The sequence below is a fragment of the Perca flavescens genome, chromosome 6 (genome assembly GCF_004354835.1).
Source record: "Perca flavescens isolate YP-PL-M2 chromosome 6, PFLA_1.0, whole genome shotgun sequence".
Lineage (NCBI taxonomy): Eukaryota > Metazoa > Chordata > Actinopteri > Perciformes > Percidae > Perca > Perca flavescens.
Genome location: NC_041336.1, coordinates 5,361,394 through 5,505,572, shown reverse-complemented (window position 1 = coordinate 5,505,572; position 144,179 = coordinate 5,361,394). Strand labels below are relative to the sequence as shown.

At 40.1% G+C, this 144,179-nt stretch overlaps 7 protein-coding genes and 1 long non-coding RNA gene across 16 annotated transcripts in view; 5 read left to right on the top strand and 3 right to left on the bottom strand.

Annotated features, from left to right (window-relative positions):
- Window positions 1–20,698: 20,698 nt before the first annotated feature.
- Window positions 20,699–21,422, top strand: gbp (glycogen synthase kinase binding protein). Its single transcript, XM_028580731.1, has one exon. The coding sequence runs from the start codon at window positions 20,863–20,865 to the stop codon at window positions 21,397–21,399; it is 537 nt and encodes a 178-aa protein (XP_028436532.1). The 5' UTR covers window positions 20,699–20,862; the 3' UTR covers window positions 21,400–21,422.
- A 33,299-nt stretch (window positions 21,423–54,721) lies between these two features.
- Window positions 54,722–59,431, bottom strand: kcnv1 (potassium voltage-gated channel modifier subfamily V member 1). Its single transcript, XM_028579837.1, has 3 exons — window positions 59,124–59,431; window positions 56,939–57,606; window positions 54,722–55,248 (listed from the first exon to the last, which is right to left on the bottom strand). The coding sequence occupies exons 1-3, from the start codon at window positions 59,429–59,431 to the stop codon at window positions 54,722–54,724; spliced, it is 1,503 nt and encodes a 500-aa protein (XP_028435638.1).
- Window positions 59,432–63,994: 4,563 nt separating this feature from the next.
- On the bottom strand, window positions 63,995–78,268 carry LOC114556791 (NACHT, LRR and PYD domains-containing protein 12). Its single transcript, XM_028579836.1, has 17 exons — window positions 78,141–78,268; window positions 75,361–75,593; window positions 73,389–75,249; window positions 71,991–72,167; window positions 71,682–71,855; window positions 71,072–71,245; window positions 69,729–69,902; window positions 69,406–69,579; window positions 68,334–68,507; window positions 68,143–68,183; window positions 67,892–67,947; window positions 67,691–67,737; window positions 66,879–67,096; window positions 65,261–65,526; window positions 65,038–65,154; window positions 64,549–64,690; window positions 63,995–64,344 (listed from the first exon to the last, which is right to left on the bottom strand). Exons 1-17 carry the CDS (start codon window positions 78,266–78,268, stop codon window positions 63,995–63,997), a joined length of 4,506 nt encoding a protein of 1,501 aa, XP_028435637.1.
- A 1,137-nt stretch (window positions 78,269–79,405) lies between these two features.
- dek (DEK proto-oncogene) lies at window positions 79,406–94,785 on the top strand. Its single transcript, XM_028581743.1, has 12 exons — window positions 79,406–79,517; window positions 80,717–80,870; window positions 82,285–82,377; window positions 82,562–82,671; window positions 83,649–83,743; window positions 84,683–84,812; window positions 85,208–85,552; window positions 87,496–87,660; window positions 89,402–89,492; window positions 90,284–90,426; window positions 90,570–90,638; window positions 94,282–94,785. The coding sequence occupies exons 2-12, from the start codon at window positions 80,747–80,749 to the stop codon at window positions 94,291–94,293; spliced, it is 1,377 nt and encodes a 458-aa protein (XP_028437544.1). The 5' UTR covers window positions 79,406–79,517; window positions 80,717–80,746; the 3' UTR covers window positions 94,294–94,785.
- On the top strand, window positions 91,844–112,966 carry LOC114557963 (NACHT, LRR and PYD domains-containing protein 3-like). Of its 8 annotated transcripts, XM_028581727.1 has the most exons (16): window positions 91,844–92,027; window positions 97,613–97,659; window positions 99,106–99,222; window positions 100,625–100,671; window positions 101,224–101,307; window positions 102,250–102,387; window positions 102,575–102,712; window positions 102,933–103,067; window positions 104,823–104,868; window positions 105,242–105,467; window positions 106,246–108,034; window positions 108,126–108,299; window positions 109,240–109,413; window positions 109,517–109,690; window positions 109,773–109,819; window positions 110,543–112,966. In XM_028581727.1, exons 6-16 carry the CDS (start codon window positions 102,269–102,271, stop codon window positions 111,085–111,087), a joined length of 3,567 nt encoding a protein of 1,188 aa, XP_028437528.1. In that variant the 5' UTR covers window positions 91,844–92,027; window positions 97,613–97,659; window positions 99,106–99,222; window positions 100,625–100,671; window positions 101,224–101,307; window positions 102,250–102,268; the 3' UTR covers window positions 111,088–112,966. The 8 variants fall into 8 exon arrangements, with proteins under 8 accessions (XP_028437528.1, XP_028437533.1, XP_028437531.1 ...); XM_028581726.1 differs by lacking the exons at window positions 91,844–92,027; window positions 97,613–97,659 and adding an exon at window positions 96,516–96,560 and having other exon boundaries at window positions 98,335–99,222; XM_028581728.1 differs by lacking the exons at window positions 91,844–92,027; window positions 97,613–97,659 and adding an exon at window positions 98,227–98,250.
- An 8,379-nt stretch (window positions 112,967–121,345) lies between these two features.
- LOC114556790 (NACHT, LRR and PYD domains-containing protein 3-like) lies at window positions 121,346–128,069 on the top strand. The gene is made up of 8 exons (XM_028579834.1): window positions 121,346–121,387; window positions 121,753–121,978; window positions 123,461–125,111; window positions 125,211–125,384; window positions 126,218–126,391; window positions 126,495–126,668; window positions 126,751–126,797; window positions 127,518–128,069. The coding sequence occupies exons 2-8, from the start codon at window positions 121,771–121,773 to the stop codon at window positions 128,060–128,062; spliced, it is 2,973 nt and encodes a 990-aa protein (XP_028435635.1). The 5' UTR covers window positions 121,346–121,387; window positions 121,753–121,770; the 3' UTR covers window positions 128,063–128,069.
- A 7,101-nt stretch (window positions 128,070–135,170) lies between these two features.
- On the top strand, window positions 135,171–139,254 carry LOC114557974 (uncharacterized). Its single transcript, XR_003692875.1, has 5 exons — window positions 135,171–135,257; window positions 137,242–137,346; window positions 138,230–138,275; window positions 138,455–138,538; window positions 139,062–139,254. It is a non-coding gene; the product is annotated as an uncharacterized LOC114557974 (long non-coding RNA).
- A 2,646-nt stretch (window positions 139,255–141,900) lies between these two features.
- Window positions 141,901–144,179, bottom strand: part of LOC114557964 (atrial natriuretic peptide receptor 1) — a 124,663-nt gene continuing 122,384 nt past the window's right edge. For both annotated transcript variants that reach the window (XM_028581734.1, XM_028581735.1), the window contains one exon: window positions 141,901–143,767. In XM_028581734.1, coding sequence (XP_028437535.1) covers window positions 143,622–143,767 — 146 coding nt within the window. In that variant the 3' untranslated portion in view covers window positions 141,901–143,621. The remainder of the gene's footprint in view (window positions 143,768–144,179) is intronic.

Below are 144,179 nucleotides of genomic sequence, written 5' to 3'. Positions count from 1 at the left end.
CTCTCTGGGCCACGTGTGGTCTCCTCCACACTCAACAACAACAACATGAAGCCCCTGGGCTTCATTACCCAGAGAGAGAGAGAGAGGGACAGGAGAGGAAAGGGTGGAGGAGGGAGGAAGGGAGGCAAGGAGGCAGGGAGGGTGGGAGAGATTCTCAGAAATAGTAACTGCCACCAAGTGTATCGTCTACCAAAAAGCAAACAGAGACCACCTGCCGGTCAGAGATATCGAACTGCAGACTGAGAACACTAAAAATAAAGTCTGCAACTGTCGTGTTTGGCTAGTGTTTCATTTATTTCTCTACAAGAAAGGGAAATAAACTCAGCAAGTAGTCAAAGGGAACAGAGAGAGAGAGAGACACACACACAGACGCTTTCTGCAGAGCCTCTGTTGATGCTTACGTTTAACATCTAGAGAAAGAATAATGAAAGCATACGAGCCAACATCGGGCTGTGAAAAAGAGGGCGATGTCCTGGGGTATCGGCTGAAAAGGCCTACTTGCAACGCCCCCATATATCCCTACACCACAAATAAGTACCACGGTGTAAACTAACGCCGCCTTTGCACTTGAACTTGCACTACTCAACTCGAACAAAAATGGCGGAGAGACTAGAACGACTCATTCTGTCAGTGTCCGAATGCCCAATTCTCTCTGACCTCTCATCTGAGGGCTATAGCGATATGAACAGAAAGGCTGCTGCGTGGAGAACAGCTGGCCAGGATGTTAATATGTCAGGTCGGTTAAATGTGATGTAGCGTTATAATGTCAATAGTTTGTCTGTATATATAAGTATACATTTTAATTGTATTATCTGCCCTAATAATGTTAGGAAATCATGAAAATTAAAAAATTACATGACAACATATCGTTATGAAATCATTATTTATTTCATTAAAAGTTAAAAGTGCAGTAGGTAAGCCTCATAAAACAACCTTTCTGTCATATCTGCTGAAACTGACCCTATGTTCCAGTAGAACTACATGAAGCAGGTCATTTAAAATAAAAATCCAGCTCCTCTGGCTCCACCTACAGCCTGTAGTGTGATTTGCAAAAATCCACAGCTCCCTGTTCAGATGCACCAATCAGGGCCAGGGGGAGTGTCTAACTGCGTGTCAATCACTGCACATGCACACGCATTCATTCTCCCTTGTGGGGGGAGGGGCTTAGGAGACCGTTTTGGGCTTTAGCAGAAAGGGGGGAGGGACTGAGAAGTTGTCAATGTTCACATTTTTTGGCTAAGTCCTGAATCTTCACAATCCTACCTATGGCACCTTTAAGAATTCAGATTTGTCTATCAGTGCCATAGCAAAGCTAACTTCCACTCGGATTGTCAGATAGGAACCGGCCGTTGCCTGTCGTACGAGTTAAACTTTTTTTAACGCGTCCGCATAACCAACGGACCCGATTTCTTTCGCACCGCACTCGTTTGCATCGGTTCGGACCCGTTCGCGGGCAGTCTGCCAATCTCCATAGGAAATGAATGACTTCCGGTCGTTTCGCAGCCGTATCTACTGTGCCAATGTGAAGGCTGCTTGAATGACTTTAAATGAGCCTTAAATGTTTGCTATAATTAGCATATTTGCTATAATTAGCATGTTTGCTAAAATTAGCATGTTTGCTATAATTACCATGTTTGCTAGCATGTTTCTTATCTGATGTTTGCTGTCGTCATTTTTCCTGCCAACATGCTTGTGCAAAAGTGTTGCTGACATGGCTAGCAGCGAGAATGGGAAGGTCTCGCCCCCAGAGGACAGACACTCTGACTCTGTTTGAGCCGTTTCATCCATTTCTGCAGCGAGGCACCTGACAGGTTAAACTAGTTCATGGATGTTCACATGTAAACATGGGTTTGCAGTTTATTCGTTAACCTTCAGTTGTAAATCAGTGAACGTTGACCAACGGCTCCCTGAGTCTGAACACATGACTGGTGAGTCTCTTTATACACACACACCAGTATAGTTTTGTATTTTTCAGTATTTCTTAGTTTCGTTTTGTTTCAATTCAGTTTAGTTTTAGACAGTTTCCAGAGGGAGTTGGGAGCACTGGTGTAGTCTACATGATACAGGTATACGCAAGAAAGCTCCAGGATTTCAATATCCCTTCTTAAAAATGCACAATGACACGCAACAACATTCTGTTTATTATATTTTTGATATATTTTGAACTGTCATCTGTGTTTTTCTTCTTCGCATAGGATAAATAAAGGGATTTCCACCATGAATTGGTGCATAAAAGTGTATCTGAATGCAGGAAATGAAGTCTTTAATGCTCAAAATAACCCTGGGGGAGGACAGCCAGACCCCTATATGCCCCCCTCCCTCAAAGGCAGATTCTGGCCCATATAAATAGGCCAATATATTTATATACAGTACAGTATACCCACTACAATACATTTGACTATACCACTGGTTGGGAGGTGTGTTTTATTGTTACTGCCGGGTTAAATGTCCTAAACTGCTTTCAGGTTGATCTCCAGACGCTCTGTTGTTATTTCATGACAACAAGCCGCACCCTGCTGTGACCCTGATCACACACACACACACACACACACACACAGTGTCACACACACACACACACACACACACACACACACACACACACACAAAAAAGTGTAGTTTTGTATTTTTCAATAGTTTTTAGTTTAATTTCGTTTTTAATTTCTGTTCTCAATTCAGTTTAGTTTCAGACTATTTTAAGTGTGAATTGGGAGGGTTGTTTTATCGTTACTGCCGGGTAAAATGTCCTAAACCGTTATTTTTCAGGAAATGAAAAATGAAAAAAAAGGCTACTTTAAAAGCATTTTATTGAGCTATTTACCTCAGACAAAGTCAGATGAGATCGCATCTGCACAGTTTCAATATTTGTACAACCCTCAGACAGACATAACCAATAGCCTTGATTTATGAAAAAAAAAAAAAGAACTATGGAGGTACGTTATGCTTAGGGTGGTCTTTCAAGGCAGCAGGGGAGCAGGGAAGAGTTACACTTTTTTTTCCTGCATGCATTGAGCAGAGCAATACATACTCTTAATCCTTTTCTCTCACTCTCTCTCTCTCTCTCTCTCTCTCTCTCTCTCTCTCTCTCTCTCTCTCTCTCTCTCTGTCCACACACAAACACTCACATGTACAAACACGGACGGACATGTCTGATTGGCTACGAGATAGCAGCTGCTTTCAGGTTGATCTCCAGACTCTCTGTTGTGATTTCATGACAACAAGCCGCACCCTGCTGTGACCCTGATCTCACACACACACACACACACACACACACACACACACACACACACACACACACACACACACACAGGGATCAGTGGATTGTTAGAAAGCAGCAGCATCAAAACTCAGAGGTCCTTTTTAGTTAAATAAAGAAGTTGTGTGTGTGTGTGTGTGTGTGTGTGTGTGTGTGTGTGTGTGTGTGTGTGTGTGTGTGTGTGTGTGTGTGTGTGTGTGTGTGTGTGTGTGTGTGTGTGTGTGTGCAGCAAACGTACAGCCGATAACAGCACATACTGTCATAAAATAATGTAATAAAATGTCACAGTGTAATAAAGCTGCATAGTTTCAAACCCATCAGCTGCATTACGTGCGGCGTCAGCAGAGTGTGTACCTTTAAATGTGTGTGTGCTGCATACGTTATGTCCTGAATGTGTTCTCTAACCACATCCAGCCAAACCACAGCATGGCCAACCCCGGCTCAGCTCAGCAGAACATTCAGCAGCAGCTGTTTGTTTTGTCCCAAACGGCTCCCTGAAATGTTAACCTCAAGTTCATCAAACTCTGTGTGCATGTGTACATATATGAGCCTGGCTTAATGAAGATGAATGGGATACTAGCATCGATGCTACATCATGTCAGTGTCCCTCTGCTCAGCGCATGAAAAGTAATGTTAACTGTTTAATGTTCAAAACGTCAGCTTCACTCCGTAGTAGTAGCCTAGAACAGACATTCCCAACCAGGGGTCCGTGAACCCTAGGGGGTACTTCTGCACTTTATTTGTTTGGAAGAATTTATCAACATATTAAAGGTGCTGTAGGTAGGATTGTGAAGATTCAGGACTTAGCCAAAATCTTTTACCATCGACAACTTCTCAGTCCCTCCCCCCTTTCTGCTAGAGCCCAAAAACGGTCTCCTAAGCCCCTCCCCCCACAAAAGGAGAATGAATGCGTGTGCATGAGCAGTGATTGACACGCAGTTAGACACCCCCCCTCCCTGGCCCTGATTGGTGCATCTGAACAGGGAGCGGTGGATATTTGCAAATTGCACTACAGGCTGGGTGAAAACTAGTAAACAAGTGAGCACAGAAGTTAACAGAGGCTAAAAGTAATACAAAAATGGTAGCAATAACTAGCTCAAAGTAATGAGTAAACAGTTAAAATTATTAGCTTAAGAAATGGAGAAACGGTTAAAAGTTGAAATAGTTAGCTAAACGTTATGGCTCAAAGTAACGTTAATGGATAAGTGGTAATACATATCCAGCTTTTTTCCAAGTAGTAGTAGCCTAGAAGGCTAGTAGTAGTAAGATTCAAAGATCAAAGTGGGGGGTCTGGGTGTCTTCCCTCATGGTTATTTTAAGCGTCAACGACTTTATTTCTTGCATTATGTTACACTTTTATCCACCAATTAATGGTTGAAATATATCAAAAATATAATGGAATATAAAGCTGTAAGGGGGCTTTCACATGAGGAACCTAAGCCTTGATCACAAAAATTTGACCCCAAAGCAATGAGGACAAAATAAAATAGGCTACTTATATTTGGGCCTGGTCGCTACGCACACACTACGTACTACACACACACTACATACTACACACACACTACGCACTGCGCTCAGCGAAGTCGATGAAAGATAGAAAACAAAGAATATATAGAAAAGTCTCTCTGCGTGTTCTGCAGTGTTTGCTTAGTTTGCTGTCACATTACTCTACCCGGTATTTGTGAATACAAATATCTGAAGTGAAAGTTCTGTCACAAATATATGTTGTTGCTGTGTATCATTGCACATTTTGAAGTGGGTATATGGACATCCTGGAGATTCCTTAGTGGGTATACTGCGTATACCTGCGTACCTCACGTACACTACACCACTGGGTTCAGTGACATACGGTAGGGAGAACTCTGACTGACATGCTTTGGCCTGTGCATTGCCTTTGGCTTCCATTTCAACTGCGTAGTCATTCGATGCGTGGGGAAGTCACTGGGATCCAAAATACACTAACCCCTAACCCTAACCCCTAACCCCTAAACATAACCGTACCTCCAACTAAAAAGGTTGGGAACCACTGGCCTAGAAGGCTTGTAGTAGTACAATTGCTGACCAACCTTAATATTGACAGTTCCATTGTATGAAAAACTTAACAACATCCACATTTGAAAAATGTTATTCATTTACAGCATACGTTGGGAATGTATGAAGAGGTACACGGGTTCATCCGACAGGGCTGTGACCAAAAAAGGGTTAGGAAGCACTTTATTGCAAGCAACAGCAGCTTGATAAGTGAGGTTGCATCAGGTTTCACATCCGCCTCTAACAAAGACAACAGAAAGATGTGTCAGTTATTACGAACATCCTCCTCAGAGACAGAAGGAGTCCGCCTGGTTTTTGTGTCCCCGGAGGCATGTTAAGCACCAGGAACTATAATGGTTCCTCTGGGAAACAGAAACAGAAGGGTCTGTTTGTGTTTGTCGGAGCTGATGTTTATCTGACAAAGTTTATGCAAATGCATGTTTTTCACTTTATTAAACCCCACAGGGTTTTTCCTTAGCTGAAGACATAGGTAGGCGTCCTTCCTCAAGAAAATGTTACATTTTTCAACTTAAAATAATGCCATTTGCCCATACATTTTTTGTCTCTTTGTGGGATTTTGTCTCTTTGTGGGTTTCTGTCTCTTTGTAGTCGGTTTGTGTCCCTTTGTGGTAATTTTGCGTCTCTTTTGGTGGAATGAGCTCCTTATTGACATCAGGATGGCCGAAAGCCTATGCATCTTCTTAGAAGGCTAAAAACACATCTCTTCTGACTACACCTTAAAAAATTTGCTTTGCTTATTTAAAGCTAGTATACTTGCACTTACTACTTGTTGTCTGGAGTTAGAAGCTTCAGCGTTGAAAGCACTTAATTGTCAGCTAAATGACATGTAATGTAATGTAATTTTTCACTACTTTTTGGTCTAAAATTTTAGAAAAAGCTGGAGCAGATGGTAAATAGATAACACTCAAAATGCGTAAAGACGAAACTCGCTAAAGAATTGTTTTGCATTAATTCGGCTTAGGTGCTGCCCCAAAACGGCTAGGGTGTTGCACCTAAACCTTATAATGGTGGGGAAAACACGGTCCTAATTTCAGGATACTTATTATAATGAATGATTGAAAAACAGGCGGGTCTAATGGAGCATTAGTGATTATGGTGAGAGGATTGAGAGATGTGAGAAACTATTTTTTTTTAAACTTTACATGAACATAATCCACTGCACGCATATCCAAATTGGAAACTTAGACTTTTATAAGGGTGAAAGTGTAAAAGAAAGAATAAAAACAAAAAAAGAGGATGCGCATCACTCTTCTTACAACTTTTGTCTCTTTCCTTTGACGTCCGCGGAAGACTCGGCTCATGTTTTCTCTCGTGAAGCGTCCATTTTTGCCAGCGTTGATCCTGCAGGGTCTCTATTTTGGTTCTGAGGTAATAACATCGGCGTAATTTATGGGAGGTATGGGGGGGTTACAACCCCCATCAATTATCAAAACTGTCCGGGGGTAAAGAAGTCACACTAAAAACACAAACTCCAAAGTGTAAGAACCTGCACGTTTCTCTCTTAAAACAAAAGCTGCAATTGTTAATATGTATATATATATATATATATATATATATATATATATATATATATAGGAGACAGAGTTTAAACAACGTTTTATGAACTTATGGGATCCTTTTTTTAGGAGGAGACCATACAACCACACTTCAAAAACATCTGAACTGCACTATGTTATGTTCTTGAAATTACTACAGTCTGCATGTCCACACATTGTTAACATACCGACACACAGATGCGTGTACATATATATATATATATATATATATATATATATACGACAGGGCCGAGGAGAGAGTCAGCGGTCCAGGAAGATGAGAACCGTATCGGTTGGTTACAAACAAAGCTGACAAAGAGAAAAATACTCCACTCAGACGCTCCATCTGGGCTCCAGTCTCTTGACAAATTGCTCAGATGCTCAGGAAGCTGGTTGGATGGTGCGCAGGCTGGGAGGAACACGGGCTGCATCTGAGCACAAAGCTCTGCAGTCAGCAAGAATTTAAACACACGCACACGCACACACACACACACACACACTCGTAACTCCAGTCGGGAGCCAGAGTTTTCTTAACATTCAGAGAATCAGTAACGTGAGGTGTAGTGAACGGGTTATGTAATGCCAGGTTTTACAACCTGGCATTACATAATCTCTGTTTATCAATCCCACAATGCCACGTGGGTGGAGAGAGACGTGGAGGAGGAAGGAGGGCTCACTTCAGTTCACGCACATGCTAACCTCATGGCCGATTTCCGATCAGTCGAATGTAGGTCGATATGAATCGGAAAAGCTTTTTTATTAAACCCAGCCCTACTTTAAAGGAGAATTCCGTTTGATTTCAACACCCGTTCGTTTGTAAATTAGCACCCAGGAGGCTGAAACAGGGCAAGTTTTAAACACGCTTTTAGCCTCTTAACATGTTCAAGATGTTATTACAAGTGCCTACCCAGGTGAATCAGTGAATCTGACTGCAGTAGATGTGAAAGAAATGCATAAAAGTTGTGCTAATTCAGCTCTGTTTAGTTCCGGTGTTGAGACGTGCTTCAGAGAGCTTAGGGACCGTCTACAAACTAAAACACCGCAAAAGAGGTACAACAAAAATATTGTATTAATTTAAAGGTCCAGTGTGTAAGGCGTTTTAGAGGCGTGAGAGGCGACTCTCTCGATTGCCACTCCGCCTCACGCACGTATTCAAAATCCAAGTTTCCAAGAAAAAGGATATTGAAAAAAACGAAGGCAACCGTAGCTGTAATAAGTACTTTGAACTGTGTGGTGTGAGAGAGTTGATTGTGGTACAGGATCTCAACGCTACATTGGAGAAATTCCCACACATTGGACCTTCAATGATTAAATAAGGTAGTGTCTCCAAACTTACCTCAATTATAACTTGTCACACTTACTTTTAAAAAATAAGCATATGCCTATTTCTGAAAATATTTTCGTATCTCTTTTCAGTGTTATAGTTTGTAGACGGTTCCTAAGCACCCGTCTTGCCGTCTCAACACCGGAACTAAACAGAGCTGAATTAGCACAACTTTTATGCATTTCTTTCACATCTACTGCAGTCAGATTCACTGTGTTTACTCGGAAGAATTCCCTTCACATGGGTAGACACTTTTAATGACATTTCGTTTCAGCCTCCTGGGTGCTAACTGTAGCAGGAGGATAACACGGTGTAGGCAGCACCGATTGCTTTCGTTTTTCTCGCTACTGCTTCTCCTTTAAGACATGTCAGCTTGAGTAACTTTGAAAGCATTAAACGGTGACGCCTCAGTGTGACCTTTGAAGCAGGAGAGCGACATTGTGTTTACTTCTTGTGTTACAGTCCCGGCGGTGTTGACCCGTGACGGACTGAGACAGCAGAGAGCACAAATAGAGAAGACTCATGAAGCCAGCAGCATGACTCAATAACATCAGCAATACCTGGCTAAAGTTAGCTGACGTTAGCCACTGATCGTACCCGACAAAGTAAAACTCTTAACAGTGGGACTGACCGCACTAAACTGACTGTTTGTGTATGTTTAATTGATAAATTCTACTTTGTATTTGCATTAGAAACAACTTTCTATGGATTCATTCTAAAGGTGTCTTAAAAATAAACCATGAAGAATATCAAAACCGGTGTTGGCCCAGTCGGTGTTCCACTTCCTCCCATGGTGTTGAGGTCAGATCTCTGTGCAGATCAGTCGAATTCTTCCCACACCAACAATGGGAAACCATTTCTTCGTGGAGCCGGTTTCGGGCGTTGTCATGTCGGAACATGACAAACAAACCTGTTGCCTGTATGTAGCATATAGCGCATGACAGGCCGTGTTTATTTCTGGCCTCAGATCATTGAGTATGTTTACATGCACACTAATATTCTGACTATGACGACATTCAGAATTTGATACAGGTCATGTAAACTAGCATTCTGTTAGGATATTCAGAATTTAGCTTTTTCCCAATTTAGCATTTTCTGATTGAGACGTGTGTGATATGTCGGTATTATGGTTTGAAAAAACATTCTCTGGACATGTTTACAGCGCATTCAGAATCTGCGTCTCCATCGGGGTCTTTACAACAGTTTGAGACAGTTTACAGCCTCTTGCCTTTTTACGGTCAGCTCTGTGCGTTGCTATGGTTGTTGGACACAAACCAACCAGCCGACAGTTTGCAGGGCTGCGGTATAAAGATGCTCGGCCCAAAAGAAAAGGAGAAACACAGCTACTTTTTAACATTATCAAAGACTTGGATATCAACAGGTTTTTTGGATACGAGCCGACCTTTTTCAATTAGCTGGTTGAAGGAAAGAAAGAGGCACGCTGTGTTCACATGCTCCAACAAGTCCTCCACCGCTGGATAACTTAGAAAATAATCGTATTTTGCACGGCTGCATGTAAACGAGAATATTAGTAGAATATTCACTTTCATTAGCCATGTAAACAGCTTAGAGGAATATTGTCTTTTTCGGAATGAGAGCAAAAAACAGAATATTATATGCACGTAATCATAGTCATGTGTAAAAGAGACAGGCTTTTAGTGGTTAAGGAACTCTGTTATTTGGAGCTAAGTGGCCTTGAGTCAGGTTCAGGAACATGTCCGAACAGCACAAACAATAACGTTTCTATTCAATTTGCTGTTAATAATTGAGGCTATGATTATGTTTCTGTGCGTGTTTACAGCACGGACCCACAGGCCGGCGGGATCACAGCACAGCAACAAATAAATCCTTTGATATTACTTCCTGCCATGTGCAACCTCTTCACATTCCTCTGAGAGAGAGCGAGGGGTGTGTCTGAGAGAGGCAGTGTAAAAATGGCCTCTCTCTCTCTCGCTCTCTCTCGCTCTACAAACTCGGTGAACCCAAGCCGCTGGCAGCCCTCCAACTGCTATCAAAGTTGATCCTCTGGCTGAAAGGCCTGTTTTCTTTTCTGCTCGCTCTCCATTCAGCTCAGACGGCTCCGGTGGCACCGCAGCCTGTTAAAGTAAAGTATGGGCCGTCAAAATAATGATTACAAATGGAAAGTTTAAAGGATTTGTAGCCACGGGGAGGGGTCCACTTTTAAAGATACACTTCCCAATTTAGTCACAGTGCCTAATAGCTGCCCAAACTTGGGAATAAAAAAAATAAAAAATATTTTTTTAAATGATGTTCACACGATCTGGCTTTTTAAAGGATGAGGCTGTATATATTAAATGTTTTTCTTCCTGTCGACAAATGCCATGCGCTGCTTTAGTATTAGTCGTGTTTCCCTTCATGCATTTTGAAGTTTTGCGTTCGAAAATCTGGATGGAAACAACAACATTTGATGACATTGGACTGTAACTTAACCATAAAAAAGTCATGTAAAAAGGGTGGCAAACAAGGTTAAATTCAATCCACAGAATTTCAAACAAATCAGGCCATTTCTCAGTCCAAGTGCTGCCAGAATGTATCTACACACAATGATATTCTCACACATTGAGTACTGTTTTACAAATTGGTCACTAACTAACATGACAAGGCTTAAGCCTATTGAAGTACTCTTCAAGAGGGCCATTAAAATCTTGGATAAAAAAGCGTTATCATTTCATCACTGTAGCATACTGGAAAAACACAAACAATTTACTAACTATAGAGTAGATAGATAGATAGATACATAGATAGATAGAGACTATAACTATAGAGTTTTGAGAATTTAAAATTGTTTAAGGATGCCTGTTTTGTATATAAGGTTATACATCATTGTGCCCCTCCCCCACTGAATGACTTCTTTCAAAGAATTGAGAGTGAGGGTAGTACAATGGCCTCCACCAAAGGGGACTGTGTAATAACTTTTAGGCGCACCACATTTGGACAAACTGTTTTGTCAGTAAAGGGAAATAGATATTGGATTAGCCTGCCCCCCACAATAAGGGACCGTCCCACATACATCAATTTTAAAACTCATTTAAAAATCTGGCTTTTAGAAAAACCAAAGCTGCACTCACGTTTAACTGCCTCACACATTTCACTATGTGTGACAATCACATGTTCTGTTGAATTTTGTCTTGACTGTTACTCTTTTTATGTATCTGCCTAAGGACAATAGATGAAAATTAGCTATGGTGCTAACTCTAGCATATTTATTTTGTGTACTTGTACTGATGTCCATTAATATGCACTGTACCTATCTAAAAAAAAAGTAATATAATCACTTATTATAAACTTCCGCTAAAAAGTTTTATGCTTGTTTCAAGTTGTTTTTTGCCTTTGTGCACAAAGAGTTGGCGCTAAATGGGATAATGTATTTGCCGAATAAGTTCTGGTGTAGCAAACATTTAACTTACAGGACCGATCGCTTGTTTCCGCCGTTTGGGTCTTCCCAGATATTCCTATGACGTGTCTTTGTCTCCATACAACATGGCCAATACTTGCCCAATTGAACCAAATTCCTCAAGACCTCTGTCCATATTTCTTTGGTCGGTGGTTAGATGGCCAAGGTGACTTGTTTTGTTCCCGGCTAAAAACCTCTACTTCTTTCACTCTGTTTACTGGCGGACTGCAGACATGTGCTGCTTATGGCGACATTTAGCCGAGTTTATTGGCTACAAACCAGTTGATTGAAATGCGCCCACTTTACATTTTGGTTTTGTGACATTCCAAAAGTTGGCTTAAAATTCGCTTGACAATCGAATGGAAACTGTCATTTTCTTAAAGGTCCCATGACATGGTGCTCTTTGGATGCTTTTATATAGACCTTAGTGGTCCCCTAATACTGTATCTGAAGTCTCTTTTATATAGACCTTAGTGGTCCCCTAATACTGTATCTGAAGTCTCTTTTATATAGACCTTAGTGGTCCCCTAATACTGTATCTGAAGTCTCTTTTATATAGACCTTAGTGGTCCCCTAATACTGTATCTGAAGTCTCTTTTATATAGGCCTTAGTGGTCCCCTAATACTGTATCTGAAGTCTCTTTTATATAGACCTTAGTGGTCTACTAATACTGTATCTGAAGTCTCTTTTATATAGACCTTAGTGGTACCCTAATACTGTATCTGAAGTCTCTTTTATATAGACCTTAGTGGTCTACTAATACTGTATCTGAAGTCTCTTTTATATAGGCCTTAGTGGTCCCCTAATACTGTATCTGAAGTCTCTTTTATATAGACCTTAGTGGTCCTCTAATACAGTATCTGAAGTCTCTTTTATATAGACCTTAGTGGTCTACTAATACTGTATCTGAAGTCTCTTTTATATAGGCCTTAGTGGTCCCCTAATACTGTATCTGAAGTCTCTTTTATATAGACCTTAGTGGTCTACTAATACTGTATCTGAAGTCTCTTTTATATAGACCTTAGTGGTCCCCTAATACTGTATCTGAAGTCTCTTTTATATAGACCTTAGTGGTCCCCTAATACTGTATCTGAAGTCTCTTTTATATAGACCTTAGTGGTCCCCTAATACTGTATCTGAAGTCTCTTTTATATAGACTTTAGTGGTCCCCTAATACTGTATCTGAAGTCTCTTTCCCGAAATTAAGCCTTGGTGCAGAATTACAGCTACTAGAGCCAGTCCCACAGTGAGCTTTCCTTAGGATGTGCCATTTCTGTGTCTGTAGCTATAGAGCTCAACAGTCCCACCCCTCCTAAATTTCCCATTATTTCTCCCATTGACATCTGGAAACATCCGTACATTTTTAGACCATGCCTTAGGCTAACCAGATGGTACGTGACTCATAAGCATACAACGTACCATTTCGAGTGAAAAAACGAACAGAAAAACCAAAAAAAGTCAAAGGTACAAGACTGTGTACATATCGTCATTTCAGAGTGAAGGAACTACTCATCCCATAAACCACTGCGCACCACTGACTAAAGGAAGCTACGTTAGTTTAGCTAACAGCTAATTCGGCTAACCACAAGCTGAGACAGTATGTAATAACTTTAAAAGACCCTCAAAATAAAACCTGAAAATAACCGTTAAAATATATAACGGCTGTTACATTAGCTGTAGCCTGCTTTCCCCAGTGTTTAGTTTGAGTTAACGTTATTTTAGACTGAATCAAGTTGTCAGCTAGCAGTTAGCCGAATTAGCTGTTAGCTAAACTAACGTTAGCTTCCCGGCGGAGGCTAACGGCAGAAGCGTGGAACAGATAGTGATTCGTGCAGTATCGTAAATCCTCGTTACGGATCGTGCAGGCAGCTTCCCCTCCTCCCCCTCCTCACCAGCATGAGTTCCACCAATCAGAGGCATCACTGTGGGATTGTGAGATTGTTCAGGATTGTGGGTAATGAAGTACTTATCCAAGACTCGCGAATAAAAGACGGTTATCTCAAAACAAGGTTGGTGCCCCATGATTTTTGGCGTCTATATGAGCATATCTAATCGCTTAGTCATGTCGGCATGCTGGTTTTAAGTCTACCATCGACGGTCACCATTTAAGGGCTTATACTCCAATTTGTCAATGGAGAAACTGCATTATATTTTTACTTCCGGAACCCACTGTGGGCGGGACTGTTGAGCTCTATTGAGGAGGAGAGGGGGGGCAAGGTGGAGGGTGGGGGTGTGGCCTTGACCAACTGCCACTTTGCTCGTTTGAAAGCCATGATGTCTCTCTCTCTCTCTCATGGGTGGGCCAAATTCTCTGGGCGGGCAAAGCAGAGAAAGGGCAGGTAACCTTTCCCCTTATGACATCATAAAGGGTAGATTCCAGATCGGCCCATCTGAGCTTTCATTTTCTCAAAGGCAGAGCAGGATAACCAGGGCTCGGTTTACACCTATCGCCATTTCTAGCCACTGGGGAACCATACCACCATAGGCAGGCTAGGGGAACACATATTAATGTTAAAAAACCTCATAAAGTGAAATTTTCATGCCATGGGACCTTTAAAACAGCCGCTCACTGTTTTTATTCAATTTTGTACACATTGTCAAATCACAACAGGAGTTGTCTCAGGACACTTTACAGATAAAGTAGGTCTAGACCAAACTATAATTCACAAAGACCCAACAATGCCTTGCTTTTTTTACTTGGTTCTCACCACAGTGACTTGAGACTCGCTTGCAACTTGAAGGTTAAAGCTTGAGATTCGCTTGTGACTTGCACATGTGTGACTCACTCCCACCTCCGCCCAGATCAACAGTGGGGCTCATTTATGCGTTTTTAACGACAGAGCTCTATGGCTCAGAGGAAGATCAGGTTAACACTGTTATTGTGTGTGTTAGCGTGCCAATGTTAGCATTTTGCTTAAAGCGCAGCTGTGGCTGGGTATTGTGTCACAGAGCTGACATGACTGTAGACTCTTAGTCTTGTTTAAGCTCCTGAATATCAGTATCAGACTGAGAAGATAAGCGGGATAAGCCTTCAGACTGGACTTCCTGGTTTGTATTTCAACACCGACTGGAAGACCAGGCTCCCTACCGTGACAAACAGTATCATTAATCTCCTCTTTAGTTCATCTGACCCCCCCTGTTTACTGTCTCCAGCAGTGGAAGAAGTATTGAGACCCTTTACTTCAGTAAAAGATCTCACACCTCACTATAAACATTGAAAATTTTACTTAAGTATGTAAGTTTCATCAGGAAAATGTACCTAAAGTTTTAAAAGTAAAAAGTCCTTAATACAGAAAAATCGTCACATTTTCGGAAACCATCCAACCAGTTGTGTGATTAATGGTCTAATCATTTCAGCTGGACTTGTAGGCTGTTATGTTGTTGTAATAAAACATCAGATTTAATGAACTACATGTGTTCTGTGTGCAGGAATCTTAATTTGTTAAGTAACTAAAGCTGTAACAGATGAATATAGTGGAGTAAAAAGTACAAGTAGAAAGTGTCATGAAAAGAAAAGACTCAAGTAAAGTACAAGTAGCTCAATATTTGTACTTAAGTCCAGTACTTGAGTAAATGTACTTAGTTACATTCCACCACTGTTTATCTATCACACACACAGAGAGGGATTACAGAGGGTTTCACAAGTACACAGAAAAGAAAGAGGATGAGGTCACACACAGCATTCCTGTTGTGGTCGTGGTGAGTCCAGGGACCTGTAAGAGCAGCAGCTGCTGCTGCTGCTGCTGCTGCAGACAAACAGGAATTGTGTTTACCACGGCCATACAGGAAAACATGTAAGACAGGAAGTGTGTGACACACTTTTCTGCCAGCTCACTTCCTTGTGTTGTGGACCGACCATTTTTCAGTGTCAAGACACAACAATCCAGCCGTGGACGTTACACTGGAGGAAGGGAGGAGGGGTTGGTGAAACGTGACTCATGTGGCTCACAGGGAGTTCTACATATTCTTGGACGGTGGGAAGTCTTTTTTGCTGATTTCTTAAGCTCACATTTTCAATTTTCGTCTCGGTTTTGTGTATTTCTGGGGATTACTTCTTCAATAAATGCAGTGTTAAAACACAAGCACACACACACTGTACAGTGCCTAGACACACTAACTACATTTTAATACATGTGTAGTCCACTGTAGCAGCTTACAACCTCATTTGTACTCGTAACTGGGATTGTCCGAGGTCAAAGTCGGAAACACGCGCCCCTGACCTCGGATTTCTGAGCTCGGAACTCGGGCAACCACAGAGTACCCCGAGCTAAAAATCTAACATGTCTTCTCCGTGCATCAACAGTTGTAAAAGCTGTAGTAACATACAGTTATAAGCACTTCTGTGTCATTTGTGTCTCACTAAATCACTCGTACACGCAGCGCTGTCCATCTTCTATCTATGTGGACATGTTACACTGTTTGCATGCACACAAAAAACAGCCTACTGCGTTGTTTTAAACTGGCATTGCTAACGATGGCTAACCTGGCTAGAGCTAATGAAAACAATGAAAATCTGACTTCTAAATGGAACGCATTAAATTCGGGTGTGACGTCATTCCCAGTTTTGGCTTCCAAGTTCCAGGGTAAATGAAAGGCACTCTTATGTTTTTCCATTCTTCAAGCACAGAAAAGCTTTGCAAGAAAACGACTCGCCGGCAAAACCTCTTGCGCCACGCGTCACGTTTTTCGAAGGGTTTTAAAGACGCGCAAAAAAAGTTAAAATATTCTCAACTTTTCAGCAGGAGGCGCAGTCGCACCGCTCGTCACTGTCACACTTCGTCCTGTTATCATGTAAACAACACAGTTTAAAAAGTCCAAGTAAAAACTAGAGATGGTCCGAGTTCCCATTTTGTTGCTTCCCGATACCTGAACATGCGTATCGGCCGATACCGAGTACCGATCCGATACCATTGTTTCATATATTTTATTATGTTTTAACAGCTGTGTACTACTATCCTTGTATGGATGTGATGCTATCGTTGTTGTACGGCCTGGCTCAGGTTGAACGCCATAGAACTTTTCTTTTCATAACGATAAAAGGACATATATAAACTGCTTTAAAGTAGATTTTATTCGGTGCATAAACTCCAGTACTAATCCGATACCGATGCCAGCATTTTAGGCAGTATCGGAGGCTGGAACATCTCTAGTAAAAACTATAAAATAACACCATATGATTTGCTAGGCTTGGATTACATTAACTTTACATTTCGCGCTTTTACTGACTTTAACTGACCGCAAATGACAACCGTTAACTGAGGCGACGCAACAGTCGGCCTTCGTCGCCACTAGTTCTTGGACATCGGGTTGGTGTGTCAGGGCCTTTAAACTACGCTAACATGTATGACAGAGACTATTCAAAATAAATGTATTAATTTAATCTTAGACTGGATCAACCAAAGATCATTTTCAGGATATAACCCTTCCGCTCTCCGGGGGTCTGCCGTTCTCAAACTTCCTTTGCTTCGGGAAACGACAACAATGGAGCTAGCAAGTTGCACGCCGAAAATGTCAAGTTTTGAAGAAAATTTGGACGGTGCAACAAGGCAGGCCTTGATTATTTCAAGGAATGATTGTAAAGATTTACAAAGAATACGTTTAGGGCATTTCCTCTCTAACTGGGACGTTTTAGGACCGATTGGTGGGATTGCTGTGGACGGAGAACACACAGAGATCCACTGGTAAGAGCCAATGAGGTTTAACCATGTATCAGCTGATTTAAATATCTCACGTTACTGTGTTGCGGGTTGCAAATGTTCCACCAAAACAAGTTCTTTCCTGAGACTATTTACAGTGGGGGAAATAAGTATTTGACCCCTTGCTGATTTTGCAGGTTTGCCCACTTACAAAGAATGCAAAAATCTACAATTTTAATCATATGTATATTCTAACAGTGAAAGACAGAATCCCAAAGAAAATTCCAGAAAATCACATCATATGAATTTATTAAAATTGATAACCATCTGATGAGGAAAAACAAGTATTTGACCCCCTGGACAAACAGCAAGTATTCTGGCTCCTACAAGCCAGTTAGTCTTTCTTTAAGACACAGCCCCAATCCGAACCAATTATCTACATCAAATACACCTGCCTCACCTCGTTACCTGTATAAAAGACACCTGTCAACACCCAAACAACCAGCATCCAACATCACCACCATGGGCAAGACCAAAGAGCTTTCTCACGGACATCAGGGACAAGATTGTTGATCTGCACAAGGCTGGGATGGGCTACAAGAGAATCGGAAAGCAACTTGGAGAGAAAAGATCAACTGTCGGTGCAGTTATCAAGAAATGGAAGAAGCACCACACCACCGCCAACCTCCCTTGGTCTGGGCCTCCACACAAGATCTTGCCTCGTGGGGTGTCCCTGATCATGCGAACGGTGAGGAATCATCCCAAAACCACAAGGGTGGAACTGATGAATCAACTGAAGGCAGCTGGGACCACAGTTACAAAAGAAGGTTGGTAACACACTACGCCGTCATGGATTGAAATCCTGCAGCGCACGCAAGGTCCCCTGCTCAAGAAGAAACATGTACAGGCCCGCATGAAGTTCGCCATTCACCACCTGGACGACTCAGAAGAGGCCTGGAAGAAGGTGATGTGGTCAGATGAGACCAAAATAGAACTTTTTGGCCTCAACTCAACTCGTCGTGTTTGGAGGGCAAAGAACACGGAGTACAACCCAAAGAACACCATCCCCACCGTCAAGCATGGTGGTGGCAACATCATGCTTTGGGGGTGCTTTTCAGCCAAGGGGACGGGACAACTCCATCGTATTGAGGGGAGGATGGACGGGGCCATGTATCGTGGAATTCTGGACCGACATCTCCTTCCCTAAGTGAGAGAGCTGAAGATGGGTCGAGGATGGGTGTTTCAGCACGACAACGACCCTAAGCACACCGCCAAAGCAACAAAAGAGTGGCTGAAGAAGAAGCACATCAAGGTTCTGGAGTGGCCTAGCCAGTCTCCAGACCTGAATCCGATTGAAAATCTTTGGAGGGAGCTTAAAATTCGAGTTGCCAGGCGACAACCTCGGAACCTGAATGATTTGGAGGCTGTCTGCAGGGAGGAGGGCCAACATCCCTGCCGAAATGTGCACAAACCTTGTCACCAACTATAAAAACCGTTTGACATCTGTGCTGGCCAATAATGGCTTTTCTACAAAATATTAACATGCTGTTTGTCCAGGGGGTCAAATACTTGTTTTTCCTCATCAGATGGTTATCAATTTTAATAAATTCATATGATGTGATTTTCTGGAATTTTCTTTGGGATTCTGTCTTTCACTGTTAGAATGTACATATGATTAAAATTGTAGATTTTTGCATTCTTTGTAAGTGGGCAAACCTGCAAAATCAGCAAGGGGTCAAATACTTATTTCCCCCACTGTAGCAGAGCCACCGTCGCAGCGATTGGTTTAAAGAAATGTAAACAACCCAGAGTGTTTTTTTTCTCCTATCCCAGAATGCATCTGTGGTGTAGCCAGACCTTCCTCCACAGTGCTGTGGAGATAGAGCTGGCAATGCGAGACAAATTAAATCTGTATTTGGCACTTTTACAACTTTACAACCAAACACACCCTTGCAATGTAAACTATCATATTTTACATCTGAACATTTGACTTTAATCTAACAAACTATAAATGTATTGATATAAATATCACACTGTATGTTGTAGTAAACAAAATAAACGTGTTTTATGTGCATGTTATGACTGCTTATTCTGACTTGGAGAAGGAGTAAAGTCATCTAAAGTGTTTGTTTTCTGTTCCAGGAAGTGATGACAGTTTATCTTGGTTTCACATGTTGATATCTCTCACAACTGCCACAACCAGACTGGATTCCAGTATGACTGGACTCCTGCCTTTGAGACACACAGGAAACCTCAGCCGGAGCCCTCTGATTGGCCGACATACAACGCGGAGGCAGTGATAGTAGCTCCTTGTACGGTCATGAGGACTCTCTCTCTCTCTCTCGCTCTCTTTGACTGGAGAGTCAGGTTTAGCTCGGCTGCGGTTTCTCAGAAACAGAAATGAACACCGTGTTCTCCCACAGATACACACCCTGCCTCCACTCCTATTGTCAGTGTGTACACGCTGCATGCCAGCGTGCAGCTCCACGTGCTTACTAGTCATGCTCGCAGCCAACTATTTTAACCACATGTGTGTACATGTGTGTGCCTAGTTTTTTTTTGCCTACTTCACACTATGTTCGGTTTCAAGATTTAGTTACATCATACTGTACAGTATGTGTTCAGTATGCAGATCTTTGTCCTTTAATATGGGATTGAAAGTGTTTATTCAGCAAATTCTTTTGATCAGATGTTGTGGCTGCAAATGTTTTATTATCACAGACTTGATTTTGATAGCCTTGGCCAAACATGATAGATCCTTAGTTGTTGTTATTTTCTTCGATAGGGCCACACATTTTAATAGCTGTGACTCTGGTAACATCTGTGAGCCTTAGGATTATGTGATTACATTAAAAAACACCAAAACAATGGTGTAAATATACTATGCTATCAAAGTCTGCCATATCTAACTGTGTAGGCTAGGTCAAATTAGTTTTCTTTACAGACATCAAAATGTGTGACATCATTTTTGTAATCTATTGTACAGTTATTGTACAAAGTATTTGATAAAGTAGGCTTTAAATATATGAGACGGAATTTGGTAAAACGTTGGATGTTATAGAACATGTGATGATTTTCAAAATACATTCTGATTTCAGCATGTGCTCGTTCATAAAAATGAGTTTTTTTTACCTCCATAAAGATCATATATCTATGCATAAAGATATGGCGCTTTGTTTGTTTTGCCTGGACAGACAGCAGCGGACAGTTATGTTATGTAATGTCCATTTGAAAGGAGCAGGCCAAACGCCGCACCGTAGTCGGGTTGAGGCGGGAAATCGGATCAACGGTATAATACCGAAAACGAACGTTATTGTTGACCTTTTGCGTTGCAAAACTTCTAAATAATCTCCTCTATTTTTATGTAATGTAAAGCATAATGATTCCTTTCGTGAATCGTGATGTATAACGGTGTAGTTTATTTTGATTTGAAAAAAAACCCTCTCACTCGCAAGGAACATGGTACATTCCACGACGCGTCACCCATTGTTTACAAATGAACTCGGATGGCTTGTTGGTTTACTGCTGAGCGGCGTGGTGAGAGCGAGGAGCAGCAGAAGCAGCAGCCCGGCGGCTCTCAAGTCATACCGAGAACAAAAACACTGAAAAAGCCCACTCACAGAAACTCGACAACGTATCCGCCATTATGCCGTGTCGGAAGGAGAACTACATCTTTCTGGAGCAGTCGGTTACGGTCGGCTCCAAAGAAGTGGACGCGCTGGTTACGAAGATCGGCGAGGCGCTGCAGCTCCACAACAATAGCGGCGGCCACCAGAAGACGTCGGTGTCCGTGTCCATGTCCTGCCTGCACGGGCTCACCGGCAGCGGCGGCGGCTCCGGCGTGGTCAAGCCGGCAGCCATAATCGGCGGCAACGCCGGGGGAGCTCCATCGCAAAAACAGAAACACCACGGCTGCTGCATGCGGCTCCGGAACCGGGGACACCGGGGGAGCAGCAGGGCAAGCCCCTATAACATCCCCGGATCTAACAGCGACCAGGACTGGGACCAAAAAATCAAACCGTGGAACAAAAAGAGGATCAACGTGGAGGAGGACGATCCGCACCGACTGCTGCAGGACTTAATTTTGTCCGGGAACCTGATTAAAGAGGCTGTGAGGAGGCTGCAGTTCTCCGGCGCAGACTGTGGAGACTTCCCCAAGACGGCGGACAGTGTGCCGTGCTGAGAGCCGGTGTGTCCCCCCCCTTTTCCCCTGGATGGACACAACAAAACTATGACTGTTTAGAATTAAATTTCACAGGACTGTTTTTTTTATTATTATTTACAGGACTGGTAGCTATGTCTTTTTTTAATTTCATGATTTTTTTTCAATAATTAGCAGTGAGCCTAGCTAGCTTACTTTAGCTCGCTAGCCACCCGGCTAATGAGCCGTGTTGTTTATGTTTGAATGTCTCCTTGTGGGTCAGACGACCGGGGGTAGCAGTGGAGCTCTGATCCGCCAGAAACTCATTTTTTACCGGCCTATTTCTTAAGAAATGACAATTATTTCACCCTTTTTAACGACTGATGTTGTCATCCTGTGATGTGCTTTAAAAAAACACAACTCACACGGAGGATTTTTGTGTCTCCTGTGAGTCCTGAACAATGTGTTGTTGTTTTTTTTTGATGAATGGTTGAGTCACAGTGAACAGTAACAGGAAGTCAAAGCCTATTCTTTTTTTTTTTTTTTTTTTTTTTTTTTTAACCACTGCATCCTGGTATTTCGTCCATGTGTTTCAGGGGTTTTGGGAGGAAGGTTTGCCATTCCCATGCTGTGACAACAGACCTTTTTATAATGTGAGATGTGGGGGGTTTAGTAGTCCATTTTGTTTACTATCTAATGCTGGCTGTTAAAGGCTGTAGTCCCCTCCTCCTCCTTTATTATTCTCATTTCAGGTTCTTCAGTGGGTTGTCCTTTAACTGACCTGGGAGCAGCTCAGGAATGTGGGTTTATTTTCCAAAAAAAAGCTAATGTTACAGGACAACACACTGCACCTCTTGTCAACGGCAGCTCTTCTAAATACTTTTTTTTTCTTCTCAAGGGCGTCTAACATTTGCAGGAGAAGGGAGGTGCATGGGGAAAGAAGAGCAAACATGCCCGTTTCCCACAGGGCTTTGGGTGATGTGTAACTGTTTGTAATGTTTTTTTTGGGGGGGAGAAAAGGTTGGCCGTAACATGACAATACTTTTTGTGGTGCTTTCACATTTTTGGAACTACTACGGAGAGTTCTGTTTTTTTTTTTTTTGTATTCATTTCTTCTGTGTAAAGAAAAGACAATTGCCACTCCTGCTTCGTAACGAAGTATCTAATAATGTTCCTGAGTATTCAGGGTGTTTTTTGTTGTTGTTGTTGATGTCTTAATAAACTTCTGTTTTTCCAAACTTCTGTTAAGAGTTTTATTGGAAAGTTCTCTCACTTGTTTTTGTCAAACACACGTGGAAATATGCGTCCCTGCAGCTCCCTCTGGGCCTGAGAGTGTGGACGACGTGGTCTTGAAGGACACATGGTCATTATGGGCCTATAAATACCCTCCCCACCCTCCCCCTTCTCTCTCTGCTGAATCACAGCAGGCAGGCATGACACCGGTGGTGAAAAACATGTTTTGCTCCAGTGGCTGAGCCGTGGAGGTCCTACACGTTGTTTACGACGGCTCCCTCTGCTGTTGCTGCTCCGTTACTATGAGTGTGTGTGTGTGTGTGTGTGTGTGTGTGATTAAGCTGCTGTAACTGTGTGTCGTCCGTCACAACAGCAGCACATGGAGCTGACGTGGCTTTTTAGGGTCACTGGGTGGATGTTTGACCTCATCACAGCACATACAAATCCTCATTCAGACTGAGATCCCAGGTCGAGACTGATCACACTCACCTGTGTGTGTGTGTGTGTGTGTTGCTTTGGGTGATTGTTAAATTTTTGTTCATATGCTATCAAAAAACTCAGACAATCTTAAAAAAAAAGAAAAAATCTTAACCACAAGTAAAAGAGACTAAAACTCATAAATGCCAAAAAAAAAAAATCAGTGCATAATTACTTGGATAAATACAAGTAGAATCAAAGATTCTTCCCATTTATGCTGATGTTTTAATGCTGCGTTCCAGACACAATTTTTAGCCCGTAAGTTACGACTTCAAGTCACGACTCACGACATGGTAGCGCTACAGGCAAAGTCACGACAAACCCTTCTAGCTAACGTTAGCTAGCAGCTACCTAACGTTGACGTTAGCTAGAACTAGCTGATACTAGCGATTTCTAGTCGGCGACATATTTTCGGCTTCATTTAATAAACAAGGGAGAACAACCATCTGGTACCAGTTCACAGGGAGTGAGTTATGGGTTTGACTTCCGTTCCAGGGCACTTTCACCGGTAGAAGGTTGTGAAAACACGAGTTACGGGTTGCCTGGAACGCAGCATAAGTACTTAGTCTGCAGTTTCTCCAGGTGGATCGCCGAAACAAGTTCATGTAGCCAGTTTCTGAAACAAGGTGGATTTGATGTTATATCCAGTCCTTGAGAATTAGTTGTTTTGCTTGCATCTTGCCTAGCAATAAAGTTGTTTGGATGTGCAGAGGGAGGAGTAAAGAGTCCTCTGGGCATCCAAAGAGAGCCAAGTCTCTCTCTTATCTTATGAGATTCACCATGGAAAAGAAGACAAATATTGTTGACCAGAATGGATAAATCAATGGACACAGCTCCAGAATAAATGCAACTATGCCCCATCATTTGATGTACATTCATCATAAATTGTAGAAACAGAGAGGATCCTTCATGTTAGAAGGATCCTTTTTGTGAATGAACTGAAAACAGACCCCAAATCTCCATCACCAAACCCACCAGACTCCATGTAAAATAACAGTACTTTTAGCTAGTGGTGTAGTCAAATGTATTACAGTGCGTATACTGTACTGTGTATAAATATATTGGCCTATATATATGGGCCAGAATCTGCCTTTGAGCGTCAAAGACTTAATTTCCTGCATTCAGATAACTTTTATTCCCCACTTTATGCTGGAAATCCCTTTATTTAGCCTATGTGAAGAAGAAAAACACAGATGACAATTCAAAATATATCAAAAATATGATGGAAAGTATGTTGTTGCGTGTCATTGGGCATTGTTAAGTGGGTATATGGAAATCCTGGAGCTTTCTTAATGGGTATACTGCGTATACCTGCGTATCACGTAGACTACACTACTGCTTTTAGCGTTCTTTCTATCCACTTTGGATGAAGTGTGTTTCACGATGATAAAATTGGGATGAAATGTGTTGCAGTCTGAATCTGAGAATAAAACACTGAGTGTGAATGAGCTCGTTTTTTCGTGGGCGGCTGTTTGTTCTTCAGGTCGGCCTCCCACACAGTTTCACTGCATCCCTGACGCACACAGAGCACAAATAGAAGATAAAAATAGAAAAAGCTGTGACTGTAGTTGTGCAAGCTCTCTCACTCATAAAAACATACGCTGTCTGTACCTTCTCTCAACTCAAAATACGTCATCTTGTGAAGAAGAAACACAAAACACAGCTGAACAGAGACAAGACTTTATATCTGTAGGCCTGCAGCCTCGCTCATCTGTCTCTACACATACTGAACATCGATGGATCTGTCGTTCTATTGTATTGTTTTGTATCCGAAAGCAGCAACTTGGACGGCAACAAAAAGAAACGTCTTCAGATTCAGATTACGTTCAGATTCAGATTAATGTATTTGTCACAGTTACTTGTGTACTTCCATACATAAAGAAAAATGAAAACACTGTTCTCAGCCAGCCACTTGCAGGGCAACAGGAAAAGACAACAATCATACATCATCATCATCATCATCAGTGTTGGGGAGTAACGGAATACATGTACGTTACGTATTCAGAATACTAATTATGAGTAACTGTATTCAGTTACAGTTACAAATTAAATAGTTGGTATTTAGAATAGAGTTACATTGTTGAAATCAATGGATTACATGATGATACTTCTCCGTTTCACGAGTTTATTCACTCTCTAAATAAATCAAGGCAACTCCATGCATTTCCCAGAAGCCCTGATATGAAAACGAAAAAATTAGCTATTTGCGTGATCACTGATAGTGAGATGGAGCCGGAACCGGCACAACAGAGCCAGGGCAGGAATGCGTTTCTATCTTGGAAATTCAAACAGCATTTTACATTAAATAAAGAACAGGGAGAACGAAATATAACTGTGCACTGCAACCTCTTCAGCGTCCAAATTACTCCACCTCCAACCTGAAAGAGCATCTTAAAGTAAGTTATTTTTTTTATTAGCCAGGGGTAGTCGTCTGCTGTAGTTTTACTGGTCACCTTGCTATTTTATAACTTTACATTCTCCTACGTGCTGATTTCCTAGCTCCAGAGCCATTGACAGACTTACTAGCCCTGTTTGACATGCTAGCTAACGTCAGCTAAAATTAGCTCGTGTTAGCTCAGTTCTGGTACACATTCAGCCAGTTGGAACAGAAGAACACACCAGAGTAGGCCTGTTTAGTTAGCAGGATTTGTTGTCTGCATTCCTACACTTATAAAATGCAATTCAATGTGGAAGTAATCCTGAAGTAATCCAAGTATTCAGAATACGTTACATTGAGTAACGGAACGGAATACGTTACAAATTACATTTGTGGGCATGTATTCTGTATTCTTTAACGAAATACGTTTTGAAAGTATCCTTCCCAACACTCATCATCATCAACTTTATTGCAAGGCTCAAGGTCCATTCAGAAGATACAGACATGACATACAACACGTGTCAAACTCAAGGCCCGCGGGCCAAATGCGGCCCCTTGCAAATTTTGATCCGGCCCGCGTATCAATTTTAGTTTCACAATACATTTTGGCATGTGCACCAAACCAAAAAGACGGAAAACCAAAAGACGCGACTCTCCGAGAAGAATTTTGCAGAGTTACCGACTTTGAGACGGAGAAACTCCCACAGAACCAGAGAGTATTTGAATATTCAGGCGATGAAATCATCAATCATTGTTTTGCATGATTTCCTAATCAATATGATGGCAGGAGGAACTCTTTGCTGACTTTCTAGGGGTTTATGTCGACAAAAGTCCAAAAGAGTGACAAAAAAAGCAACAAAACGATGCAAAACCCCCCCATAAAGATAAAAAGAGTGATTAAAACATCTGAGAATGCCAAAAAAAAAGTCGGAAAAAGCAACAAAAATGACCAAAAAACCAACATTCAGTACTACAGTCAAAGATATTTTACTTTTTTACATGTATGCATGTGAATTTAACTCTACATGTCTGGCCCTTGGTGGGATTCTCTTTTCCAGTATGGCCCTAAATGAAAATGAGTTTGACACCCCTGACATACAACATACATAATCAAAGAGAAAGACAAACATATACAGAGAAATAAAAACAAAAGAAACAATACTGCATTTCTATAAAAGACATTGTATACCAGTGTTTCCATAGTGATGATCGGTATCGTATGGCACTAAACCTAGGATTTGCCAGAAGCATAACAATGCTGTTCTGGGAGACGTTCAGGCGACAAATTAATTTGTAGATCAGACTCCTCAATAATGCCTGGAAGCTGCTGACCCCTGCATTACAAAGCATACGTCGACTAAATTCAGTCAGGAGAGACCTCATTTGAGTGAAGAATTATTTATTGATGTGGGCACAATAGTAATAAATGATAGTCTTTGGCGAAAAAGACCCCATCGTGACATCATCCAATCCCTATCGTGACGTCATCATGTTTAAAGGGAAGTGAGTATGTAGGATACTCTTCCCCCAACCCAATGGAGTCTAGACACTGGAGGTGATGGTAACGATTGAAGAGGATGCTGACATCTGGATGAATGAGAGGAGGAGCTCGGACCTCAGAGAGGGAATGATGAACTGGAGGAAAACCTCGGAGGAGGAGGGCTGCGACTATAGGGCTGCATGATATGAGGAAAAAATAGATAAACGATAATTTCACAAAAACATTTTTCTGGAAGGACTGTATTGTGGACAAATGACTCTGCCAAGAAACATACACATACATAACTTGTTTCAAATTATTCATAAATAGGTCTATGTATAAAAAAAAAAAACACCACCTTATCCGTGTCCTTTCCCGTTGGTTGTCCTGCAGATAACACAAACACACACCTGTCCATGTGCTGTTTCTATGCTCGTATAAGAAAACCGCAGCACATCTTTTGTTATTGTGGCCTCCATGTTTTCACACACCTCAGATGCTCTAGGCTACGCAACAAGTTGTTATGCCAAACGCCGTTATAACAGAAGAAGAAGAACACGCATCCCGACCATGTGAACACTGGCAGTCGGAAAAACAACGTAATCACGGGGGCGGTCTCTGTTATTCCCAGGCGGCATGAACGCAGCATATTCCTCTGTCTGACTTACTGTGCTTTGTGTAGGGCTGTTTATGTCGCTGTCTGCGATGTCTTGATTCAGCTCCACATACACAACCTAGTGAGACTGTAACATGGAGCAGGGGTTTTCAAACTTTTTGTGTGTGTGGACCACTATTTGTAATCAAGAATTTTCGTGGACCACCTCATAATACACATAACAGAATATGTGTCTACACACAGTCCTATCTGAATTAATGCGCACCTCTTAATAGGCCTACTAGCACTAAAACTAGAACTGGTCATCAGGCTCGTTAAAAGAAAGTTTAACGGCTGCCACATATTTAATTTAGTTATTTACTCAAGCGCCTGAGGACATAATCAGGTTCATTTGAACAACAGGCTTATTTCCATAGCAATGGAGTATTAAATCTATACAGTAATAAGAACACTTGGATATAGTCAAAATTTCAAAACCTTTGACGATTTTAGGGGATTATTAATCTTCAGAGTTTGGACTTGAATGTCACGGCCGGGCGCCACTATCTTATTTTAGTAACACACACAATAACTTGACAATTTAATTTAAATTTAAATTGTATATAAGTATACATATTCTTAATTTTTTTATGGGAATTTCCTGGTAAAACAAAAACCTATTATTTTATATTTTATTTTGCTTTTCCACGGACCACCTGCATTACCCTCACGGACCACTAGTGGTCCGCCGACCACAGTTTGGGAATGACTGACGTGGAGGACGTCCATCGCGATATGTTGGGACTCACATCCACACAGTGGACTCACATCTGGTAGATTTGGACACCCACACCAACACTTCCAAAACTTTCCATAATTCACAAGGCAGTAAAGAAAAGTAAAACTACATCAGATGGAGAAAAATGAAAGGCTGTGCAGTGTAATGACCGTGTGATTCCAGCAGAGGGCGAGAAGACACCAGAACACAGAGGACTCCCTTTAGTCCTCAGCAGCTGACTCCAACAAGTGACCTCAGCAGGAGAGTGACACAGTTCAAACATTTTATATCTCGGGACTTCATTTCGTCGACTGTGAGGACAAATGTGGTTGGCCTGGCATAGCGAGACAATTTGTAGCCCAACCCTGAACACCTTAATGATGAGTCTCTGCTGATAGGTTATCTCTTGATGAACTGGTTTGTATCAGGTTCAGATCGTGATTGTCTACTAAAAAATACAAAACTATGAGAGTGTAATGAACTAGAATTATTTTCACTCCAGTGGTCAAGACTGCAAAAAGTACAGGTGGCAATAAAAACTGAAAAATATCACATGGACATAAGTATTCAGAGTAGGGTTGCACGATATGAGGAAAATAACATTGTTGAATATTGCAATAACGATACTATTTGCAATAAATACCAGATATTAAAGTTCTTCTGCTTTCATTATTCTGCTAAAATACGACAAACTGCTTGTTGAATTTAAAACAAATGAAAGGAAATAATTTCCAAACTTTTTTTTATTGAACAAATTGAACATTGAATTGAATATTGAAGTATTCTGTTAATCCATCCATCCATCCATCTTCGTCCGCTTATCCGGTGTCGGGTCGCGGGGGGAGCAGCTCCAGCAGGGGACCCCAAACTTCCCTTTCCCGAGCAACATTAACCAGCTCCGACTGGGGATCCTGCGTTCCCAGGCCAGGTTGGAGATATAATCCCTCCACCTAGTCCTGGGTCTTCCCCGAGGCCTCCTCCCAGCTGGACCTCCCTCCACCTAGTCCTGGGTCTTCCCCGAGGCCTCCTCCCAGCTGGACGTGCCTGGAACACCTCCCTAGGGAGGCGCCCAGGGGGCATCCTTACCAGATGCCCGAACCACCTCAACTGGCTCCTTTCGACGCGGAGGAGCAGCAGCTCTACTCCGAGCTCCTCACGGATGACTGAGCTTCTCACCCTATCTCTAAGGGAGACGCCAGCCACCCTCCTGAGGAAACCCATTTCGGCCTCTTGTACCCTGGATCTCGTTCTTTCGGTCATGACCCAGCCTTCATGACCATAGGTGAGGGTAGGAACGAAAACTGACCGGTAGATCGAGAGCTTTGCCTTCTGGCTCAGCTCTCTTTTCGTCACTACGGTGCGATAGATTGAATGTAATACCGCACCCGCTGCGCCGATTCTCCGACCAATCTCCCGCTCCATTGTCCCCTCACTCGCGAACAAAACCCCAAGGTACTTGAACTCCTTCACTTGGGGTAAGGACTCATTCCCTACCTGGAGAAGGCACTCCATCGGTTTCGGTCGGTATTCTGTTAATACACTGCATATATCTATATTATCCTTACTACTGTTATAATGTCACTGCTACTATATTGCACATATCTGTACATGTTGTTCATACATTATTCATATTACATAGCCATATTTATTGTGCTCTTATAACACTGCAATATATTTCTTGTCCTGTCTATGCACCACCTGTCTATACGTTTTATATCTCCTTGTAATTTTCTACTGATATTTTCTTTCAACTAACAAAAAATCTCAGAGTAGCTTTCGCGATGTGTTTATTGCGCCAGTTGATATTGTGTTGATGATAAAAAAAAAACAATATATTGTGCAGCCCTAATTCAGACCCTTTGCCAGGACACTTTTGGTTTGTGTAGATGAGTGTGGAGAAGAGAGAAACTTCCAGAAGGACAACGAGACAGACAGAAGCCTCTCCTCAGGAAAACACTCATGAAAGCTGCCTGGAGTTTGACTCTTAGCATGCCAGAAACATGATTCTCTAAACTGTTTAACATTAAATCTAAGCCAAATAAATACTACTACATCTGTCTGATATATGACATTGACAGAAGTAATCAGACCTGTAATTCATATTATGTAAAGTATGAACAATAGACCCGAATACAGAATTTACAGCAGGATTATTGTAACTACACAGAGAGTAAACCAGATGCTATGTAGCGTAAAACAGAAGCAGTGTCAGAGTTATATAACACAGATGATGTATAGAGTTTGTCTACTTTATTTTTTATTTAACCTTTATTTAACCAGGAAGGCCGTTGAGAACAAGTTCTCGTTTTGCAATGACGACCTGGCCAAGAATAAAGCATAAGCGTGCAACACAACATAAAGTTTCACATACAATAAAATACAAGAAACAGAATACAATACAATAGCCTACAGGAAGTACAGATTATGAAGGCAATACAAAGCCATCGCGAAGAGAGGTGTAAGTAAGTCGGAGGATATGCGAGAGTGAATAAGGTAGTAACACAATATACATGAATAGACAGTCGGTAACATTGCTGAGATGTAGAGAAGAGTCAATATACAGTTAGTGCAAGACTTTAGTTTCACTTTAGTTGTTATGCAGTTGTTTTTAAGCCAACCCTGAATACCTTAATGCTGAGTCTCTGCTGATGAACTGGTTTACACCAGGTTCAGATAAAACCATGTGATGACTGTTAGAGTCCTGCTGCTCTTCCTGCTCCACCTGTCAGCTGATCTGCTTAACTGGAGGTTTTCAGACCATGTCTTCCAGCTCTTGATTGTCTAGTAAAACACTAAACTACAAGATCCAAATTGTAGTTAAAGTGTGTATATTGTGTAGCATAATTCACATAAAGAACAGCTGCATTAAATTACTAGTTTTGGTGAGACATTTTCTATTGTTTCATAATTGAAATGTAGTTCCATTTGCTGTTTAAATCCAAAATGAATGACAACAATTGACATGTATTTAAAATAATATTACAGGCTACTATTGTGGTAGACAAATATACCCAAACATATGTGAAAAGGACAGTTTTAATGTATTCAGACATAGAAATGTTTGGAATTAGCACAGCTTCAGTGTACATCTGAATACAAACATTAAGAAGTTGTATAGGATTTTATCCTTTATTTTTGACTTATTTTATACAAAATAAACTGTAAAATATTCCAGTGAGAAAGTGTATAGCCTAAGTATTTACAGTATCAGTATTTAAAGCGCACACCTCCTTTGGCTGCTGCTCCTTCCAGTTCTCAGTTGCAAACGACTGGAATGAGCTACAAAACCCCTTATCCCACTAACTACCTTTAAAGCACGTCTGACCAAGCTCCTGTCCGATCACTGCATGTGCTAATTGTTCATCTTTCATGTATCATTCTCACACACTCTATCCCACTGTCTCTGTCAAGCCCCATTGCACATTTGCACATATCTGTTTACCTCGCTCCTGCCCCGGCATGCAAAACTGTATTTCTCCCCACCACTGTTGCAACACCTTGTTATCACACTAATTTTCTTTTTTTTTTCTTTTGCACATCTATCTTTTAACATCTACACTCTTTTTTACACTATTCAGACCACAACCCACACTAAAACTATATATTGACTCTTTACTACATTTCAGCATTTAAATATTTCTGTCTATTCATATATATTGTGCTATGCTTGATCGACATCACTATCTATTCCACACTTTGCACAAACTGTACATTGACTCTCTACATCATCTCAGCACTGAACATTCATATAGACTGTCTTTTCATGTATACTGTGTTAATACTGATCCACAACACTAACTAGACTACATCTTGCACTAACGGTATATTGACTTCACTACTTCTCAGCATTCATATAGACTATCTATTGTAAATGAGAACCTGTTCTCAATGGCCCACCTGGTTAAATAAAGGTTAAATTAAAAAAAGATATAATCTTTTTTTTATTTTTTATTGTTTTTACAGAAGCAGTATCAGAGTTATATAACACAGATGAGATGTGTAAAGTTTGTCTACTTTAGTTGTTATGCAGTTCTTTGTAACCCCACCCTGAATACCTTAATGCTGAGTCATTGCTGATGGATTATCCCCTGATGAACTGGTTTACATCAGGTTCAGATAAAACCAAAGGAATGACTCCAAATTGTACTTAAAGTGCATATTGTATAGCGTAATTATAAAAGAAAGAACAGCAAAGATAAAACAGTGGTTTGATTAGACATTTTTTTCACATTTTTCAGAATTTTAATGTTCCATTTGCTGTTCATTAAATACTGTATATTAGGTCTGCACAATAAATTGTCATCACAATATCAACTGCTGCAATAAACACATCACTAAAGAAAATCTCAGTAGAAAACTGCACTTTAAAATGTTACTGTCATTGTTCTTTAGTGGTGCTTTTTATATTCATTTCAGAGTTTTTTTGTTAGTTGAAAGAAGATCTACATTCAATTTGTTCAATAAAAGAAAGTTGGAAATGATTTCATTTGTTTTTTACTCAACAAGCAATTTGTTGTGTTTCAGCAGAATACTGAAAGCAGCAGAACTGAGAACACTTTAATATCTGTTTATTCATCGCATGTAATATACTAATATATGATATTCAACGTTATCGCATATCCCATATTTTCCTTATATCTTGCAGCCCTGTAAATCCAAATTGAGAACAAATTAAATGTATTTAAATAAAAATCATTATAGTTTACAGGCTTTGTAGACAATATACCCAAACATATATGAAAAGTAAAGTTTGAATGTATTCAGACATAGCCTCTTACTATTTTTCAATACAAGCATTAAGAAGTCGCATCTTTTCTATTTGACTTACAACTTTTGAAAACATGCATAACGTGCTTCAGGTGTGGGTGAGGCTTATATAAATATGTGTGTGCAGACGATTGGTCCATCAGTTCCCCTAAGACCAGCCCCCCAGGATATAAAATGAACGAGAGTCTCTTTCTTTGAAACCTTTTGTTGTTTGACTCTTGTTGAGATCGGTAAGTTGTTTTTCTTCTGGTTGGCAGTTTTAATTTGTGTATTAAGAAATAATTAAGCTATGGTATCTTTAGTGGAAGAATTTAAACAAAGCCCTTCTTGGATCACATTTGCGGAATGCAAATTAACAGATTTGAAAGAGTTGTCTGAGTACTACGGGGCCGGTGTATTACCGAATGACAATAAGAAAAACTTTATTGTCAAAGTAGGCAATAAGTTGGTTCAATTACGTAAGCTTCCATCTCCTGTAGTTGATGTAACAATGACGTTCAATGTAGAAGAAAACACAGCATTGGTTCACCCTTTCTGTGAGTCCAACGTTGAATCTTATTGCAACGCGTTTGAGGCCCTAGCTACTAAATTGATTTGGCCCAGAGAGCATTGGTCATCTTTACTCAAGACTAAACTTGTAGGAAAAGCAAAAGAAGTGTATTCCGAGTTGTCCGCAGCTAACGGGGAGCCAGATTATGATACCTTTAAAACAGCTGTGCTCCAAGCATATGAATCTGGTCCAGAGGAATATCGGCATCAATTTAGACAGAAGAGTAAAACTGAAAACCAAACGTTTGTTGAATTCGCAAAAGAGAAGAAAAGATTGTTTGAGAAATGGTGTAAAGCTTCTACTGTAGAAACTCTTGATAATTTGAAGGAGCTGATTCTGCTGGAGGAATTCAAAAAGGGTTTAACAGATACAGTTGTTGAGCGTTTAAACGAACAAGAAGTATACACTTTAATGAAAGCTGCTAAACTGGCCGATAAGGAAGAAAAGTCCGATGAGCAAGAACAGTCCAATGAGCAATAAGTGGACAGTGGCCAAATAACAAAAATGGTTCCACTTTCGTATGGCTCTTTGTAGTTTGGCTTATTTTAAGCTAATGTATTTTCACTTAATTCTTGCTGTCCGGAGTTTGTACCTTCAAGTTTGAAAGCACTTAATTGGTAGTCAATTTGGATAAAAGCGTCAGCTAAATAATAACATGTAATGAGCAGAACATTCAATCAGATCAGACTATTTTTACTGCCTCGAGGCAGGCCATTAAAATGTGGCTTTTCCAGATCTGAAAATAAACTATTATTCCAAAATCATTAATGCACGTTTTATATCTTGGGGCTTCGTTTCGTTGACTGTGAGAACAAAAGATAAAGTGCCTGGAACAATTCACCGTGATAGTGCCCGCCTGTGTGTTGTGTTAAAGATGAGTTGGGGTTTTCAATCAAGCCTTTTTTTTTCCTAATTTGTTTCTGTGGGGTGTCTACAAAAGGGTTTATGTACATTGGGAATTATTCAGATGTCTTCATTTTTTGTTATGTTGCAGCCTTATGCTAAAATAGTCAAAATAGAGCATGTGACAGCAGATCATGTTCTGTTTGTGTTAACCCAACCCTGAATACCTTGGAGATGTGTCTCTGGATATTTCCCCTAATGAACTGATTTATCAAGTTCAGATAAAGGACTGTAATGACCACCAGAGGGCAGTGTGACACCAGAACACAGAGGACACCTTCAATCCTCAGAAGCAGACTCCTTTAAAGGGTAGCTTGGTTTTTTTCCAACCATTTCCCCATGTTTTTGTGTCTAATAGGCTGAAATTTAACGATAATGGAACAGTGGAAAGACAGAACCAAGAAGGCTTTTTATTTTGCTTCTGTCAACTTTGAATGAAGTGTGTTTTATGATGATAAAAGTACTGATAATTTACAGTTACTCTTTAAGTTTGTTCCTGGAAACCTCGCCCTGCTTCTTTTGCAGATCCACCTGTCCAGATCAAGGTTTTAAACAGTTTGATATTTTCAATTAATTTTTATTTTTATTTTAGTTTTGAATTTTAACTTTCATTTCATATTAGTTTAAGTAAGTCTATAGAGTGTGTTTGCTAGTTTAAGTTAATTTTAGTTTTTAGGTTTTGGTTTGTTTTTGTATGGGCCATAGCCTGGTTGACACCAGACCCTTGTCTGGACCCAGTGAGTCTGGGCAAGTTTTATTCACAGCTCCAATGCCTCTGGGTGCAATTGGATAGTCCTTCAACCAATCAGACCAACAATCTGTGTGACGTAGCAGCGACAGCGGCATCAACGGGTTGCTGCGCTTCGGTGGCCGTCATGTTGAATGTAAACAAGAAGCTGCTCGCCGTCGCTGTGCTGTCGTCATCGTGTAAAGCCCGCCTCAACGGTTGTGATTGGTGCCTCGATTTAGAAAAATTGGAAATGGGCTCGAATGGGCTCTTGGGCAAACTGACTTGCAGAGCAAATCTCAAATTTGACAGAAGTTTGTCAAGGTTTTCCCAGGCTATATGGGCCTGGTATGTCTAAGAAGTGTGTAGCTACATACATACAAAATGGTTGAAGAACTGTGATGGAATAGCCATGATGTCTAATGCAGGGGTCTATAACATGTTTTAGACCAAGGACCCCTTAGCTGAACGTGAACTGAAATAGGGACCCCCTACTGCATATATTGTATACAATTGAGTATCATATGTCACATGTTAACTGTGAACTCAAACTGAAATGGTTAACATTCATTTTTATTTCATTTTTATTAGTTTGTTAACCTGTCAATATAGTTTCAGTTTAGCTTCATTTTACAATGTTTATTTTAGTTTTAGTTTACTATAATAACCCTTTTTCACAAAGAAATCAGATGATGTCTTCCAGCTCTTGATTGTCTACTAAAAAATACAAAACTATGAGATTCTAATAAACTGGAATTATCTTCACTCCAGTGGTCAAGGCTACAAAAAGTGCAGGTGGCAATAAAAACATATGAAACATATCACATTGACAGAAGTCTTCAGACCCTTTGCCAGGACACTTATGTTTTGTGTAGATGAGTTTGTGGAAAAGAGAGAATCTTCCAGAAGGACGACGACACAGACAGAAGCCTCTCCTCAGGAAAAGACTTATGAAAGCTGCCTGGACTCTTAGACTGTGAGAAACCTGATTCTCTGAACTGTTTGAACTGTTTTACATCAATTCTAAGCACCATGTCTGAAAAGAAACCAGGAAACCATCCCAACGGTGCAGCATGGGGGTGGACTCATCCCAACGGTGCAGCATGGGGGTGGACTCATCCCAACGGTGCAGCATGGGGGTGGACTCATCCCAACGGTGCAGCATGGGGGTGGACGCATCCCAACGGTGCAGCATGGGGGTGGACTCATCCCAACGGTGCAGCATGGGGGTGGACGCATCCCAACGGTGCAGCATGGGGTGGACGCATCCCAACGGTGCAGCATGGGGGACTCATCCCAACGGTGCAGCATGGGGGGACTCATCCCAACGGTGCAGCATGGGGGTGGACTCATCCCAACGGTGCAGCATGGGGGTGGACGCATCCCAACGGTGCAGCATGGGGGTGGACTCATCCCAACGGTGCAGCATGGGGGTGGACGCATCCCAACGGTGCAGCATGGGGGGGGGGACTCATCCCAACGGTGCAGCATGGGGGACTCATCCCAACGGTGCAGCATGGGGTGGACTCATCCCAACGGTGCAGCATGGGGGTGGACGCATCCCAACGGTGCAGCATGGGGGTGGACTCATCCCAACGGTGCAGCATGGGGGTGGACACATCCCAACGGTGCAGCATGGGGGTGGACGCATCCCAACGGTGCAGCATGGGGGTGGACGCATCCCAACGGTGCAGCATGGGGGTGGACACATCGCAACATCCTAAACACACAGCCAAGACACACAGGAGGTGGCTCAGGAACAACTCTGTGAATGTTCTTGTGTGGTCCAGTCAGAGCGAGGACTTGAACCCAAACATCCCTGGAGAGAACTCAAAATGGCCGTCCACCGACATCCCCATCCAACCTGACCCAGTCTTGAGAGGATCTGCAGAGAAGAACGTCGCCAAATCCAAAAAGACTTAAGGGTGCCAAAGGTGCTTCAACTCCTGAGTAAAGGGTCTGAATTAGGGCTACAATTTACAATTATTTTCATTGTCAATTTGTGGTTTACTATCTGGATTAATCGATTAATTGTTTGGTCCCTAAAATGTCAGAAAACAAAAATGTTGATCAGTGTTTCCCAAAAAGCCATGACATCCTCAAATGTCTTGTTTTGTCTACAACTCAAAGATATTCAGTTTACTGTCACCCAGGAGAGAAGAAAATAGAATAATATTCACATTTAACAACTGGAATCTTTTTTCATAAAAAATGACTCAAACCGATTATAACTTTTATGTATTAGTTGACAACTAATCGATTAATCTTTGCAGTTCTATACTCTGAATACTTATGTCAATGTGATATGCACTTTTATGTGCATGCATCGCTGTCGCTTTTTAGGAAATGGAGAAAAAAAATGCAAATTTGAAAACATTTTACAGAGCCTTCATCCTTAAACAAAGTCAGACCAAAGTACCTCGTCACTGTTGAAATATTTGTGTAAATCACAGACAGACGTAATTGATTTATGAAAAAAGATTGAAATGACAAGATATGGAGATGTGAGTTTTCTGCCCGACAGCAATGAGGTGCAATGCGTGTATTGTCATTCTGCAGGAAGAAGAGCAGCGAATCGATCATCTCATCTGCTCCTTTTTCCAAAAAAAATCAACAAACATCATCCGAACTGTAGCCCCATGAAGAAGCTCTCGTCCTGCAGAATTTGGAAGTGTTTATTAGATCAAATTCACAACCTGTCAAAATCTTTACTGTTGTTTATTAAAAGTGTGACTTGTATGGGTCTCTCCTGCTGGTGTATCATAACAAATGTGCAAGAAAAGTAATAACTGATGCCTTTTAAAATTTACTTAAATGTCACTTACATGAAATGTAATGGGAAACAGCAGGTCTTTGAATTAACAGAAAAGAATTGAATATGTGCTATGCAGTTATTTTATATTCCTTTGGCGAACATGTTTTAATTAAGTAGATTTCAGTTGTTTTTGGAGAGTGGTAAATGTACGGGTGTTTCTTTGCATTGATTGAAATTGATTTGAAAAATGTAATTGAGTGTAAGGGAATGTTTGAATCTTGGGAAAGGGGGTGTGGCAGATGTGTGTTTTATCTTTCCATCATTATGAAAGTTTCCATGAGATGTGTCAGGATAATAATGTAATAATAATGTATACTTTATTAATCCCGCAAGGGGAAATTACAATGTTTTTGAGGAGGTGACCAGCTGCAGGTGATTGGCTCCCAAGCTGTTCTCATGGACCATTCGTATGTATCGCTGCACTGTAACTCGTATGTATTCCACGTATTAATTACCAACACATTCTCACTCCCAGCTAGGGTGACCAAACGTCCCGAAAAATTCGGGACAGTACCGAAATCCAAGCAGTTCCGAATCCCGAATCCTGCCCTAATTGTCCCGAAAATTAGAGCAAAGTCTCCAGAGCAGACTCTCGAGTAGTTTTAGTCTGATAGAATATTAAAAACTGTTCATGGTGATTGAGTCGTCCTGCGGCCAGCTCCCGGTCTGGCAGATGGTCCAGGGCACTCTGCCTGCGACCCACATCCAATACGTTCCGAAAGTCCTCCTCGTCTCCAAAATAAAAGCCCCCATCCCCGTCGGGAGACAACGGGGTGGCATCACAGCTGAGGGACGCAACAGTCTGGGGTGAAATACTAAAATAGTATAAAATAATATAATTACAAAAAATACAACCTTTGTGTCTCCTTTTGATGTTATAGAGTAGATTAAGAGAGCGCAAGTTGCAGCCATGATGCCAAGGAAAGATTGTTGTGCGTACGTTTTTGTACGATATCATACGAACCCATTCATGACAACGCTTGTTGACTTTGTTTTCTCCTGTTTATGTCAGTTATGGATGTTAGTTATGTATGTAATTCTTTGATTTCCTTTGATTTGTTACATTCCTATAGATTTGTTTTGTCTTGGCCTTTGCCGACCATGAATTTAAATCAATCTCCATGTAATAAATTCAACCATTACCGTGTTGCAGCAATCTGTCTTTGTGTCTGATTGGGATTTTGGTAGATTATTCATGTTGTGTATCAGTGATCTCTAGATGGGTGTGACACTAAAACAAGTATGGATGGGTGTGACACAACCCTTTTTTTCTTTTACTTTACTTTAGGTTCAACTTTATTGTCATTGCACAAAGTGCCAGTAAAACAAAATGCAGTTCAATTTCAGTGATGATAATGAATGATACTAAACAATGTACACAGAATGAAGAATAAGTTTGAGTAGTTTGGACCAAGAGTAAGTTTCAACATGGAGTTTGTCGTGTATAGATTCATGCTACCTGGATATTTAAGTGTAAACAATAAAGCAGCAGTTGAATGTACAGCAGAAACTCTGATAAACCAAAAAAAACCCACATGTCAGAAGAATTTATTTAGAAATTATTCTAATTAAAGGCATACTCTGCAGTTTCTGTTTTTTGTCAAACAGCGACCCCTACGGTCGCTGTGGAGTACTTGTATTTAATGTTACTGTCGTATGCAAAGCCATCTCTGCACTCACAGCCTGATCTCTCCCCCCCCCCTTTCTCGCGAGATTTGGCTTTGAAGCTGTTATATAATGGTACAAATTTTGCATAATGTGCCTTTAAACAAAAGTGAAATTTTTTTATTACTTTCTAAAGGAGCTAGTTTTATAATACCAAACCTGTGATTTCACAAGAAAAATTCATAATATTGTAGAATAAAATCTCAACCATAAAAGAGACTCATAGCTTCCAAAAATAAATCTTGATTTTACAATAAAAAATCCTAACATCACAAGAGAAAACTTGCATTGTGAAAATATAATCATTGTCTTGCAAAAAAAAAAGCATTACATGTCATTTAGCTGATGCTTTCATCTAAAGCGACTTACAATTGCTATGTATGTTGGAGACCACACACCTCTGGAACAACTAGGGGATAAGTGTCTTGCTCAGGGACACATTGGTTGATGTATCGCAGTGGGAATCGAACCCAGATCTTCCACACCAAAGGCACGGGTCATACCCACTGCACCATCACCAAAGCCATCCATGGCTTCTTTTTCTCTCAAAATGTTGTTCAAATCTCAGCTCACTGATGAGAAAAACACATCGAACATCTGTAACATAAACAGGAGGGGGACGAGTAGGTCAAAAGACCCTCCCAAAGATAAAGAAGAAGTTTTACATTTTGGCCGATAAAGTTCTACATTTTGCCCAAAGGTCTAATACCGAAATGTTAACCCTAACCCCAAGCAGGACTATGCAATTTAAAGAAACCGTTTAATAAGCCGACAGGCTTAGAACAGATTGAAAAAACTACAAGCACGTGCAATTTCAATGTGACTAAGATTAAAATAAATAATTGTGGGATATGCAGGAATGGAGAACTTCGACTGACGTGCGCCAATTAAAGGCAAGAGCGCCTTTTGCCCCTTCAGTTACCACTTTACTCATACCCATTGGCACACACTATCCACACCCATGCATAACATGTTTGCCAACTCCTTTCAACACCCTAACCGTGACCACCCAATGTGAATTCCAGATCATTCTACCCAATCACTAATAATACGTCCTTTTGTTTGTCACCTGTACTGTCCAGTCCCGTCTTGTCGGTTCTGATATCGTCCAGTCTCACTTCCCTCTGTTGTCTGTGTTACACACCGTAAGTGGTGTTTTAATCCCCCCTGCTCTTATATGGATCCATATAAAAATATATTGCTTTATTAAAAATAAAGTTGTCCTTCGACGGGCAAAAAAAAAAGAAAAAAGGCAAGTCGTCGGACGAAGCGGGGGGAATCATTGTGATAACTTTCACATCCTCTAACCCTAACTAGCTATTAAGATTGTCTTTGCAAGTTACAGTGTCTCTGATCTTAAAAGTCATTCTACATAAACGTTAATCATTATACTTCATTTGTGAAATAATATTTATTTAAAGTTTTCTTTTTCCAACTCATTAGAACTCAAACACATTAGAAAATGTATCCAGAATTGAAACACATAGGCTAACTGTTGGTGATCAGTAATTAACATTAAATGTTAATTATAAAATGTCAGTAGCATGAGAAAAATAGGTTTGTTGAAGCTAATTTAAGACTTAAGATTTGTGCCAAAGAGAGTGCGAGCGAGCCTGAGGGATGGAGACATGTTTGTGTTTGAATTTCTCAGATTTCTCTACATGACTCAGAGACAAAAACACATGGATTTTTGCTGCCGGCTTCTCTCACATCAGATCTGGTTTTATGTGACATCAATGTTCGTTAAAACGTTAATCTGAGAGGATAAATATACCACCATGTCGAATGTCTCTCATTTAGACTCAACTGTGACAGACTGTCACGCAACACCGTGGAGAATCGACTCACAGCAAAATACATTTACAGACATGAAAAATGCTGAAATCCATCGTTTAGGGTCAAACAAAAACATCAGAGGTTTTAGTCCTAACCATTTGACTTTGTTTCCCTCCCAGTTAAACCGTGATCAAAGCAGGAATCAGGGATTATATTTTAAAGGAACATTTGTTCCATCAGAGATGCTGCAACCTCTGATTGAACTTCTTAAAGGGATAGTTCAGATGTTTCAAAGCGTGGTTGTGTGAGCTACCAACCAGTTCTCACTCCGAACTCGTAAAATACGGACGTTTGGACAGTGGCGGATGGAACCCAAATACAGGACTTTCACCCAGGAGACCGGGGTTTGTGTCCTGCTTGTCACATTTCCCAAAGTCGCTTTCTTCTTTAACCGTCCCGTTATTCGCGCGTGTCACGGAAGCGTAAACCCACCCACGCCAATAGTCCCAACCAAGCGTGTTTAGTTAAAGCGCGTTATATGACGCTAAAGGAGATTTTTAGCGTCAATGAGAACGACAAAGGCACCTGACCAAGCATCAGATGGGAGTGAGAACCTGTTGGAGCTACTTCTGCACAGTCAGTGTATTAGCCACAGTCAATTGGTGAGTTTATTTTAGGGATTATCTTCATAGTCGATTAATCTGATGATTATTTACTCGATGAATGGATTAGTCGTTTGGTCTCTAAAATGACAGAAACTGGTAAAAAAAAGGTGGCTCAGTGTTTCCCAAAAAAGCTCCAGATGACGTCCTCAAATGTCTTTTTTTGTCCATGTATAGTTTCATTTTCATTTTTCATTTATTTATTTAGTTGATAGGGTCAATGCAAACAGACATAGTGTCAAAACAAAGCTTGTCACTGAAGTGCTGCATAAATAGTTTATAGCAGATGCTAATTTTCAACTCCAGTCCCTGGTGCCCAAGTATTCAACATTAAAGGAGAACTCGGGCCAATTTTTACATTAATCTTGATCGCTATAACTATGTTACTAGTCGATAGCAAAAAAAAATCGAGCCAAATCGGTCCTAACAAACTGGATTTGCTGCAGCTAATGCCCAAAGCTCCCAGTGAGCTAAAATGGCAGTTTTGGGGGCATAACATAAAGAGCGCCTTTGTGCCTCTTAACAGACACAAAATACAATTAAAATGTCTGTGAAACATGAACAGGGCCCTTACATGACAACAAGATGGGTTTTCAACTCAGACATTATTTAAATTCACCTACCTTGTTAGCTGCTAGCTGCCGTCTGGGATGCGTGAGTGTGTTCAGCCCGGCTACCACATAGATCGCCACGGCCAAAAGTCCTACTAACCAACGCCAGATCGTTCACACACAAAATGGATATATGCTACAAATACAAATGGAACTGCTGCTTGTTGATTATCACTGAAAATACTCACTGTTGAGAGGCACAAAGGCACTCTTTATCGTATGCCCCCAAAACTGCCGTTTTAGCTCACTGGGAGCTCTGGGCATTAGCGGCAGAAACTCCAGTTTTCTAGGACCGATTCGGCTCGTTTTTTTTTGCTAGCGACAGTACTAACATAGTTATAGCGATCAAGATTAGAGTAGGGTTAGAGTGATAACATCTGAAATCTATACACATAGTCTTGGTCTTTGTCACATTTAGTTCTGAAAACATTCCCAACTATATATGAAATGGTATAGCCTGTGTCTGGGCTGCAGCTTCTGTAAGCAGAGCAGCAGTTTGTGTCTCCGGACAGGATGATGAGCGTGTCCTCCACTCTTTCTGCAGTAAACAGAGTGTCCTGAGCTCTGCAGAGGCTCCGCTGCTGCCGTCAGCTCATGATTTAACTCTCACACAGGGAACACAACACATTTTGTTTGACTGTAACCAGGGGTGTAGTGCTATTTGTTTAAGTACTGGAGCGTATGACACAGCGGTGTAGTCTATGTGATACGCAGGTATGTATACTCACTAAGAAAGCACCAGGATTTCCATTTACCCACTTAAAAATGCCCGATGACACGTAACAACATACTTTCCATTATATTTTTGATATATTTTCAATTGTCATCTGTGATTTTCTTCTTCACATAGGCTAAATAAAGGGATTTCCACCGTAAATTGGTGCATAAAAGTGGATCTGAATACAGGAAATGAAGTCATTGATGCTCAAAACTTCCCTCAGGGAGGACACCCATATATATATATATATATATATATATATATATATATATATATACAGTACAGTATACCCACTACAATACATTAGACTACACCACTGGTATGACACCCGTGCATTTGTGCATGCACGTGGTTAAGTCATGGCTCATTTTAAGGTTATAACCACTGATCCTATGCCGGCAAGTTTACACACATTAGTTAACTAATGAAAGGATGTTATTTTTTTTTTTAAGATTATTTTTTGGGCTTTTCCGCCTTTAATTGATAGGACAGCTAGGTGAGAAAGGGGGGAGAGAGAGAGAGAGAGAGAGAGAGAGAGAGGGAAAAACATGCAGGAAATCGTCACATGTCGGATCCAAACCCTGAACCTCTGCGTCAAGGCACAAACCTCTCGGTATATGTTCGGTCTTAATTTCTGTAATTTTACACGGCTCGGGCTTGCACTCTGGGAAGCGCGGTACATGAGCGGTGATTAAAAAATAGGAATTTCAATTGAATTATGCAAAATCAGAAAATTCGATTTCCTAACTTGGAGAAAAAAGAGGTGGCGGAGCGTCGTTCCAGTGCGGTCCAGCAGCAGATCATATTTTTTTAATCTTCGCATAACAGCACACTTTCAGAAGGTCTCTCCTGGAAAAGTGATAAATATGGGATTTGTTATTTGATCATATTGAGCGATAAATGAGCGATTTAACTGTACAGTTCAGATACTGTAAGTTAGTGGAAGCTGACCCACTTTGAGCGGGACTCTGTAACCAGGAATGTCCTGAGAGGACCACTGCATGAAGAATGAGAGCCCGGCCTCATTTCCTCCCCTCTCGCCTCCCGTCACAGCCGGGAATACCTGCAGCTCCGTCCTTGGATTGATCCCGTTCACCTCCTAACTTCTTCTCGCTGAACAGAACTGGGCTAACGAGAAGTCCCTGGCTGGGAATTCTGGGAAAGGAGAGAGAGAGAGAGAGAGAGAGAGAGAGAGAGAGAGTACGTGGTATTGTTTCCTCGGCTCACTCTCCAGTGTGGCCGTTATTCTGAGAAGCTGACATGTGAATGTTTCTCCTTTAAACGCTGCATCTATCTATCTAGCTATCTATCGATCTAACTAACTATCTATCTATCTATCTATCTATCTATCTATCTATCAATCAATCTATCTATCTATCTATCTATCTATCTATGTATCATCGCTGGTTTCACAATGAAAGACGAGAGATAAGGGTCTTGTGTTAATGTGGATCAAAGACTGTTCAGGCTGTTCCAATGAACCATTTGTACATATAGCTACAAAAAGAAAAGCACTGTAATTATGTATTCCACGTATTTATTACTGTCAGTACCACATTGACTGCTGCTGTATGAGATCATATTCATCGTTGCTGAAGGACAGTCACCGTTTGTCGGCTAAACTAAACTGTAACAGCTGCAGAAACCACCGTAACCTGTAAACACCGCTAAACTCACTCATCTTGTGACCGGCCGGCGGTCACCATCATTTCGTAGAATATTATATGAATGGTTGTGCATGACTTTTGTTATACAGTAATTTCAATACATATCTGAATTCACATTGCATCATTCGTTGCTGTGCATGTTGTCATAAAGAGTTTCTTTTTAAACATTATACAGACATCTTCAGGTCTATGTTTCTGGCTAAAAGGCAAAAGTTGTCTTTCAGAAATAACCTCTGAGACCCAGGAAACATGGGGTCAGCCCTATGTTCCCACAGCCCAATGGTCCCACAGCCCAATGGTCCCACAGCCCAACGGTCCCACAGCCCTATGTTCCCACAGCCCAATGGTCCCACAGCCCAATGGTTCCACAGCCCAATGGTCCCACAGCCCAATGGTTCCACAGCCCTATGTTCCCACAGCCCTATGATCCCATATTTCTAAGAATTTGTTTTTAACGGAAAACTAGGCCCTATGTTCCCGCATTTCTACGATTTTTCTTAAAATTAGGCCCTATGTTAGGGTTAGGGTTACATTCCATCTGTAGTCCGTTGCTACTGGATAATAGGTTGGGTGTAATTGGCTACCAAATTGGGAGAAAGGGGGATAAAATCTGATACAAACTTATGAAAAAAGGAAATGTGGGAACATAGGGCCTAATTTTGAAAACAATCTTAGAAATGTGGGAACATAGGGCTGTGGGAACATAGGCACGCTCCCGGAAACACACACTTTAAAACTCTAGTTTCAACATTTCCTGTATAACCGGCAAATTATTTGATCATATCCTACAAGTCATTACAAAATAAGTCAACAGAAAATGTAAACCTGGGGGGACATAAAGTTGCATAATTATGTAAGCGTTAATGGTTGCCTCTGCCGAAATGACCCCAATTATTGAGGTTAAATGTAGTTATACAGATAATGATGTAAAATAAAGATTAATTTAGATGTGTGAAGCTTGTAAATTTATTTATTTATTTATTTATTGTACGAGGAATACCTCTTGAGATGTGTCATCTCATTTTCGAGAGGGTCACTCGAGTAACCTGACTCCGCCAGATGGATCACTTCGCATTTGCTCGGCATATCCATCTGGTAACTTTCCGTTGGAGAACTTTTAAGAAGGGGCGAAAATACTGGTTAGCTGATTGGATAAACCATCTGTCTATCACCACCTATAGTTGGTGATAGACGGGCCAAATCAACCAATCAGATCAACGAAGCGTATGAAACTACAACCACAAGCCCTGCAGGCAAAGCATAGCTCGTTAGCTCGGCAAGCAAGCAACATGTCGGTAAAGGATATTTGCCGTTTGTGTAACGAGAATCCCAGTCCATATTCCAAAAGAAGGATCCAAGAGAAAAAAGCATTAGCGAGTGGCTAACAGAATTTGGATTACCGCTGTCTGAAAATACTGGTTATTGATTGGATAAACCATCTGTCTATCACCACCTAAAACCGCCTCAAAACCAACGCTGATTGGTCGGTCCTTTGGTGAATGGCTCCAAATGTTCTCTATCTCAAGATGCCAGACTGATCTGCGAGTGGAAAACTGGAGCTCGCCAGATCAGGACGGTCTCACGAGGCTACCTTGGTAGGACTGGACAATACAGAAGACAAGTCATTGCACTACAACTTACACATTCACTCACATACCAGCTCCCCCTAACCCCGCCATACACCCATGCCAAGATGATACTAGTATTAGAAATGATCATAACAGAGAATGTATGAGTAGTTATTAAAAACAAAAAGAAAGAGAAATAACAGAAAACTGTAAGAAATCAGACACACCAAAAAAGCAATCAAGCATTAAGGAAAGCACTTACAACAATTTCTTGTTTGCAAGTAAATGAACAAAGTGAGCAGAGCTCCTGTTTGGACGTCACTAGTTCTATCTGGATCTGTCTTTTGTCAACGGCAGATTTTCATCGGAGGTGGACGAAGAGGAAACACAGGAGGGAATTAAAACAGCTCAGAGGTAAACAGTTATGACAAGCTGAGCCTCTGATCATCACAAGGCCTGAAACAAACACTTTGAATGGTTTATAGAGTCTGTTGAAGTGTCTCTGATACGCTTCATTTTATAACTTGAACGTCCACATTTATGTGTTTAAAATTAACCATAAAAAACACGACAATTTAGATTTCATTATTGTTATTTCCCACTTTTTCAGAATTTATGTCCTTCGATTGTCATAATTTCCTGCTGTTCAAAACACTTTCACAACTGTATTAATGTTACTATGAAAATTCAAAGCTGACAAACTTCTGGACTTAAACACGTCCAATATCTGCCTGTTCTTTACATTCATTAACCACATTCGTCATCACGTTGCTTTTCTTTAAACTATGTTCAACCCTCAAGCCTTTTATTTTCTGCAAGTAAATTGGCTTTTTGAGGGGCTTAACATATTTAACAGATTCTTATTTTCCAGTGAGTACGTGTTTTTTCACACCCTAAATATGGGGTCAGCCCTATGTTCCCACAGTCCTATGTTCCCACATTTCTAAGATTTTTCTTAAAATTAGGCCCTATGTTAGGGTTAGGGTTACATTCCATCTGTAGTCCATTGCTAATGGATAATAGGTTGGGTGTAATTGGCTACCAAATTGGGAGAAAGGGGGATAAAATCTGATACAAATTTATGAAAAAGGAAGTGTGGGAACATAGGGCCTAATTTTGAAAAAAAATCTAAGAAATGTGGGAACATAGGGCTGTGGGAACATAGGCACGCTCCCCTAAATATAAAGATTCATAGTTTGAGTTTTGCATGTAAAGATTTATGGTTCTGTTGAGAGGTATAAAAAGGTTGTCCTGTGCCTTTTCTGCCCTCTCACTAGATCTCTAAAATAAAAAGAGACCATGAGGAGATGGAGCGGTAAGTTGAGCTTGGTGGGAAAATAATGTTCTCTGGGGAACCACAACGGACTTCAGGGGATAACGAGCATGTCTAGACTGATACAGCGTTAAGTAGGACAGGAGACTTCACTTTGAAGCTCAGAGCAAAATAAATTGTGATTGAAGGATTTCAGCACGGACAAGAATAAATACAGAATCTGTAAAATGTCTGGGAAAAATCAACATCAAGCAAGTTGAGTGAATTAAAGTTGTGGGGTGTTAGCACACATCGAATGCATCAGACTAACAGAAGAAGTAGTCCGATACACTAACTGAGGGTGTGTTCACACTTGGCTCTTTTGAAGCAGTTGGTCTGAAAACCGGGAGTGTTTCCCCCGGAACCCCCAAAGATTGGTTCGTTTGAGCCTACAAATACAGCAATCGACCTAGGGTGTGAGACAAAACTAACGGACCAAGATCGCCAAGAAAGGATGGTTTCGGGGAGTGTACTCACCCCCTCTCCCCCAAGCCGTGATATAGTTTGCACACTCAATATATCTTAGATTTGACCAACATAATGAAATAAAAGTAGAGACAAAATGACTGTGTCTGCAGACAAAAGTATAAATGTAACGTGGAAAGAGGACACACGAACACAGAAGCAGCTAAACTAAAGCACATCAATCACACAGATAACAAACACACAAAGGGCCCTATTTTGCCCCCAGTGAGGTGCAAAGCCCAATGCGTGTCTTTGCTAGTTTAAGACTGATGCAGTTGTCAGTTTTCCGTCCAGCGCCCGCGTCGTTTAATATAGCAAATGCACCTACGCCCATCTGTGCGCCCATGAGTGTGCTGGTCTTACAGGGAGGTGTGTTCAGGTGCCTTTTAGGTGTATTGCTATCTTGAGGCAGCGGGACGTGATCGCGCCATTGACCAACAAAAACCTGGTCTAAAGTCAATAACGCAGCATTTCATTGTTATTTTAACAGCAAATTAGTAAAATGCGCCTAGGCTTATGCACAGTGTGTGCACACTATGCTTGTTACACACACACGGACGCACAGCAGCACACAAACATGCAAACAATTACATATAAAAATATTACTGTGCAAATCCACCCTCATAATAGCAATGCTTCAAGGTAGAAACGCGCCTGGATTTTAAAGGGAATGGGAGATGACCCTCTGATTGGTTTATTGCATGTTACACCCAAAACACATGATAAATGAATGGACACGTAAGACACTAAGTACAACCCTTTTGAACCATGTGCCCGGTGCCCGGACCCTTTTTTCTGCCGTCAAACTAGCAAAAGTGGATTTGGACATGCCCTAAATACACCTGCGCCAGGCGCATCACGCCGTGTGCTTAGATCGTTAAAATGTGGCCCATCGAGGGAGACAAGAGGAGAGGCTGGATCTCCTAAAAGTTATAAAAGCATGGATGACTGAATGATGAAGGCCGTCTTGGTCTCTCTGCTTCTTAATGTAGTTTCAGTTCAGCGCAGTTCATCTGTGAATCAGAAGACTTCCTGCCTGACTGCCATCACAACTGACCTGAATTCAGCATTTGATGCCTCTGGCTGCACAAAGAGAGAGAAAAAAACTAGAACATCACATTTGCATTTTAGTCATTTAAGGAGAAAAAGAGAGACTTTACAGTGAGGACAGTGTGTTCAACTCCTGGATCACTAACATAACAGGTCATAGCACCCTGACACCTATTCCTGACCAAAGCATTCTCGTGAACGGGTTCGTATGCTATCGTACTAAAACGTAAAACAAAAATTCGTAAGATAGGCTATGAAATTACGTTAATTACAGTTACGTTTAGGGGTCTTAACAGTTAAATTCAATCTCAGAGGCCGTTATAGTTGATTTTGAATCACAAAATGTGAAAGTCCTGCTGTGACGACAGTTAAGTTTAGACACCAAAACAAACCACTACTAGTTAAAATTAGAAAAAAGATTGTGGTTTGGGTTAAAACACTGGTCCCCTTAAGCAGCACTCCCGGGACACGAACACCCGTTTCCTGGGTGAAAGTCTTGTGTTTTCTCCTTAACTTCTTCCAGGACATGAACTCCGCTTGAAGACCCTGTGTTTAATGAATAAAACATCCCACCCGACCTCCTCCCTACGAGGATGTTCACACTCTTATATAGCAGCGGTCAATGTGGTGCTGACAGTAATAAATACGTGGAAGACATACAAATTATAGTGCTTTACTTATTGCAGTTGTATGTACGAATGGTTCATGAGAACAGCCTGTCTTGACATTAAAGTCACTGGTTGCAGGGAGAGCAGGGTGTTAATGTAGAGAAAACTATAGATCAGATTTTATTTTTTAAAGATTTGATGAATACCTCTGTGAATCACTCCAGAGCATAAGCTGCTGATATTGAAGTGTAATTAAAAGTGTAACATATTCAGTATTCAGTGCAAAGCAGACAGGAAGAGAACGTGATGCCTCAGAGGTTTGTGTCAGGACAAAAAGTCCACATGAAAAGGTTGAGTTATATAATTACAGACACACATGAACAAAAATAGCCATAGAGGAGTGAAAAGCTGCTGGATGGATGGAGGTCATTACTGTTTTTATCTTGTCAGGCAACACCTGAAGCCGACAAGAAAACATGTCTGTTAAAACTGTAAAACAAGTCAAAGTTAATGAGGCTTAAAACAGACGAGCTCATCTCACCTCCACTGACACAAGCGTGTGTGTGTGTGTGTGTGTGTGTGTGTGTGTGTCGGTGTGTGTGTGTCGGTGTGTCTTTGTGTGTCTGTGTGTTCTTGTATTAACACGTTGTGGGGACAACAACAAAAACGATAACACATGGGGTCACAAGATAAGCCGATGGTGTTTCCTTATATATATATAAAAGTTTGGACACACCTTCTCATTCAATGCGTTTCCTTTTTATTAGACTATTTACATTGTAGATTCTCACTGAAGGCATCAAAACTATGAATGAACACATATGAAATGATGTACTTAACAAAAAAGTGTGAAATAATTGAAAACATGTCTTATATTTTAGATTCTTCAAAGTAGCCACTAGGGGTGGAGACGAACCCGAATACGGTATTCGGAAAGGCACAAATAACATGTTTTTTACGAATACTTATTTTGAACAAATACTTTAAAAAATATTTGTATTCGGGACCAAAAAAACTTTAAATCAAAAAGCTGCGTTTCCTCATGAGACGGCAGTGCATGCCCGGATGAGTGAGTGACGTTCAGGAGTCGGGGGAGGGGAAAAGAGTAAAAGAGGTGACTAACACAGGCTGCTCCACACAGCAACAGAGAGGGCTCGGCTGAGCGAAAAAACACTTAACTGCATCACTATTTTTGTTGAATAGATTTTTTGTACCTTAACTGGGTTCCGGAGGCAGTTTATAACTTTCGGGAAGCGGAGTTTGATCGGGAGATTATTCCATTACGCTGCGTTATTGACGTCTGCAGTCGGGTGCTCTCATGTTCGCTCTGTTTACGTAGCTCTGTTAGCTCGGTCATTTAGACAATAGTCTGTTGACAGAGTAATGTTAACGTTCGGTTAAAAAGGTTAAAAAAATTATTGTGTAGTTGTGTCAAATTGTATGCCCTTGTGGGAGTTATATGGTACGTTTAAGTTACTCTGTCTTTTGCAGACAGCAAAATGTAGGCTATAGGCTAGGCTAGTTAACCTTAGCATAGCTACCCGTCACTCATTAACTTAGCTGAAACTCCCCACATGGATTTGGGCAACCAAATAGAAATAGAGCGTGGCTGCTGCTGAGCTTTCTCTTGGTCCTCCACCAGCCAAAAAAACGTGTTCTGTGTGGAAGCATTTTACATTGCTGCAGATAAAACCAAAGTTATATGTAATGTGTGCAAAAGTCAAATAAGCAGAGGCAGAGATATCAAACATCTGTCAACATCTGCTATGCATAATCGCATGCACTTAAAGCATCCTCTCCTCCTGGTACTGTCTGCCAACCCCCCCACAAGCACAAATCCCCCCACCAGCACCAAATCATCATCACAGCCAAGTTCTGCCCCTGCAAGTCAGTTTCAATCATCTATATTATCTGGCATAATTATTATAATGGATATAATTAAAGAATACTTACACTTTAACGTAAATTAGAAGTGTAATGCAAAAAAACTGGAATTTTACGCCTATTTTGAATTTTACTCGAATACAAAAACAAATACAAATACTTTTCCCCCCTCAACAAATACAAATACCGATACAAATACCGGCTGCTTTGCACACCCCTAGTAGCCACCCTTTGCATTTTTATTAATAAGGGAAAAAAGTCCACTAATTAACCCTGACAAAGCCCACCTGTGAAGTGAAAACCATTTCAGGTGACTACCTCATGAAGCTCATTGAGAGAACACCAAGGTGTTCATTCATAGTTTTGATGCCTTCAGTGAGAATCTACAATGTAAATAGTTGTGAAAATAAAGAAACACATTGAATGAGAAGGTGTGTCCAAACTTTTGGCCTGTACTGTATATATATCCTTATTAAACAGGAACTACATGACATAACACAACCTTTTTTCTTGTAAAATCGAAACCGAATTCTTGAAATATAAGGACTTTTACTTGTATTTTTTTCTTGTAAAATCGAAACCGAATTCTTGAAATATAAGGACTTTTACTTGTAGTTTTTTCTTGTAAAAATTAAAACGTTATCTTAAAATATTAGGAATTATGATTATTCTTGACATATGGCCTTTTTGTCATAAAATTATCATTTCATTATTGAAATATTGTGACTTTGTCTTTTGTTAATTTACAAATATATACTTGCAATATTTTTTTCTGATATTTTCTTCACAAAATATTGCAATCTCTTTAGTTGTGCACCTGACTTTATTCTATTTTTTTCTTTGAATATAATAGAATCACTGTGCTGCCAGGACAGGGGTGTGAATCTTTACTAGTGTCACGATTTGAATTGATTCAATACCACGATGCATCACGATGCGTCACCTCCTTAATATTTTTTTAAAGATAATATTTTTGGCATTTTTAGGCCTTTATTGACAGGACAGCTGAAGAAATGAAAGGGGAGAGAGGGGGAATGACATGCAGCAAAGGGCCGCAGGTCGGAGTCGAACCCACGGCCGCTGCGTCGAGGAGTAAACCTCTATATATCCAGGCGCCCACCTCCTTAATATTAATATATACTGCTACACAACACCCCTACAGGACACCGGCCTTATTTTTTACTTCTTGTAGACTTTTTGGCTCGGCTATTCCCATTTATGCTTTTGAAAATTAATCACATTCAAATGCACATGACAATATTCTGCGGTCTGGGATTAGGAAGATTGGGATTGGACCTAAAAATAGGTTTGCAGGCAAGGTAGATAATTGGGCATTATGGGGACCCACCTCTCATATGGGGACAAAAAGCTGGTCCCCACAATGTAACTAACATGTGTTAGATTACGGTTTAGGTAAGGTTGGGGTAAGTCTACAAGGAGTGACTGCAAGTCATTGTAACGTCCTCCTAAGTGACAAAAACAAGTCAGCTACCAACAGAGCAATCTGTTTTTGTGCTTCGGTGCTTTTATATCAGCTTCAGAATTTGAGCTGTGATAAAGGAACATTTTTTTAAATCCTTGGGAAAGATAAATTATATCAAATCTACACACAGTAGCTAATCTACAAACAACAGTGTGATAAGGCAGAAAAAATCCCGGCAGCAGGTCACAGGTCAGTGTTGTTATTCAGGCCTTCAGGCCATCAATGTGATATTTAAGAAGACCACTGACCCACAGGAAAATGTCATTTATTGCATGACTGAGTCACAAAGCGATAACAGAACTATACAAGGTGCCAAGACCAAAGAACAGCCTGTAGGGTTTGATGCTGACCTCTACACAACACTTACTAATGCATGTGTACTCTCTGAGAAGAAGGGTGGTGCACAGAGATAATGTGATGAAACACAACAGGAACACAGAAATATTTTTTCTCCACTGAATCAAGCGTTGTTGTGGCAACAAACTGTCTAATAACACATGACGCGCTGTGAATTGTAGGAAACATCTAAGAATGCTTGCACCAAATTACATGTTAGGGTTACTACATTATGACTGTCCTCACCCGAAAAAACCCACATAACTCATTGGTTCAAGCATCAAATTACGAATTATATTTACATTTATAGTGGCAACACACTCTAGTGGCCTCCTGTTATAAAGGAGCAAAGCAGGAAGTAAGTTGATGAACTGTAAGAGTGCCACAAGGACAGATTAGGTTGGTGGACAGGTCAAACAAAGACAGGACTATCACCCAGGACACACAGGGTTCATGTACCATTTAAGAGCGAGTTTTTTTAACTTTACAGAACAAAATGGAAGTACTGCACGTTCTGCGTCACATGTTGAAAGTTAAATAACTACAAAAAAGATCAGAAACTCTAAAGCGGACTTATCATCGCAGCTTTATTACAAATTATATTTCTTATGACAATTCCCTGTTTTTGACTTGAGAAAACTTTTAAGTAATCCTAGGTAAGACATGTACATTTTCCCACCCAGGGATTATTTCCTTCTCTTTATACTGTGGATTCATACCAGGGTATTCCACTGCTTTGTTTTCACCGGTTTAATCCAGTACTGGTATACTGGTTTATTCCAGTGTACCTCTGTGTCAGTGCCACTGACTCTTGTGTGGTTGTAATCTGCAGAGCAATCACTAAGAGGCTCCTGGTTTTACCACCACATTTCCTCTCCTCTGCTGCTCTGGGTGCTCACCCTTTCTGGGCCATGTAGCCTCAACATCTCCAGAATGCTCCGGGCGTAGGCGTCCCTCAAGTTCATGCCTCCTCCCACTCCTCCCTCGCCCATTCCCCCCACCGAGCCGCGGGCCAGCCTCTTCAGCATCTCGTTTTGCCTCATCGCCGCATCCTTCACCTTCATGGTGTAGTAGCAGGCGGAGAAGCGCTCGTTGATGATGGCGATGGGCAGCGCCAGGATCAGGATCCCGGACAGGATGCAAAGGAAGGCCAGCAACTTCCCCACAGCCGTGTCAGGCCGGATGTCTCCGTAGCCGACCGTCGTCATGGAGGTGGTCGCCCACCACCAAGCGGCCGGCACGCTGGTAAAAGTGGTGGCGGGAAGATCGCGCTCCAAAGTGAAAACCACAGTGGCGAAGATGGAGATGCCGACACCGAGGAAGAGGAGTAGCAGGCCGACCTCCTCGTAGCACTCAGCAATGGTCAAACCCAGAGACTTCAGGCCTGGACAGAAATGATGACAAACAAATATTTTATTAACACATCATCTATACTTTCCATTCATGCTGAGCATATAAATACAAATGTATGACAGTACTGATTGTGCCTTTACAATGAAAAATTTTAAATTGCAAAAATGTCTCTTTGATAAGGAAATGTTCAGTATATATTCTTTGGTTAAATCCTGGATCTTCACAATCCTGCCTGCGGCACCTTCAACACTCAAAATCCAAATCAAAACTTCAATACGTCAAATCAGTTCAAAGAGTTAAAAGTGTGAAAATCAAAATGATTTTTAATTATTAATCGGGACACAAACCACTGTTTCCTGGGTAAAATATCTGCTTGTTTGGTGCTCTTATGCTTTATTACGTCACATTAGTTTCTGCTTTGCTCCTGTCATAACTACTACGGGCACTAGAGGTCACTGCCACTATAAACGTAAATATGAGTCGTATTTGCTGCTTTAACAAGCAACCTATGTGGGTGTTTTTTCGGGGGAGGAAAGTCTGGAAACCTGATTTTATATAAAATTATATTAGTTGCATTTTTACACAGAACAAGGACTGTGGATTTTGTTCCCTATTGCTTTAAAATGGAAGGATGGTATTTCCTGACACAAAGTGTCTGAACATACACATTCACTTCCTTTGTTCTCGTTTTCCTTTTTATTTTCGCTCTCCTCCAACCCCCCTCTCCATGTTCTCCATTATTCATCAGTCGCGTCCAGGGATTATCATCCTTCCCAAAATCACCCAGATCAAAAGCACTAACACATTTCCCAGTTTGATGTGCTCACACGCAAATATACTCACATATAATCACACACACTCTCCCTCTCCTCCCTGCATCTCCTGAAAGAATTTGCCATTTAAAATGATATTAATTCAATAATATTTCTTTTTGTCGTCGCCAGCAAACCTCCCGGCTGTAATCTCACAGCAGCAGCTTCTCACTGTGGATAATTTCCAATTTCCTTTTGTCTCTATAGCTGCTCATATAAAAAATTGAAATCCCCTGACAGCTGCAACAAAGCTATTTTTTTTTTTTAAATGACCCATATCTTTCTCTTGTTTACTCCTTTCCTTGAAAACAACCTGCACTTTCTACATGAGTACATTTCAAACGTAATCCAACAGTTTAGCCTCAGTTTGTGTCTTTCGTGTTGTCTTGTTGAGTCTTTTGCATTGATGAATATTAAATTATTGTCCACAACAATGCACGCAACATCATGGCTGCGCAACCGGTACAAGTCTGCAGCTGTCCAGGACTCCTGGACGGGTGAACTGGGATTCCGTTGCCTGCTTCTCGGTCATTGCTTAATGATCAGTTAACAAAAAAATTTAATTAGCAATCACAATCGATACAAAATCTTTCAGAGAATCGTAATGTATCTAAGAATCAATTGTTCCCCTAACAGGAATGGTAATGTCATTAGTTCTGCAGGTATTTGGTCACCAAAGTATTGGACACATCAACATGTTGAACGCGCTACATCAAAAGTTCAAGGATCACCGAGGTATTACATTTCATCACAATCCATCAGACAGTTGTTTAGATATTTCAGTCTGGAACTGAAAATGTGTAGAATAATATAAATGTGAATGACTGGGCAGCAACTGGATCAGAAGGCAAAAAATTATTTAGAAAAATTCAAATGTGTTTTTTTGACAATACTAAAGCGTCTGTTTACCTGTCGAGTGTCGTCCCAGCTTCAACATACGGAGCGACCTGAGCAGTCGGAGGACCTGAACCACACGGCCCATGTTCTCCAGCTCTGTGGATCCTCCATGGAGGCTCTCCACCGCCAGCGTCACGTAGAACGGCAGGATGGCCAGCAGATCGATCACGTTGGGAATACTTCGACTGAAGCGACACTTATCCCTCACGCAGAGAAACCGAAGTGCCAACTCGCCCGTGAACCACACCACGCACACGTACTCCAGGGCATCGAACAGCAGCGGTGCACCGATACCGACGTCGCTCACGCCAAAGTCCTCCCCTAAATCTAGCGAGATGAGCACCATGTTGATGACTGAAACCACCACGAAGAAGACTGAGAACGAGCCGAAGGTGCGAGCAGCGCGGGATGATTCAGGTTTCTCAAGCAGGTCCCACAGGCGTCGGCGGAGAGCCGGGCAAGCAGCACCCACAAAGTCCTCATCGTTGTCCTCGGGCTCATACGCTGGCCGTACGTCCAGGTTCTCCTTCTGCTCCTTGCGGCGGTAGTAGCGCTCGCGGCAGCAGGGGTTGATGCGAAGCTCGTCGATGCCCCAGTATTCGATCTCCTGAAGGAAAGAGATCTCACACAACTCCTCCCTCACATGCAGGTGACCCGTCCGGTAGTAGTTCATCACATACCTGTCAGCAGAGGCACACAGAGACAGGAAGCATTCTGTCAGCACAGATTCACATTTATGACTATTAGTCAATGCTATTTGAGTATCGGAGCGCAAATACTGTATTACATGCACATGTGTGCATGCACGGTTATGTTGTGGCTCATTTAGGAGGTTATTTAACCCTTGTTCCTATGATGGAGTTTACATACATTAGTCAACTATAACTATAAAAATGAAAGGATGTTTTGCTGCCCCTACAGACTGAGAAAAAATACTTTATTTAAATGTGACACTCAAAGGCTTCCACTGGCAGCTATTGGCAACTTTAAAGGTGGAGCGTGGATGATTAATAAACACACCCTAAATGTCAATTTGACAACTTTGACCATTTAATTTTTTCATCGATGAATGGATCTTCAAACACAAATATGAATTTTAACCGGTTTATGCAAACTGAGATTAAGCATAAATTTAATCAAGCCTGACCCTCGGCTACCTCAGGATGCCTCACCACATCTGTCCCAAATCCTGTACTGGCTTCACAAACACAATGTAATTTAAATGTAAAAGCCTTTTTGTTCCAGTTTATAAATGTCTATATGGATTATTTGCACATAACTTAAAATAAATTGATCTTTGCACTTAATTTCCATCACACTGGTGTCAAATGGTTAAAAAGCTATAGTGCTATAGTAGTTTATGTCGCCCCCATGAAGAATTCTAAGTAATGACAACAAAACTATCGGCGAGTCCACATGATACAAGACTTCCATGATCGCGCACCCACCCACTCCTTCACACAGTTGTTAGTAGCTAATGAGGAGGTAATTATCTTCACTCGATTTTTTGCGCTGGATGACACCACTTTCTAAACATAGCCATTCTCAGTGATACAGAGAGAGTTTGGTGAAGCTTAATCAGCTTTGTATCAACTCATTTGGCAATGGCTTGAATGTAACGGACATTCATTCATGTAAAAATAAGTTGCGCACTAAAGCTTTAAACACTTTTATTAACTTCAACTATATTATCTTCTGTGCATAAATTAAGTATGATATACTGTAGAAATGTTTGACTTTGGTATATTTTTTACATTGCAAGTTATGGTGTTATTACAATCAGACACCAACTGTTATTCTTCCCACCATTGTTGTCATACAACTTTTCACATCATCTACATCACTAACTAGACCACAATTTGCATTAACTGTATATTGACTCTTTACTACATTTCAGCTTTAGACTGTCTATTCATTTATATTGTGTTATAACCATATCACTTTCGCATATCCATCGACTTACTTATACTTCACTTTGCGCCAGCTTTGTAATGCTTCTGTATTTTATGTAGCCTATTGTATTTTTGTACTGTTATTGAATGCTGTTATGTTGTCTTGCACGTTTATTCTTTATTCTTGGCCAGGTCGCCATTGCAAATGAGAATCTGTTCTCAACGGCCTACCTGGTTAAATAAAAGTTGAATAAAATAAATAAACACCATGTATTTCTCAGGTAAGAGATTTCGGTGCCACCTACTGGAAGGTCTGTGAGTTTCGGTCAAAGAAGAACTCGTTCTCCAGGAAGTCGGCGTCGTCGCAGAGCTCAAGCGCCGAGTCTCGGCTGCAGCAGGCCAGTCTCCCCAGCCGGGTCTCCGGGTAGGACGCCAGCAACTCCAGGGACAGCATGTAGCGACTTCCCCCGACGTTGATGATGAAGAAGTCGAGCGGGTCTTTGACGCAGGATGCCGTTGTCTCGTTGAAGAAAACACTGGAGTCCTGAGACACGGGAGAGGCGCTGTGGCTATACAGCTCCGTCCCAGCCATCGAGCTGGAGGGGAGGCTCATGGTGGAGGAGGGGGGGGAGCTGGTGGGGAAGTGAAGGGTGAGAAGTGTCCAATAAAAAAAATAGTTTATTTTAAAATCACTCAGTAGTCCAGTCAACCTTAAAGCTGCATTGAATTATTGTTTTACCAGAAGGAAGTCTGAACATATTATAACCATTACATCTCAACCTGACAAACATTTTATAGACTTGCTTATGTAAGGGATATTGTAGAGCATGCCAGTCATTGTGAATTTGAAGTGGGGCTGCACGATATGAGGAAAATATGAGGAAAAATATGCTTCATGCGATAACGTTATTGAGATAGCAATATTGCGTGTGATAAATTAACAGATATTAAAGTATTAGGGGACCACTAAGGTCTATATAAAAGAGACTTCAGATACAGTATTAGGGGACCACTAAGGTCTATATAAAAGAGACTTCAGATACAGTATTAGGGGACCACTAAGGTCTATATAAAAGAGTCTTCAGATACAGTATTAGGGGACCACTAAGGTCTATATAAAAGAGACTTCAGATACAGTATTAGGGGACCACTAAGGTCTATATAAAAGAGACTTCAGATACAGTATTGGGGGACCACTAAGGTCTATATAAAAGCATCCAAAGAGCACTATGTCATCGGACCTTTAAACAAACTGAACATTGAACTTAATCTAAAGGGTACCACTAAAAGAAGAATGACCGTTACATTTTAAATTGAAGTTTTCTACTCATATTTTCTTTCAACTAACACTAAAAATCTCTGAGTGTCTTTCGCAATATGTCGCATCCTTTCGCAATTTGTGTTTATTGCGCCAGTTGATATCACGATCACAATAAAAAAACACTATATTGTGCAGCCCTATTTAGAAGGGGTCTCATACAGAGGTTACTAGCTGATAACGCCTACTTCCCAGTCGGGACGTTCTCCGTTAAAATAGGATGAGTGTTGTGAATTGTAAATTGTAATTTATTAATAGCATCAGTAGTATTATTGTAGTGCTGCTGCTGTCGCTGTTGCTGGAGTTCAGGGGATGTTTTGAAGGAGCTCTTTTCAGAGAATATCCTCACTTAACCTCCGTTAAAACAGCACAGCAAGAATTAATAAATGAAGGACAAAAGAAAGGGGGAGGAAAGGAGGAAAACAAGAGAGGAGAAAGCTCAAAGACAAATCCACAAAATGAGAAATAGAGGGTCATAAGAGTTAAGAGAGACGAAGCCTCTGGTAGTGTCCCACTTCCAGCAGATCAATGGCTGCTGCAGTTTTTAAATATTTTAACTGGCTTTTCTTATTAATAGATCAAATGCTACTATTCCTATGATCATTCATTCCCTTTTGCTAGGTTCACTGTCATCTAACTAATTCTTACACGCTGAATATTACATAAGGATGACAGACGGCGGAAAAGGGAAACAGAGAAACTTAGAGCTCCACAGTTTTGTCCTTCTGCATTAAACATGCAGTGATTGTAAAGATAATATATTCTTTCAGGGCCCAAAGAGAGCTGTTGTCAGGGGCCCAGGATGTGTAGCTGCTGTGTGGAAGCTTGTTTCTCCGAAAACATGAAATATGCAGTGGCTGCTCTCCTGGGTTTGATTTGGATGTGTTAAATTTAAACATGGTGTGAAACTCATCTCTTATAACATGCTTCCTGTCTGACATGAAGTGGTATTAACAAGCAGCAGTGACCCAACAACAGCAATGTTATGCAAAACAGGCGCTCCTGATGCAGGTGGGCAATCAGTCAATATCCACAAAAAACAGGCAATGTATTCCGAAAAATAAAATAAAAAGGCACTCTGTTTTGTTAAGGTACAAAAGTTCAGTCCAAACCAGTGGTGGAAGACCTTCTCAGATCCTTCACTTAAAGGTGCTGTAGGTAGGATTGTGAAGATCCAGGACTTAGCCCAAAAATTTGAACATCGACAACTTCTCAGTCCCTCCTCTCTTTTCCGCTAAAGCCCAAAACGGTCTCCTAAGCCCTTCCCCCTACAAGGGAGAATGAATGCGTGTGCATGAGTAGTGATTGACACGCAGTTAGACACCCCTTCTGGCCCTGATTGGTGCATCTGAACAGAGAGCTGTGGATTTTTGCAAATCACACAACAGGCTGTAGTTGGAGCCAAAGGAGCCGGATTTTCTTTTTTTAATTACCTGCTTCATGTAGTTCTACTGGAACATAGGGTCAGTTACAGCAAATATGACAGAAAGTTATTTTTATAAGTCTTACCTACTGCGTCCAGGTCATGGAAGATGATATTTTGTATCTTATGCACACAATATAATCACTTGTTTGACAAGTATTTTGCAGGACTTCTGGGGTTTATCTCGTTTTCTTCTGGATAATTTACAACTTTATCATTGCTATAAGTACATGATGACCTTATGTAACTCCCAGCAGAGCTTCACACAACTCCAACCTAAAGTCTAATCAGCCACATAACTTAAAACAGCTTTCATTCATAATAATGCATCATATTTCATGGGTTGATCATGTGTTTTGTGTGTAAAATGACAGTAACATTACAATATTTCAACATTTCCCTGTGAGATGTAGTGGGGTTGAAGTTTAGGGGGAATTAATTAAATGGATAAACTGTATTTTAGACACTTAGAAACAAACAATACATAACTGATCATTTTAAAAGAGGAATACAAATTAATTCCTTTATGTTCCCATTTTCACACTCAAAATGAATCTTGTGCTGGGACTTTTTAAGATGTTTTCTCATTTTTGCACTGTGTTTAAGCTTTTTTAGTCTTTTTTATGTTTTGTCTCTTGGAATTTTTTTTTTAATTCTAGAACTGATTTCTAATCATCCCACTTATGAATATGAATTGCTTCAATAGTCAGATATCTTAATATATTCTGCATTAAGTTGAGTCACATCTTGACTTAAGTTCCAACCATCTTAATTCAAAACATTTACAGATTACAAAATATCACGCAAAAACTTCATGAGAGTCAGAACAGCTTGTAAAACAATGGTGAATCTTACCTGGTCTAAGTGTAGGGGATCTTTGTTTGACGATAACTCCACCTTTTCACAAAATCATCGTGCACAGTACAATCCAATGCCAATGTTCACATTATGACAAGAACAGAGAATAAAAGAATAAAGTCCCAGGACAGACAGACAGACAGCAGGAGGAAGCAGCTCGGCTCTCTGCTGCTCTCTGAGCATCTCGGTGCAGCTTTAAAGTAGAGCAGTGGAAAGTATGAGAGGCGATCAATGACACCCAGGAGGAGGAGGAAGAGGAGGGTCTTTCACAGTCACAGCTATCACACACTATTCTCACATTTTTCTTCTTTTTTTATGAATTTTTTTAATTTAACAAACACATCAACATCAACAACAGAAAAGAAAATATATAGATACACAAACAGTATATACACACATACACAACAGAAAAATCCCACCCCAACCTACAAGCAAACAGGAGACACTGCTATGCACACATAGTTAATTGAAAGAATGATAGAAAAATATATAAATGTGATCACAAACAGTGGTGTAGTCTACATGATACGCAGGTATACGCAGTATACCCACTAAGAAAGCTCCAGGATTTCCACATACCCACGTAAAAATGCCCAATGACATGCAACAATATTCTTTCCATTATATTTTTTATATATTTTGAATTGTCATCTGTTTTTTTTTCTTCACATAAGCTAAATAAAGGTATTTCCACTGTAAATTGGTGCCCCCCCAAGTCTCATCCTGGCCCATGTATATAGGCCCATACATAAACAGTACAGTATACCCACTACAATACATTAGACTACATCACTGATCACAAGCTAGGACTGTACAAGAAATAAATCGCAATGTACATACAGATTAAACCAAACACAAGTTAGTCAGAATCTCTGCAGGAGGGAATGCAAAGTCTCCAGAATTTCTCCGAACTATGATTGAGGTCATAAGTCAGTTTCTCCAGAGAGAAAAGAGCCAATATCTGTGATAACCCCAAACCAACCGTTGGGACCTTTGGAGCGGTGGTCCGTGGGGACCTTAGGAGCCGGACTTTTATGCAGTAGAGAGGGAGAACTGTTCAGATATTTTTTTCAAGTAAAAGTAGCAATATCACAGACAGTGTAGAAATATTACAAGTAAAAGTCTTTCATTTAAAATTGTACTCAAGTAAAAAGTATTAACATTAAAATGAATCATTCTCAATTGTCTCAATTTTTTTCTGATTTTCACATCTGCCTGATGCTGCAGCTGCATCTTCTATGTCCATCAGAGAAGTGACTCCATCTAGTGGCTGAAACAAAGAACAACACTCTGGCCCTGACTCCTATTTTGTCCTGCCCTCCCCTCTTCTCCTCCTATTTTCCCTTATTTAAGATTTCACAACATCGTCTTCAAATTGGGTAAATCCAGAATAAATTTAGCTCTAAATTGCCCCCCTTCAGGTTGGGGTTTCTGTTTGCTTTCTGTTCTTGTTTTTAAAGGAGATTGATGCGAACTGTTAATAATGTTACATGGCATAACACTCAACTGTAACTAATGAGAGGAACTTCTCAATCACGGTTTACAATCATCCCACTCCACAGTTTCTTGTTCTTGCTTCATCTGAAGTTCAGCACTCTGAAAAGACATGGGTCCACCTGACAGAGAGCAGCGATCAGTACTGAGCTCGCGATAGCGCCCTTTCTTCGCACTGTGTCGATCACGTCTCGTGCTTTGTCTTCTCTGGCTTTTGTTCTGACTGACTGCATTTCAGCATCATTTATCACGTGACGCTCAAGAAGTTTATCCAGAAGCTGATTCAGAACAGGTTCAGTCACTCTGTTAAGAAATTGTATTCGAACTGAGAAGAGCTTCTCGTCAGCTGGGACGTCATCCACTGTTGGGACGCTGTCCTCTACTGAGATGCTGTCCTCTGATGGGACACTGTCCACTACTGGGACACTGTCCTCTGCAAAAAATATACATTTATATTTATATTCATCAATATTCCCATACATGGATATCTTTTCTATCAATGGAGCAATGATGTGCTGCAAATTACACATAGCCCTAATAAAGAAGGATATGAAATGGAGCAAATGTGGAGGTCCCTGAATGTGCAGAAGAGCTTCACCTATCTATTCTCTCCTCTGCATGAGGATGAAGTCTTTACCTTTCAGTAACACCTGACGTTTCCACAATTCTGTCCTCTCTTGGTCCTGGACCGTCAAAGTCACTTTCTCTGTGTCCGTAGTCAAAAAAACTTCAAATGTTGGATGGAAATTTGGTCCATACTTCAAGTGAAATGTTGCATGCTGAAAACCAGAAGCAACGTGTCATTTTCAAACCTGTTGTTGAAATGTTTATCTGGTACTTTACCGATTGTGAATCTACCTGCATTCAAAAGTTATATTTATGATTGGAGACTGTCCTCCCTCAAAAAACGACTCCATAATTTGTTCGATCAAGCAGCAATTATGACTCATTTTTACATTTATAGCATGTAGTAGTGGCGCTATGTAGTAACCATAGTAAGGAGGCAGGTTGGGGTGGTGGATGAGTCAAACAAACAGGACTCCTCACCCAGGGGTAAGTGTCCCATTTCAAAATGTTGGATGACTCTATTTATAAGCATTAGAAGTGTAGAAGTGACTTGACTCACCTCAGGCTGTATTGTGAAGCCCTCAGGTTCACAGTGGACACTGTAACTTTGACCAATGCCGAGATGACATTCAGATGACATCGGGAGGTACTCAGCACCTCGTTGTTTCTTTTCAACCTTCAGTAATCAGGACATTTGTATTAGTTTAGTTTATTCTCAAATAGGCCGCACAATTTAACTATAGAGCACACTGATGGTGAGCACAAATGACGGATAGCTTTACCTCATCTAGAGGGATGTTGTCGGGCAGCAGAAATACATCGAGCACTTGATACCTTGCGCGTGGGGGTCGAAGGAACAGCAGAACTTGGCCCTCTATTGGCAGCATTAAGCTCACAAACCTTCTGACGAAATCCCAGACCAGGCCAAAGGCAGAGAGGTGAGGGACCTTCACAACCACATGAGTGTCTGTAACCTCCAGTGGCTCCAAGATGCTCATTCCATCATCAGTGATGTGGACGACAGACAGCAGGCCATCAAAGAGCAATGCTGAAAGCAAAAGAGTTGTCAAACTTTTGATTTTTTTTGCAAAAACAGGTTAATCTCTACCTAATTCATTACAATTTGAGTTCAGAGTTTAAATGAATCTATTGTCATTAACTCTGGAGCCGCCCAATTCGACTCTAACCTTTACCTATTCTTTTTTTCAATTTTAGATAGGCTTATCACAAGGGCAGCTGACCTGCGAGAGTTGATCATAAGTAAGCTGGATTCCTGAAACCTCCATTGTCAGTTACCACAGCTAAGTGACAAAGTCATGCAGACTAGATAAGTGTGGTTGGATGGTTGAAGTGTGTTATGGTGACAACCAAAGGGGTATAACTACAGGGGATGTTCAGGACAGCTATAAATAGCTTGGAATTCCTCAGTTAAATGGAAATCATGAGGAGGCCACAAGCAAGGCAGCCACAGTCCAGTGCCTACATAGAGTAAGGCAGGCCCTGAAAAGTCAGCTGAATGGGAAGAACAAGGTCCGAGCCATGAAGACCTACGCACTGTCAGTCATTAGATACCCCACTGGTATAATAACTTGGCTAAAGAAAGAGATAGAGGCCACTGATATTAAGACAAGCAAGCTACTCACAATGCAATGAGGGTTTCACCCCAAGTCCAGCACCCTGAGACTACACTAAGTGAAGGTAGGTGGCCGAGGCCTAGTGAGCATCAGAGCCCCTATCCAGGATGAAACAAGAAAAATATCCAGGAGTACATCAGGAAGATGGCTCCAAGTCATGACCTGCTAAGTGAATTATCTCAGGCAGCAGAAACCAGATGACAAAGAGGCAGGGGGAGAGGAGGAACCATAATGTTAGGAAAAGCCCCTGCATTGCATGTACCACCGACAGATACAGGAAGTGGCTGATATCGAGAAATCATAACAGTGGCTAGAAAAGGCTGGTCTGAAAGATAGCACAGAGTCACTAATCATGGCACCAGAAGAACATGCACTATGTACAAGTTCAACAGAGGACAGGGTCTACCATACCGGAGGATACCGATACCAACAGGACCCAAGGTGCAGACTGTGTAAAGACATCCCTGAGAGAGTAAGATGTGGAGGAGGATTGAACCAATTACCTTCTCACACAAGCTTGCTTCTTATTCTTTATTTTATAAAGGACAACACACATTAATCAACATTTTTGTAAATGTACCAGTGTTAGCCAGCCGGCTAATTTTCAACTGTACTCCTTTGGCCACATGATTTTAGACCAGAGCAACAGGAAACAGCTTCTCTAACATATAATATACTGCCAGGAACCCTCAGACCCCAGGCTTCTGGTAGAGGACCCGTAAATTACATTTAACCCGTTTAACATTATGTACAGCCATGTCCTTACCATCCTTTGTTTCACAGTGTGGAAGGTGGAGCTGAAGGACAGCAGCATCCTCAGAGCTCTTGATTTCAAAGAGCGGCCCTGCAGCCTTCTTGCCAGCTGGTTGGAGGAGGCTCTGGTTCCATTGGACAATACTATACAGCAGCTCCGCCTCCTGAGCCATAACGAACACCAGTCCAGTCAAATCGCACTGAAACACACCTGGACCGGGACACCTGAATCTGCAGGACACAGAAGGTACAATTTGATATAACAAGCATTTGTTGGCCTGTTAGTCAAATAATCTGTTTTTAACTGATTAGTGTTTATTCACAGCTCTGGGAAACTGATTGTTGTTTAAGGAATGATACCTAATTTGATACAAATGTTGCATTTGCCCCTTGGTTCATTTGAGTTCACAGTACAACATTCAAGACAAATGCATTGTGCCCTCTGCCCTCTTATGGTCACTTCTGGCTCAAAAAAACAAGATGGCGAGGGCCTAATGCCAAACTCTCCAGTGGGTAATGCCACTAATTCTACGTTTATCATTATTTTACAGTCTATGGTTCTGACTATAAACAAACAGCTCCAGGGTTGGGTGGAGACAAACAAATACCACCCTCTCGAAGGTGATATTGAGTGATATATGCCCTAATCTGGCTCAACAGATGTACGTTGCTGGAATAAAACCTACTTATCTCTTGCCTGATGTGTTATGAATATTTGACCTACAGTGTTCAGCTTTGACTCATTCATCACAGACTTGGTTAGAATCACAACTTGATTAACCATGAAAAAAGTTGGAATAGCCTATTGTCACTTTTTAGGGTTACCTGTATGAAGATTCAGTTGTGTGTTCAGGTGAGAAGGATATTGGACCCTATAATTAAGAAATGCATAAAGTTATTTTAATAAAAATCAAGTTCAACTCAAGTTTAATGAACAAAAGCTGCAATTCCTCACCCTCTATTCACTTTGTCCAAAATCATAACATTTTATTCAGTGGTGAAACCTCAGTAAATAAACTTCCTTACCTTTTTGTTTTTCTCTGGCAAGTTTGTTTTCACATCACGCTTCACATTGGAGTCATCTGACGGATGGAAGAAGTGAAAGAGAAGGAACAATTATGAAAACTTGATTTGGGGTAAGAAACATTAGCAGCTAAAAATGTGAACTCTTCCAAAAAGTTTTAGAAAATGGAATTGAAAAATGTTTTTTTATTGAACAACATGCTAATTTTCAGATAAGATTTGAATATAATGGGGGACATTCTTTCAATACTCACATTTCTTGTGTGTCTTAGCTGTGATCAACTTGTCATTGATCCTGTAGAGATGAACACAACCCCAAATAAAAAAAAAAGTTTAAAAGTTTTAGATATAGTTTAAGATTCTGACACGAGCCAATTGATCCAATGTGAGGAACTCATTAACCTCCCTAATACTACTGAACCAGCATGGACTGAGTCTTACTGACCTCAGAGTCTCCAGTCTACAGTGTGGACTCTCCACATGACAAGAGAGGAGCTCCACTCCTGAATCCAGAATGTTGTTAAGACTCAGGTCCAGCTCCCTCAGATGGGAGGGGTTGGACTTCAGAGCTGATACCAGAGAAGCGCAGCTGATCTCTGACAAACCGCAGCGACTCAATCTGAATAAAGAATAAATGATCATCATTATCAAATCTTCATATCAGCCTTCTATTTAATTATTTGTGAAAAACACAATGAAATGAATGGAAACCAAATAAATATTTCTTCTTCAGAAAGTACACTTTATCAATTTAAAACAAATATGAAAAGAGGATCTTCTGTATACAGATTTGACCATTTTCCAACAATTATAAACATACATTAACTTTAACAACTAAGAATCATCTTTTCTGATTGCAGAATTTACTCTGCAAAATTTATGAGAAGAAAATATGAACAAAAATAAATTGTAATCTTTATGGATGTAGTTATGTTTGTAAATAAATTATGTTCAATTGTTAATTAAACACATTAGTCCTACAATGGTAACAGGTAGTCAGTAAACTGACCTCAGAGTCTTCAGTCTACATCTTGGACTCTGTAGAAAATCACAGAGCAGCTTTACTCCAGAATCCTGAAGCTTGTCACTCAGCTCCAACTCGCTCAGATGGGAGGGGTTGGACTTCAGAGCTGAGGCCAGAGAAGCACAGCTGATCTCTGACAAACTGCAGCCCCACAATCTGAATAAAAATGTGACTTTAGAAGACAATGTTTCTGTTTGAAATCATTTAATGATGAAAAATCAATTGTTTAAGATGTTTGGTGTAATATATATTTTACCAAGGAAAGCACTTTGTTTGTTTGGATTGCACCAAATCTCCTTTCCTTGACTGTCCTTTAGGTGTCCTACAAGGCCCTTTTTTCTGGGACCAATTTTATTCACACTCTATATAAATGACTTACATCATGTGTGTCAAAACACAATATTACATTTTATGGAGATGATGCAGTAATTTGTCATGTGAAAAACCGTCATATCATATAAATGTCAGCAAAGATCTAAAAATGGTGTCTGACCTCAGAATCTCCAGTCTACAGAGTGGACTCTTCAGAAAATCACACAGCAGCTTCACTCCTGAATCTTGCAGCTCGTTGTTACTCAGCTGCAGCTCTCTCAGATGGGAGGGGTTGGACTTCAGCGCTGAGGCCAGAGAACAACAGCTAATCCCTGACAAACCACAGCCCCTCAATCTGAACAAAGAGATACATTATGTAAATAAAAATCTATTTATTTAATGGTCATGTTTTAAATGTGTAGATGTAATGTTTGTACATAAATTAGGTCCAGTTGTTAATTAAACATGAGATGAACAGAAGTAACAGAGATGCAGTAAACTGACCTCAGAGTTTCAAGTCTACATTGTGGACTCTTCAGAAAATCACATAGCAGCTTCACTCCTAAATCCTGAATGTTGTTATGACTCAGGTCCAAGTCTTTCAGATCAGAAGGGTTGGCCCTCAGAGCTGAGGCTAAAGAAGCACAGTTGATCTCCGACAAACTGCAGTTCCACAATCTAAATGAAGAACAAATACTTAAGAAGACAATGTTCTTGTTTAAAATCGTTTGATGTTTAATCATCTGTTCAGAGCTGGTGTTTAGAATGTTGAAATGTAGAACCATAGCTACCAATTTCAATATTTCTTTGTTAAATTCTGTCCATGGAATAACACAGCTTTTAACTCCATCTGAAGTTACCCATAGTCTGATTTCACATCCTATTTTTAAAATGGAAGAAATAACAGAGCCAGAAGTAGCTGATATAATTGGTGAACTGAAAAGCTCTAAAGCTAAGGAAGCTTACGGGCTTAATACCAACCATCTGTTTAATTTAACATTTTGCTAAACAGTTGTTGCATCTGCTTTGAAGGTGGCAGCAGTTACCTCAACCTTTAAATCTAGGGGAAACATAGACCTGGTTAACTACCGCCTAATAGGCATTTTCACGGTTATGTAAAAGTTCCCTGACTGAACATTTAAATAAAGACCACACCTATCTGCATCGATTGCAATTTGGATTCCATGACCACCAGTCCATATAATCAGCCATATCTGTATTTTTAGAAATGTTTACTGGAGTTCCTGTGTTGGTGCAATCTTTCTAGACGTAAAGAAGGTATTTGACACAGGCAACTACCTGGTTCTTTTATCAAATTTGGCACCTTTTAATTTTTCTGAAGATGCTATCCTGTTGATGAAATATATATCCCACAGAAAGCAATTTGTTTTTGTTGATTGCACCAAATCTTCTTATTCATTGTCCTGTCCTGTAGGGATCCCTTAAGGCTCTATTCTTAGACCAAATATGTTTACTCTATATACTAATGACTTACCTAATGTGTGTCAAAAAATCAATATTCAAATTTATGCAGATGATGCATAAATCATTACACTGGCAAAAGACAACCAAGAAGCCTCCTCAATTATTACATCTCCAATGTCCCATGTTCAGGACTGGCTTACTAAACATTGTCACCCCAAAAAATCTTTGTGTATGATTTTTACAAAACACCAGGTAGAGGTGACACATTCCAATGTCTTCCTGAGAGGGGAGGAACTTGACATTGTAAAAGTGTTCAAGTATCTTGGGGTCACACTGGACTATAAATTAAGCTTTAAAAGTCATTTGAAAAGGTGTCAAATTCATATTCATCTCAGAACAGAAGTAAAACATGGTGAACTGACCTCAACGTTTCAAGTGTACAGTGTGGATTCTTCAGAAAATCACACAGCAGTTTCACTCCTGAATCCTGAAGCTTGTTGTTACTCAGCTGCAGCTCTCTAAGATGGGAGGGGTTGGACTTCAGAGCTGAGGCCAGAGAAGCACAGCTGATCTCTGACAAACTGCAGCCCCTCAATCTGAATAAAGAATAATGTAAATAAAAATCAATTTATTATCCTATCAGATGTGTTCCAGTCAGCTTTTCCCTAAAATGAGTAGAGTGACTTTATCATTCTGTTATTGCAGATAATATCAGCCTTTGATTATTTGTGAAAATACATTGAAATTAATGGAATCCAAAGACATATTTCTACTTTATCAATTCAAAACAAATATCAATTCAGATGATCTTCTGTATACAGATGTGACCATTTAATATAAACAATAATTTAATTATAAACATACATTTACTTAAACTAATAGTCAACACTTAAAAACATTAAAATAATGTTTAGGAAACAGACATATTTTGTGACTGCAAACTAAATTTAGTAGGAGAAAAAAGGAAAATATTAAGATATTAAGAAAACTTACAATGTTATGCATGTAGTAACAAAGAGTTAGTGAACTGACCTCAGAGTCTCCAGTCTACAGTGTGGACTCTTAAGAAAATCACAGAGCAGCGCTACTCCTGAATCCTGCAACTGGTTGTCACTCAGATCCAGCTCTCTCAGATGGGAGGGATTGGACTTCAATGCTGAGGCCAGAGAAGCACAGCTGATCGCTGATAAACTGCAGTACCTCAATCTGAATAAAGAATAGATTATGTAAATAAGAATCCTTTTTTAAGAGACATTTAGGTTTTAAATGTGTAACAACTTTAAAAAGAATTGAATATATACAAACAAACAAATCTACATTAGCTACAGTCAGTGAACTGACCTCAGCTTCTCCAGTCTACAGTTTGGACTCTTCAGTCCATCAGACAAAAGCTTCACTCCTAAATCCTGCAGGTACTTGTTGTAACTTAGGTCCAGTTCTTTCAGATGGGAGGGGTTGGACTTCAGAGCTGAGGCCACAACTTCACAGTGAGAATTTGAGAGGTAACAGCCAGTAAGTCTGTCATGACACAAATATTACAAAATATGTTATTATGAAAGAGGACATGTTCAGCAAATCTTCCCTCACTGTGTTTGATGTGAAACTATAATTCTCAGCCCTCTCTCTCTCTCTCTCTCTCTCTCTCTCAGCAGATTCTAGCAGTTACATTTAGGATGATCTGATTTTATGTCTGTCTACACAATGTTAGCATGAGGTAATCTTAAATATTAAACACTTTTTTAAGCTCAGTGAACAGTTACAGCTGAACAAAAATCTCTCTTTGCCGGCTACCTGCTGCTTTCAGGTTCACGTTCATAAGTGAGAAAATTCTGTTGCCAAACTGAACAGAAATTAAATTACTACTACAATATTAGAGGTAAGCAGAGACTCAGGGTCGTTTGGCAGCAGAGACTCGAGGTTGCTGGGCAGCAGAGACTCAGGGTCGTTGGACAGGCAGGCAGGGAAACAGGTAGCAGGTTAAAAAAGCTATGATGAACCAACAAGGGACAAACGAAGTGGACTGATATATGTAGGAGGTGAGGGGACTGCAGGGCTGATGAGAAACGGGGAAAAAGTGTGCAGGCGGGAGGGAATTTTAGGTTAACAGGGCGGGCAAGAGAGTTTGAGGGCATCTGGGGGACGGTTCGAGGATGGCAGGTCTGGGGAGTAAGGAGTGTACTTGGCCAGGGTAAGTGATTACCAGACGTCCCGCCAGGCTGGTCGGGAACACCAAGCAGGGTGGGTGAAGGTGGACTGAATTAACCAGGAGGATGGCCTGAGGTAAGGACAGAGCATCTCATGGAGGATGAATGTGGTCATGGAAGGCAACCACGAAGAGGGGACTCCACTGGAGGACAGCCAGAGGACTTGAAACCAGGACTGGCAACCAGTGGAATCAGGAGAACAGGAGACAGCCCCGTCCTGTATACTGCCGGAGCACAGGAACTGTAGACCGGATAGCAACTGAGAAATTCACACTCTGTAGCCTCCCAGTGAACCTCCAGCAGGTATTTAGCCAGGGCTGGATCCTCTTTATGCAGTGAGCACATAAAAACTCAATAAGCTCATCATCTGAGTCCATGGAATAAATATATGGCGGGAACATTGTGCAGGGAGCTTGTGCAGTTCAATGATTTTTTAAGAAAAAGACTTACAATATCAAGTAGTTTAAAGTATATATTTAAAGAACTAAACTACTAATCTAAACAGATTCATAAAGCTAATCACATCTGGACTTACAGTGCCTTTCTGCAGTTCCTCACAGCTGTAATCAGTCTCCGTCGTCCCTCTAGTGATGTGTTGTACTTCTCCAGGTCCAACTCATCCAGAACCTCCTCTGACATCTGCAGCATGTAGGCCAAAGCTAAGCAGTGGATCTCTGAGAGTTCCTTCTCTGATCTGTTCCCTGACTTCAGGAATTCTTGGATCTCCTGATAGACTGAGTGGTCGTTCATCTCCGTCAGACAGTGGAAGATGTTGATGCTTCTGTCAGGAGAGATCTTGTCCATGTTTATCTTCTTCAGGTTGTTGATGGCTCTTTGAATCATTTCTGGACTGTTGTCCGTCTGACCCAGAACACCTCCTAACAATCTCTGGTTGGACTCCAGAGAGAGGCCGTGGAGGAAGCGGACAAACAGGTCTAGGTGGCCATTTTTACTTTTGAGAGATTTCTCCATGGCTCTCCTCAGGAAAACATCCAGAGATAGGTTATCATGTTCATAACCATCACTGTCACTTTCACTGTCACCCTCATAGTAGAGGTTATTCGCGGTTCGGTAATTATCCCCGTCTTCTCCCAGGAAGTCCTCCAGTACCTCTCTGTCCCTGTTGGTGTAACAGTGGTAGAAATAGACTGCAGCCAGAAACTCCTGAACGCTCAAATGGATGAAGCAATAGACTGTTTTCTGGAAGATCATACTCTCTCTTTTGAAGATCTTTGTACAAATTCCTGAGTACACAGAGGCCTCTGTCACATCAAGACCACACTGCTCCAGGTCTTCTTGGTAGAACATGATGTTTCCTTTCTCCAGCTGTTCAAATGCCAGCCTCCCCAGCTTCAGAAGAACTTCCCTGTCAGCCTCCGTCAGCTCCTGTGGACTCATCTCATGTCCCTCTTCATACTTCTGCTTCTTCCTCTTTGTCTGAACCAGCAGGAAGTGTGAATACATGTCAGTCAGTGTTCTGGGCAGCTCTCCTCTCTGGTCTATAGTCAACATGTGGTCCAGAACTGTAGCAGTGATCCAGCAGAAGACTGGGAGAAGACACATGATGTAGAGGCTCCTGGATGTCTTGATGTGGAAGATGATTCTGCTGGACAGCTCTTCATCACTAATTCTCTTCCTGAAGTACTCCTCCTTCTGGGCGTCATTGAAGCCTTGTACTTCTGTTACCCTGTCAACATATGCAGGAGGGATCTGATTGGCTGCTGCAGGTCGAGAAGTTATCCAGACGAGAGCCGAGGAAAGCAGATTCCCCTCGATGAGGTTTGTTAAAAGCACGTTAACTGATGACTTCTCTGTGACATCAGAAACAACCTCATTGTTAAGGAAATCCAGTAAAAGTCTGCTTTCATCCAGGCCGTCAAAGATGAACAGAACTTTACAGCCAGAGAGTTGGTCTGCTGTGAGCTTCTGTAATGCTGGATGGAAAACATGGATCAGCTTGAGAAGACTGTACTGCTCATCTATGATCAAGTTCAGCTCCCTGAACGACAGTGGGATCACCAGGCTGATATCTTGGTTTTCCAAACCCTCTGCCCAGTCCAGACAGAACTTCTGCACTAAGCAGGTTTTTCCAACGCCAGCAACACCGTTAGTCAGAACGACTCTGATGTGTTTCTGTTGGTCAGGTAAGGCTTTAAAGATGTCGCAGCACTTGATTGGAGAGTCATCGAGATTCTTCATCTTGGAAGTTGTCTCAAGCTGCACTACCTCATGTTGGGTATTAACATCTTCACTCTGTCCCGCTTTGATGTAAAGCTCAGTGTAGATCCTGTTTAGGGGGGTTTCAGTTCCTGTTTTAAAAGGTCCTTCAGTCACATGTTCAAATCTTGTCTTCAGACTGATTATATGTCCAACTGAAACCACCTGCAGACCACAATCTGCTAATAGAGAAGACAAAATGTGAGATTAAAGAAAAAGGTTAGGTTTAATGTCTGTAGGCTACTGTACAACACAACAAAATAAAAGCATCAGCAGAAAGACAGTTTTACTTGGTACAGTGCTGGTCTGACCGGCTGTCTGCAGTCCAGCTCTTGTTCTGGATCGTTTTCCACACTGGGGACAGGAAGAGTCTCCTGATGAAGCAGACTGTTCCCAGTATGAGGTGATGCACTCTCTGCAGAACCAGTCTCCACAGCTGGTAGAGACTGGATCCTTCATGATGTCATGACACAAAGCACAGCAGGATGGCTGCTCCTCCATAGAAACATGACTTTTCTTTTCTCTGTTGAGATGAACACATTCTTTATAAAACTTTGCATTAGAGGTTACCAACCCCTTTACATATACACTACCATTTGTCATCTCTGATTATATTGGTGGTCTTTTTTCCTTCAATATTAACTATTTGAACAAAGATTTTTCTTTTTTTTTAAAACATTTTCATTCAGACACCAAATGCAGTGTTTTAATACTAGTCACAGCCCAAGAGGGCTACGATCCCAAATGAAACCGCTCAGGTTTTGTCGGTGAAGGTAGCCACTGCAACCTACACCGTACAAGTTTCAGGGGTGGTATAAAATGGGAACCTAACATGCCAGATGGTTTGAAGTATCAGAACAACATCATTTTAGAAGTCATCACTGGAAAAAATACCTGGCAGGTGATTCGATGAACCAACTGTCTATCACGTTGGCCATTTGTTTGCAGCTGTCACACACACCTAAACCACGCCTATAGCTGCCAATAGCTCCTCTCCGGACACTGATTGGTGCAGTAAGCTGGTATTTCAGACCCAGGCATTGGGTTGGAGCTAATAAAGTTTTGTCTTTATTTGGCGATTACTTCCTGCTGCTCCCGTCATAATTACTACAGCCACTAAAGGGCGCCGACAATATAAACGTAAATATGAGTCGTGCTGCTTGAATAAACGACCTATGGGGGCAATATTTGGATGCTCTTCCTATTCAAATCTGCACACATTTTGATCCAAATCCTCCTTTAACCAATGGCTGGTGAGCTTAAGTCATAAAAATAGTTCAGGCATTAATTGGCATAAAAGTGAATTGTTTACAGGTTATGAGAACAAGAAGAGGAAGTTGCACTAGACAGAGGACCTGTGAGTGTGTGTGTGTGTGTGTGTGTGTGTGTGTGTGTGTGTGTGTGTGTGTGTGTGTGTGTATGTGGCAACAGAAGAATCTGCCTGGAGACAGGAGGACTACACCCCATCAAGGAAAAGGATAAAGGTTGAGGGATATTGCAGGAGAGGGCTCACAATTGGACAGAGACTTTGCTAACCTGAGCTCCGACTCTTTTGTCTGTAGCTAGGGATACATAGTGTCTTTTGTGAACCCACATATGTGATTACAACTTAACTGCTGCACTCAGTAAACTTTTCTTAAAGGAACACGCCGACTTATTGGAACTTTAGCTTATTCACCATACCATTAAGTCCATACATACCCTTCTCATCTCTGTGCGTGCTGTAACTCTGTCTGACGGATCCACCGGTAGCTTAGCCTAGCACGAACATGCAGGTGAATGGTTCCAGTAATCCTACTGCTCCGAATTGTGACAAAAGTGACAAAATAACACCAACATGTTCCTATTTACATGTTGTGATTTGTAGAGTCACAGCGTGTACAAAAAATAACGTAACATGAGACACAGCCATCTTCTAACCCTAAACAAACCACAAACATGTAAATAGGAACATGTTGGCGTTATTTTGTCACTTATTCGGAGCAGTAGGATTACTGGAACCATTCACCTGCATGTTGTGTGCTGGCCTGATACCGCTGCAGCCGTCAGACAGCGCTACAACACGCACTGAGATGAAAAGGGTATGTATGGACTTGTCTAACTCTGGGGGTTACGGTAAATAAGCTAAATTCCCAATAAGTCGGCGTGTTCCTTTAACCTGATTCTATCGTCTCTGAGTTGATCCTTGAGTTTTGGTATCCATAAGTCCTATCAACAAATACGCAGGAATTAGAGTAATTGGAGTAAGATATCTTGGCCTTTGGGCCTGTGTCTTTTTTCGCCCAAAATTCCCTTTCTACGCCATCTACAAAACTAAATAAACTCTATTTGTAGAGAGGACTTTCTACATGCTAAAGCAAAGAGCAATAAGACTAGCCTAAAAATCTAGACGCACCCTAGCGGCAGCAAATGTAATTTGCAACCAGTTGGCTTGCGAGCTGGAAAAACCAAATTCTGGTCAGGCCAATCACATCGTATATAGAGTCGGTGGACGGGCTTAACATAAGGACGGCAGAGTTGTGACAGTTCCACGTGAATTCCCTGCTACTTGAAAACAAAGAAGATGGCTGCTGCTGCTGGCGAACAGCAGTCTTTCGAATCAGCTTTGGCCGCGACTCTGGAAGACTTGGAGTTAAAGCACTGAAGTCATTCTTAAAAAAGGAAGATGTGTTCGGAGTTTTGCCAAGCGGATACGACAAAAGTTTAATCTATCAACTAGCGTTGCTCTGCCTGGTTGTAGCGCTATCCTATCCTAAGAATCTAAAAGACAACCGTTTATTCCACCCCTCGGATTGAGCCCTGCCAATGGCGAGTTCCCAGACCCAACATCTGGATGTGGGTCTGGCTTGTCAGGCTACAATAAGACATGTAGAGTAGTTAAGACATCTGACTGGACACAATCAACATATGTGGCTCTTCTATATTTTCATTCACTATAGAATCAAATTGTATTTGAATTTAAATGAATGCAAACACAGAACACCGTCTATTGGCTGTTCTGTGTTTCCTTACTGTCCTCTATTTATGTAATTATCAAAAAACTGAGTCAGGTCAGTTTACAGTCTCTTACTTTGTGTCTGAGGGTCCAGGTTCATTACTGAAGTTTTGAGGATCATCTTCAGACTTCTCCCACTCCATAGACGGACAGCTGTAGACCGGAGACTTTGATCTGTCCTCTTCTTCTTCTAAATCACTCATATTCTCAAGTCTGAGAAGTAAACCCATAACAATGGACACAAGCAAGGCAAGGCAAGGCAAGGCAATTTTATTTGCACATTTCAGCAGCGGTGCAATTCACACACACACACACACACACACACACACACACACACACACACACACACACACACACACACACACACACACACACACACACACACACACACACACACACACACACACACACACACACACACACACACACACACCCATACATACATACAGAGTATAATAAAGTTTACTTTACTTTAGTTTATTCAAAACCATGTGTAGTTCCTAGTTATTATAATGATAAACTTTGACTGGTTTGAATACAAACAAATAAGTCAGACTTCACACTGTGGCTCACCATTTTGACTGTTGGTGTGTCACAACTTAAGTAGCTGTGATGGCTCAGAAACCAGGAAATAACATTTCACACACATTTGACACATTGGACTCTGGGATGGTGACTTTTATTACGGTATTTTTCAGACATACAGTAAAACAGACTACAATAATAAACAATTAATCTGAAAAACATCAACGGATTCATCAATAATGAGATTATTTACACTCACCCTCCCTTAGATATCAGTCTGTCTTCCTCCTTCTGCTCTGTCTAGTGTAAAATGGAGTCTCACTTTGTACTTTTACCTTTCAGTGTCTGTTTGTGTTGGCACTTCCTCCAGCTCTTTTGGCCATGTGGGAACACCTACAGAGAAGAAGTTTGCTCTCAAAGTTACACACAGTTTCAAGAACACTTTACAGGTAGACAGAAACAGATACGTTGGGGGGAAAAATAGATAAGTATATGAATATATAAAAATCAACAATGAATATACAATGTCTATATAAGTCAAATTTTCAGTATTGTGAACAATAATGCAATTATTTTATGTCTTGGACGCATGCTTTTTTTCCTTTTTCTTTTTCAAAATTTTTTTTATAGCATTGTTGGAGGAAGAATGCCATTTTAATATATCATATGATATTATATATTTTACTTAACATTTTAAACTGCTTTTTCCATTAATAGCATCAGAAGGGGCAGTAATGCAACGTTAACGTGCAGGAGCCTCCCATCCACTATTTATAACACGAAGAAGGACAACGTCATCCATCTTTGGTCCAATCAGGGGAGTAGACGCCGCAATAATCCCCGCCCCCCAGAGAAACCGCCATCATGAAATTGAAAACAAGAAACTAGAGGAGAGACGCGCAGTCCACTCTTCTTTACAACAACAAGGTAAACTTTTAATAGCTTCTCGGCTAACGTGAGCTCAGTGAGCGTTTTGATACATGGTGGCATTTATGTGGACTTTGTAGCATAGCTTTATCAGGTTGTAATATCGTTATTTCGCTGTAATTACTGCACAGCAGTGATGTAACGTAACGTTACGGTAGCTAACGTCTGTTGTTAGCTAGCTAGCTTTATAGCGCGCCAATTCGCACGGGCGTTTATTTTGACTGAATAAAGACACAAACCCGCATCAGCGTAATACAGATAGTAAGCCGAATGTTTCCTAAGAAACTCAGAAAGATCCTTTTACTCGTATTTTCATTTACTGACACAAGTTGGGGTTGAATTCAAGGGAAGATTCCGCTCATTGTAAGTGGATTCACGGCTTAACGTCAGCTAGTGCTAGCTAATCGCGTCTGCTCTTGCCTGCCAAACACCATTGAAAAGTCTGTCGTTTTTGTGGACTACAGCTCCTAGCTGGTAAAACACGAGTTGACAATGTTACATTTTTATACTTAATGAATCATTAGAAGCCAAGATAGTGTCCGGCATACGTTTAATACACCAAACTACTTTAACTAAAGGACATTTTATAACGTTATCTGATGTTGTTGCTTGACGTTACTTTATTTGCACACACTGTAACGTTAACCGTTGCTGTGTGCGTTACTGTATTATTGCATTTTAAATGTATTGTATTTAATAGTTGTTTTTTTTCTCTCTCTCTCTCTTTTTTTTTTTTTTTTTTTTTTTTTTTTTAGTACCATTTTTAATGCCTTTCTATTGCTAGCTAGTTTTATTGCTGTTGCACAATTCAAGTTTTTCTTACACTGGCTAGTTATATAAATGGAATTTGTACATGATGCCCTCACACAATTATAGATCCAGCAGCATTGTGACAAGTTCTTGGACACGCCTTTCACATTCAAGTGTGTGGGGATATTATTTTATTTTTAGCAACTGTATACCCATCTTTAAATGTAAAGAGTATAACGTTTTATTCACATACATGATGCTTTATTTCTATGCCATGTCAGTGTTGTTGTTCTAAATTCATATAAGGCTCCATAAACATTTAAGCTGCAGCAATTCATTTGGTGTGGGTATTCCTGATCGTGTGTAAAACACGTCCGTTGCCAGACCAGCACAGGGAAGGGGGGGGGGTTTACAGCAATATAAACACATGTACATCTTTCTCCTGTTAGGATTAATCAGACGGACTGAGGTAGTGCGATATGAGTGAGGTTGCGGAGGAAGCGAGGGACAGCTCTGCAGTGTCAGAGGAAGAAGTGGATGATCAGATGGAGACGTCGCAGCAAGACCTGGCGAGTCCGAAGAAAAGCAGCGCCAAAATATCTGGTAAAAGAAAAGGAATTGTTTACTCCCTCTGTTCAGCCATCTAGAATGAGCAACTAAAATAGCACCTGACGCTGATGACATCCATGTGTGGTACAGTGACCTGTAATACCACTTTAAGGCTACACTACTACGTGTTGGTTTAAAAAACAAATATCTTTAGCTACATTTACTGCTCTGGCGTTTCTGAGCCCCTAAAACTGAGACATTTGGAAACACTGCTGCCCTCGTTTTGGTTTGAAAACTCCGGGGTTGCTTTGTAGTCTGGATGGACACAAACGGAGACATTAGGAAACAAGGACGCACATCAGTCAGTCTTATCAGTTAGGTAGCTTACAGACCTTTTTAGTAACAGTTCCACCTCGTCCTCACTCCAAGATAATAAATCCCTGCTGTTACTTTTCACCGTTGTTGTTCTTGCTCCAAAGTATTTCCAACTTATTCATCCCAGATTTATAACCGCAGAGTAATCTGCTTCCTTGTTTACAACGCCATGCACATGCCAAGTGTGTGTGAATGGTCATGTGATATATGTTGACATACGTGTTAATATGGACAGAGATTAGTTCTGCTACTGGAGATAGAACTCTTGTGTGGACAGAGATCACTTTTCTCGCAAAACTGCTTAAAAATGAAAACATAGTAGTGTAGCTGTAGCCTTAAACACACATATTATTACTATATAGCACATCTTTTGTTTACAAGTTACAGATGGAGTCTGGAGATGATGTGGGGTACTTAATCTTACTTTAGACACTTCAGGCTGTTGCAGCTAGCTCAGGGGAGAGACAGTATGACACTAGGTGGTACAGCCTGAGACATGCTCAATAAAAAATCGCCTTCTGCATTTTTGTTTTGCTTTTCCCTCCATTGTACCGTACCAAACCGTGATGTCTGAACCGAGGTACGAACCGAACCGTGACTTCTGTGTACCGTTCCACCCCTATGCGATATACATTGCAGCCTCTTGCGATAACGACATATATCACGACATATAAATTATAATAGAACCATTTCAGAAGAGGTTACATAGACCCTAAGGAAAGCTACACTGCCAAATGTATTATTTGTTTTTAAAGAGAAAGAAACTTGGTATGTAGTTTTGAGAACATTTATTGTGCAAAACTGTAATTATACAACATAATGTTGCAGATAAATACAATTCAAGTACACTAGCTGCAGAGACTTTAACAAAGGAAAAGCTTAAAGTATTGTGTTTCTTTCCTTTAGTGCATACCATTCTAAAAGGCACTACACTTAGTTTAAGTCCTTGGTTCTTAAATGCCACCCAAGATGCAGAGAACAGGGAAAACTGATGTCTTTTTAGTTAAGGAACAGACACAGTACTGAAAATACTTTCAGCATTGGGCAAAGAAAATTAACTGAAATAAGCCGGTAATGCTCATTTATTTTTCAGGTGAAATCCTCGAAGGCAAGCGGGCAAAGAAGACAGTCGAGAGGCTCGACTTCCAGGCACCAAAGCAAAAGGAGAAGCTCAAGACTGGCGATGGTAAATATTTAACTACGACAGACACAACTTTGTGTTGTTGTTGTTGTTGTTGTTGTTGTTGTTGTTTTTTTTTAGCATTTCCTTTTAACAGTATGTGAGTATTTGTCATTTAAACATCATCTATTCAATCATTTGCCGACACGTGTGTGAAAACTGTCCGCTTGTTTTGTTTCCCGTATTTCAGGTAGCGGAGATAAATTAGGAGACATTCCACGTATCGGCTTCCAGATCAATAAGATAAAGGCAGCTGACCTGAAACCTCTTCACGCCATCCTGTTCGACAGACAGGGAAAGGTACAAACTCCTGGATGTTTCAAGATGATCCAACGGATTCTGCGGTGTCTTAAAAAGTCTAAAATTTCTAAACAAAATATTTTAGGCCTTAAAAAGTCTTGAATTTGCTGAAGTATTTGGTTCTAGGTCTTAAATTATTTTAAACAGATCTTAGTTTTTCTACGTCAATGCAACGCTTCCTTTTTTTTTTTTTTTTTTTTTTTTTTTTTTTTTTTTTTAATTCCGTTTAGTTGTAGTTCTTTCTTTCGCTTTAGTCCAAATATAATTTCACTGTATTTTTGACTACAATGAAACCAAATTGCAACTTATATATCAGCCAGTCAGCTTTTGTGTTATTGGCACAAGTCTCTTTCAGATTGTACCACAGACAGATTTTATTCTTCAGCTTTGGAGAAGTGCAAGTTTAGCGATACTTGGCTTGAAAAAACTGAATTTAGGGCTCAGTTGATTTTAATATCAGAAGTATGGGTTTCTTAAAACCAAATTGCCCCAAAATAACTTGGATGTGTGCATGTAAGATGTATGGGACCCATGCAACATTCTTTACAGGTAAAATTAATGATTACGTCCATTGAATTTTGGGTGTTTTATTCAATTTCATATCATTTGAAAAAAACGGTTGACTAAACTTTGACATAAACCAGTCTGTGATCCACTCAACATTCTCTGGTCTTAACTATTAGTCAAAATAATTCATAATTTCAGTTTGTTTTTTTTAAACTCAAAAATTATGTAAAATGTCATGATAAAAAAGTGACTAAAAAGTTCATTTTGTAATTTTGACCCAGAAGGACAACAAGTTCATTGTCGACAGGAAGACAAAACAAGGGTTACATTTTTTTGTGAAATCGCTGCCTTCTTTTCAGGAGGTTGCACCTCTGCTGTAAACAAAACCGCCACCAAAAAACATACGCTAACAGTGAATCGCAGAACAATTACTATTCTGAAATTAATGTATTGTTTTTTTCTTTCATCAGATGGCCCTGTTAAAGAAGAACTTGCGTTTGTTTAACGGCTTTCCTTTTGACGCCGACAGCGAACAGTACACCAAGAAACGAGAAAAACTCCTCAAGTAAGTTTCTGAGCGGCGACACCTTTCCTTTCCTGTCATCATGTGGAATCAGAGGATTGATTTTGGTTTTCTTGTTTCCAAAATATAAAGATAGAAAGTGGTGTCTGATTGCGATTGGGAAAACTTGCTCTGATAGCAAACCATGGCGAAATAAAATATTCGCGTAATACCATTTGCGTGAGTTTGATCGCGGGATCATATTTGCATTATTTGTGTTTACTCGGTGTAGAGCTGTAGGCACCAACAACGTTTCTTCCCGTCATCATGTGGCCAAAAATAACCACCATTACTGCTTTATACCTGGTGGTCAGTCATTTCTGGATTAATATCACCTGGCGGATCAAAAAGCACGCTAATGTTTTACTGCCTTTTCCAGGAAGACGTTATGTCTAATGTCTGCCACTTCCAGCACGACTTGAAGTACGCATTGTGCCGTTTTTTTAATTGCAATAAAATGATAAAAAGTATGCCTAAATAACATCATGATGCAGATTTGTAGAAAAAAAAAAAGTCTGAATTCATACTGTGTCAGGTCTGTCCGCAAGACGACAAGCAAACGACTTTTAAAATGCTTGTTTTCTGGATGGAGTTTGGTTCAATCAGGGCTCTGCTAACATTGGAGATGCTCCATAAACACAACAACAGAGATATATAATTTTACCAGTTTACCAGGTAGTTAAACTTCCCTGCTTACTTTTCCCAAAGAAAACACTTTTGTGACACATCTACACGCAAATTTCTCGCTCAAGCTGAAATGTTTCAACTCACGTGAATTCACGGTGCGGCACGAATAAGGCGAATTTTGTGTCATCACCTCATTTGCGCTATTTGCGTCAGTCGCGCTGTGACTTTGCGTCTTTGATTTGACTTTGTATGGACAAACTGATAACAATAATCACAGTTTTTTTTGTTTTTTTTTCTTCTCTTTTTTCATTGCAGGAATTCAAACTTGACCAACAGCAAACTGAAGGTTGTCTGTGGTGTTTTGGATCTGGAGAAGAAAGGAAACCACGCCGATCTGGTCGACAGGATCCTGAATTTCCTCATTGAACCGAAAAACAGCGGGAAGGTGAGCAGATGGCAAAATATCGTCAAATGTAAAGAAAAAAAATCAAACGTTGAAAGCATTAAAAGTGTAAAATGTTGATTAAAAACGTCAAAAGCATAAAGCGCCAAGTCAATTCTTGATTGGCCAATGGCACGTTCAAATCAAATGTTTATAAAACCATGACGCCAGATCTGGTGAGCGGGTTGTTACGTTGACTTGCCCGTAGTGGCGTTTACTTTCCCCGGGGCCATCGGGAAACCCTGATTGTTGAACCCTGGCCAACAATATTAGATTGTTGTTAAATGAACATGTTCATTGCTACTGTAGTCTCTGAAGTTTTCAGAGAGAAATATTAGATCTTGAAGTTCCCTCTCCTTCAGGGAAGTTCTTCATTCCCACTGTTTGTGCTTTGGCAGCGTCTGCCCGTGAAGAAAAAGAGGAAATCAAAGAAGAAACTGTCCGGCGACGACTCCGAGACCAGCACCAAGAGGAAGAGCAAACCCAAACCCAGAAGCTTGTCGTCCAGTCCCAAGAAGTCCAAAGCCGGAAGCAAGTCCAAAGCCATCGTCATGGACTCCAGCAGCGATGATGATGATGATGGTGAGGAAGATGAGAAGGCGCTGGCTTCAGCTGAGGCTGAGGGATCGGACGCAGAGGACAAACCATCCGAGAAAGAAGACGAGGACCACTCCGACAAGTCAGAGGAGTCTGCTGAGGAAGAGGAGGAGGAAGAAGAAGAGGAGGATGAAGGCGATGATGAGGTGAGGTTTTCTAGGCTGAACACAAAATTAGTAACAATTTTTTTTTCTGGTAAAGCTCTAAATAAACCAACTGGATCTTTTGATTAATGAAATAATTGATTAATTATTTAAATAATTTGTAAAGGAAATACACCAGACATTCTTTAGTTTCTTTATTTAGTTTGTTTTATGTGACAGAAAATTTAAAATCTTTTGTGTTTTGGTCTCTTTGGACACAATAACACATTTCAATTGTGATGAACATTTTTAATTCTTTTTACCAAAGTTGTTTGATCAGTCAATAAAATAATAAGATCTGCTATTAGACAGTATATTTATAGAACTTTTACTACTGTTGATGCTCGGAGCAGCCATGTAGGATTGTGATCTCGGGGTTTGTGAGGTTTTCCCGAATTTCCGAATCAGAAATCCGACTATGGGCGGCATTTAGTTGAAACCACTGACTCTCATAGGAACGCAACAGGGCTCCTCCTCGAACGCTGTATCTAGTTTTTATTATTCTTAAGGTTTTTTTTTTTTTTTAAAGATAATTTATCTTGGCATTAAGGCCTTTTTTTTTATTGTGACAGCTTAGACATAATAGGAAAGAGAGAGGGGGAATGACATGCAGGAAAGTGCCGCAGGTCAGATCCAAATCCACTATCCCCCAGGGTACAGGACTGTTCATCTTTTACTTTGGAAATATTGACCGGAGACTTTGATCTGCCGGAGAAATTATAGATCTATATTCAAGGCGCTTTGACTTGAAGGCATTATCCACGTTGATCATTTAACACCACATTTAGCTCAACAATAATCTGTATTAAAAAGTCTGCGTTGAGGACCGAGCCTCTATATATGGGCGTGCGATCTACCACTAGGCCACCCACCCATTATTCATCCACGGTTGATCACCGTAGGAAGAGGCTGGAGTCGCCCGGAGTTCAAAAATACGATTTATTTTCGTTGCAGTTTCCGTTTGAATACATCACTTTCTAGAACTCTGTTCTTGTTGATCGCTGACAAAAGAAATGCCCGTGCTACCGATTGTTATGACTGACTATAACACATAATCCTATAATCAAAAATATAATGAATGTTCTCATTCAAGATATTGAGTCGTGAGAGCTTTCATTTAGTTGAATTTGCTGGGAAAAAAACGACTTCCCGGTTCAACTGGAACCAGTGTTGTAATCGAGTCACCAACTGTCGAGTTTGAGTCAAGTTTTGAGTCGTCCCCCAGTGTTTGAGTCACCAGTCCAGAGAATAGGGACTTAAATCAGAGTCCAGGTCTCCAGTACTCATCACTGCCAATTGCACATAAAAGTATACCCTATATCCACGAACTTCCGCTTCCGGGATTGCTCCTTTGCCGTCGGAAATTCCACCGTATGTCTTTTTTTTTTTTTTTTTTTTTTTTTTTTTTTGGCCGGTTGGCGTTCTAACCTCCGGTGGATTTCTGAGGACTATGGTTAACTGCTTCTCAGATCTCTGCAGGGTAAATCCAGACAGCTAGCTAGACTATCTGTCCAATCTGAGTTTTCTCTCGCACGCCTAAAACAGCCAGACCTTCCTCCGCAGCGCTGTGTAGGAAGGTCTGGCAATGTGAGACTAACATAAAAGTAGTCAGAAACTTCCAACTTCCGAGTCCTGTTTCATAAGACACAGACGGGTTACCGCGAGACAAAGTTTTGTGTATCAAAAATAGAATTACTTTAATTACTTATTAAAAATAGTTTCATTTGTTTTTTTTTCCCCATATTTTGTTAAGTAATAAAAGACCCGAAATAAACACTGTAAGCAAGACTACTTGATTATTATTATGATTCTGTCCCAAGCTTTTTGATCACTTTAAGCTGTTTCTCTGTAATTCCTAATAAGAGATGCTAAATAATTATCTGGTTGCCTTCTTATTTTCATTCAGTAGTCATTTCAGTTTTTAATCCACAAACATTTTGTGCCAGTCTCCCAAATCAAAGTCCAGCAGAGGGAAGTCTGCTTCCAAGAAGTCGGCCCCGGTGAAGAGACAGAAGCCGCCGGCAAAGAAGACGGCTCCTCCTAAAAAGAGAGCGAAGAAGGAAGTTTCAGACGCGTCCGAATCAGACGCCGACAGTGAAGCTGAGGAGAAGGTAAAACTCAAGTCAAATGCAGTAGTTTTTAAAATGCTCACAGTGGCAAAGAGTTGAATGAAAAGCAGCTCAAGAGATTAGAAGTGTGAATTGTGTCTTTATAATCGAAATTATTAAAGTTTAGGGGTGTAATGAATAGGGATGCCCCAAATCCAGATTTTTGGGGTATTCGGCTGAATACCGGTAACCTGACTCCGCCAGATGGATCGCTTCGCATTTGCGCATATCTGGGAACTTTCCGTTGGAGAACTTTTGGGAAGGGGTGAAAATACTGGTTAGCTGATTGGATGAACCATCTGTCTATCACCTATGTTGGTGATAGACGGGCCAAATCAACCAATCAGATCCACGAAGTGTATGAAAATACAACCACAAGCTAGGCTACCCCTGCTGCTGCAGGCAAAGCATAGCTCGTTAGCTCAGCAAGCTAGCAACATGTCGGTAAAGGATATTTGCCGTTTGTGTGTCGAGAATTTAGGAATAAAAGGAACCATTTCAGGTTCCCGGACCGCTGTCTGAAAATACTGGTTAGCTGATTGGATAAACCATCTGTCTATTACCACTTAACCCGCCTCAAAACCAACGCTGATTGGTCGATCGTTTGGCTAACGGCTCCAAATTTCCTCTACCTCAAGATGCCAGACTGATCTGCGAGTGGAAAACTGGAGCTCGCCAGATCAGGACGGTCTCACGAGGCTAGAATACCGCCTCCACAGGTTGAGATTGTGCTGACTCCTCCTCCCATCCTCAGTCCATGAACCCAGTAAACACATGAATGAAGTAAACAGGGACTCTCCTTCCTTTGCTGTACCTGAAGTTGCTGCATTCTGGCTGCTGTCTGGAGATTCCTTCGTGCACAACTCGTATTCTTTTGGATGTTTCAGACCAGATGTTGTAACAGCGGCCATGTTGTGTATAGTTCAGGGTCCTCGCCACCACCAGACCAATCAGCATTGCACATGTAGCTGGACTTGAATGGCCTTCTTTTGACTGAAAGTACTGCCAAACAACAACTTTTTCTGCTCACGAGTTCCATTTCCACTTTCTCCTTCCGTAATCAACGGCGCCGTCATTACGGAGACAAGCGTAGGGTTCGGTTCGGAGGGAAGAAATTCTAAGGTTCGGCAGAAATCGAACCCCGTCAAAAAGCCCAATATTCAGCCGAATCCTGGATTCTGTGCATCCCTAGTAACGATACAGCGATCTGGATCACTATATCGATCGATGCAAATTAAAAATATAGACTTTTTTTCATGGATTTTCTTTTAATGAGATGCAGATAGACAGGAAAAGGGGAGGTGGGGGGGAGAAGGGATGACCTGCAGCAAAGGGTCATGGGTACATATTTTGAAATTCCCACTTTATATTTATTCTTTTTATCAAATAGAATAGTTTGTTTTTCATTTAAACAACTAGAAGAGCTCATAATTAAAATTGTTAAATCATATTTTAGTTGCTTTTTTCTTAAATTTGATATAAATCTGATCTACTGTAAATAAGATATAAATCTTAATGATATGGTCTCAAATATTGTATCGTTTTCCGCAGACTCTATATAATTATGTATTGTGATTTACACCCCTAATAGTTAATAGTATTGGTTAATATTTTAGCATTCTCCAGAGTGTTTGTGGCTTTATTATTTTTTTCTTTGCTGCTACAACTGAGTTTTCTTCTGTTTGTGACGTTCAGTTCTCGGATGTCTTGTGAGCTTGTTGTTGAGCTGATGTTTGTTTTCCAGCCCAAAAAGAAGAAATTGACTCCAGCCAAACGTGCCGCCAAAACCAAGAAAGCCGACAGCAGCAGCAACAGAAAAAACAACACAAACACAGGTTAGCTCATAATAATCAGGGCTGCACGGGTAATTACAGATATTATTTTAAGATTTAAAGTGCTCATATTATGCTTTTTTGGCATTTTCCCTTTCCCTTATTGTGTTATATATTTTTTTTTTTTGCATGATATAGGTTTAGAAAGTGAAAAATCCCAAAGTCCCCCAAAGGGACTTACCATCTCCAACAGAAAATACTGTTCACCAACTGCTCCAAACAGCTCTATTGTAGTCCAGCCTTTACTTCAGAGACCAACGTGGTCACTTTGTAACACACGTTATAATGCTCGGCTAGCTGCTAGCGTAGCACACCTTCATACTGTGCTTCTGACTGGCTAGTAGTCCTTACCTAGCTACTGTCAGGGCACGCCCTCATACACTGCTTCTGACTGGCTAGTAGTCCTTACCTAGGTACTGAGCATGTGCGACTCCCAACAAAGATGGGACAGAAGTGAGATGCCTCACTCTGTAGCTAAAACAGAGAGCTCAACAAACAGGTTGAAAAGAGGAGCTGCAGGAACATGCAGTACAACAAAAATATGGTGTTTTTTGAAAATTGAAACCATGTAAACCTATTCTGATATAACCTCTAAATACAATTATGAACCTGCAAATGCTCATAATATGAGCACTTTAATATTGAATATTTACCTGATTGATAACTGTAGAGCTTTATGTGTTGTCCTCCCGCGTCAAAAAATAAAAACAACACTTTTTCCACAAGTCTGGAGTTCAACTAAAGAGCCTTTTTTACCGAAGCGTCCCCTGATTTTTCTGTGTTTTTGCCTGCAGCCGAGGACAGTTCAGACGACGACGAGCCGCTCATTAAGATGGTGAAGAAGGCGCCGACAGACGAGCAGCTGAAGGAGACGGTGCAGAGTCTGCTGAAGGAGGCCAACCTGGAGGAGATGACCATGAAGCAGATCTGCCAGAGGGTAACCAGCCTCCTCCTGTTTACACACCTGCAGCACCGAGACGGGAGATGCTCTCTGACTCGGCCGTTAAACGCTGTAGATGTTCTGTGTTATTACACAATGTGGTATAAAATATGAATAAATGAATCATTTATGTTGTCTAGGTGTTTGACACCTACCCGGACCACGACCTGGCCAGCAAGAAGGACTACATCAAACAGACTGTTAAATCTGTGAGTACACACAGACGCACACACAGGCATGCAAATGCACACACGCAGATGTGCATGCACACACACCCACATACATACTGACACACACACAGACAGACACACACTTAGCACTGTGTTCATGCCAGAGCATGTGAGCAAGCGTAGTGATTTTGGATGGAGTGCAGAGAGGAAAATCCTGGAGCATCTCCTTCTCTCCCCCCACTCCAATTTGGCTCCGGTACCGCTCGCACCATGACTTTGAACCATGCCCGAGCCCGTCTCTTTGTTACCGCAGCAAGGTACTTGCAGATGAACGGACCCGCCCGCCCTCTCCATGCCGCCAGTGCCGGTCATCCGGTGGCCATTTTGCTGGCGGAGCTCCGGGCACGAAGTGAGGGCGGCCGCTGTTCACCTGATAAATACAGTTCAGCTTTTTCTCTCTGGAGCGAGCAGTAAGCGATTAGAGTAGAGCGAGGTGAAACTGGGGAGCAGAGAGAATGAACGGCTCTGTGAGCAAGGGACAGATATTCTCACCGCTCCACTCTGGTTCATGCTGCTTGTTTTTAGTTTATGGTATAACATTTATTTTACTTCAGAGAATTACCTGCTTTTCTCTTTTTATATCACAGTGAACTGTATATCGTTTGGTTTTCAACCAGTGTTCAAAATTGGCACCATCCACCAGCCAAATGCTGGTAGAATATGAAAGTGGCTCGTAATAATAATACATTTTATTTATATAGCGCTTTACATGTTACTCTGTCACCCCAGGTACGGTGCTTGGTTCTGAGTCAGAGATGGGTGGAGACGGACAATGTTTTTGAGGTGAAAGAAGGCAGTTCTGGTTATTTGGATTTCAAAAGTGAGGTTGCTGTCGAATGACTCCCAGGTTACGGATGTGTGTGGATGGAGACAGGGTGGAGTTGTTGACCGTGAGACTGAAGTTATGGGTGTTCTGTGTGAGGGATTTCGGGCCGATGAGCATTATGTGAGATTTATTGTAGTTGAGTTGGAGGAAGTTGGTTTGAATAGCAGTGAGGCAGGTGGCCAGGGTGGAGGATATAGCTGTGGTGATGGATTTGGTAGAAATGTAGAGCTGGACATCAGTGTCCAGATCTAGCAGTGTGGAAGTGAAGACCGTGTTTGCGTATGATATTTCCGAGTGGCAGGATGTAAAGGATGAAGAGGAGAGGACCAAGCACCGAACTTTGCGGGATGCCTTGTGACCGAGGAGCAACGGCGTAGGTGCAATTGTTGATGAACTGTATGAACTGTTGTCTGTTGGTGAGATAGGAACGGAGCCAGCAGAGTGCGGCGCCACTGATGTTGCAGTAGGTTTCCAGTCGGGACAGGAGGATGGAGTGGTTGATGGTGTCGAAGGCTGCAGTGAGGTCGAGCGTGATAAGAATGGTAAGGTGGCCAGAGCAGAGATGGGGGACTCGAGTCACACTTAAGTCTCACAAACGGCTGACTTCAGACTTGACTCGGACTCGACCCAGAAGACTTCAGACTTGCGCATTCACATAAAAAAAATGCATTGTCGATGGTGACACCAAGTCCTCCCGGAGTTGTGCCTTCTGTCATTAGTCAATAACTTTGTAAACCGTGACAGTAAGCGAACAGCTACATACCAGGTGTTTGGCACCAAGATAAAAATGGCGGATCAACAACGTTGAACTTCATCAGGCATCTCCAAACGCACCTAAATAGGTCCGTCACTTGCTAATGTGAAAGAGACGTTACATTTAGCATATATCATCACAGGTAACAAGCTAACCATCGCAAACTGTTGTGCTAATGCTGGGAAAGGCAAATTGTATTATTATTGTCGTATTTGCTGAGGCTCAGACATCCATGGCGCACAGGAGGCAGGACGCACGGATCCATCTCCCCGGGAACAAACGCTGTGTCGGGGGGCAAACTCATGTGATGCGTATTATGTGTAATTTGGACTGACACCGAGAGGTTAGAGGCGTGAGCTTGTGACCGGGAGGTCATCTGTTCAATCCCCAGACCGACAGGATCAAATCTGGGTGGGGGAAAGTGAAAGAGCAGCGCTTGTCCCTCCCTCATCACCACCACTGAGGTGCCCTTGAGCAAGGCACTTAACCTCCAACCAGCTCCAGTGGAGCTGCTCAGTGGCCAGCAGATCAGACTGTGGTTGTACTGGGCAGCTTCCAGGTATGAATGTGGAACTGTGTGAATGTGATCCGGGCATTCATGCAAAAGAGAGGCTGCCTCTCACTGATCCTTCGCTGAATAAATAAAGTTAAAATAAAAAAGGAGGAGGTCATTGGTGACTGTTTCAGTGCTGTTTGAAATGGTTCAAACAGGTTATTGGAGGAGAGGTGGGTTTGAATTTGAGCAGCGACAACGCGTTCCAGGATGGATATGGGTCGGAAGTTGGACCTGGTGTCCGGGTGGAGACCAGGTTTGGTGAGGATGGGGGTCACTGATGCAAGCTTGAGTGTAGTGGGGACTGATCCGGAACTGAGAGAGGAATTGATAATTGTAGTGATGAGCGGGGCGATGGACGGTAGACAGGTCTTAATGGTGGGGAAGCTAACATGTCGGTATGTGAACAGGCAGCTAGAGTGTTTGTTTGGAGGACGGGGTGGTGAGGTATGAGGCCGCAGGGGGGAGCTGGTGAGGGTGATCGATCTGGGAGCTGCCATGGTGGGGCGGAGAAGAAGAAGACTAACTGGGGGGCGTGTGGGGTAAATAGTCACACACGTGGGGCAGACTGTACTGCTTGCTGTAGGTCGACTGCTTCACTCAACAGCCCAGAAACCAATGGTAATCTTCTATTCAGTGGCTGGTCACATTTGAACATTCACTAGCCATTTGGCTGGTGGATGAAAAAAGTAAATTTTGAACTGTTTGTTTTGAAGACCTCGCTTTGAGAAACTTGACATTTTGGATTCAAAAATGTGTCGCTAGATTGAAAAGAATGAAAGGATTCATAGATAAAGAAAAAGAGACACTGTGCCAGAATGATGCAGTTCCCCTTGGTGTCCAGCAGAGGTCGATGCAGATCAGTGATTACTTCCTTCCTCTTTAGGTTTACTTAACAATCAACAGGAAAAGACGGAGGGAGGGAGGGAGGAGAGCAACAGGAAATTAACAGCTGGGTTAGTCTCCAACAAAAACATTGGTCTTCTGAGTCTGAAGAATGTGGAGCCACCCATCCTGCAGAGCAGCAAATACAGATCAGGAGATTTAGCTGCTTTTCCCTGTCATTTTTAATGACCAATGAAAACTCACTCATTTATGTATACAGAGATACAAAAGAGATTCACACATTGTACTGAAATCTCCCAATACATGTATTTAAATTAGTTCAGATCCAACAGAGATGATAGACATAAACACCTAACCTGATTCAAGAAAGTTTTGTGTGTGAACAGGCAATAAAGTTTTATCTTATTTTATAAATTGACAGACGGAAAGTTAATCTGCACGGATTTTATTAATAATTGTATACATAATTTGTCATTTTGAAAAGCAAAACTATCTGAAATTCAACTTTTGAGGTTGACTTGTAGAAGTGTGTGAGGCTCTGTTGTGTTGCCACGGTTACTCAAAGTACTCAGTGTTTGTTTGCAACATTAGAAAACTCTTTAATTTGTCGTTATCACTTAAATCTTTAAATGTTTCCTCACAGCTCATCACATGAAGATCTGAAGAAGAATGAAGTTGTAGAAGCTGCAAAAACGTCACCGGAGGGAAATCTTCATTAGTTTCATAAGTTTGTTTTCATACAAAATAGTTTTATACATAATTGTTTTTTTCATTAACGTGTGACTTGTGTATAGATTTTCAGCTTAACTCGACAGCAGTTATCACCAGTTCAGTGTTTTCTGGCAAAGTTAGATTTTATGAGAAATTATGTTTTTTACACTTTCAGTGACCAGAAGTTCAAATGTTTTCCTCTTTTAGTCGTCCCGTTTCAGCAGCAGCAGAAGAAAAGAGTCAGACTTCTCTTTATCTTTGCTTTTCACTGACAGAAATTTACCCTTTTTTTATTTCTTTTAAGATTTTGTAAATATGTTTCTAATTAGGTGAAGCTATTTTTTGATTGACAAACTTTAACTCGTTATTTTCTAGGTTTATAGTTTTATTTTTTTCCTTTTGGTTGTTTTTCTTCGTCAGATGTTAAGTCATTGTTGAGTAATTTACTTGCTGATGATTAAAAGTGTAAATTTTTTTGAACAAAATTGTCTTATGTGGTTTGAAATGTATGTGCAACACAGCTTTTCCCTTTACTGTGAAGTGACCGTGGATAGACATGAAGGGGGGAGAGAGAGGGGGGGGGGATGACACACAGCAAAGGGCAGCAGGTTGGATTTGAACTTGACACATTTTAATTGTGACCTGTGTGAACATGTGAAAGAGTAAGACTCTAAAAATGATCGGCAGTTTTGAAGCAACAGTCTTTTCTGCCAACATTTGGGATCTGTATGTAAGCGGTGGTCACAAATAAGCAGGGATGCACTGAATCCAGGATTCGGAGTCGGCTGAATATTGGGCTTTTTGACGGGGTTTGGTTACTGCCGAATTCTTTCCCATAGAACCGAACCCTACGCTTGCTCTACGCGCGCTACGCTGGTCGCCGTAATGACGGCGTCGCTGATTACGGAAAGTGTTTACATAGAGATGAATGTGTAGGACATTTTTTTTATGAGCTTTCTGTTATCTGGATTTTGCATGAGGCCGCCCAGAGGCCACTGTGTGTGTGTGTCCTTCTTTGATAGTGCTGCTCTTGACTAAACATCACTACAGGAAGTTAATGTAGTGATGTTTAGTCAAGAGCAGCACTATCAAAGAAGGACACACACACAGTGGCCTCTGGGCGGCCTCATGCAAAATCCAGATAACAGAAAGCTCTGAGTTTATATAAAAAATGTCCTACATGTTCATCTCAGTCACCTTGGATTATTTCCACAGCTCCAGTGAGTGTGGTTCCTCTCTGACTGCCTACTTTCAGCCTCAAGGTGAAGAGTTTACAGTTGATATTCTGTTGTAAAGATTGAAATCGCCTGCTTTATAAAGGCTACACGCCTCAGTCATTGGAGGTTTTCATCTTCTCTGTTAAATCTGTAGCCTGTTATGGAAGCTGCTGTTCCCAAAGTTCCCAAACTAAACTGGGAAAGAAGGTTTTTAGGTTTTCTGCACCTACTGCATGGACTAATCTACAGATAAATGAAATAAATAAAGTAGTAAAACAAACATATTAGGCTATCGCTGAATGAGTTTAAAGGAACACGCCGACTTATTGGGACTTTATCTTATTCACCGTAACCCCCAGAGTAAGACAAGTCCATACATACCCTTCTCATCTCCGTGCGTGCTGTAACGCTGTCTGACGGCTCCAGCATTAGCTTAGCCCAGCACAGATCCTGCAGGTAACTGGTTCCAACTAGCCTACTGCTCCCAATTGTGACAAAATAACTCCAACATGTTCCTATTTACATGTTGTGATTTGTAGAGTCACAGCGTGTACAAAAAACAACGTAACATGAGACACAGCCATCTTCTAACAGTAAACAAACCGGGAACTATATTCTCAGACAGGCTTGCTGCGAGCATATCACTCCGCCCAAGTACTATATTCTTCCGCCTGAGAATATAGTTCCTGGTTTGTTTAGGGATAGAAGGTGGCTGTGTCTCATGTTACGTTGTTTTTTCTACACGCTGTGACTCTACAAATCACAACATGTAAATAGGAACATGTTGGCGTTATTTTGTCACTTATTGGGAGCAGTAGGATTACTGGAACCATTCACCTGCATGTTCAGTGCTGGCCTGATGCCGCTGGAGCCGTCAGACAGCATTACAGCACACACGGAGATGAGAAGGGTATGTATGGACTTGTCTAACTCTGGGGGTTACGGTGAATAAGCTAAATTCCCAATAAGTCGGCGTGTTCTTTTAAAACTTAAGGTGGAATCACTAAATCCATTTTTTGACACTTACTGCTGCTCTGTGCCACGTCTCCCTTGTGAAACAGATCTTTGACAAAGCTGGTAAATACAGAATAAAGGCTTAATGAAAAAACTGTAAAAATAACGGTGCTTTTTGTACTTTTTAGTTCTGATGCAAATGCAAAAATGTATCAAACACTTCAGATTGTGTTGTTGGAAGAAAATACTGTATCATAGTTATTAAGCGCATCTCTGGCAGTTAATAGGCCTACATTTAAGCGTAATGTTATTTGCCGTTTTAAATGTAGCCTACATAAATGCAATAAATAGATATATGACACACTCAAGCATTGGTGATTTTAGACCCTTTTTAGGGAGACTCAAGCCCCCCTAAATTTAATCTCAGCCCCCTTAAAAATTAAAATAATAAAAAAACAACTATTTGTTAAAAATCTATTTAAATGGATACTTCATTAATCATTATCATTAAGCTTTGTGTCAGTAGAAACCCGGTAGTATTTTTGAATGACCATGCTTCCCTCCCTCATGTCCCCCTGAGACGAGAGATAGCTGTATTGAGTGTCTGGAAGAAAAACCTCTGATGATGCAAAAATCATCATTTTGCATCATCGGAGGCTTTTTTGGCCAGAAGATAGAGACTACAGCCAAAAGAAAAAGTAAAACATTCAAATTAAATATAAAAAATAAAAAAGCCTCTGATGATGCAAAATGATGACTTTTGCATCATCAGAGGTTTTGTCTGAGTCTCTATCTGATCTGTCAGAGGAAGAGCAGGAGACGGTTGTAAAGTTTAACGTTGGTAGTCCCCAGAGAAGAAGTTGGTCATTTCATGGAGCAGATCAGAACCCAAATTAACACTTTTGCATGGTACTATATCCATGTCACATTCTCATTAGGGGCTGAGCCCCCGTAAAGGTCTGATCCTAGAATCACCCCTGCACTCAAGCACCAACATACTGTACAGTATATGTGAAACCCATCCCCCTTTAGAGGGTGAAAGTGGAAGTAGAAGGTGTTTCCTGTCCGCCTTTTTCTTTCTATCTGCGTCAGTGTGTTCTAACAGCGACAGGTTGAGGTGTTGATCTGAAGACTAACCGGTAAGTTAACACTACTTCATATTAACAAACTGTGGGGAGATGTTATGTATTTATTTACAATAATGTGCAGTAGAAGTTTGGTGTTTTCTGCAGCAGTGTAGGGGTGAGTTTATATCTACATCTGTTAACTTCATGTTTGATATCCGCCTACTGCTCCAAATTGTGACAAAAGTGACAAAATAACGCCAACATGTTCCTATTTACATGTTGTGATTTGTAGAGTCACAGCGTGTACAAAAAACAACGTAACATGAGACACAGCCGTCTTCTAACTGTAAACAAACCGGGAACTATATTCTCAGACAGGCTTGCTGCGAGCATATCACTCCGCCCAAGTACTATATTCTTCCGCCTGAGAATATAGTTCCCGGTTTGTTTACAGTTAGAAGACGGCTGTGTCTCATGTTGCGTTGTTTTTTGTACACGCTGTGACTCTATAAATCACAACATGTAAATAGGAACATGTTGGCGTTATTTTGTCACTTATTCGGAGCAGTAGGGTTACTGGAACCATTCACCTGCATGTTCTGTGCTGGCCTGATGCTGCTGGAGCTGTCAGACAGCGCTACAGCACGCACGGAGATGAGAAGGGTATGTATGGACTTGTCTAACTCTGGGGGTTACGGTGAATAAGCTAAATTCCCAATAAGTCGGCGTGTTCTTTTAAAACTTAAGGTGGAATCTCTAAATCCAGTCCTTTAAATGTCATTTTTTGACACTTACTGCTGCTCTGTGCCACGTCTCCCTTGTGAAACAGATCTTTGACAAAGCTGGTAAATACAGAATAAAGGCTTAATGAAAAAACTGTAAAAATAACGGTGCTTTTTGTACTTTTTAGTTCTGATGCAAATGCAACAATTTATCAAACACTTCAGATTGTGTTGTTGGAAGAAAATACTGTATCATAGTTATTAAGCGCATCTCTGGCAGTTAATAAGCCTACATTTAAGCAATTAAGGCAATGTTTTTGAGGTGAAAGAAGGCAGTTCTGGTTATTTGGTTGATGTGGTTTTCAAAAGTGAGGTTGCTGTCGAAATGACTCCCAGGTTACACGTGTGTGGATGGAGACAGGGTGGAGTTGTTGACAGTGAGAACAAAGTTATGGATGTTCTTTGTGAGGGATTTCGGGCCGATGAGCATTATGTGAGATTTATTGTAGTTGAGTTGGAGGAAGTTGGTTTGCATCCCGGTTTGAATATCAGTGAGGCAGTTGGTCAGGGTGGAGGATGTAGCTGTGGTGATGGATTTGGTAGAAATGTAGATCTGGACATCATCGGCGTAGCAGGGGAAGTGAAGACCATGTTTGCGTATGATATTTCCGAGTGGCAGGATGTAAAGGATGAAAAGGAGAGGACCAAGCACCGAACTTTGGGGTTCGGTGGAGGAGCAACGGCGTAGGTGCAATTGTTGATGAACTGTATGAACTGTTGTCTGTTGGTGAGATAGGAACGGAGCCAGCAGAGTGCGGCGCCACTGATGTTGCAGTAGGTTTCCAGTCGGGACAGGAGGATGGAGTGGTTGATGGTGTCGAAGGCTGCAGTGAGTTCGAGCGTGATAAGAATGGTAAGGTGGCCAGAGCAGAGATGGGGACTGGAGTCACACTTAAGTATCACAAACAGCTGACTTCAGACTTGACTCGGACCAACCCTAACCCTAACCCTACACGCCTCAGTCATTGGAGGTTTTCATCTTCTCTGTTAAATCTGTTGCCGTTTTATGGAACTTGCTGCCTCTGTTTGCAGGTTTTTGGGGGGTTTTGCTGTTCCCAAAGTTGGAACTAAACTGGGAAAGAAGGTTTTTAGGTTTTCTGCACCTACTGCATGGACTAATCTACAGATACATGAAATAAATAAAGTAGTAAAACAAACATATTAGGCTATCGCTGAATGAGTTTAAAACTTAAGGTGGAATCTTTAAATCCATTTTTTGACACTTACTGCTGCTCTGTGCCACGTCTCCCTTGTGAAACAGATCTTTGACAAAGCTGGTAAATACAGAATAAAGGCTTAATGAAAACTGTAAAAATAACGGTGCTTTTTGTACTTTTTAGTTCTGATGCAAATGCAAAAATGTATCAAACACTTCAGATTGTGTTGTTGGAAGAAAATACTGTATCATAGTTATTAAGCGCATCTCTGGCAGTTAATAGGCCTACATTTAAGCGTAATGTTATTTGCCGTTTTAAATGTAGCCTACATAAATGCAATAAATAGGTATATGACACACTCAAGCATTGGTGATTTTAGACCCTTTTTAGGGAGACTCAAGCCCCCCTAAATTTAATCTCAGCCCCCTTAAAAATTATAATAATAAAAAAACAACTGTTTTTTAAAAATCTATTTAAATGGATACTTCACCAATTATCATTAAGCTTTGTGTCAGTAGAAACCCGGTAGTATTTTTGAATGAACATGCTTCCTCACTCATGTCCCCCTGAGACGAGAGATAGCTGTATTGAGTGTCTGGAAGAAAAACCTCTGATGATGCAAAAATCATCATTTTGCATCATCGGAGGCTTTTTTGGCCAGAAGATAGAGACTACAGCCAAAAGAAAAAGTAAAACATTCAAATTAAATATAAAAAATAAAAAAGCCTCTGATGATGCAAAATGATGACTTTTGCATCATCAGAGGTTTTGGCTGAGTCTCTATCTGATCTGTCAGAGGAAGAGCAGGAGACGGTTGTAAAGTTTAACGTTGGTAGTCCCCAGAGAAGAAGTTGGTCATTTCATGGAGCAGATCAGAACCCAAATTAACACGTTTGCATGGTACTATATCCATGTCACATTCTCATTAGGGGCTGAGCCCCCCTAAAGGTCTGATCCTAGAATCACCCCTGCACTCAAGCACCAACATACTGTACAGTATATGTGAAACCCCTCCCCCTTTAGAGGGTGAAAGCGGAAGTAGAAGGTGTTTCCTGTTGAACATGAACTTAACCGCCTTTTTCTTTCTATCTGCGTCAGTGTGTTCTAACAGCGACAGGTCGAGTTGTTGATCTGAAGACTAACCGGTAAGTTAGTCATATTAACAAACTGTGGGGAGATGTTATGTATTTATTTACAATAATGTGCAGTAGAAGTTTGGTGTTTTCTGCAGCAGTGTAGGGGTGAGTTTATATCTACATCTGTTAACTTCATGTTTGATATCTGGTTGATCCTTTCTGTATTTCTTTGCATAATTATATATAAATACATTTGCACCATTTCTTTTTTTCTAATACTGCATTATATGTTCTATTTCCACCTCAAAGCACTGGTCAGTGCTGTTCTGCAACTTATCAGGAACATCATGTAGGTCTGCAGCGTCATCTAGTGGCAGCAGAAGGACATAACCTGATGCATGAAAATAAACAAAAGCAATTACACTAAATATAGATGTCATGTATTACAAATGTAAATGGCTTTAAGAGCATGTTATTGAGGAGAGTGTGACATTGTGACATCTGAGGAACAAGATGGAAAAAAGTTCCAACCTAAAAGATAGCTGAAATTTCTTTTTTCAACAGGAAACTGATGTATGAGCAGCTCAAAGTTTAATCAAAGGGTTTCATTGTCTCTGTCAGGTGATTCCATCTGAATGTACGTTGAGGAAAATCAAATCCCAGGAATGTCCTCCAGACTTCTGAATCCAACCTTTATTAAACAAGGTGAGATCATCAGTCCTGTCAGATTATATACTCAACCCTAACACTGGCACCATTGTTTAAAGATTCCGATATTTAGCTTTAATAGTTTTAGTTTGAAATGTTCTCAGCAGATAAATGTAGTTTTAATAATAATAATAAGTAATGTAATAAAATATAATGTTTGGTTTTGATTCAATGCAGTTCCTGATAAATCATTGCTGTAAGCGCGTACTGTACATGGTTCTAACAGGAAATAAGAGAAAACATTTTTTACATAATAACAGAACAAAGACATCCTTAATAAACGATACCTAGACAACAATTTTATTTTAGTGTCTGTGTGATGTGTGTTAAATTTAACAGTGCAATCTGCTGCAGAGTATTGTCATAATTTCAGAGTCTTCCAACAAAAAGATATATACACAGTAGAGTCCGGATCGGGCCGCATTTTTCTGTCCGAGCCCGGCTCGAGCCCGACAGGCATTAGATATTTCTGTCCGAGCCCAACCCGAGCCCGACGCAGTTAAAATCTAATTTTTTTCTCATACTAATGACACATCTACGTCTGTTTGTGTGGAAAGCTTTTATTAAGCAACTGTAGGAAGGCATCCAGAAATGTCAACAGATGAGACATCAGCAGGGCAACAAGCCCACGTTAACACAGGCGCGCACCTACATAATAAGCTTTTTTAAATTGAAAATGTTCAATGCCTTATCGCGCTGATGTGACCGAGCCCGACCCGAACCCAAACACCGCCCCGGCCAGTGGGCTCGGTTTGGGTATCCATCCTCTAATACACAGATATACAGATGAGGAGGTAGACGATATTTAGTACAACAGCACTCCCTCCCGTGTGATATCGCTTTAGTATTGATGAATTCATGCAGATACATGTTGTTGTTTTGATCGACAGTTGAGCATCAAAACATCTTTTGTGTCTACATTGTAACTGATCTTCCCAGATTCACTGAAGTCAAGAAGATGAATAAATCTCAGAGAGGGTCAGCGTCTTCAAATGTCAGTTTAATGTCTGCAGAGACAAACCGCTCCAGAGAATATCCTCCAGACTTGAGCACTGAACCCAGACATTCACAAACAAGGTGAGATTATCAGTACTGTCATTTAAATATTCTGATATTTAGCTTTCATAGTTTTGGTTTGAAATGTTCTTTGTCTGAAGACCAAAATAGCATTATTCACAAATTCCTGCAGATAAATGTAGATGTTTAGATCGACAGTTGAGTTTCAAAACATCTTTTGTGTCTACATTGTAACTGATCTTCCCAGAGTCACTGGAGTCAAGAGGAAGCGTAAATCTCAGAGAGGATCAGGGTCTTCAAATGTCAGTTTAATGTCTGCAGAGACTAACCGCTCCAGAGAATATCCTCCAGACTTGAATGCTGAACCCAGAGCTTCACAAACAAGGTGAGATAATCACTACTGTCAGATTATATACTCAAAATTATACCTTTTCAGATTTCCCAGCACTGACACCAGCATTTAAAGATTCTGATATTTAGCTTTAATAGTTTTGGTTTGTAATGTTCTCTATAGTATTAAAGAGAATTCCTGAAGATTAATGTAGTTGTTCAACAGTTGAGTTTCAAAACATCTTTTGTGTCTACATTTTAACTGATCTTTACAGATCCACTAAAGTCAAGAAAAAGGGTAAACGTCAGAAAACAGAGTCTTCAAATGTCAGTTTAATGTCTGAAAAGACTGACCGCTCCAGAGAATATCCTCCAGACTTGAGCTCTGAACCCAGAACTTCACAAACAAGGTAAAATGATCAGTAATATGTATACTCAACATCATGTATTATACTGGGGAAGATTTCCCAACACTAACATTTAAAGATTCTGATATTTAGATTTAATAGTTTTGGTTTGAAATGTTCTATGGTCAACAATTCAATTTTCAATTTTATTTCAATTCAATTCAATACAATTTTATTATAGTATCAAATCATAACGAGTTATCTCAAGACACTTTACAGATAGAGTAGGTCTAGACCACACTCTATAATTTACAGAAACCCAACAATTCCAGTAATTCCCCCAAGAGAAAGCATTTAGTGTGACAGTGGCGAGGAAAAACTTCCTTTTAGGGAAAAACCTCAGACAGACCCAGGCTCTTGGTGGGCAGTTGTCTGCTGGTGCCAGTTGGGGGTGTGATGAAAAGTGGCAATAATAGTCACAATAAAGATAATAGAACTATGACTAGAAATAGTTGTTGAAGTAGATTGTCGTTGAAGTTTTCCTTGAAGCAGCAGTGTTTAGAAATATCAATGATCAAAATGAAAACGAATAATATACCGTTTGAGAATTAAACCAAAGTTTGGTCTTTGAGTATTTATTTACATTTGCAAATGGAGAAAACACAGTTTTAAAGGTACACGCACAACTGAAAATGTCTTTCTAACCTAAAGTCTAAACATCAAAACATCATATAGTGAAGACCTGTTAAGCCACCCCTCTAAATGTATCTTTTAGTATGGCCATAGTTGATCACCTTCCCCTCTGCTCCTGTTCTTTTCATTAGCCTAAACAACAGTTTATCTCACGAGGCAGAAGGAGACACGGTTTGTGGCCTCCTTGACTTTCTCTGCTAAAAGTTAAACAAATGAGAAGCTAGAGTTTCTTAAAAATAAAACTTCTAGGCTGAGATTTCATGGCTGCAGCTTTCCCTCTCTGGTCTTTAAGAGTCTAAGAGGAAGGAACAGCATTTTGTGGAGGTTTAAAACAATATAAAAAAGAAATGGTTAAAATCATTAATCAATAATGGTTAAAATAAAATTTGCCACCACAAGTTCATGGCGTAGCAGGACATAGCATGACGACACCAGGCATGTTGATTACTTACTAATTACTTAAATGTATGTAGTACTTGGCATTCTGACTGGTAGCCCCCATGAATCATTTGTATTATTAGGAATTATATTTGTATGTTATCTGCATGTTACATCACATACATCAGTCTAAATTAAGAGTTTACTAAAGTGATGAAAGCTGTGGACTCTGCAAAATCCCGTCCAAATCATTTTTAAGTTTAAGAGTGTGCTGATTTTTTCCCGCGGTACTGTACTGAAAGACAGCCTTGTCATCAGCATATAGGGAGTTATGGACAGTACCATTGTATTAGTTTTTTAAGTCCATAGAATTAATTATAATATATCATATTAGCTAATGACTCACTAAAATGAATCATATTCACAAGATTTACACAATGGTGGTTATGTGCTCAATAGATAAAATAAAAAGCAATAAAATGATGTGTATTGTTTGCCAAACAGTAGGCAAAAGTTGGGAAAGTGTCTAAATTCTATAAACTCCAATAAACTCAGCATTTAAAACAATTATAGACAAATGTTGTCTGTTAGGCATAAATTGTAAAACCATTTACTCGTACACAATTGGAAGTAAAGATGAATTTCACTGTTGTTAATTTCATTGTGCAATAGGGGGAATTGGACAGCACTAACTAATGCATGCTTTGATAGAACATGTTTTTTGGTTACTATCTATCTTTTTTTTAGTGGCCAGACCACATCAGGCATTCGACGGAAGCAGAACACCCTGAAGGTAAGCAGATATTTAAAGATATATTTTGTTGTTTTATATCCAGCTCTGTGTCATCTTTGTGTGGGCAGTTTGTTTGCCTGAACGGTGTTTGGCTCTCCTCCATGATGCAGTTCATCGAGCTTCCGAAAAAGCCCAGCAGCAGAGCTCTGCCGAGATCCGCCGGTTTACGCGAAACACATCCACTGCTGTGCTTCTCTGTGCACTGGTGCCATACATGTTCATCTAAATGCACTGCCCACGCAAAGATGACACAGAGCTGCATTAAAATCGGCTATGCATCCCTTAAATAATCTAATAATAGCAGATTTGCTAAAACGTGTGATTTATGGTAAAGTACACAGTAGCTAACATGTAATTTCATGGTCTTCGTCAGGTGTTTGAATCTAAAGTCATGGCTTTCGTAAGGCAAGCTCTGGTGACACATAAGAAGGTCCTTTCTGAAAACCACAAAGAATTGTTTGAGGAAGACAAGCAGGATGACATGCTTGATGATCAGCCGGTCGAGTTTGATGATGAAACAAGTGAAGCAGCTCTGAAGATTGCTCTCCATATCTTGAGGGCCATGAAGGCGGATGAACATGCTCACACACTTGAGCAAAGTAAGTTACTTTACAGGTGTGTGTTAGGAGATTGTTTAATAAATGTTATTAGTCTACATTAATTTTTTTCTTTACCAATTTGTCTGTTAAATTTGGCTTAGTTTATTTATTAGATATATTGCAATGACATTTGATGTTATGCTAGCTAAAATTAATATGTTTGCATGCTAACATTAGCATTATGCTGAAAGCAAAATTGAGCCAACTTTCTGCTGAAACTGAAATGTAACGAGAAGGGGTGTCGCAATTCTCCAAATCCATGATTTGATTTGACTTTCGTTCCCAGCTATACCAGATGAGGACACTTTACCTTAATTTTTTGTTTCCATAACTCACTCATGGGGAAGGCAAAATTATGCCACACAGTGATTTCAGGAGAGCAGGAGGATTTTCCAGTTCTACTCTTTCTCCGTCATCTCCGGCTCCGGCAGTGGCCATGATGACTGAAAACAGCAGCTGCAGGCAACCGCTGTTACCCTGTGTCTTTAGCTGCATGCTAACAGCCGCTAAGCTACGCTGTGTCTATTTTGTTTTTCGTTTTACATGTACAAGTAGGTGGGTGAAGGGAGAAAAAAATACTGTTGGAATCGCTGATCCTGCTTCTGATTTCGATACTCAAAATCGACAGCTCATTTCAATAGATTTTTAATTTACAATTGGAAACACCCCTAGTAACGAGCATTACAACCTCCTCAGAACTGGTGTAAAGGGTAACAAGAGGGAAAAGCACATGCATTGTTGTTATTGTTATTGATGTTACACATTTCTGTGCTGTTAGGTCATTATGGAGAACTTGTCATGTACCAACAGAAAATAAAACCTTACCTGAAGGAGAAAAGTGACTGCATATTGGAAGAGACACAGCAGTGGCCTGTGCCTCTTAGAAAGATTTATACAAAGCTCTATCTGATAGATGGGGACTTTGGAGAAGTCAACATTGAACATGAAGTGAGACAAATTGAGACAGCCTTTAACAGACGTCAGAATTTTTCTGAAACTCTGATCAAGTGTGAAGACATCTTCAAAGCCAAACCCAACCAATCAGCCAAACCAATCCGAACGGTGCTCACGAAGGGGATAGCAGGCATCGGCAAAACTGTGACGGCACAGAAGTTCATGCTGGACTGGTCGGAGGATAAGGCCAATCAAGACATCGAGCTCCTGTTTTCACTTCCTTTAAGGGAACTAAATTTTCTCAAAAATGAAACAAGAAGTTTGATGGAGCTCCTGTATGACTTCTCTCCAGGCCTGAAGGAATCTGGAATCAAAGACCTACATATGTACAAAGTTATGTTCCTACTGGATGGTCTCGATGAGTGCAGACTCCCTCTGGATTTCAACGGAAATGAGAAATGTTGTAAAGCTACACAGTCCGCCTCCGTGGATGTACTCCTAACAAACCTCATTGCAGGTCAACTGCTACCAAAAGCTAAACTTTGGATAACTACTCGGCCTGCTGCCGCAAACTGCCTCCCTCCACAGTATGTTGACCGGGTGACTGAGATACGAGGCTTCAACAACCTACAGAAGGAGCAGTACTTCAACAAGAAAATCGATGATGAAAACTTAGCCAGAAGAGTTATCGCAAACATAAAGTCGACTAGAAGTCTCTACATCATGTGCCACGTGCCGGTGTTTTGCTGGATTTCCTCTATCGTCCTTGGAAAAATGTTTGCCAAAGCAGGCGGAGGAAAAATGCCAAAGACTTTGACTCAGATGTACATCCACTTTCTGGCACATCAGACTGTACAGATTCATGTCAAGTACGGCAAAGAGCAACAACTGGACTCCCAAGGTAATAACAAGGTGATTATGGCACTTGGGAAGTTGGCCTTCCAGCAGCTGGAGAAAGGCAACCTGATCTTCTATGAGGACGATCTAAAAGACTGTGGTATTGATGTCAAAGACGCGTCTGTCTACTCAGGAGTGTGCACTCAGGTCTTTAGGGAAGAGTCCTGGATGCAGCATAAAGTCTTCTGCTTTGTGCATCTGTCTGTCCAAGAGTTTCTCGCAGCTTTGTATGTCCATGTGATGTACAAGGCCTATGGCGTAAACCTGATGACCGAAGAACCTGAACAGGTAGACCACGCCAAGCCTGTATCCAAACTGCACAAAGCTGCAGTGGACAGAGCCTTAAAAAGTGACAACGGCCACCTGGATCTCTTCCTGCGTTTCCTTCTCGGACTGTCTCTGGAATCCAGTCAGGGTCTGCTCAGAGGCCTGAACATTAAGGTAGAAACCTGTGACTGTGACCAAAGTCATGAGGAAACCATCAAGTACATCAAGGAGAAAATAAATCAGACTCATCAGTCTGAGAGGTACATCAATCTCTTCCACTGTCTGAATGAGTTAAATGAACACGCTCTGGTGGAGGAGATCCAGAGCCACTTGGACTCAGACCAAGACTTGGCAATGGACGAGTGCTCTGCAGCTCGGTGGGCGGCTCTAGTCTTTGCGTTGCTGACTTCCCCAGAGAAACCAGAGGAGATCCACCTCAAGAAATACTCCAGAACAGAAGACGGCCTTTTCAGGCTCCTACCAGCCATCAAAGCATCCAGATCAGCAAAGCAAGTATCCTTCATCCTTATCACTGGATCCTGTGTCTTAAACCGTAGATTTTTTTTTCTAACAAGTTGACTGTGTCTTTCTGTTTATCAGGTTGAATGATTGTAATCTAACTGCAGACTGCTGTCAGAAGCTGTCAGAAGCTTTCAGCTCAAGCTCTAATGAGCTGATTCACTTAAACATAAGTGACAACAACTTACAAGACTCAGGAATTGAGTCTCTCTGCGCTGGACTCCAAAGCCCACACTGCAGACTGAAGACCCTGAGGTGAGTCAGTGCTGAAGCTGACAGTAATGTGGCTGAACAAAGATAGGGACAGTACCCACAACTTCCATGACTCAGACTGACTACAATATGACCACATTTCAGACTATGCAGACCAAGAAATTCAAAGTCATGGTGCAAGCATTTGTGGGTTTGGCCAACTCAATTTAATGGCGTGTCTACACAGGAGGCATTTCAGCTCTGTTTTTCATCCGTCTCCAGTGTGTCTGATGGAGAAAAAATCAAGCGTCTGTTTTAATTAATCAAGCTCATTCTTCCTTTTTACACCTGTTTGTGTGTTGGGTTCTGAACACTGCCAAAACACAGGTGACCTAAACTCAATTATGTGTGTCACCTTTGCCACAACGCAACATCATCTGGGAAGGTGCAGTGTTGGCCAAATGATTACATGATGATTACATTGAAGCACGGATGCTGTATTTCTACTGTTTATCGCCCCATCAAAAAATAAAATATTCGGCACTTTCCAGAGTTGCAAATCCTGTGTGAGAGTATTATAAACCTCTGTGCAGTGTTTTGGCATCGGTTAAAATCACAGCTCTGTTACTCAAACTGAACCTTGTGGATCAAATATCAGGTCTGATACAGGATTGAATTCATTTAGATTCCATTCCAGCTAGCAGCCTTCTTCAGATTCAGTTTTTTTATTTTTATTTCACTTTTATTTTGCATTGATGTCTGTATGTGCATAAGGTTTTGGTATGACTCACAACATTTTACTTATAAAAAAAGGTCTGAGTCATGGTTTCAATATCCAACACAAAACCCTGTAAATAAATTGAACTTTGCATGGTTTATAATCAATATTTGAGATGAGGGATTTAGCTATGTGGTACCATTTGTGGTGTTGTATTGTAGTTTGGGAGATTGTTATATTTGATGTCTTCATATTGCAAGGGGATATGTTGTGTTGTCCCTTCAGGCTGAACCGATGCGGTCTGACTCAGGGATGCTGTGAAAAGCTGGCTTCAGTCCTGAGCTGTCCATCATCACATCTCCGAGAGCTGGACCTGAGTGACAACGACATTGAAGATTCAGGGGTGCAGCAGCTCTCCACTGGACTGGGAAATGTGGTCTGTAAACTGGAAACCCTCAGGTATCACTGAAAGAAAACTATATAAAAAAACTATAATGCATGTTTAATAGCTATGAACGGTATCAAACGCCGGTTAAGAATGAATTCTGTCACACTGTCACAGGTTGTCGTTCTGTAACATCACAGAGAAAGGTTGTGGTTTCTTGGCCTCGGCAGTGAAGTCCAACCCCTCCCACCTGAGTGAGCTGGACCTGAGCTACAATCACTTAGGAGAGTCGGGAGTGAAGCTCATCTCTGAAGCTTTGGAGGAAGGACGGAGCGAATTAACTAAACTCAGGTAAAGAAAGAACACTCGCTAATGTTTTTGTATTGTTTTGCGTAATCTATGCTAACAACATGTCTTTCTATCTGTTCCACAGAGTCGACCACAACGCAGAACACTGGTACAAACCAGGGCTGAGACGATGTAAGTCTTGAATTTTCTCACAAAAAAATCCTTTCGATATTGAGTAGAGACCTTTGTGTTGATGTTTTGGAAATACGAATGCCACAGTGAGGAAATGTTCCCACTGTGACAACACATTTTATAAAGGAAGAAATTTATCAATGAAGCTCAATATTTGCAGAGCGCCTTCTTTGATATCTGGCCTCTCCAGTTTACTTTATAGATTGCCTCATTAACGTTATCAGGTTCTCTATTAATATTGTGTTTAAATCGGAAATTTTGCCAAATAGGTGCTTTTGCTTTTCAAATGTAAATCATTGGAGACAGTTTTTTGAGCATCACATAATTATTTAGAATTTGATCCATTTGTAAAGTCTAGAAGAGCCGCGGGATTAAATCATTTAATCCCCATTGAAGTTAGCGGCTCGGCCGACTGAGGTCTCTAGTATGCCCGCTCTATGGGCCAAGGAAGTTAAACTTTTTTGGCTTTATGCGCCACTGAGCAACTATCATATACATGAATGGGGCTCCACCTTGAACGCTGTATCCAGGTTTTATTATACATCCATGCTCCTACATGTAAGGTAAAGCATGTAACTTCAGTTTCCTCTTTCAAATGATATTTCAGACATTTCCTCGTCCATTATTGCCATTATACCATGGCCACTTTTCTAAGTATATTTATAATTTGTGGTATAAATTGCCATTATAGATGCCTAACTTTTGACTACTTCTTGCCACCAGATGCCTGTGAACTGACACTGGATCCAAACTCCGCTCACAAACTCCTCGCCTTCTCTGACGACGGACGAAAGGTTAGCCAGGTCCGAGAGGAGCAGCCATATCCAGATCACCCTGACAGGTTTGACTACTGGCCAGAAGTCCTATTCCTGGAGGGCCTAAAGGGCTGCCGATACTGGGAGGTGGAGTGGGAGGGGAAATGGGTCGGAATCGGAGTGACCTACAGGGGCATCAGTCGCAAAGGGTCGGGCAACGACTGCGTGATGGGTTACAATGGGATATCTTGGAGTCTGCACTGTTCCGGAAAAGGCTACCGCGCGTATCATAACTTCGAGAGCACTGTCGTTCCAGTCCCTCTGAATGATAACTCCGGTGGACTGGCCGTGTATCTGGACTGGGAGGCTGGCATCCTGTCCTTCTACAGGGTTTCTTCAAGAGGGTCGCTGACACACCTGCACACCTTCAACACCAAATTCACTGAGCCGCTCTACCCAATTTTCAGGGTGTGGGGTGAAGGCTCCTCAGTAAGGCTGAGTCGGGTGGAATAAGTTGACAAGAAGAAAAGAGTCAATGAGGGATGATTGCAATTAATCAATGTTTGATTAGCAGACCCAAATGGAATCTGCAGATTTTTTCTTTCGTTTTTTTGCGGTGATCCAGAAAAATGAAGATCTGCGGGACAATTTTTGCTGCTTGGAGTGGATATGTGTTTACAATTTGAGTTTTAAATTAGTTTAAAATCTGCAGTATTTTGCATCCGCAGACTTCGTGTGGCGCCGTTGAATAATCTTCATTTACATCAACATTGCGAGCTTGTAAAAACAGTCTCCCTCTTTCATTTCCTTAACCACCTTTGCATATCCAAAAACCTTAATATCCAAGTCTTTTATAATATTTAACTGTTTCTCCTTCTTAGTTTTTGGCCATGCATCTCTACAGCAGCCCTACAAACTGGTTGGTTTGTGTATAACAACCATAGCAACGCACAGAGCTGACCATAAGCCACGAACAGGCAAGAGGCCGTAAACTGTCACAAACTGCAGTCCATCTGTCCTACCCGGCAGTAGTGACAGGCTGACACTGGTGTGGAGGACAGTGTGACAGGAAGAGGAGCTTAGCTGCTTTCAAGAATAACTAAGTGCGCAGTGAGTGTGAGGTCGTGAGAGAGATATGGTGGATGAGGTCAGAGCATTATAGGTATACTTACAGTATAGGTTGGTTTGTTTTTGTAAATATGCCGGGATACTATTAATCATGTATAGGTGAACTACCTGGTTTCTCTGTGTTGTGTGTAAACATTATGCTGGGATACATTTTATAACCAGAAAACTAATGTCCGTGGAAACCCACCCGTTGATTTAAGAAATGTATGCCTCCCTAAATTGGACTTTCCTGCAGTAGCATGAAGTCGTACTGCGACTTGCTCGAAGCCTTTATTCAGATTCAGTTTGCTCAGGGGTGTACCTTTGGGTTCAACATTGGGGGGTTGAGATCTCCATCTAGCTACGGAGGTCCCGGGACATGTCTGCATGAATTGAGAAAAGCGAAAAAAAAAACTCTAAACAATTGTCGTTGTTTAAGCTTAACTTTTGAATATTCATTTGTAAAATAGTATATAACAAATCATCTGCAAAAAAACAACTTTGCTTGTCTTTTGCATCTTCCAAAACAATCATATACTTCATAATATACATGAATTAACATTTAAACATTTAAAAAAAAAAAACTGCAAAATATAAAAAAACAAAAAATGCAAATCTTTTTATAGTTAAAGAAGACGGTAAAGGCAACAAAGAAAAGGACGTCATAAAGTAACTCACATTTACACATTTTCAGATTTATGTATACTATTTTATTTCATTATTACTTTTTCATTTGAAATCAAATAAGTTTCCATTGTCTCTTTGAAGTGCTATTTAAATGTGATAGCTTTCCAAATTGTTACATAAAATAATATAAATGGTAGCTTTTTTATAATGTTTTACTTTTTTATATTTTATACATTTTTATACTTTTAATATTTTCGTTGTTTTGTCTGTATTTTTCTATTTTTTATGAAACTACTAGACCATCCTCAAAATAAGTCAATTTTAGCACACTTTAAGCAATTTTAACTAAATAAAATGTAACTTCCCAAAATATTGTGGCTAGTGGAAATGCTGGGTGGCCAGTAACTTTGGAAAACCACAGTGGGGTGCTGAGCAAAGAAGTTGATGTCAATCAAAATATGCAAATTCCCTGTTGATCTGCTGCAGTTATCATTGCAGGAATCCTGTGTATTTATCGACCTGTAATTTATATAATTACTAACTCGGATTAGTTTTATAGACATCACTTTATACCTACATCGGTCTATTCACTGTTTTTTGTGTCCGTGCATGAACACTAACATGTTGTTATGGATTCATTAAAAGTAACCTAAAAGTATAATTGTCCAAGCTTTGTTTTTTGCACATTTCACATCCTTCCAATTCTATTTTTTTAAGGTAATTTCTTCCCAAAATGTGTTTGTATTTGGTGAATTTGTAGCCCTGTGCATGTATATGATACTTTAATCGTGATACTGATTATTATTTCTTTAAGGTTTATCGCTATCAGTATGATTTTGGGGAAACTTGTTTACCCAGACATGTTCATGTTTGCTGCAGCCACGACAACTAAAGCCCCTACGTGTTTAAAATCTAACCGTGATTCAGGTAAGTTCCTCCTCCGGCTCTAAAAGAGCAGCACGGTCTCTTGGTTTGCATCATAAAGATCTGATTTATTGTAGCACAGCTGTGTTTATTGTAGCCAGAATCCACTGTGAACTGTGTCTTTATTTAACCCTTGTGAAATATGGCTTTCTTTCTATAAAAACGTTTAACTTTATTTCATGGGCCCTGAAAGCACCGCCTCTGATTGGTCAAACTCTCCCACTTGGACTCTCCCAAAGAAAAGATTTAAATGAGAAAGCCAACCCCTTAATATTTTTTAAAACAGTTTATATATTTTTTCACTTATCAATATGGTAATATTTTTGGGGGGGTTACACTGGCCCATTTTGATTATTGGGCAGGTTGTAACCACCACCCATCCCCCTCCGTAAATTATGCCTATGAATTTGTATATTCTCTCCTGACTAAACTTTGACATAAACTGTGATTGAATCAACATCCTCTGATCTTAACTATTAGTCAAAATAATTCATAATTTCTGCTTTTTTAAACTAAAAAATGAGGAATAATGTCATTTAAATTAGGTTTATTGACCATGAATTTTTTTTTAAATGTCAAGCGTTACATTTACATTTTTACCTGGAAGGACAACAAGTTCATGGTCGACAGAAAGACAACGTGGTGGTTAATTATAATGATCAGTTTGGGGTTAGAAGCACTCAGAGCTTTTACTTCAGTAAATGTAGTAATACCACATAGTATATATGTACACTTGAAGCAATGATTCTTAAAGTGAGGTCCTCAGAGGCTTCTTTTTTTACAAAAGGCTTCATAGTTCAACAAATATTAAATTTTTTGAATCTCAAATAGTTTATAGATTACATTTACTTATATTTTCTAGGTTTCTTCTATCTCTTATAATCTGCAAAAATGTTTTGATACATGAAGTGTTGTTTTTGACCATTTTCATATTTTTTAATTTTTTTTTCTATTTCTTTAAAAAAAATTTTAGGGTTTGTTGGAAGTTTTTGGTGCTTTTTTGTCTTCCTTTTTTTCGCAATTCTTTTAGTTTTTGCGCTTCATTGAATACATGCATACAAGTCCCAGGACCTCCCTAAATAGACTTTTTTATGTTTTATTTTAACATAAAGGTCTTAAATTTATTTCTTAATGGTCTTAAAAAGTCTTAAATTTAACTTGGTGAAACCTGCAGAAACCCTGCAATGATTTTCTGATTCGATTCCAATTCGATAACATTTTCCATTTGATATCAACCAGGTTAGGGAAATACCAGTTTAGCTCGGATATAAAAGAGATTCTCTGAGAACTTCTGCATTAAATTGTATGCTAGAAGCAGGAAGCAACCCTCGCATATAATAATAGTAATACTATAAAGTACCAGGTTGATGGTTACATTAAGAACTGACCCCCAAACATGTTTGTTTAAAGTACTTTTTAATGAACAGGACTGACACTATATTAACATATTAAAAGATTGATTTCTGAAATTTATGAATCAATGATTTTAATTGGAGAATCGGTTATATTTCAACCCAGCCCTATTTGGGATGTTTGTCGGGTTTTAAATACTGTTTTTATTAAATATGAATATCAGTCATTGAAATATTTCAAAATGTGAAATAAAACAACAGTCTGTTGGCTCCAGGAGAAGAGAATCTGACTGATCTGTAAACTAGGAAAGAAATGAACTGCGTTAGATTTATTTCACAGCTATATTAAGAATAAAATAAACCCCATTTCCAGATTTAACCCTTGTGTTGTCTTCCCCGTCGACCATGATGCAACTTTTATTTTTTCTGGGTCAAAATGTAAAAAATTCCAACGTTTTGGTCGTCTTTTTGGACACTTCTGTCACTATTTTTCTGCGCTTATATGATGTTTTTTATAGCTTTTCCCATGTTTTTGTCACTTTTCCTGATGTCTTTTAAGATTATCCCGACATTTTTGTCACTTTTTCTGATGTTTTTGTCACCCAAATTTCTGATATATAAAAACTTTTTGAAAATGGATCAAATTAGACCCGAGGACAACAGGGTTAACTTCCTGTAGTGATGTTTAGTCAAGAGCAGCACTATCAAAGAAGGACACACACACAGTGGTCTCTGGGCGGCCTCATGCAAAATCCAGATAACAGAAAGCTCTGAGTTTATATAAAAAATGTCCTACATGTTCATCTCAGTCACCTTGGATTATTTCCACAGCTCCAGTGAGTGTGGTTCCTCTCTGACTGCCTACTTTCAGCCTCAAGGTGAAGAGTTTACAGTTGATATTCTGTTGTAAAGATTGAAATCGCCTGCTTTATAAAGGCTACACGCCTCAGTCATTGGAGGTTTTCATCTTCTCTGTTAAATCTGTAGCCTGTTATGGAAGCTGCTGCCTCTGTTTGCAGGTTTTTTGGGGGTTTTGTTGTTCCCAAAGTTGGAACTAAACTGGGAAAGAAGGTTTTTAGGTTTTCTGCACCTACTGCATGGACTAATCTACAGATAAATGAAATAAATTAAGCAGTAAAACAAACACATTAGGCTATTGTTGAATGAGTTTAAAACTTAAGGTGGAATCTCTAAATCCAGTCATTTAAATGTCCTTTTTTGACACTGTTACTGCTGCTCTGTGCCACGTCTCCCTTGTGAAAGAGATCTTTGATAAAGCTGGTAAATAAAGAATAAAGGCTTAATGAAAAAACTGTAAAAATAACGGTGCTTTTTGTACTTTTTAGTTCTAATGAAAATGCAACAACTTATCAAAAGCTTCAGTCTGTGTTGTTGGGAGAAAATATTGCATCATAGTTAAGCGCATCTCTGGCAGTTAATAGGCCTACATTTCAGCATGTTATTTTCCATTTTTAATGTAGCCTACATAAATGCAATAAAAAGGTATATGACACACTCAAGCATTGGTGATTTTAGACCCTTTTTAGTGCTTCAAGTTAGAGTTTGGGAACTTGTCTGTTAGTGACAGAAGACAAACAATTACAGGCTCAAAAGGGCTTGAAACAGGTTAATTATCCTGTGTGGCTGTTGCCGGTGCTATGCACCTGTAACCCAGCAGCAGTAGTAGTAGTAGTATGTTCCCCAGGTACAGCACCTGTAACCCAGTCAAGGAAAGGGTTAACAGAAACGTAGTGTTGGCCAATCAGAGGTTGTTGTACCAGATTCCTGCCTTTGGCGTAGTCTCGGATCTGTCAAAGGGCTGGGCCCGGTTTTTTAAAAGTTATCAAGTGGGATTTTGGATCACGGATTGGATCAAATCTTGGAAATGGGTTTTTCAAAAGCAAAAGAGGGATTCCGAACTAAAATCAGATCACGTAATTCGATCTTACATTTGATCTGGATCAAACCTGCCATTTGGGTTTTTCAAAACTTTGAACTCGGTTTGGGATCTATTTGATCCAAAAGACAGGATTATCCTGATCCCATCAGAAGGGTGGATTCAGTTGTGATTTTTCAAACCATGTGTTTTTTTTAAGCGAATGATCACAAAAAAAAAGTTTACTGATGATATATACATTTCTTCATATTTGAAGCATATGTGAAGCATGTCACATCTAATGAGAAATGGTAAACAAAAAAAACATAACAAAATAAAGAATTTAAAATGTTTCTGTTTATTACAGTTTTTCTGTTTCTTAAAATTAAAACAAACAATGGCCTCGGGTATTTTGCCTACCTGTTCTTTGCTAGTAGGACAGTAGGCTACACTGTTGGTTCCATTTAAGGCTCTGTTAAACAGGATTTGGTAATCCTGAAATTTGGTATTTGGATCACAGTGATCCAATCCAATGTTCCTTTAAAAAACTGGCATAAAAGTAAAATGGATCAGGTGATCCTGGATAGCAAAACATGGGATTTCCAAATTTGTATCAATTTGATCCAGATTACATTTTTTGAAAAACTGGGCCCAGGAGACGGCTGTGAAGTTTAACGTTGGTAGCGTGAGGAATTCACAACAGTAACGATTAACAATGCAGCACATAAAAAATCTATCGGAGTAAAAGTATTAAACTCATCGAAAATATGTACTGAAGTAAAAGTGAAAGTAGGAGAAAAAAAGAATACTCCAGTAGAGTACAGATAGAGCCTTTTAGTACTTGAGTAGAGTAGTGAAGTAGTTCTACTTCGTTACTATACAGCTCTGACTATATCCATGTCACATTCTCATTAGGGGCTGAGCCCCTCTAAAGGTCTGATCCTAGAATCACCCCTGCACTCCATCCTGTATGGGTTTCACACACATACAGTATATGTGAAACCCCACCCTTTAAAGGGTGAAAGTGGAAGTAGAAGGTGTTTACTGCTGAACTTAACCGGCTGTTTCTTTCTATCTGCGTCAGTGTGTTTTAACAGCAACAGGTTGAGGTGTTGATCCGAAGACTTACTGGTAAGTTAACACTTCTTCATATTAACAAACTGTGGGGAGATGTTATGTATTTATTTACAATAATCTACAGTAGAAGTTTGGTGTGTTCTGCAGTAGTGTAGGGGTGAGTTTATATCTACATCTGTTAACTTCATCTTTGATATGTGGTTGATCCTTTCTGTATTTCTTTGCATAATCATAGATACATAAATTTGCACCATTGATTTTTTTTTAATGCTGCATTATATGTTTGCTTTTTGATCGATTTCCACCTCAAACTTGTTTCACAAAGCTTTAGATTGACAAATGTCCATGTTACAAGAACACGTACTGTATTTAACAAGAAGAGGGACTAGACCAACTGGTCAGTACTGTTCTGCAACTTATCAGAAACATCATTTAGTCTGCAGCGTCATCTAGTGGCAGCAGAGGGACATAACTACCTGATGCACGAAAATAAACAAGCAATTACACTAAATATAGATGTCATGTATTACAAATGTAAATGGCTTTAAGAGCATGTTCTAGAGGGGAGTGTGACAATGTGACATCTGAGGAACAAGATGGAAGAAAGGTCCAAGAAACTTTGTCTTGAAAATGTTAAAAAGCCTAAAGAATAGCAGAAAGTTATTTTTTTAGATTTTTTTTTAATTAAAATTCTTAGTACGTTAGCTCTATTTTTTCTGTGACACAGGGCTTCACCTGAGGCAACAGGAAACTGATGTATGAGAACAGCTCAAAGTTTAATCAAAGGCTTTTATTGTCTCTGTCAGGTGATTTCATCTGAATGGACGGTGAAGAAAATCAAATCCCAGGAATGTCCTGCAGACCTCTGACACTGAACTCAACTTTTATCAAACAAGGTGAGATCCTCAGTCCTGTCAGATTATATACTCAATCCTAGCACTGGCACCATCATTTAAAGATTCTGATATTTAGCTTTAATAGTTTTAATTTGAAATATTCTCTGCAGATAAATGGAGTTGTTTTGATTCAATGCAGTTCCTGATAAATTATTGCTATAAGCGCGTACTGTACATGGTTCTAACAGGAAATACGAGAAAACGTGTTTTACATTATAACAGAACAAAGACATCCTTAATAAACGATACCTAGACAACAATTTTATTTTAGTGTCTTTGTGATGTGTGTTAAATGTAACAGTGCAATCTGCTGCCGAGTATTGTCATCATTTCACTCTTCCAACAAAAAGATATATACACAGTAGAGTCCGGATCGGGCCGCATTTTTCTGTCCGAGCCCGGCCCGCGTCCGACAGAGCAGTAACCGAACCCAGGCCGAGCCCGACAGGCATTAACGTATTTCTGTCCGAGCCCGACTCATACTAATGATACATGTACAGTACGTTTGTTTGTGTGGAAAGCCCGCTTTTATTAAGCAACTGTAGGAACAGTTGTAGAACAACAAGTGCACGTTAACACAGGCGCACACCTACATAATAAGCTTTTTTAAATTTAAAATGTTCAATGCCTTATCGCGCTGATGTGACCGAGCCCGACCCGAACCCAAACATAATTTCTAAATTTCTGTCTGAACCTGGCCCGGCCCGTCAGGTCCCGACAGGCTCGGTTCTGGTATCCTTCCTTTAATACACAGATGTATAGATGAGGAGGTAGATGATATTTAGTACAACAGCACTCCCTCCCGTGTAATATTTCTTTAGTATTTATGAATTCCTGCAGATAAATGTTGTTGTTTTGATCGACAGTTGAGCATCAAAACATCTTTTGTGTATACATTGTAACTGATCTTCCCAGATTCACTAAAGTCAAGAAGATGAATAAATCTCGGAGAGGATCAGCGTCTTCAAATGTCAGTTTAATGTCTGAAAAGACTGACTGCTCCAGAGAATATCCTCCAGACTTGAGCTCTGAACCCAGAACTTCACAAACAAGGTGAGATTATCAGTACTGTCATTTAAATATTCTGATATTTAGCTTTCATAGTTTTGGTTTGAAATGTTCTTTGTCTGAAGACCAAAATAGTATTAAATCATGAATTCCTGCAGATAAATGTAGATGTTTAGATCAACAGTTGAGTTTCAAAACATCTTTTGTGTCTACATTGTAACTGATCTTCCCAGAGTCACTGGAGTCAAGAGGAAGCGTAAATCTCAGAGAGGATCAGGGTCTTCAAATGTCAGTTTAATGTCTGCAGAGACTAACCACTCCAGAGAATATCCTCCAGACTTGAATGCTGAACCCAGACCTTTACAAACAAGGTGAGATAATCACTACTGTCAGATTATATACTCAAAATTATACCTTTTCAAATTTCCCAGCACTGACACCAGCATATAAAGATTCTGATGTTTACCTGTAATAGTTTTGGTTTGTAATGTTCTCTGTCTCACAACCACAATAGTATTAGAGAGAATTCCTGAAGATTAATGTAGTTGTTCAACAGTTGAGTTTCAAAACATCTTTTGTGTCTACATTTTAACTGATCTTTACAGATCCACTAAAGTCAAGAAAAAGGGTAAACGTCAGAAAACATCAGCGTCTTCAAATGTCAGTTTAATGTCTGATAACACTGAACGCTCTATAGAATATCCTCCATACTTGAGCTCTGAACTCAGACCTTCACAATCAAGGTAAAATGATCAGTAATATCAGATCTATATGTATACTCAACATCATGTATTATACTGGGGAAGATTTCCCAACACTAACATTTAAAGATTCTGATATTTAGATTTAATAGTTTTGGTTTGGAATGTTCTGTGGTCAACAATTCAATTAAATTTTCAATATTATTTCAATTAAATTTTATTTATAGTGTCAAATCATAACAGGAGTTATCTCGAGACACTTTACAGATATAGTAGGTCTAGACCACATTCTATAATTTACAGTGACCCAACAATTCCAGTAATTCCCCCAAGAGCAAGCATTTAGTGTGACAGTGGCGAGGAAAAACTTGGTAGGCGGTGTCTGCCGGTGTCAGTTGGGGTTGTGATGAACAGTGGCAATAATAGTCACAATAAAGATAATGGAACTATGATTAGAAATAGTAGTTGTTGAAGTAGTTCATGGCGTAGCAAGACATATTATGACGACACCAGGCATGTTGATTACTTACTAATTACTTAAATGTATGTAGTACTTGGCATTCTGACTGGTAGCCCCCATGAATAATTTGTATTATTAGGAATTATATTTGTATGTTATCTGCATGTTACATCACATACATCAGTCTAAATTAAGAGTTTACATAAGTGATGAAAGTTGTGCACTCTGCAAGATCCCATCCAAATCATTTTTAAGTTTAAGAGTGTGCTGATTTTTTTCCACGGTACTGTACTGAAATACAGCCTTGTCATCAGCATATAGGGAGTTATGGACGATACCATTTTATTCGTTTAAGTCCATAGAATTAATTATAATATATCATATTAGCTAATGACTCACTAAAATGAATCATATTCACAAGATTTACACAATGGTGGTTATGTGCTCAATAGATAAAATAAAAAGCAATACAATTATGTGTATTGTTTGCCAAACAGTAGGCAAAACTTGGGAAAGTGTCTAAATTCCATTAACTCCAATAAACTCAGCATTTAAAACAATTATAGACAAATGGTGTCTGTTAGTCATAAATTGTAAAACCATTTACTCGTACACAATTGGAAGTAAAGATGAATTTCACTGTTCTTAATTTCATTGTGCAATAGGGGGAATTGGACAGCACTAACTAATGCATGCTTTGATAGAACATGTTTTTTGGTTACTATCTATCTTTTTTTAGTGGCCAGACCACATCAGGCATTCGGCGGAAGCGGAACACCCTGAAGGTAAGCAGATATTTAAAGATATATTTTGCTGATTTATATCCAGCTCTGTGTCATCTTTGTGTGGGCAGTTTGTTTGCCTGAACGGTGTTTGGCTCCCCTCCGTGATGCAGTTCATCGAGCCCAGCAGCAGAGCTCTGCCGAGATCCGCCGGTTTACACGAAACACATCCGCTGCTGTGGTTCTCCATGCACTGGTGCCATAACACGTTCATTTAAATGCACTGCCCACACAAAGATGACACAGAGCTGCATTAAAATTGGCAAAGCATCCCTTAAATAATCAACTAAAAATAGCAGATTTGCTAAAGCGTGTGATTTATGGTACAGTAGACAGTAGCTAACATGTAATTTCATGGTCTTCGTCAGGTGTTTGAATCTAAAGTCATGGCTTTCGTAAAGCAAGCTCTGGTGTCACATAAGAAGGTCCTTTCTGAAAACCACAAAGAATTGTTTGAGGAAGACAAGCAGGAGGACATGCTTGATGATCAGCCGGTCGAGATTGATGATGAAACAAGTGAAGCAGCTCTGAAGATTGCTCTCCATATCTTGAGGGCCATGAAGGCGGATGAACATGCTCACACACTTGAGCAAAGTAAGAGACTGCATGTTACTTTACTAGTGTGTGTTAGGAGATTGTAGCTGCTCACTGTTTAATAAATGTTATTAATCTACATAAAGCTTTTTCTTTACCAATTTGTCTGTTAAATTTGGCTTAGTTTATTTATTAGATGAATTGCAATGACATTTGATGTTATGCTAGTTAAAATTAATATGTTTGCATCCTAACATTAGCATTATGCTAAAAGTACAATTGAGCCAACATTCTGCTGAAACTGAAATGTAACAAGGTGTGTCGCGATTCTCCAAATCCACGATTTGATTTGACTTTTGTTTTTAAGGCCATGATTTGATAAAATTATTGATTTAAACATATTTTAGGGAGGAATGGCAGAAGTGTGCCTTGCAACAACAGCTTTGAGTTTTTTGAATTGAATGCACTTCCCGTCAGAGCCCCCATGCTTTATGTACAAAAGGCCGTCTATCAGCAGTGATTGTTAGAGTGCATATTGGAGAACAGTGTGGCCACGTGCTTCACACCGCGAACAGGCACGCGCGCCACTCAGAGAAAAAGGGGAGAAAGAAAAAATCCTCTCCTCTGTCTGGATGATTAGCCAGTTGAGATCTTGTGTGAGCGTCCTTGAGAACTGTAAGTCGTATAATTTATGTTGTCAGTTTATTTAAGCAAATTATTGTATTAGTCTTTAGTTCTTGCAACTTTAAGTTGTCATGCTGGTAGATCCCCAGCTACCAAGGGCACACTGGCCTATTGGATGAGTGGTCAAGTTGCACACCAGTGGAGATGGTCATGTGAGGTCTGCTGACTTGAAGATAAAGGATAAGATCTACACCAGGCCTGTGGCCCGACTGGTTGTCCTCCCAGCTATAGCAGATGAGGACACTTTACCTTAGTTTTTTGTTTCCATAACTCACTCATGGGGAAGGCAAAATGATGCCACACAGTGATTTCAGGAGAGCAGGAGGATTTTCCAGTTTTATTGTTTCTCCGTCATCTCCCGCTCCAGCAGTGGCCATGATGACTGAAAACAGCAGCTGCAGGCAACCGCTATGTTACCCTGTGTCTTTAGCTGCATGCTACCAGCCGCTAAGCTACGCTGTGTCTATTTTGTTTTTCTTCTGACATGTACAAGTAGGTGGGTGAAGGGAGAAACAAATAATGTTGGAATCGCTGATCCTGCTTCTGATTTTGATACTCAAAATTGAAAGCTCATTTCAATCAATTTTCAATTTAAAATTGGTTAACACCCCTAGTAACGAGCATTACAACCTCCTCAGAACTGGTGTAAAGGGTAACAAGAGGGAAAAGCACATGCATTGTTGTTATTATTGTTATTGATGTTACACATTTCTGTGTTGTTAGGTCATTATGGAGAACTCGTCATGTGCCAACAGAAAATAAAACCTTACCTGAAGGAGAAAAGTAATTGCATATTGGAAGAGACACAGCAGTGGCCTGTGCCTCTTAGAAAGATTTATACAAAGCTATATCTGATAGATGGGGACTTTGGAGAAGTCAACATTGAACATGAAGTGAGACAAATTGAGACAGCCTTTAACAGACGTCAGAATTTTTCTGAAACTCTGATCAAGTGTGAAGACATCTTCAAGGCCAAACCCAACCAATCAGCCAAACCAATCCGAACGGTGCTCACGAAGGGGATAGCAGGCATCGGCAAAACTGTGATGGCACAGAAGTTCATGCTGGACTGGTCGGAGGATAAGGCCAATCAAGACATCCAGCTCCTGTTTTCACTTCCTTTAAGGGAACTAAATTTTCTCAAAAATGAAACAAGAAGTTTGATGGAGCTCCTGTATGACTTCTCTCCAGGCCTGAAGGAATCTGGAATCAAAGACCTACATGTGTACAAAGTTATGTTCCTACTGGATGGTCTCGATGAGTGCAGACTCCCTCTGGATTTCAACGGAAATGAGAGATGTTGTAAAGCTACACAGTCTGCCTCCGTGGATATGCTGCTGACAAACCTCATTGCAGGTCACCTGCTACCAAAAGCTAAACTTTGGATAACTACTCGTCCTGCTGCCGCAAACCGCCTCCCTTCCCATTATGTCGACCGGGTGACTGAGATACGAGGCTTCAACAACCTACAGAAGGAGCAGTACTTCAACAAGAAAATCGATGATGAAAACTTAGCCAGGAGAGTTATCGCAAACATAAAGTCGACTAGAAGTCTCTACATCATGTGCCACGTGCCGGTGTTTTGCTGGATTTCCTCTATCGTCCTTGGAAAAATGTGTGCCAAAGCAGGCGGAGGGAAAATGCCAAAGACTTTGACTCAGATGTACATCCACTTTCTGGCACATCAGACTGTACAGATTCATGTCAAGTACGGCAAAGAGCAACAACTGGACTCCCAAGGTAATAACAAGGTGATTATGGCACTTGGGAAGTTGGCCTTCCAGCAGCTGGAGAAAGGCAACCTGATCTTCTATGAGGGTGATCTAAGAGACTGTGGTATTGATGTCAAAGACGCGTCTGTCTACTCAGGAGTGTGCACTCAAGTCTTTAGGGAAGAGTCCTGGATGCAGCATAAAGTCTTCTGCTTTGTGCATCTGTCTGTCCAAGAGTTTCTTGCAGCTTTGTATGTCCATGTGATGTACAAGGCCTATGGAGTAAACCTGATGACCGAAGAACCTGAACAGGTAGACCACGCCAAGTCTGTATCCGAACTGCACAAAGCTGCAGTGGACAGAGCCTTAAAAAGTGACAACGGCCACCTGGATCTCTTCCTGCGTTTCCTTCTCGGACTTTCTCTGGAATCCAGTCAGGGTCTGCTCAGAGGCCTGAACATTAAGGTAGAAACCTGTGACTCCCAAAGTCATGAGGAAACCATCAAGTACATCAAGGAGAAAATAAATCAGACTCATCAGTCCGAGAGGTACATCAATCTCTTCCACTGTCTGAATGAGTTAAATGAACACGCTCTGGTGGAGGAGATCCAGAGCCACTTGGACTCAGACCAAGACTTGGCAATGAACGAGTGCTCTGCAGCTCGGTGGGCGGCTCTAGTCTTTGCGTTGCTGACCTCACCAGAGAAACCAGAGGAGATCCACCTCAAGAAATACTCCAGAACAGAAGACGGCCTTTTCAGGCTCCTACCAGCCATCAAAGCATCCAGATCAGCAAAGCAAGTATCCTTCATCCTTATCACTGGATGTCTTGATCCTGTGTCTTAAACCGTAGATTTTTTTTTCTAACAAGTTGACTGTGTCTTTCTGTTTATCAGGTTGAATGATTGTAATCTAACTGCAGACTGCTGTCAGAAGCTGTCAGAAGCTTTCAGCTCAAGCTCTAATGAGCTGATTCACTTAAACATAAGTGACAACAACTTACAAGACTCAGGAATCGAGTCTCTCTGCGCTGGGCTCCAAAGCCCACACTGCAGACTGAAGACGCTGAGGTGAGTCAGTGCTGAAGCTGACAGTAATGTGGCTGAACAAAGATAGGGACAGTACCCACAACTTCCATGACTCAGACTGACTACAATATGACCACATTTCAGACTATGCAGACCAAGAAATTCAAAGTCATGGTGCAAGCATTTGTGGGTTTGGCCAACTCAATTTAATGGCGTGTCTACACAGGAGGCATTTCAGCTTTGTTTTTCATCCGTCTCCAGTGTGTCTGATGGAGAAAAAATCAAGCTCATTCTTCCTTTTTACACCTGTTTGTGTGGTGACCTACATTCAATTATGTGTGTCACCTTTGCCGCAACGCAACATCATCTGGGAAGGTGCGGTGTTGGCCAAATGATTACATGATGATTACATTGAAGCATGAATGCTGTATTTCTACTGTTTATCGCCCCATCAAAAGATAAAATAGTTGGCCCTTTATCACTTTCCAGAGTTGCAAAATCCTGTGTGAGAGTATTATAAACCTCTGTGCAGTGTTTTGGCATTGGTTAAAATCACAGCTCTGTTACTCAAACTGAACCTTGTGGATCAAATATCAGGTCTGATACAGGATTGAATTCATTTAGATTCCATTCCAGCTAGCAGCCTTCTTCAGATTCAGTTTTTTTATTTTTATTTCACTTTCATTTTGCATTGATGTCTGTATGTGCATAAGGTTTTGGTATGACTCACAACATTTTACTTACTTTTATAATCAATATTTGAGATGAGGGGATTTAGCTATGTGGTACCATTTGTGGTGTTGTATTGTAGTTTGGGAGATTGTTATATTTGATGTCTTCATATTGCAAAGGGATATGTTGTGTTGTCCCTTCAGGCTGAACCGATGCGGCCTGACTCAGGGATGCTGTGAAAAGCTGGCTTCAGTCCTGAGCTGTCCATCATCACATCTCCGAGAGCTGGACCTGAGTGACAACGACATTGAAGATTCAGGGGTGCAGCAGCTCTCCACTGGACTGGGAAATGTGGTCTGTAAACTGGAAACCCTCAGGTATCACTGAAAGAAAACTATATACAAAAACTATAATGCATGTTTAATAGCTATGAACGGTATCAAACGCCGGTTAAGAATGAATTCTATCACACTGTCACAGGTTGTCGTTCTGTAACATCACAGAGAAAGGTTGTGGTTTCTTGGCCTCGGCAGTGAAGTCCAACCCCTCCCACCTGAGTGAGCTGGACCTGAGCTACAATCACTTAGGAGAGTCGGGAGTGAAGCTCATCTCTGAAGCTTTGGAGGAAGGACGGAGCGAATTAACTAAACTCAGGTAAAGAAAGAACACTCTCTAATGTTTTTGTATTGTTTTGTGTAATCTATGCTAACAACATGTCTTTCTATCTGTTCCACAGAGTCGACCACAACGCAGAACACTGGTTCAAACCAGGGCTGAGACGATGTAAGTCTTGAATTTTGAAAAAAAAATCCTTTCGATATTGAGTACAGACCTTTGTGTTGATGTTTTGGAAATACGAATGCCACAGTGAGGAAATGTTCCCACCGTGAAAACACATTTTATAAAGGAAGAAATTCATCAATGAAGCTCAATATTTGCAGAGCGCCTTCTTTGACAGCTGGCCTCTCCAGTTTAGTTTATAAGTTGCCTCATTAACGTTATCAGGTTCTCTATTAATATTGTGTTTAAATCGGAAATTTTGCCAAATAGGTGCTTTTGCTTTTCAAATGTAAATCATTGGAGACATTTTTTGAGCGTCACATAATTATTTAGAATTTGAGCCATTTGTAAAGTCTAGAAGAGCCGCGGGATTAAATCATTTAATCCCCATTGAAGTTAGCGGCTCGGCCGACTGAGGTCTCTAGTATGCCCGCTCTATGGGCCAAGGAAGTTAAACATTTTTGGCTTTATGCGCCACTGAACAACTATCATATACATGAATGGGGCTCCACCTTGAACGCTGTATCCAGGTTTTATTATACATCCATGCTCCTACATGTAAGGTAAAGCATGTAACTTCAGTTTCCTCTTTCAAATGATATTTCAGACATTTCTTCGTCCATTATTGCCATTATACCATGGCCACTTTTCTAAGTATATTTATAATTTGTGGTATAAATTGCCATTATAGATGCCTAACTTTTGACTACTTCTTGCCACCAGATGCCTGTGAACTGACACTGGATCCTAACTCCGCTCACAAAGTCCTCGCCTTCTCTGAAGACGGACGAAAGGTTAGCCAGGTCCGAGAGGAGCAGCCATATCCAGATCACCCTGACAGGTTTGACTACTGGCCAGAAGTCCTATTCCTGGAGGGCCTAAAGGGCTGCCGATACTGGGAGGTGGAGTGGGAGGGGAAATGGTTCGGGATCGGAGTGACCTACAGGGGCATCAGTCGCAAAGGGTCGGGCAACGACTGCGTGATGGGTTACAATGGGATATCTTGGAGTCTGCACTGTTCCGGAAAAGGCTACCGGGCGTATCATAACTTCGAGAGCACTGTCGTTCCAGTCCCTCTGAATGATAACTCCGGTGGACTGGCCGTGTATCTGGACTGGGAGGCTGGCATCCTGTCCTTCTACAGAGTTTCTTCAAGAGGGTCGCTGACACACCTGCACACCTTCAACACCAAATTCACTGAGCCGCTCTACCCAATTTTCAGGGTGTGGGGTGAAGGCTCCTCAGTGAGGCTGAGTCGGGTGGAATAAGTTGACAAAGAAAAGAGTCAATGAGGGATTTTTGCAATGAATCAATGTTTGATTAGCAGACCCAAATGGATCTGCAGATTTTTTCTTTCGTTTTTTTGCGGTGATCCAGAAAAATGAAGATCTGCGGGACAATTTTTGCTGCTTGGAGTGGATATGTGTTTACAATTTGAGTTTTAAATTAGTTTAAAATCTGCAGTATTTTGCATCCGCAGACTTTGTGTGGCGCCGTTGAATAATCTTCATTTACATCAACATTGCGAACTTGTAAAAACAGTCTCCCTCTTTCATTTCTTTAACCACCTTTGCATATCCAAAAACCTTAATATCCAAGTCTTTTATAATATTTAACTGTTTCTCCTTCTTAGTTTTTGGCCATGCATCTCTACAGCAGCCCTACAAACTGGTTGGTTTGTGTATAACAACCATAGCAACGCACAGAGCTGACCATAAGCCATGAACAGGCAAGAGGCCGTAAACTGTCACAAACTGCAGTCCATCTGTCCTACCCGGCAGTAGTGACAGGCTGACACTGGTGTGGAGGACAGTGTGACAGGAAGAGGAGCTTAGCTGCTTTCAAGAATAACTAAGTGCGCAGTGAGTGTGAGGTCGTGAGAGAGATATGGTGGATGAGGTCAGAGCAGTATAGGTATACTTACAGTATAGGTTGGTTTGTTTTTGTAAATATGCCGGGATACTATTAATCATGTATAGGTGAATTAACTGGTTTCTCTGTGTTGCGTGTAAACATTATGCTGGGATACATTTTATAACCAGAAAACTAACCCACCCAATCAACCTGTGGAAACCCACCCGTTGATTTAAGAAATGTATGCCTCCCTAAATTGGACTTTCCTGCAGTAGCATGAAGTCGTACTGCGACTTGCTCGAAGCCTTTATTCAGATTCAGGTTGCTCAGGGGCGTACCTTTGGGTTCAACATTGGGGGGTTGAGATCTCCATCTAGCTACGGAGGTCCCGGGACATGTCTGCATGAATTGAGAAAAGCGAGAAAAAAAAAACTCTAAACAATTGTCGTTGTTTAAGCTTAACTTTTGAATAATCGTTTGTAAAATAGTATATAACAAATCATCTGCAAAAAAAAAACTTTGCTTGTCTTTTTCATCTTCCAAAACAATCATATACTTCATAATATACATGAATTAACATTTAAACATTTAATAGAAAAAAACAAAAAATATAAAAAAACAAAAAATGCAAATCTTTTTATAGTTAAAGAAGACGGTAAAGGCAACAAAGAAAAGGACGTCATAAAGTAACTCACATTTACACATTTTCAGATTTATGTATACTATTTTATTTCATTATTACTTTTTCATTTGAAATCAAATAAGTTTCCATTGTCTCTTTGAAGTGCTATTTAAATGTGATAGCTTTCCAAATTGTTACATACAATAATATAAAAGGTAGCTTTTTTATAATGTTTTACTTTTTTATATTTTATACATTTTTATACTTTTAATATTTTAGTTGTTTTGTCTGTATTTTTCTATTTTTATGAAACTACTAGACCATCCTCAAAATAAGTAAATTTTAGCACACTTTAAGCAATTTTAACTAAATAAAATGTAACTTCCCAAAATATTGTGGCTAGTGGAAATGCTGGGTGGCCAGTAACTTTGGAAAACCACAGTGGGGTGCTGAGCAAAGAAGTTGATGTCAATCAAAATATGCAAATTCCCCGTTGATCTGCTGCAGTTATCATTGCAGGAATCCTGTGTATTTATCGACCTGTAATTTATATAATTACTAACTCGGATTAGTTTTATAGACATCACTTTATACCTGCATCGGTCTATTCACTGTTTTTTGTGTCCGTGCATGAACACTAACATGTTGTTATGGATTCATTAAAAGTAACCTAAAAGTATAATTGTCCAAGCTTTGTTTTTTGCACATTTCACATCCTTCCAATTCTATTTTTTTAAGGTAATTTCTTCCCAAAACGTGTTTGTATTTGGTGAATTTGTAGCCCTGTGCATGTATATGATACTTTAATCGTGATACTGATTATTATTTCTTTAAGGTTTATCGCTATCAGTATGATTTTGGGGAAACTGGTTTACCCAGACATGTTCATGTTTGCTGCAGCCACGACAACTAAAGCCCCTACGTGTTTAAAATCTAACCGTGATTCAGGTAAGTTCCTCCTCCGGCTCTAAAACAGCAGCACGGTCTCTTGGTTTGCATCATAAAGATCTGATTTATTGTAGCACAGCGGTGTTTATTGTAGCCAGAATCCACTGTGAACTGTGTCTTTATTTAACCCTTGTGAAATATGGCTTTCTTTCTATAAAAACGTTTAACTTTATTTCATGGGCCCTGAAAGCACCGCCTCTGATTGGTCAAACTCTCCCACTTGGACTCTCCCAAAGAAAAAATTTAAATGAGAAAGCCAACCCCTTATCATGTTTTAAAACAGTTTATATATTTTTTCACTTATCAATATGGTAATATTTTTGGGGGGGTTGCACTGGCCCATTTTGATTATTGGGCAGGTTGTAACCACCACCCATCCCCCTCCGTAAATTATGCCTATGAATTTCTATATTCTCTCCTGACTAAACTTTGACATAAACTGTGATTGAATCAACATCCTCTGATCTTAACTATTAGTCAAAATAATTCATAATTTCTGCTTTTTTAAACTAAAAAATGAGGAATAATGTCATTTAAATTAGGTTTATTGACCATGAATTAAAAAAAAAAACGTCAAGCGTTACATTTAAATTGTTACCTGGAAGGACAACAAGTTCATGGTCGACAGAAAGACAACACCAGGGTGAATAATAATGATCAGTTTGGGGTTAGAAGCACTCAGAGCTTTTACTTCAGTAAATGTAGTAATACCACGTAGTATAAACATACACTTGAAGCAATGATTCTTAAAGTGAGGTCCTCAGAGGCTTCTTTTTTTACAAAAGGCTTCATAGTTCAACAAATATTAAATTTTTTGAATCTCAAATAGTTTATAGATTACATTTACTTATATTTTCTAGGTTTCTTCTATCTCTTATAATATGCAAAAATGTTTTGATACATGAAGTGTTGTTTTTGACGATTTTCATATTTTTTAATTTGTTTTCTATTTTTTCAAAAAAAAATGTAGGGTTTGTTGGAAGTTTTTGGTGCATTTTTGTCTTCCTTTTTTTTCGCAATTCTTTTAGTTTTTGCGCTTCATTGAATACATGCATACAAGTCCCAGGACCTCCCTAAATTGACTTTTTTTATGTTTTATTTTAACATAAAGGTCTTAAATTTATTTCTTAATGGTCTTAAAAAGTCTTAAATTTAACTTGGTGAAACCTGCAGAAACCCTGCAATGATTTTCTGATTCGATTCCAATTCGATAACATTTTCCATTTGATATCAACCAGGTTAGGAAAATACCAGTTTAGCTCGGATATGAAAGAGATTCTCTGAGAACTTCTGCATTAAATTGTATGCTAGAAGCAGGAAGCAACCCTCGCATATAATAATAGTAATACTATAAAGTACCAGGTTGATGGTTACATTAAGAACTGACCCCCAAACATGTTTGTTTAAAGTACTTTTTAATGAACAGGACTGACACTATATTAACATATTAAAAGATTGATTTCTGAAGTTTATGAATCAATGATTTTAATTGGAGAATCGGTCATATTTCAACCCAGCCCTATTTGGGATGTTTGTCGGGTTTTAAATACTGTTTTTATTAAATATGAATATCAGTCATTGAAAGATTTGAAAATGTGAAATAGAAACAACAGTCTGTTGGCTCCAGGAGAAGAGAATCTGACTGATCTGGTTGTGTTTACACAACTAGATTAGACCCGAGGACAACAGGAGGGTTAACTTCCTGTAGTGATGTTTAGTCAAGAGCAGCACTATCAAAGAAGGACACACACACACAGTGGCCTCTGGGCGGCCTCATGCAAAATCCAGATAACAGAAAGCTCTGAGTTTATATAAAAATTGTTCCTACACATTCATCTCAGTCACCTTGGATTATTCCCACAGTGGTTCCTCTCTGACTGACTTTACAGTTGTTGTAAAAGTTGTAAAGATGCTTTATAAAGGCTACACGCCTCAGTCATTGGATGTTTTCATCTTCTCTGTTAAATCTGTAGCCTGTTATGGAAGCTGCTGCCTCTGGTTGCAGGTGTTTGGGGGGTTTGCTGTTCCCGAAGTCGGAACTGAACTGGGAAAGAAGATTTTTAGGTTTTCTGCACCTACTGCATGGAATAATCTACAGATAAATGAAATAAATTATGCAGTAAAACAAACATATTAGGCTATCACTGAATGAGTTTAAAACTTTTTTTTACAGTTTTAACAATCACTTTGGCACTAATTTCAGAACCTTGACCTCATTTTTCAAAACTCTAGACACAAAACTTACAACCAATGATCAAAATGCACATTTTTCAAAACTCTAACACTTCTTTCAATTGCTTGGATATAATACACATAAACCTAAGATCATTTGTTCATTTAACAAAGATCAGCTGTTCAATATGACACAACTTAACATCAAAGTACTACTATTTAAAAAAGCAATTCACACATTACATTTCAGATGATTGTCTATTCATTCCATTACAATCATGTAACTATCAATCCATACAACTACTCAAAATGATAAGTAACTGTTGCATTACTCTTAATACATAGTTGTATGGAAACAGACAATGTTTAGATCATGAAAGTTTCAAGATAACGAGATTCATTGTCACCAATTAGCGTGGAGCATGAACCAATCAGACTACATTATCTATGGATGTAATATTTCATCATCATTCTTTAATGTAATGTATAACTGTTTATCAGACACTGTTTCTATGGTCCCATGTACCAACCAAAAAACTGAATGAATAGACAATCATCTGAAATGTAATGTGTGAATTGCTTTTTGAAATAGTAGTACTTTGATGTTAAGTTGTGTCATATTGAACAGGTGATCTTTGTTAAATGAACAAATGATCTTAGGTTTATGTGTATTGTATCAGAGCAATTGAAACAAGTGTTAGAGTTTTGAAAAATGTGCATTTTGATCATTGCTTGTGAGTTTTGTGTCTAGAGTTTTGAAAAATGACATCAAGGTTCTGAAATTAGTAGCAAAGTGATTGTACAAAACTGTAAGGTGGAATCTCTAAATCCAGTCATTTAAATGTCCTTTTTTGACACTGTTACTGCTGCTCTGTGCCAGGTCTCCCTTGTGAAAGAGATGTTTGACAAAGCTGGTAAATACAGAATAAATGCTTAATGAAAAAACTGTAAAAATAACGGTGCTTTTTGTACTTTTTAGTTCTGATGCAAATGCAACAATTTATCAAAAGCTTCAGATTGTGTTGTTGGAAGAAAATAGTGCATCATAGTTATTAAGCGCATCGCTGGCAGTTACAGTTTTTTCCAACTGCTTACACACAAAATCTTTTCATGTCACACGATTTTTGAAACCTCTCACTCAAAGTGCAAATCTACACAGCAAATCTCCAAAACCATAAACTATTTCTCAGCCTTTCACTCATCTTTCAATTGCATAAAACACTTTTTTCAAAACATTACACACAATTCTCTACCTAAGACACAAAAATCTAACAGGAAGTGACTTGTTATCCATTTCTAAACACAGCCAATCAAAATGCTATACTTATTTACCAGGGCACACACACACTCCTCACATTTGCAAACACATTATGTCATAACTGAACACTAACCAATCATTGCTTTAGTATAGGCCTATACAGAGGTCAAAGGTCAGATTATCTGTTTTGAACAATGGATGCCAACAATAGACAGAGAGTAAGAGGAGTAGGAGGAAGAGACAGGGGATAACAACGAGGAGGAGGAGGAGGGAAGAAGAGTAAGAAGGAGAGTCATCTCTGATGAGATCAGGGAGAGAAGCCCATCTTGAGTAGCTTTACAGTGGAGTCCATACTGCATGCAACTATCTAATGACTATTTCAGCATTACTAATCAATCAGACTTTGTTTTGCACAAAGTGCATACAATTCTGTCCCCCCCCCCCCACACACACACCCCCCGCCCCGACACACAAGCAGGCATACTGTTTATACTTTTGTTTTCTTGTTCCATGCTACTGTATACAACACTGTGCTACTCTTACTAACGTGATGTTTTGTCCAATCAATATTTTCTGTTTCACTGTAACATTAGATTGTTTTTTACAAGATCACTTTTCAACCACTTTCAGCAGATTACTTTCTTTCTAGAACATTGTAAATGTAGATATAAGCCTATGAAAGACAGAAGAGCTTTAGATTTAGAACAACAGTGTGTACATGGTATATCCATATATTTACTATTATGAAAAAAGTGTTTGCCATTGCAAAATGCTTCATTCTGAGATGTGTTTATGGTATTTTGAATGCAGTGTTTCATTTTGAAGGAGATGTGAGGCATTTAGCATTTTGTGTGTGCAGTTTTAGGAATTGTATGTAGAGTTTTGAAAAAAGGAGACATAGTTTTGAAAACGTGTGTAAGCAGTTGGAAAAAACTGTAATAGGCCTACATTTAAGCGTAATGTTATTTGCCGTTTTAAATGTAGCCTTCATAAATGCAATATATAGGTATATGACACACTCAAGCACTGGTGATTTTAGAACCTTTTTGTGATTGTTTTTGAATGACCCCCTAAAAATTATAATATCAAAAAAACAACTATTTAAAAAAAATCAATTTAAAAGGATACTTCACCGATTAGCATTAAGCTTTGTATCAGTAGAAACCCGGTAGTATTTTTGAATGACCGTGCTTCCCTCACTCATGTCCCCCTGAGAGGAGAGATAGCTGTATTGAGTGTCTGGAAGAAAAACCTCTGATGTCTCTATCTGATCTGTCAGAGGAAGAGCAGGAGACGGTTGTAAAGTTTAACGTTGGTAGTCCCCAGATAAGAAGTTGGTTATTTCATGGCGCAGATTAGAACCCAAATTAACACTTTTGCATGGTACTATATCCATGTCACATTCTCATTAGGGGCTGAGCCCCCCTAAAGGTCTGATCCTAGAATCACCCCTGCACTCAAGCACCAACATACTGTACAGTATGTGTGAAACCCCTCCCCCTTTAGAGGGTGAAGGTGTTTCCTGCTGAACTTAACCGGCTGTTTGTTTTTATCTGCGTCAGTGTGTTCTAACAGCGACAGGTTGAGGTGTTGATCTGAAGACTAACCGGTAAGTTAACACTACTTCATATTAACAAACTGTGGGGAGATGTTATGTATTTATTTATAATAATGTACAGTAGAAGTTTGGTGCTTTCTGACCGTTGACCTTGCAACTTTTAGTTTTTCTGGGTCAAAATGAAAACTTTTGTTGATATTCCTGATGTTTTTGTCACTTTTTTCCTAAATTTTCTTTTTTTAATGCTGCATTATATGTTTGCTTTTTGATCGATTTCCCACTCCAACTTGTTTCACAAAGCGTTAGATTGACAAATGTCCATGTTACAAGAACACAGACTGTATTTAACAAAGAAGAAGAGGAACTAGACCAACTGGTCAGTGCTGTTCTGCAACTTATCAGGAACATTGTGTAGGTCTGCAGCGTCATCTAGTGGCAGCACAGGGACATAACTACCTGATGCATGAAAATAAACAAAAGCAATTACACTAAATATAGATGTCATGTATAACAAATGTAAATGGCTTTAAGAGCATGTTATTGAGGGGAGTGTGACATTGTGACATCTGAGGATGTCTGATCTGAGATGGAAGAAAGGTCCGAGAAACTTTCACTGACAAATGTTAAAAAGCCTAAAAAAAGAGCTAAACTTTTTTTTTTAGATGCCGTTTTTTTTATATTAAAATTGTTAGTATGTTAGCTCTATTTTCTACATACTATACATTTGAATATCTATATAATAGATAGCCATCAAAATGAAGGCTTTTTAAGTGTAAATGATCACCCAACTATGTGTTAGATCTTCTTAGCCAACTTCATTCCAAATAATTACCACTAGTTTAACATTTATTTATGGAATTCATAGTCAATAAACCTCATTCATATACATTTTTACCTAATTTTCAATTAAAAATCCCCAGAAATTATGAATTATTTTGACTAATATTTAAGATCAGAGAAACCATATGTTGATAGATAATCACAGCCTGTTTTGTGTATGGAACAATCTAAGTTATTTTTGGGAAATTTGATTGACAGAAACCCATATATTTGACATAGAAACTTTGAAAACAACAGGACAACAGAAGGGTAAACTTTTTTCAAGAAGACTGCCTTGGACCTTTTTGAACTTTTGTGTTCCATTCCTAAGAGCACCTTCATTATTTGTTTGAATTTCTGAGCGCTCTCAAGCTTTTTTTATTCTAGAGAGACAGTTTTTCCTTTATTATCTGCACCAAAACTCAAACAGGCTCAATACCATTTAAATAAAACACAAAAATGAAATCACATCTTTGTATACATTGTGTTGCCTGTCTGAGGCTCACAGAATCAGTGAACTCTTTTAAAATCACTTCTTAAACCTCTTTTCATAGACATGTGATGTCGTCTCTTTGTTTTTTTATTTATTTTACTTATTGATGTTATTAGTTGTGATATAGCCTGCCCTAGGCAAGGCAACTTTATTTATATAGCACATTTCAGCAACAGGGCAATTCAAAGTGCTTTACATAAAACATAAAAGAGCAGTTAGAAAACAATTAAAACAATTTAACAGCAAACAAAAAGAATTGTTCCCCCTGTCCATGAAGTTCTTAACTGTAATATCTGAATGCGTAAGGTCTACATTTTAACATTAGCATTTTACAAATTTTTGTGTGATATTTGCACAATTAATTTATGATAGATATTTTTGTTAGACTTGATGCTTCTTTCTGTAGCAATTCTCACCATGGAAATTAAATGACACACACACACACACACACACACACACACACACACACACACACACACACACACACACACACACACACACACACACACACACACACACACACACATTTAATACCACAGTAGCATTTTACTTGTTTCTTTTCTTCTTTTACTTTTCCATAATGTATATTTATTATTTTACCCAATTAATTTATGTTTATATATAATATATATTTTGACAGATTTAATGCTCTTTTTCCTCATACTATATAATCACTGCTGCTAAATCATCTGTTCAAATCTACATTCTAACTGATCTTTCCAGATTTTCTAAAGTCAAGAAGATGGAAGTATGTTTGGATGAATGGCTTGAACACTTCCACTCCAATGGAAATCAGCCGTACTTTGGCCGTAGACCTTCACAAACACGGTAAAACTGATTATATACTCATCATCATGTTTAACCCTTGTGTAGTCTTCTCCGTCGACCTTGCAACTTTTAGTTTTCTGGGTCAAAATAAAAAAAAATTCCAACATTTTGGTCGTCTTTTTCAACACTTTGTCACTTTTTTCTTAGTTTGTGTCAATATTTTTCCACGCTTTTTTGACGTTTTGGCGTGTGACGTTTTTTGTAAGCGTTTTCTGATGTTTGTCGTTTTTTTTTACATTTGTTTCCTACGTTTTTCAACGTTCTATTATAATTTTTTCTTAACATGCTATAAAATTGAATAAAACACCCAAATTCAATGAAAGTAGAGAACTGATCATTTATTCAACTCGTGAAGAGTGTTGTATGGAACCATCCACGTTATTTTGTTTTAAAATTTGGTTGAAAGAAACCAGGGCTGCACAATGAATCACAATTTTATCAAAATCACAATATGGACTAGTGCAATATCCAAATCGCACACAGCTACGAGAGAAGCTGGAGAGGCATAACTTGCTCCCCACCGAATAAGGCTAATAAAGTAATGATTAAAAAAACACAAATGCTTGATCAAGGGCCCGGCCCGATCATAGCGGCGCAAAAAATTGGCCCAGCCCGTGGGTCGGGTCGGGTCTGGTTCGGGCTTGGGCAGAGAATCTAAACTCTAGTACAGATTCTCGCAAAAATCACACTTCAATATTTTTTTTTTTTTTCAATGAAAATGAGAATAATGATACAAAAACGATTATTCTCTCCAATATTGTGAATCATATCTTAATCGTAATATCAGTCAAAAATAATCACAATTAGATATTTTCCTCATATCGTGCAGCCTTGATAGAAAGTGTTTTTTGGTTGTCATCTTATAACTATAACTTTTTTACAGGATCAAGTGTACTTCAAGCAATCAGAAGAACCAGATCAACCTGAAGGTAGGCAGCAATATTTAATAATTGTAGTATGAAACACTGAGCAGATGTGTTACTGGATGCAGGTTGATCCCTGATATTTCTCTAATTTATACCAACACATCTCACCTTTTATTTAGTCAACCAAAAACATGAGTTGTATTGCACATCGTTTAATCAAAGGCTTTCATTGTCTCTGTCAGGTGATTCTACCTGAAGGTAGGCCGATGAAAAGGCCCTCCAAGGAATGTCCTCCAGACTTCTGAACCCAACCTTTATCAAACAAGGTGAGGTCATCAGTACTTTAAGATTATATACTATAACACTGGCACCGTTGTTTACAGATTCTGATATATAGCTTTAATAGTTTGAATTGTTCTCTGCAGATAAATGTAGTTGTTTTAATAATAATAATAATAATAATAATAACAACAATAATAATATGTAATGTAATAAAATATGTTTTGATTTAATGCAGTTCCTGATAAATCATTGCTGTCAGCGTGTACTGTACATGGTTCTAACAGGAATTAAGAGAAAACATGTTTTACATAATAACAGAACAGAGACATCCTTAATAAACGATACCTAGACAACAATATTATTTTAGTGTCTGTGTGATGTGTGTTAAATGTAACAGTGCAATCTGCTGCAGAGTATTTTCATTATTTTAGAGTGTTCCAACAAAAAGCAATCACCAACTTTATAAATTCTATTTAATAACTTATAATATCAGGTGTTTCAAATCGTGGTTGTGTTCTCTGCTGCCAAAACATCTGTTATAATCTGCATTGTAACCTATATTTCCAGATTCCCTGAAGTCAAGAAGAAGAGTAAATCTCAGAGAGGATCAGCGTCTTCAAATGTCAGTTTAATTCAACATTGAACATGAAGTGAGACAAATTGAAACAGTGTTTAACAGACATGAGGAGGACATCTTCAAGGCCAAACACTAACATGTTGTTATGGATTCATTAAAAGTAACCTAATTGGCTGAGCTTTGTATTTTGCACATTTCACATCTTTCTGATTCTATTTTTTAGGTCATTTCTTTGTATTTGGTGAATTTGAAGCCCTGTGCTGTTCTTTGTGATTTTTTGTTTTTTAGATGTATACGATACTTTAATCGTGATATTGATTATTATTTCTTTAAGGTTTATTGCTATCAGTATGATTTTGGGGAAACTGGTTTACTCAGACATGTTCAGCCACGACAACTAAAGCCCCTACGTGTTTAAAATCTAACCGTGATTCAGGTAAGTTCCTCCTCCGGCTCTAAAACAGCAGCACGGTCTCTTGATTTGCATCATAAAGATCTGATTTATTGTAGCACAGCGGTGTTTATTGTATCCACGGTGAACTGTGTGTCTATTTAAGAATAATGCACATCATTTGGGGTTAGAAGCACTCAGAGCTTTTACTTAAGTAAATGTAGTAATACCACATATTATATATACACTTAAAGCAATGATTCTTAAAGTGAGGTCCTTGGTTTTAAGATTCATTTATTTAATTTATGACTTCTTTTTTTCTACAAAAGGCTTCATAATTTAACAAATATTTAATTTTTTTAAAATCTTTAAAAAAAATATTATATAACTATTTAAAAATAGTTTATAGATTACATTCACTTATATCTTCTATCGTTCTTCTATCTTTTATAATCTGCAAAAATGTTTTGATACATAAAGTATTAAAAACATTTAATAGTCAAATTATTCCATACATCGGGACTAAAAAAAGATTCACAACCTCTGACTTAAAGTACCAAAATTACAAGTATTTATAATGCAGAATGGCCCATGTCAGCATATATATATATATATATATATATATATATATATATATATATATATATATACATAAAATAATATACATAAAATAATTATTGATGCATTAATGGCAGGGTTGGTAACTATTTCCAATATAGCCTTTTTCATATTTTGTTTGTAATGTTCTTTAGACCCCGACAGCAATAAATAACTTTTGGGCTCTGACAAAGAAGCAAAAAAGATCCGTCATCCATAGCTGCTGTAATCCTGTAAAAACTCCCACCAATCACTAGCGCGGTCCACTTGGAAAGAACCAATGAATGCACTAGCTTCCCTTTCTCACGTCTTAGTCCATCCGGCCGAGGAAGCATGGAAGAGATGTGAGGAAATCGTGAGAGGAAACGAGGAAATGTGTTTTAGAGGTATTAGATGTCCTTTCCTCTGAAGCGTCACATGAATTTGTCAGTTCTACGGGCGGAGTTAGCAACGGCTTTCAGCTGCACGGCTTCCAGGAATTTTGCTCTTGTGTATCCTTGATCATAGCTCCTCAGAGATCCCTCCTCCATCCTCGATCATAGCTCCTCAGAGATCCCTCCTCCATCCTCGATCATAGCTCCTCAGAGTTCCTACTCCATGCTAGCTCCTCGGGGCAGGAATATTAGCTTTGAGATAACACACAACAACTTCTGGTTCAAGCAAAGAGATATCAAATAAAAGAAGTGAGATTCAGTCCCAATATACTGCTGGGTAGTATTTCCCTCATTTTAACTTATAACAATATATTGATCTGAATCTGCAAAATAATTTAAGTTATCATATAAATGTAAAAAATGGAAATACTCAAGAACAAGTACCTCAAAAGTACAGGCAATAAGTAAATGTTAGTTACTTTCCATCACTGCCTGCCTGCAATGATGAAAGATAATTGTTTAAGATGAGTATTAGTCTGAAATATGTATAAAGATGCTACATAAATACTCTAAGTTTATCTGAAAATAAAGGACATTTTCTATTTGACCAACTGTAAAATCTCTCTCTGAAACACACAAAAAACACACCTGAAATGTATGTTTCAGCCAAACAAACGGTTTGCTCTGCACACAACTTTATTCAGGTCCGTACAAACAAACACACACCGCTGGTTTGATCCCGGTTCCAAACAAACAGCTCATTTTTGATTCTTTACTTGAAGTGCAGCCAGCCTTTAGCTTGATGTGGGGAAGATAAAGTGCAACATCGAGTGAAAACAAGACATAAACAAGTTCAAACTGATCGACGGCACAAAACCAAACGTTTTGAAATGATAGCAGGTTATTAATGAGTGGAGTCTCTTCAGAGATGAGCTTTAGTACGGCACTCTGCACATGTAATGGCACTATATAAAAATATCAGATCATATAATACGTTAGGACACATCAACAGATTGAGTAGAGATGTTCCGATACCATTTTCTCCTTCCCGATACTGATTCTGATATCTAAACTTGAGTACCGATCCGATACCAATTAAGTTAAGAATATATATATATATATATTTTATTACAGCTGTATACTACTGGATGGATGTGATATGATTACTATCATTGTTGTATAGCCTTGCTCAGGTTAAAGTCTTTGTAAAACGTGAGCAAATACATACAGAGAATCAATGCCATAGAACTTTCTTTTATTATCTAGTTTGACCGTGAGTCATAACGTAAAAACAACAAAAATAAACTACTTTAAAACTATAGTGCGTAGTTTCTGTCGCCGCCATGAGGAATTCTAAGCAATGACAACAACACTGTCGATGATACAAGCCTTACGTGATTGAGCTGATAGTCTTCATTAGCTTTGCAGCATTTGGCAATGGCTTGAATGTAATGCACCTTCATTAATATCAAAAAGTTGCGCACTAAAGTAGATTTTCTAAATTGTGAGGTATCGGATCGGTGCGTAGACTCACATACTCACTGATACAGATACCAGCATTTTAGGCGGTATCTGAGACTTTTTTTCGGTATGTGAACAACTCTAACGTTGAGGGTTCTTCAGTTCATGAATCCAAGAAAATATTTAGTCCCGGTAACAGCTCTGTAATGTCCGTCCTGTTGGCTGCTTGGGTTGTTTCAGTCCACTGAGAGATAATTACTAAATCTAATTGCAACTTTATACTGAAAAAACACAAAGAAAACATTTTTATATTTACAGAGTTCTATTTCCAAAAGAGCTGCACCCAAGGTAACCATCATTTAGCATTTTTAGTGAGATGTTTTTGTTTATTAATACTGCAAATGTAGGTCCTATTTAATAACACCTAGTTTCCATGTCACTCTGCAATATTTCTTTTCCTAGGATGGTGATGACCCGCCCTACTCTGCCCCTGATTGGCTTACCCTGTTATTCTTACCCTTACCCCAACCAATCCAACCAAGGCAGCGGGTACTAGCCAATCAGAGGCAGAATAAGGCGGGACATTCCTTTACCAGCCTGGGGAACTTGTCCCTACCCGTCTAGTGGACCACCATGGGACCTTTTTATATAAAAAATATGAACGTTAGTGAACAGAGAGAGACAAATAATCTTTTGATCTTGTTTGAATTGAGCCATGGATTACACATATGATGTTTGTCAATTAAAAAGACAATTTTCACCTCGTACCAGTGGATGTTTTCAGCTTTAAAGACTTGACTTGAACAAACATCAGTGTTATCAGAACTACCTAAAATGACAGAAACCATCTTGGGGAAAATGTATTTGATGTGTAATTTGATTTTTAGTTTGGTCCATGCCCCATCCATTAACATGGAGGGGGCGGGGCTTATGACCTATGCTGCAGCCAGCCACCAGGGGGAAATCCAGATGTTTCAGCTTAATTTATACAGTCTAGCTATTCAGTCATCAACCCCCTGGCCGGGCCTCCACATGCTAAATAACAGCTGATCCTGGTCCGTCAGCAGTGCAGCACAAAAGAGAGAATTGTCCGCTGAACCTTTTGAGGCGCAAGGTTTTCAAATCAACTCAACCCAAATCATGATTTTCTCTATAAAACATAACAGGCGAGATCTGTAAAACACACAATATAAAGTTAATATTCTCTAATTTTCTGCTCCTCCATTTACATTATGTTCCAGCCCTTCGTGAGTTCAGTTTGATTCCTGTTTCAGACCAGCTTTTTCTACGTCATCGTTCCACATCTGTGTTTCTGTTTACGTCTTGCAGCGCTTGTCCTTCTCCCTCCTTCAGTTTTTGCACTTTTTTTCGTATATGTGTCAGCGAGAATGTAGCAGTATTTTCGTCCGACTTTCGTTCGGAAGTGACAAACACGAGTCCTCTGACAGGTCGGCGGCAGGAGGACGAGGACCTGAGACGTCCGTGGAGATACCTACTCTACTTTCTTCCCTTGACTTCCCTCCTTTGTCTCCTGCTCCCTCGTTTCCTTCCCTTCCTTCTCTCCCTCTTACCTTTTCAGTTTGCCCTGTTGCTGAAATGTGCTATACAAATAAAGCTGCCTTGCCTTGTCTTTCCTTACCTCCCTCTTTCCCTTCCTCTCATCTGATCTCTCATCTCCTTCTCGTCTCTTCGTCCCCTCCTCCTCTGTCTCTGTCCTCCGAGTGTTGTCATTGGCTGTCGCTCTCTCCCAGTAGCCAATAGGTGGTCATCTTCCCTTTGCCCTTGACGTCGATCTCTCCTCTCAGCTCCAGCTGGAAGCAGTTGAACTCCATCAGGACGTCTCGAGTCGCTGCCGACACGTGGATCTTCAGCGCTGCGCACACACACACACACACACAGACACACACACACACACACGGGTGTATACACACACACACACACACACACAGGAACACACACACACACACACACACACACACACGGTATACACACACACACACACACACACATACACAGGAACACACACACACACACACACACGGGTATACACACACACACACACACACACACACATGGGTACACACAGGTAGACACCCACACACACACACACACACACACAGGTAGACATACACACACACACACACACACACAGGTACACACACACACACACACACACAGGTACACACACACACAAACGCGCACAAGGGTACACACACATACACATGGGTACACACACACACACACACACACACACACACACACACACACACACACACACAGCCACA

Coding starts and splice junctions, on each gene's coding strand:
- LOC114556791 (XM_028579836.1), bottom strand. CDS start 78,268: ATGAGTGATTTAGAAGAAGAAGAGGACAGATCAAAGTCTCCGGTCTAC. Junction 69,580..69,728: donor TGTAGACTTGAAACTCTGAG/GTCAGTTTACTG, acceptor CTCTTTGTTCAG/ATTGAGGGGCTGTGGTTTGT. Junction 64,345..64,548: donor ACGTCAGGTGTTACTGAAAG/GTAAAGACTTCA, acceptor TATTTTTTGCAG/AGGACAGTGTCCCAGTAGTG.
- dek (XM_028581743.1), top strand. CDS start 80,747: ATGAGTGAGGTTGCGGAGGAAGCGAGGGACAGCTCTGCAGTGTCAGAG. Junction 84,813..85,207: donor AACCGAAAAACAGCGGGAAG/GTGAGCAGATGG, acceptor GTGCTTTGGCAG/CGTCTGCCCGTGAAGAAAAA. Junction 89,493..90,283: donor AAAAAACAACACAAACACAG/GTTAGCTCATAA, acceptor TTTTGCCTGCAG/CCGAGGACAGTTCAGACGAC.
- LOC114557963 (XM_028581732.1), top strand. CDS start 102,269: ATGAATAAATCTCAGAGAGGGTCAGCGTCTTCAAATGTCAGTTTAATG. Junction 103,068..104,822: donor CCCAGAACTTCACAAACAAG/GTAAAATGATCA, acceptor TCTTTTTTTTAG/TGGCCAGACCACATCAGGCA. Junction 108,035..108,125: donor AAAGCATCCAGATCAGCAAA/GCAAGTATCCTT, acceptor TCTGTTTATCAG/GTTGAATGATTGTAATCTAA.
- LOC114556790 (XM_028579834.1), top strand. CDS start 121,771: ATGGCTTTCGTAAAGCAAGCTCTGGTGTCACATAAGAAGGTCCTTTCT. Junction 126,392..126,494: donor TGTAAACTGGAAACCCTCAG/GTATCACTGAAA, acceptor ACACTGTCACAG/GTTGTCGTTCTGTAACATCA. Junction 126,669..126,750: donor AGCGAATTAACTAAACTCAG/GTAAAGAAAGAA, acceptor TCTGTTCCACAG/AGTCGACCACAACGCAGAAC.
- gbp (XM_028580731.1), top strand. CDS start 20,863: ATGCCGTGTCGGAAGGAGAACTACATCTTTCTGGAGCAGTCGGTTACG.
- kcnv1 (XM_028579837.1), bottom strand. CDS start 59,431: ATGAGCCTCCCCTCCAGCTCGATGGCTGGGACGGAGCTGTATAGCCAC. Junction 57,607..59,123: donor CGAAACTCACAGACCTTCCA/GTAGGTGGCACC, acceptor CTCTGCTGACAG/GTATGTGATGAACTACTACC. Junction 55,249..56,938: donor GCTGGGACGACACTCGACAG/GTAAACAGACGC, acceptor ATTTCTGTCCAG/GCCTGAAGTCTCTGGGTTTG.